The sequence below is a fragment of the Carica papaya genome, chromosome 3 (assembly GCF_054855325.1).
Source record: "Carica papaya isolate Zhongbai chromosome 3, ASM5485532v1, whole genome shotgun sequence".
Lineage (NCBI taxonomy): Eukaryota > Viridiplantae > Streptophyta > Magnoliopsida > Brassicales > Caricaceae > Carica > Carica papaya.
Window position 1 is genome coordinate 25,114,849 of NC_142311.1, and position 144,179 is coordinate 25,259,027.

At 36.7% G+C, this 144,179-nt stretch overlaps 5 protein-coding genes across 15 annotated transcripts; 3 read left to right on the forward strand and 2 right to left on the reverse strand.

Annotated features, from left to right (window-relative positions):
* The first annotated feature begins 7,130 nt into the window (after window positions 1–7,130).
* On the forward strand, window positions 7,131–25,656 carry LOC110807411 (Clathrin adaptor complexes medium subunit family protein). 2 transcript variants are annotated; one of them, XM_088216315.1, is made up of 13 exons: window positions 7,131–7,391; window positions 9,549–9,726; window positions 16,146–16,236; window positions 17,747–17,841; window positions 18,150–18,239; window positions 18,318–18,366; window positions 18,449–18,587; window positions 19,829–19,945; window positions 20,477–20,567; window positions 20,677–20,819; window positions 21,562–21,715; window positions 25,232–25,276; window positions 25,353–25,656. In XM_088216315.1, exons 1-13 carry the CDS (start codon window positions 7,309–7,311, stop codon window positions 25,431–25,433), a joined length of 1,356 nt encoding a protein of 451 aa, XP_088072441.1. In that variant the 5' UTR covers window positions 7,131–7,308; the 3' UTR covers window positions 25,434–25,656. The 2 variants fall into 2 exon arrangements, with proteins under 2 accessions (XP_088072441.1, XP_088072442.1); XM_088216316.1 differs by having other exon boundaries at window positions 21,601–21,715.
* A 21,861-nt stretch (window positions 25,657–47,517) lies between these two features.
* On the forward strand, window positions 47,518–107,538 carry LOC110807703 (Peptidase C13 family). 8 transcript variants are annotated; one of them, XM_088216319.1, is made up of 12 exons: window positions 47,527–48,077; window positions 55,024–55,128; window positions 57,254–57,390; window positions 65,507–65,548; window positions 65,658–65,802; window positions 77,363–77,592; window positions 83,646–83,703; window positions 103,176–103,253; window positions 103,410–103,498; window positions 106,396–106,477; window positions 106,757–106,942; window positions 107,031–107,538. In XM_088216319.1, exons 3-12 carry the CDS (start codon window positions 57,260–57,262, stop codon window positions 107,172–107,174), a joined length of 1,185 nt encoding a protein of 394 aa, XP_088072445.1. In that variant the 5' UTR covers window positions 47,527–48,077; window positions 55,024–55,128; window positions 57,254–57,259; the 3' UTR covers window positions 107,175–107,538. The 8 variants fall into 8 exon arrangements, with proteins under 8 accessions (XP_088072451.1, XP_088072449.1, XP_088072445.1 ...); XM_088216317.1 differs by having other exon boundaries at window positions 57,259–57,390; XM_088216325.1 differs by lacking the exon at window positions 107,031–107,538 and having other exon boundaries at window positions 47,518–48,077; window positions 57,259–57,390; window positions 106,661–106,770.
* Window positions 49,494–52,110, reverse strand: LOC148267367 (uncharacterized). Its single transcript, XM_088216086.1, has 6 exons — window positions 51,730–52,110; window positions 50,896–51,618; window positions 50,531–50,725; window positions 50,366–50,435; window positions 49,997–50,085; window positions 49,494–49,637 (listed from the first exon to the last, which is right to left on the reverse strand). The coding sequence occupies exons 1-6, from the start codon at window positions 52,108–52,110 to the stop codon at window positions 49,494–49,496; spliced, it is 1,602 nt and encodes a 533-aa protein (XP_088072212.1).
* LOC148267368 (uncharacterized) lies at window positions 83,710–103,169 on the forward strand. Its single transcript, XM_088214669.1, has 2 exons — window positions 83,710–87,278; window positions 87,463–103,169. The coding sequence occupies exons 1-2, from the start codon at window positions 86,924–86,926 to the stop codon at window positions 87,801–87,803; spliced, it is 696 nt and encodes a 231-aa protein (XP_088070795.1). The 5' UTR covers window positions 83,710–86,923; the 3' UTR covers window positions 87,804–103,169.
* A 15,520-nt stretch (window positions 107,539–123,058) lies between the features above and the next one.
* LOC148267369 (FAM50A-like protein) lies at window positions 123,059–133,229 on the reverse strand. Of its 3 annotated transcripts, none has more exons than XR_015817949.1 (3): window positions 133,073–133,229; window positions 123,419–124,080; window positions 123,059–123,338 (listed from the first exon to the last, which is right to left on the reverse strand). XR_015817949.1 is itself a non-coding variant. In XM_088216326.1 (2 exons), the coding sequence occupies exon 2, from the start codon at window positions 124,060–124,062 to the stop codon at window positions 123,550–123,552; it is 513 nt and encodes a 170-aa protein (XP_088072452.1). In that variant the 5' UTR covers window positions 124,063–124,080; window positions 133,065–133,225; the 3' UTR covers window positions 123,059–123,549. The 3 variants fall into 3 exon arrangements, 1 of the variants encoding a protein (XP_088072452.1); XR_015817948.1 differs by having other exon boundaries at window positions 133,065–133,225; XM_088216326.1 differs by having other exon boundaries at window positions 123,059–124,080; window positions 133,065–133,225.
* Window positions 133,230–144,179: the final 10,950 nt, after the last annotated feature.

Genomic DNA, 144,179 nt, shown 5'->3' on the forward strand with positions numbered 1-144,179 from the left:
AAATGTCAAATGCAAAAGTGTAATAAAATTTTGATTAACATCTCTTCCACAATAACCAAAACGTACTCAAAACATGAAAGAACAAACTAACTAAAAGAGATACTCGAGATAAGAACTATAAATATAACTATGGAGTCTTTAGGCGTCTCCTTCGCCATCTTCCTGTGGAACGGGCTCGGGAACAATGTCTTCCTGATCTGAAATGGTTAAATAAGGAATGAGCTACACCAGCCTAGTAAAGACATCACACTATCTCACCGCCACGGAAGTAAAGGTGGGTAGAAAACAAAAATGAGCAATGGAGCATAATTTATAACGAACTCGTTTATTAATGTAAAAATCTTTACTGTTCACTTACCTTGGTGAGATCCATGAAAACGACATATAAAAGCAATAACATTATCATCATCATGAAATCATATAAACTGTATAACATAACACTTACCACGTCTTTGCATTTCAATCATTAAACAACATATTTTCCTCTTTTACCAGCCTACTAGTATCCATGGGAATCCATAGGGGGTCCCCGTTGCCCATGAACCATTAACATTACAACCTGATTCCAGAGCCGTCCCCATACCCCGTCCGGTATGAGGGTGAAACGGGCCGTCCCCATACCCCGTCTGGTATGGGCGCCAAAACACATAAGGTCTTTATACCCCATCCGGTATGAGAGACCACGTTCCCAGTAGGGTTCCCTACGGACCCGGTCTGTCCACCATCTCCCAGGATATCTAGTCAGGCTGTCCACATTTTCTACTTATCAATTCACATAACTTTTTTACCATTTTTCTTGGTCTCACTCATCCAATCATACACAAACAGGTAAACCAGTAATTGACACCAAACAAGACAACACAGTATCGGGTTCACCATAATACCAACCATAATAAAAGAAACCATAATTCATGCATATGAGACCATAAAATGAATACATCAAACATCACACTGCATTTAACACTGAAAAATAGATCAAACGACAATAGACCAACACTGTATCAGACTCGGGCTGCATTGGCAACCTTAATCAATTATACATCTATAAAGCCATAAAGTACAATTTAATTATTTATTTAGCTTTAATACCATGATAGGAAACAGGGTGAGGGGTCCTTACCTGTTTTGGGGTCTGAATTCGACTTTACAGTGCGCCTACAGGCTGTCCCTAATTTCCCTGAATTTTTTTCCGAAAAACTGAAACACACTACAGGTACCTGCACGTGTCCCAAAAAATCCCAAATCAGACCTAGGGCCCTTTTCGGCAATATCAGAATTCCGACACGGCGGCTCCGCCGTGCTTCGGTGATAGATTAGCCTCGGGTTGGCCGTTTTCGGCCGAATTTGGCCACAGTTGCATCGGTCCCTGCGATAAAACAACCTTAGGGCCCTCAGTGGTCCAAAAAATCACAAAAAACCGAATACCGGCGGCGGTGCTCTCGGGTGTGGCGGCTCCTCCGGCGTGAGTCGCGTTTTGATGTTTGGCTCCGATCAACCTGTAAAGAAAAGAACGGTGATCACAGTGGTATAAAATTTACATCGAACGGAGGCCAGGAAGGGCCTCATCATAGGCAAAAATAGAGGGGGGTGCGGCGGAGCCGCTGGGCTTCGGCTGGGTTTTTCGGCCATTTGGCCGGTGGTTTGGCTCCGGTTTGACCATAGGCGGACTCAGCATCGAAAAACGAGCTAAGGAGAGAATTTAAACTTCCCCGGTGCGGCGGCAGGTGGCGGCAGCCGGCTCCTCCGGCGTCTGGTTCTTCTTCTCCAGCGAGGCACTTGCGGCTAGGATTTTGTGGTCAGGTGTTGGTGGGGTTATTTATACCCTTGGCCTTTTAATCTCAACCGTCCATCAAGATTAAATCTGGACCGTCCGATCGTAATTTAATTGGGATTAAATCTAGACTGTCCATCGTGATGCAATCTGGGCCGTCCGTGCTTGATTGAATTTGGGTCGTCCATACACGTGAATCTGGGCCGTCCGTGTGCGCGTTTGATCTGGGTCGTCCGTGCGCACGGGAACGGATCTGGGCCGTCCGATCGCGCGCACGCGGATTGCCCACGTGGCTCGTCCCCTGGTCAGCGTTTCCTTGCCACGCGGCGTGTCCTGGTTGGCCGGGGCTGCTGACCGGGCCGCTGACGTGGCTGCTGACGTGGGTGCTGATGTGGTACAACTTTTTTAAATTACGTTTTGACCCCCGATTTTCGATTTTCTTTTCAAAAATACCCCCAGAATCTAAATTTTCACCCCTTTTTCCCAAAATCAATTTCAATTAAATCCAAATAATATTTTTACCCAATTTTATCATTATTATTATTTTTATTTTCATTAAATTAAATTAAATTAAATCAAATTAAATTAATTAAAAATAAAAAAAATTCAAATAAATAAAAATAAAAATAATAAGATAAAAATGAAATTACTTGGGTGTTACAGTATTTCTTTCGATGTCTTAAGAAGTATTTTAAGATAAACTAATTTAATATGATTGTGATTTCACTTGTTTTGTATGCCTCTGTATTTAGATGAGTCAAATTGTTCTTATTTTCAAGCATATTATGTGAATTGCAAACCCTTGATGAATTGCATGTAATAAATATATTATGTAAATGGTAAAAATAAAAAGCATAAAAGAAAAAAAAAGAAAGGTGGAATGAAGCCTGTGTGGTCCGAAGTGTATTTGTATTGACATGCATATTGCATCAAGTATCTCGTTAGGTTTTTTATCTCTAAGGGGTATCTGTTCCCCTTGCCTTTCAGAGTATCTATTTTTTCTCCCATATCTAGTATGTAAAGACGTAAGAGAACCACTCCTAGTAAATGATGGCGTACTCTTTGATGAGAGTGGTATCACACTATCTATAGGGATCATTCGTAGCTAAGTAATGTCGTGATTGTAGATATTTATTAGGGCTACTATGTCTGGTACGGTCATGGTCATAGATCGTACCATGGTTTGGCCAGCCGAAAATGAATCTGAGTAAATTGTCATATTTGTATCTAATCTGCTCATTCAACTTGGGTAGTTGAAAATCTATATCTGCTCTCAAAGATGAAAGTTGTAACGACTTCACGAAGTATGATACGAAAATCTGAGTATTTCATGATTTATTTAATTTTTTCTATTATCTAATATGATGTATGTTTGGTTGTCTGTATTAACATACCGATTTCTTAACAAATAAATATTTTTTTTTATAATGTAAGACAGGTAAACGAGGAGGTTAAATGGTAAGCTTTTAAGTTAAAATAATTAACTTTTAAAATCTTATAATGTTAATTTAATACTGTTTTCCTTACTGAGCATATGAAACTCACTCTTTTCATGCCTCCTCCTCCCAAATGAGGAATAAAGTGAGGAATCGCAGGTTGATCTACCCTTAGAAGTCTATGAGGATCCTATGGATCCACAATCTAAGTGCATGACTGTTCCTGCACTCTAATAAGTCCAACAACATAGTAAAAGAAGTGGCCCTTATGTTTTGTTTTGTATTTTACAGCCACTTCTAGTCTCAGTATATGTATGTATTGGAACTCATATATATTTGTAAGGGATTTGTAATAATTTTATTCTGCTGCATAAATTTTATCATGTACTTGTTATTCTGTATCTATATCTGACATCCATTTATCTTAATTAGCACTTGGGATATTACATACTTGATGGAGTAAAAAAGAGCCTGATAAGAGAATAGAATGCAAGTTATAAAATATATATAGTGGAAAACATTAAATTCCTTACAATAAAATCAAGGGTTTAATTTTACACTTGAGGTTAAAGGTTGGCTACTGAAATATGAATTTAGAAAAGTGAGTCATTTTAATAATTACAAACATGTGTCATTAGAATGCAGACAAAATAAAGCACTCGTAATCATCTTAAGGATCCAAGAAGGGATCCAAACAAGCTTCAAAAGGCAACTCAACGAGCAAATCATCATTTCCATCATCTGAAAGGGGGCATCCATTAGGGTGAGTTCCATAAAGTCGGTAAAGAAAACAGTATTTAAACTACACAGTTAAGGTTTATAAAGGTGATTAACTTTTAAAATAAAATATCATTTCTCAATTAGATAACTTACCTTAGAAGTCTTCGCAGGATGAGCTTAATTCAAATATTTAGACAAGATTGCTATTTTCTTTAGAAAAATATGTAGACATCATCAACATTTCAAATAACAAATACAGAAAATATAGTCAATCATAAACAGACATTGCAATAGAAACTAGATAAATAAACTAAGAACACAAGAAAATTAGGATAAAGTAGAAGAACCATCATACAAATTTACCATAGAGTATCAACAACTATTCTAGTCATGTTTGTCTTTTATTTAAGTCTTTTACTGATCTCTGCATGAAACTATTCCAATATATATCCACTGAGGGTATAAAGGATCCCCAACTACCAATGTGAATGACCAATCAGTTCCATATCTATATTGGGCATAATATGTTACCATGGTCATACGTTGTCACTATGGCCCAACATATCATATTGTGTATTCACTCTCATCAGAGGGAACGTCGATCATTCATAGGGAATGATTCAACAACATTTTATATTCAGAGTAAGGAGAGACAAAAATCCCTCAAGAATAATAGTTAACCGGATTTTCATTCTTTTTCTCTTTCATGTTCGATATTTATTCATAACAGTCACATGTTTAGAATCCGACGGGGATCTAAATACATATCCAACCCAAGGCCCATTTTTACTTGGACTTGACCTTCTGGGTCAAAACCCGCTAGCATATTTCATATCCAATTAAACAATAGTTAATCGCTATAGAGATCAATGCATCAAAATATTTAACATTTTAATTTATCTTTTCTAGAAAAACTTACTTAGAAATGTAAGAAAAAATACCAAAGAATTCTTTACCGTAACCATAGTTTGATTTGTCTTTTATAAAAAATAGACTTTTAGAAACCCTTGACGTTTGGAACTCCCTCTTTCTTTTTCTTCTCCCTAACCTTCTTTCTCTTTGAACTCCTCTTTTCTCTCTCTAAATTTCTAGAAATGGAAGAATGGAAAATGGTTGAAAAAAGTAAAGGGGAGTGGTTTTTTAAATAGCCATAGGAAGAGCTTTAAATGTGCAGCACGTGGTGATCATCCAAAGAGGACACATGGCAGGAGTGGGTGGCTGATCGCACTCTAAACAAGGCGACGAGACACGAGGTAGGTGGCTGACGGTGAAGTGACCGCGCAGCAGGGGAGGCATGTCTGCGTAGTAGGAAGTGTGCCCGCACAGTAGGACGTGAGTTCGCGTGTTGTCAACACGCAAGGCTTGCATGTACTGCGTGCAAGACCTGCCTTGCAAGCATGTGCATGCGCACAGGGTGTAAACGTGTACGCGCAATGCCTTTGCACAAGCAGGAGTACAGGCACGCCTGTGTGCAAGCTGCTGACACGCAGGCTATGTGACGCGACCGCGCACAATGCCGCGGGTCTTTTCCCACAATTTTTTGGGGATTTTTCCCCTTTTTTATTTTTGTTTCCTTTTTTCCTATTTTTTTTCTTTTTTTTTGAATATATTTTTAAAACAACTTAAATTAATTTAGGAACAATTTAATTTAAATTAATAAAAATAACTATAAAGCAAAATATCAATAGAATTTAAATGACTATGAGACCCAAACTAATAGAGTTTAACATCACGTTTAAGCGTAAAAAGTTCTAAGTATTACACAAAAGATCAATTTATCCCTCAACCAAGAGATTTAAGGTTTTTCTCTAATCCTAATTTTTGTTTTCTCTCTTTCTTTTCACTCTAATTCTTTTCTTCACTCCCTTGGAATATTTTTAACATTTAAGGATTGAAAACCAATTTTGAAGTCCGAGATAAATTGTTTTCCTTTTGGGGGTAAAATCTCTTATCCGCAAGGTCTTTCTCCCTTAAACTAATTTCTTTTTTTTATTTTTGATTTCTACCCTTATGGTGCATTTCTATGTACGTATACATACTTAATACTTATGTCACATGTAAAATAGAGAAATCTAGAAAGTTAGGATATTATAATATATTAGTAAATTATGTTTTTGTAGTTAGGTTTTAGGATTTTTTTTCTTACACCTAAAGTTGTGTATATATATAAGACCAAACTATTCAATAATATGTCATATCATTTTATTCTCCCACAATATAAAATAATTACTTTATCTAAAATTATTTTTTCCTATGTTATTTATAGAATATAAATTTAAATAGATAATTGTTATGACAAATTATCAAATTAATTTTCGGAATTTAATATTTATTATAATTTAATTAATTATATATATTTTTTAAACTTAGTTATATATATTTGTATTTGTTTTAGACGCTAAATTTTCTTTTATTTTCTAATTAAAAAATTTAAATTGTTGCTTATATTTGGACGTTTAGAAAATAATTGAACAATGAATTTGATTAACTATTATTGACAACTTAATAAAAATATTAGATATATTTTTATTGTTATCGATTTATTAATTTAATTAACGAGTTAAAATTATTTTTTTAAATTGTCTTTTAAATATCCAAATATGAACTAAGTATTTTATTTTATTTTTTTAAATTGGATGTTTAAAATAAATGAAAAATATTATAACTAAATTATAAGGGAAAAACATTAAAAACTAAATTATAAGAAGTTTCAAATCTTAAAAATCAATTTGATAATTTTTCGTAACTATTATTAATATTTGTATTCAGCTAAAAATTAAATTTTATTTTATATTAATATTTTTATATTATTCTAACTAAACGTTTAAATTAGTGACTATTTATACATATTTGAAGTAAGTTAAAAATTAAGTTTCATTTTTATATCAAGTAGATTATAATTATTGTATATATTATCATTTTTAATTTTAGTTTATATTTAAAAATTCTAAATAAAAAATTGATAACTTAATTTTTATATATAATAAATGATATATTACAGAATGATAGTCTACAAAGAATTAGAAGAAAAAAAAAGTAGGATAGCAAATAGCTTAAAATAATAAAAGAGAGAAACAACACAAATATGGCAGTCTTACCATATGAAACTACGGCGGATTGCAAAATGTATGAGGGGATTCTTAGACTCGCTTTCGACCTTGAAAACCCGCACAATATTGGACTTCGACTGTAATCCGCTTTCATTTCCTTGTTATTCATATTCTTTCTTTTTTGTGGGTAGTTTGATCTTGTTTCCAATCGAATTGGAGAACTTTCCCCTGCAAATATCTCAGATCTGGGATCTCCACTTGCTTTTGGATCGCCCTTGATCGGTTCATCTCTCGTTTGATTCTTCTGGGTGTGACGCGATCCACTGGGAAAATGCCGGTGGCTGCTTCTGCTATCTACTTCTTGAATCTCCGTGGCGATGTTCTCATCAATCGTCTCTATCGTGATGATGTCGGGTACTCCACTCTCTCTCATATTTTAATACGGAAGGCTACTACATGTTTAATTTTGTCTAATCTATGGGGTTTCAAATGGGTTTGGTGACTGACTGAAAAAAATTCCGAGGATTATGACAGCTGTTTTTTGTGTGATTATAGCATGTCTTCAACTCAAAAAGAAATATCATTAAGAATGAATTTAGAACCATTGGTTCCCTTAATCTTGTTAGTGCACTTTAGGTCATAGTTTACGGGATTACGGGTTTTAGTCAGATCAAAAAATGAATTCTAAGCGACGGAGTTGTCTCCTATTTGTGCTCTGCCAGCTTTCTTCCTGTCCGTGACGCTGCTAGTTGAGTTCTTTGGTATGAAATGGTGATCCTGGGTTCTGTGGGATAGGTTTTGGCTTGGCAGGAGAGAAGCAGAAGGTCTACCTCATGGATCGTATGGAAGGAGAGGCACATATGGGCTTTTAACATGTTACATATGGTTTGATAAAGCTCTGAAATCCTTGGTTCCAAACCCTGGACATTTTATTCAGGGGCAGGCCTCTTGTTCTCTTACGAGAATTTAGGTTGCCTTACTGACATTTCAATCAACCTGTAAAGCTCTTCATTTAGGTCGACAGGCCACCCCCTTGGTGCATTGATATAATATTTGTCTTTTTATGAAATAAATTGAAATAGGAAGACACACATTTTTGGTGAAACCATCCTAGAAATTGCATTGTGCTTATTGGATTTATGTAGGGTGCAATGGAAAATTGCATTGTGCTTATTGGATTCTGATAGGTGACAACTAGGCGAATTGAGCTGAATAAATGGATACAACTATTTGAGTTTGGCTCTTTAGAATACTTGAGTGGACTTGATTTTGGGTTGGAACTCGACCCAAACAACTCTTGGTTACTGTTCACTTTATAATCCACTCAGATGTATGAAATTCTTGGTGCTCTTTTTCCTATGGATAAATTGAAACAATAATTAGGATAAATCCAAAAATAAAAGATTCTATAGAAATGGATACCCCTATATATCAAAAGTCATCGCCCATGGACAAAGAAAACTGTTTAAAAATCAAATATAGGAATTCCTTCATATATAGGGATAAGGAAAGTTTCTTTTTAGTGTACTTGTTTTGTTTTGGTTTACTTTTTGTGGAGTATGTCTTATTCTCCGCTCTTGTACCTTTTCTTGTTTCCTCTGTTCCTTAACAAAGCTTCTTTTTTAATAAAAAAATTATTAGAAAAAATTTATTTTTCTTAGACTTAATGCATATTATAACTCAAAATTAGTCTTGCCATCCAAATATGACACCTAATAACTAGCTAATCGAATTTCTAACAGGAATAGTGTACCAAGTAGCTAATTCCTTCAGCCTAAACTTAGCCTTTTCTATATTTTGTACCCATACTCCTCACGATCAGTACGTAGTCCTTTATTTACCAGTTTCTTTCCTTTTCTTTATTGATTTCTATTAAAACCAAAGTGCTTAGAGTTTGTAGCAAGAGATAAATTAATACTGCGTTTTTAGAGAACAAACTTGCAACATATTCACAGGTTCAAGTAAAAGGGAAAAAGAACAAAAACATTAGATTTTATGTGGTTTGGAGATGTGACATTCATGAAGCCATCTTTGATCTCATTAGAAAGAACTCAAAATAAACATAAGGTTTTTTTCCTTTTTACAGTGAACTAAGGATAAAAACCAAAATTACTAAAATACCCACTGAATAAAAATGTTCGAGGATAATTATATTTTTTACCATACGTTAGAACTTGTTGTGAACAGGATCCTTGCTGAGTAGGTGCCCCAAACTGAATGTGTTTTGTTTTTCATCTGGAATTGCTTTTCTAGAATTCATTAGGATTAATACAATTGATATAATGAACCATTTTGAAAAAATTAAAAAATAAAAGAGAAGGAAACGATATTTGGTTGCTGTTACAGTTGAGCTGGCTCTTCTTTAAGTGGTTGTTGCACAGTGTCAAATCCTGGCTGAGACAGATGTGTCATTCTTCAACTGATATCAGATTACTATGATCTCTGTTTTGCCATTATTTTGGTATTCCGTCCCTTACATTGGCCAAATTGATGCAGTGCATTTCATTTCTATCTCTGGATGATAAAATTTACAGTACACTGTTATATGCTTATTCTTGTATTTTAATCTAGGGGGAACATGGTGGATGCCTTCCGGATGCATATAATGCAGACGAAAGAACTTGGTACCTGTCCAGTGCGGCAGATTGGGGGATGCTCCTTCTTTTATATGAGAATCAGCAATGTCTATATTGTAATTGTTGTCAGCAGCAATGCGAATGTAGCTTGTGCATTCAAATTTGTGGTTGAGGTATTTTATATTTCTTGTTTTTCATAATTTTGAATCTTAAAAAGTAAATAATAAATGAAATAAACCTTTTTCATGAATTTGTATTGTCTAGTAGATGTAGAACTCAAGATTTTAGTTGTGAGCAATTCGGGGAATGTTTAAATTTTGTTGTAGAGAATCTTTACATGAATGATTTAGCCATTTATGATTGCATTTTTATTAGGAAAAATTATGATGTACGGAACTTTTCCATGGATGATGAATAATTTAGAACCTGCTGATAGTAATTTAGATTGAGAAAATATTTGTTTCTGCCTTTTGTTTAGTTATTGGAGCCATTTATGTACGATATAAATAGTGGTGTGGGGAATAGGAATAAGCCTTCCTGTTGGTTGCAAATGGATGGGTTTTGAGAGTTAGACGATGCCTTTGTGATTGAATAGTATCGTTTCTTGTCTTTCTAAGCGGGAGATGCAGTTGAGTTCTCTTTTTGGTCTCTTTTGCTTGTAAGATTACATATTTTACAAGTATCAAGCCAAAGTTTTCCTTTGTTTCTTATTTAATTTTTGGGGAAATTTTTTTCGATTTTTCAATTCAGATCAAGTCCTTTAGTGTCTTAGCTGAATAGAGCAGCAGTTTTTTTAGACTAGATGTTCTTGAATTCTATAGAGATTCATGATCTGTGTTGGGTAGAAATGCAATGGTTGTTCGGTAACATCAACAGTCCGGGTAATAATCTTATATAGTCCTTCCCCCAACTTATAGGAAGTCGAACAAGCACTATTTGTTTAACACTGAAAAGAATTACCGGGTTGGTTCCTAGCCTTATCAAAGTACGTCGTTGGAGGCAAAGTTATGGTACTATTGCCCTAGAGGTTGAAGTTGGAAAAGGTTTGAGCTTAGGTAAGGTAGTTGTGAGATGTCAACATTGGGTGAGTGACGTCGCCCAAACAGAAATGAATTCTTTAGGCGAGAAGAAGCCTACAAGCTCACTTTTATGGATGGCCATACAATTGCAGGTATCATGGCTAGAAACAATGGTTAGGTATAGAAGAGTTTGTTAGAAAAGGCAGTAGTGATTGATTTAAAAGTGTTAGAAACTCAAATTCTCTTAATGAAAAGTCTAAAAAGGCTAAAAATGTTCAATAGGTTAGAGTATCTATGTTTAATAAAGTTGGATCCTCTCTTCCAAAAATCTGATGGGGGACTCTTCATGAGAATTGAGATCGAGCCATGAAGAAGAAATGATTAACTCAAGCTACTGCGATGGGTCTAAAAGAAGAAAAAGCCATTTGAGTCGGCCTTGCTTACTGAAGGTAACAGGCTAGCAAACATAGGGCAGTGACTAGGTTGAGATCGATAAGGAAATGTTGATAACTGGTTCCAAGTTGTGGAATTCATTAGTCTTCAACATACAAAAGAAACATTTGTTAATAAGAGTAAGGAGGTGTCCTTCCCAAAGCGCATTATATTTCTTGCCTCCTTACAGGGCTAAGGCCCATAGGCAATTTACTAATATATATATCTCCTTTCTACATTATATAGAAACTTGGGGGTGGCGGTGATTATATAGAAAATGGAGGATTTAGTCCTCAACCTTCGAAAGAAACATTGGTTAGTGAGAGTAAGTAGGCATCCTTACCTAAGTGCGTCTCATTTCTTGACTCCTTATAGGCTAATGCTCTGATGTGAGTATGGATATGAACCATAAAGAGAAAACTCAATCGAAAGAAAAATGAGAGAATAGGCCAAAAAGGAGATCTTATGGTCGGCCCTAAATTTTTATGTCTCCCCATTAATTTGACCACAATTTTTTTTTAATGAAAGATTAAATTTATCTTAGTTAGAAAATTAGATTTTAATTTTAATTTATTTATATATGTCTCTCCTCTTAATTTAGTTACAATCTCTTTTAATTAAAAAAGAAGACTAAATCTATCTTATTTAGAAAATTAATCTTTAATTTTTTAATTTATTTCCTATATAATTGTAAATTAAATTAAGAGATTTTATCTTCTTTTTTATTTACTTGACTTATCCTATAAATAGATCACTAAGTCTTCATTGTAAGGCATTCAAAAATTATCTCAATAATATTAAGAGTATTTCTTTTCAAAAGAGATTTTTCTACTATCTTGTTGAGTAAAGAGTGGATCTACTTATCAAGATACGATCGTGTAGTGTTTTTCCATTCTATTTATTTCATTTCTAGTAACTTTAGTTCCTATTATTCTTGATAGCAAATTAAGTAGGAAGGATTTCTATAAAATCAATTCTTTTAATGCCTTTAAATGAAATTGTGTGTTTTTGATCACGTTGGTTGATTTTAGGTTCCGCATCACGCCCACTGGTAATTTATGATATATCTATCTCTTTGCTATATTATAAAGAAATTGGTGTGAGGGGGCAATTATACATTATGGGCAATTTTAACTACACTTAGGAGTTCTTCTCTTAGAAGGCTCTAGGAGGATATATTATGTAACGGCCCCGGAAATTTAAATAAAATATGTGTTAAAAATGTCAAATGCGGAAGCGTAATAAAAATTTTGATTAACATCTCTTACACTAAAATCAAAAACGTGCTCAAAGTATAAAAGAACAAACTAACTAAAAGAGAAATTCGAAAAGAAAAACTATAAATATAACTACGGAGTCTTTAGACGTCCCCTTCACCGTCTTCCTGCGGAACGGGTTCGGGAACAATGTCCTCCTGATCTGAAATGGTTAAATAAGAAATGAGCTACACCAGCCCAGTAAAGACATCACACTATCTCACCGTCACGGATGTAAAGGTGGGTAGAAAACACAAAAAGACCAATGGAGCATAATTTATAACAAATTCTTTTATCAATAATAAAATCTTTTACTGTCCACTTATCTCGGTGAAGTTCATAAAACAACATACGAAAGCAATAAGATTATCATCATCATGAAATCATATGAACTGTATAACATAATACTTACCACACCTTTGCATTTCAATCATTACACAACATATTTTTCCTTATTTACCAGCTTACTAGTATCCATGGGGATCCATAGGAGTTCCGCTACCCGTGAACCCTTAACATTTGTAATCAGATTCCAGGGCCGTCCCCATACCCCGTCCGGTATGGGCGCCAAAACCATAAACCTCAATACTCCGTCCGGTATGAGAGTGAAACGGGCCGTCCCCATACCCCGTCTGGTATGGGCACCAAAACACATAAGGTCTCCATACCCCGTCCGGTATGAGAGACCACAATCCCGGTAGGGTTCCCTACGGACCCGGTCCGTCCACCATCTCGCAGGATATCTAGTCAGGCTGACTACATTATCTAATTATCAATTTACGTAACATTTTATTCCTTTTTTTCTCAGTCAGCATCATCAAATCACACACAAACAGGCAAACCAGTAATTTATGCCAAACAAGACAATACACAACATCGGGTTCTCAGTCATTCAACCCATAATCAATAAAACAGTGAAATATGCACACGAAACTATGAAATGAAAACATCAGACCTCATACTGCATTTAAAACTGTAAAATAGGACAAACAACAGCTGACCGACAAACACACCAGACTCGGGCTCCATTAGCGACCTTAAACAATTTCACACATCTATTGATTCATGAAATACCGTTTTATCATTTATTGAACTTTAATACCGTGATAGGAAATAGAGTAAGGGGTCTTTACTTGTTTCGAGATCTGAATACGGCTCTACAGTGCGCCTACAGGCTGTCCCTAATTTTCCTTGAATTTTTCCCAGGGAACTGAAACGCACTACTGGTACCTGTACGTGTCCCAAAAAATTCCAAATTAGACCCAGGGCCCCTTTCGGCCAATATCGCAATTCCGGCATGGCGGCTCCGGCGTGCTCCGGCGACGGCGCCGCCGCTTGCTGCGGCGATTCGCCTCGAGTTGGCCGTTTTTGGCCGAATTCGGCCACGCTTGCATCGGTCCCTGCGATAGAACAACCCTAGGGCCCTCGGTGGGCCTAAAAACCGAAACTTACCGGCGGCGGTGCTCTCGGGTGCGGCGGCTCCTCCGGCGTGAGTCATGTTTTGATGTTTGGCTCCGATCAACCTATAGAGAAAAAAACGGTGATCACAGTGGTATAAAATTTGCATCAAACGGAGGCCGGGAAGGGCCTCATCGGAGGCAAAAAACGAGGGGCGCGGCGGCGCCGCTGGTTTTGGCTGAGTTTTCCGGCCGTTTGGCCGGTGGTTTGGCTCCGATTTGGCCATAGGCGGACTCAGCGTCGAAAAACGAGTAAGGGGGAGAAAAATTACCTCGATCGACGGTCGGAAACTTCCCCGGTGCGGCGGCGGGTGGCAGCGGCCGGCTCCTCCGGCGAGCACTGGCGGCTAGGGTTTCTTTGGTCAGGTGTGGGTGGAGGTATTTATACCCTTCGCCTTTTAATCTTGACCGTCTATCAAGATTGAATCTGTGTTGTTCGATTGCGATTTAATTGGGATTAAATCTGGACCGTCCGTGCGCGAGGGAACGGATCTGGGCCATCCGATCGCGCGCACGCGGATCGCCCCCATGGCCCATCCCCTGGCCAGCGTGTCCTTGCCACGCAGCGCGTCCTTGCCACGCAGCGCGTCCTGGTTGGCCAGGGCTGCTGACCGGGCCGCTGACGTGGCTGCTGACGTGGTGCTGACGTGGCACAACTTTTCTAAATTACGTTTTGACCCTCGATTTCCAATTTTTTTAAAAAAAATACCCCAAAATCCAAATTTTCACCCATTTTTCCCAAAATCAATTTCAATTAAATCCAAATAATATTTTTATCCAATTTTATCATTATTATTATTTTTATTTTTATTAAATTAAATTAAATAAATCAATTAAAATTTCAAAAATTACAAAATAAACTAAATAAAATAAATTAAAAATTAATAATAATAATAATAATAATAATAAAATTAATGGGTGTTACATATTATTCTTTGACATTGTACTTTATCTCCTCCTGTCTTATAATTTCAAAAAGTAAGAATGTATCATTTTTTTTCCTGCCCAGCATGCTCCTCACCCATGCTTTTTGTTGGACAATGTTCTTTTTGGAATCCATTAGGGCATAGGATCACTAAGCTTTTGATTGCTGGGACTCAGAATGGTGCTCTTAGTTCCTTGGTTGTTGGGGGTCACTCTTATTTAGACGTGTTTTCAAGTATTCCTCTTTTTTACCTCTGCCTCTTTAAGTTTCTAAAGATGTTGTTGAGAACATTGAAAGGATGATGAGGAATTACTTTGGTCTGGTTCGAGTGAGGTGTTGACAGAGCACTTGGTTAGATGGGAGGTGGTTTATCTCTGCTGTAATTATTTTCTTTTTCTTTTTTGGCTTTTTTGGAATAATGATTTAACTCAGCTCTTTCATATAATAGTTTTTTACAATTAAAAAATAGTTTTTTATAATTAAAAAAAATATTAGCAGATGGATAACATGTTTGGAACAAAATGTCTTGGCATTGTCAACAACCTCTTCATGCAGAATAGGAAGACACTAAGGTGGGCATATTACTGTTAGTTATATATTTATATAAATTGTAATGTTTATATATTATTAAATATTTTGGTAATTTAGGAATTAATATTTATACAAAATAACTTTATTATTTCCTATTTAGTATCTTATTTAGTTATTTTCTAATATATGTTGTTCTACTTAATTAACTTCTTTACCTATTTTATAGAATTCCTAGATAGAGTTAAGGATTTCTATCTTCATTTTAATTTGGTACCTATAAATCGAGTACTCTAGTTTGGTTATTAGGCAAACTATTTATGACTGTTATTAAATATTTGAAAAAAATATTATTATTATTCAAATATTGAGATATTGCTTTAATTATTGAGATCCAAGATATCCTAGTTTGTTTCTTGATAACATTTCTTTGAGTCTTATCTTTAAGTTTATCACCTTGTATCTAGCTCATGACTTGTATGTTCGAGAAAAAATTTCATATGAAAGCAGAGTTGTTGCCGAGTTACAGAGAAGAACTATTTACAGGATGAATGTATCACTAAGTAAAAGAGAATTGCCCTATCTACAAGGCTGACACCCTTAAGTCACAAATTAAGCATGTGAACCAATCTATCTTTGGTACCTCAGCAGAAGTTCATCATTTAACATGACACCAGTAGATTGATTCCCTTGGCCTGGTTGTCTTCTGCTTATTAAAAGAACATGAGATGATGGAATATTAGATCTTTCAGTCAATCTTGTTTTTTGCATTTGCCTAAGTAAGTGACTTAGTACCTTGTTTTGTACTCCTGATGCCTTGGTGAATGAAATTTTTTTTTTTATAAAACAAATTGCTATTGGATTTTGGTGATAATTGAACTCTCCATCTCAATCTTTCTGGTATTTTAATAATTTCTACAGTTACTTCCACTTAGTCTGTGTAGCTGATGCTTGTCGGTGTTATTCCATATGCAGGCTGTTGCATTGTTTAAATCATACTTTGGTGGAGCTTTTGATGAAGATGCCATTCGCAATAACTTTGTTCTTATCTACGAGTTGTTGGATGGTATGTAGAATCATTGGTTAGATTGCTCTAATTCATAAAGAAATTTCAAAGGGTTACTAATCAATTTAAAGCAACTTAAGTCATAAGTGACCCATATTCAGGTTTACTCAAATTTGACTTGAAAGATGATTTTATCTTCCCTTTCTAGGAATCTAAAATATCCCGAACTCAATTTATGTAAAATCTGAAATAAGTAATAACTAGGTTAGTGCTGATCTGAATGACTTGAACTGTAAAGGAACAAACTTAAAACGCTAACATATCCACATTGTGATCTCTAGATATCCAGGTTCCCAAGTTTCTCAATATCCGTAGAACATAAGTGGATCATTGAAACCCATCAAGCATGCAATATTGCAACCATAGTTTAAAAGATTGAGAACCTGTACTTTTAGGAGCTTGAAAACTAGGCTTCAGCAGAAGTTAATGACAAAAAAAAGGAGGCTATGTTTGACACTTGGTTTAGTAGGCTCACTAGTTGGGTAGTTTAGGATAAGGTACTCATTAGTAAAATTCTTAGATCCCAAATGTTTGGGATAATTGAGCAAGGAGATAAGTAAGATAACATAAAAAACTATATTACTACTTTTTCAAATTTATGTTGGTATGGTGGTTGCAATGGATGAAGAGGTGGTGGCAATGGTGGGTGATTGTGGTGCTGGCATTGGTGGCAATAAAAATGGCAGCAGCTATTTATTCACATTAGCATAAAGTGGATGGAAAACAATTGGAAACGACATATTTTAGACATTTTAAACTTTTTAGAATGAGGTTTTAGACTCATGCATCCAATTCTCGATAGTGATGATTAGGTTTCACGATATTTAGTAAGAGAGAGTAAGGGGCCTTATCTATTCTTTATCTGACCCTACCCACTATTACAAACATCACCTTATTGTATATGTAGGAGTTTTCAACCTGAATAGGGGTCTATGCAAACTATGCGCCATGGCAAGCTTAGATGGCAGTGATTAACAAAACTAGAAGAAAGAGGGAGAAATTGAAGGGCATTTTAGGATATTTGGTTTGATCTAACTGAATTAAGGAGTTTCAGTAACTAAAGAAAAGAGCTTCTGTATTTTTTTCAAGGCCGTCCTTGCCAGTGTGAGGATGTTGTATTTGTCTCTTAAACTGGGTAGCCCAGACTATTTTCCCACTTTCTAAAGTACAATACAAAGGTCATCTACTTTGCAAAAGGTCTATGGATCTCATGAGTTCAAATCATATGTTGCTAATTCTTTTTGTCCTTATGCTGAAACGAACAAGGACATTTAAGGAAGTATACTAGAGTTTGTTGTTGTAAAGTTTAAAAGAAATAAAATAATTACTCAGAGGGAATATTATAAAATCAAGCTTTTAGAGGATTGGTGACCTTAAATTGTGTAAAGTTATGCTAACCATGTCTTGATCCCCTAAGTTTGCATAATATGGAAGGCCCATTGAGCTTTTTATCTCAGTTTCAGTTTTCTATGAGGGAGAAAAGGACTGATATCTAAATCTAAAACTGCAGAAATCATGGACTTCGGTTACCCACAAAATCTTTCTCCTGAAATTCTGAAGCTTTATATTACTCAGGAGGGTGTGCGCTCACCATTCTCATCCAAGGTTGGTTATTTATTTGTCAAATAGTAAGGATATGGAATTTGGAAGAAAATAAAGCATGTGGCTAGTATTTTAAGACCTTTTCTTTATCAATAATGCCATTTTCCTCTATATCTGATATTCCTTGTTGAAGATTGTATTATTTTGTTCTTCCATCTGTTATTTCATAAATTCATTGATCTTTTTTTATCAATAATGCCGTTGTACTCTATATCTGATATCCCTTGTTGAAGATTGTATTATTTTGTTCTTCCATCTGTTATTTCATAAGTCCATTGATCTTTTATACAATTCACAAATTGGTTGAATAGCCTACAGATAAGCCTGTACCCAATGCAACATTACAAGTTACAGGTGCTGTTGGTTGGCGAAGGGAGGGCCTTGTTTACAAAAAGAATGAGGTAATTCAAGTTTGATGCACTGCCGTTCTTTATTTATAGGACCATTTTTCTTGTTTTCTAAACATTCATTTGGTGCAGGTGTTTCTGGATATTGTGGAGAGTGTTAATCTTCTCATGTCTTCAAAAGGTGTATAATTGTTTTTTTTTTCTTGAGATCTTTTATTGATTGATGCATGTTCAATTGCTTATGCATCTTGCTCCAATTATAGGCAGCGTTCTTCGATGCGATGTAACTGGGAAGATTCTTATGAAATGTTTCCTTTCTGGAATGCCTGATCTGAAGTTGGGTTTAAATGATAAAATTGGCCTTGAGAAGGAATCACAACTTAAATCCCGCCCTACAAAAAGGTAATGTTTGATGGAGTTTTCTCATCCCTCAACTAATTTTAGTAGTACACTTTTTTGGATTGTTAGATTATGTTTCGGTAGTGAAAATTTAGAGTGCGTTTGGTTCCAGAAAACAGCTTTTGTTTTCCTTTTCTCTCAATAAAGAGGCTAGAGAAAAACATATTTAATAGTTCCATTTTCACTTAGGGTACTACACCTCTAGTAATTGAACACAAGACGTATGAAGGGCTGGGTACACATGACCAAGGGCTACTGTCATTGGGTTGGAACATTCTGGTAGTTGAAAATAGTAAGTTTGAGTTCTGCACCAACTTTATAGAATAGAAATGTGAATACAATACAAAAAGGATAGAAATTTGAATAAAAATGACATTGTAATTCCAAGTCATTCGGTTTCCAGCTCAAGTTAGATGTTCTGGTGATTTTTTCTTTAATAGGTGGAAATATGAATTATTGAGGAAATGATTGAAGTATCTAATCAAATATATATGAATTATGAACGAGTTTTACATATAAAATAATGTGCACCTTGATGTGTGTTTATATCTCTCTCTCTCTTCCTCTGTCTCTCTCTCTATATATTCAAACACTTAATTGTGGTCATATTTTTTTTTTATATTTTCCTTCGCCTTAGTCATGTTTTTGGTAATTTAGCTAAATATGTAGATATATGTGGATAGGAAAGAAAAACTACTTGAAAATGTTTCTATGTTCCAAGACCTGCCCTAGTTTGTGCTGTTTAGTTGTTTAAATTGTAACCTGTCCTTCCTGCTTTATATATCTTTTGATAAAATTTTTTCATGTTTAGTTTTTATACTTAATTTCCTGTGATAATTGGGCAGAGCTACTAGACCCCAGTTTCAATGTTCAAGACTTTTCATAGGACACTTCCTTGTTTCTTCTCATTGTTGGCAAGAACAATCTATCTTTTCTCAATAACCTTTTTTCTTTGCTGAAATTAAATTCTTAATGTGCAAGTTTTCCTACCTGCACAAATGAAGACACTTGTTTTTAATCAACTCAATCTTTACTTTCTATCATTCTATTAAATTCTATTCTTATTGCAGTTATTTACTTGCGAAGTGTGGTTCTAAAAAATTTATTTAGTAGTTTAAGTTTAAAACTTTAGCTATTATTTGCACATGAAGATGTGTGTTTATTCAATAACTCAGACATTATCTGATGTTGGTCCCATTAGTTCCTTTTCTATTCACTCTCTTTGAAAATACTATATTTTGCAGTGGTAAAACTATTGAGCTCGACGATGTTACTTTTCATCAATGCGTAAATCTGACAAGATTCAACTCTGAAAAGACTGTTAGCTTTGTGCCACCAGATGGTGAATTTGAATTAATGAAGTAAGTTAAGCAATATTCTCTCTGGGTTTATCATGTTGCTAATGTTTTGATTGTAAGGAGGTAGGAACCCGGAACTTCAGGAAATTTTTTGTTACAATTTTATGTATTATATTGATTCGCTTGTTATGCGTACTCGTATGGAAGAGTAGTTGATTGGTTGGGTGTTTTTGTGATATATATTAGACAGAGGTTGCTTCAAATACCTTTTCTATAAACCATTATACATATAAGAATAGTTTCCCCCATTCTGGAAAATGTCTCTTAGAAATTCCATTCTGAACCCATAAGTTAATTTGTTTCCAAACTGCCCTAATCAATTCTTGATTGTTTTAATAATATCTATGCTTTACTTCCCCCTTTTTTCATTTGATTCCATATTCTTAGCAATGACTTTCTTGTAGGTGCTTCAGTGAGGTGAATCAGTACTGATGCTTTAGAAGTGTTCGGAGTTATTATTGTATCCCATATATTTTTATATTTACCACCAGTCATAACTTTATCCCTTTTTTTTTTACTTATTTAACACCTCAGGTATCGTATCACTGAAGGTGTTAATCTTCCATTCCGAGTCTTGCCATCAATTAAGGAGCTTGGCCGTACACGAATGGAAGTAAATGTTAAAGTATGTAATATGAAATTTTGCCATTTGACATATTTGAGTTTTTGACATCCTTCTATTAACTTATTAACGTTTTTTATTTAAAAAAAAAAACTATCAATGTTATTTTCAGGTGAAAAGCGTATTTGGTGCTAAAATGTTCGCACTTGGGGTTGTTATTAAAATTCCCGTGCCAAAACAAACAGCAAAAACAAGTTTCCAAGTGACATCAGGTCGAGCAAAGTATAATGCAGCTATTGATTGCTTGGTTTGGAAGTAAGTATTTTAATCTTCAACGTCTCGTGCGCTTCTATACAAAGTGTTAGTAGTGCTGTTACAAGATATCATTTTAATGTCAAATCAAGAAACTAATTGCCGTGCCTCTTTGCATTTAAGATAAGAATGTGAGAAAAGCTCAAGATCACTGTGAATCATAAAATTGGATTTAATTTTTTTGTTATTGCATTAGCTCTTTCTTTGAATCTCACATTCATTGTGGACAGGATATTGTCTGAAGCAACTTAACAATACCCCGAATTAACTCTTCTTTCATATTTTGTTTTCCAAATGGCATACATTACATAGGAAGATTACTTTAGGAAAATACTACAATTTCAACTGCAATTTCTAATGCTAATGCAAGCCTTTGCTGACAACACTTATTTTGACTTTTCCACTAGAAAGAAAAAGCTGAACTTTTAGACTCCAGCAATAAACTTTTGTTAATTATTTACTCTCAACGGTTTACTCTTAAAAGCAAGTCTTGTTTCTCGCATGTAGCTGAGATGGGGACGATTTGTTAATCAACTATAGTTTGCATTATGTGTGCCTGATATAATTGCTTCATACTGTCTGCCATCATACATTGTGCACCTGCCTGCACTCTTCTTGTCCAAAAGGAAGAACTATTTTACCTAAGTCTGGACTTCTTTGATGCATTCCTGTTTTTAGTATGGGCAATAACTTGACTTTATTTGTATTCTATTGCTTTTGATTTCTTGACCTGGAACTGATTCAGCAATTGTTGCTCAATTGAACGTTCTTGTGACTTTTTAAGAATAAGAAAGTTTCCTGGACAAACTGAGCCTACACTGAGTGCAGAAGTTGAGTTGATTTCGACAATGACTGAAAAGAAATCCTGGACAAGGCCACCAATTCAAATGGAGTTTCAGGTTATCAAATTACCTTTTGCTGATTTAAATATTAAAATTTTATATACTGAATTATTACATTAGTTCATACATCAAAAGCTTCAAAACTTGGCATGGATTATACGTCTTTGGTTTCAGCTAATTGTAGGTGTAAACTAATAGATGTTCTTTTGTTAAGAAGATCATGAACATATGCTCTTCTTGAAATTCCTTGTGTCTTCTATGTAAAATAGCTACTGGCTCGCCCTTTTGCTTCACTGTCTTCAAGCATTTGTTTTGCCTTAAAAAAAGGGTCTAAGTTGATCGAAGTTGCTTGACCATTTTATTGCTGCTAAACTAGTTAGGCACTAGTACCTCTTCTGTGGATGCTCATTCTTGAAGGCACCAAAGCAGATTGGGGTGGAGGATTTTTTATCAGTTGGTTCAATGGGACTTGAATTTAGAAGAGGGGAAACTGTAGCTGCTTGCTGATCCTTGTTGGCTGGACAAAAAGAGGCTGTGGCTCCACCGGTGAGGCAACCTAAGCCTTTGGATGGTCTCTCCTGTTCCTTGGACGGTTGGAGGGTATGACGGGTGAGTTGTGTGACCATGCTGCAACCATAGCTTAGTGGTCCATTTATTGGTGCAAGAAGAGAAGGACAGTGCTACCATTATGAGAAATCTTTTGCTTCTGTTGTGGCTTCATCAACAGTTGGATTGAAGAAAGTAGGAGGGTTTGAATTTCAAATGAAGAAGAGGAAGAAAGTAAATTTTTGGGATCAAGGTGAGTTTGTTTGGCCCAATCCACCCAGAGTCCAAGGCCTCCTTTGTTATCCAAGTGGCTTTTTTCAGTTTTTAAAACCTGCCATCATCCCAAGTGTGTTGGTTCCTTTGCATAAGGGATAACCCAGTAGTTGGCGATGGATGATTTCTCTCTTATATGTCATCTTCTGACGCAGACGACCTAGGGCCCATTTCTACTGTGCTAGTGTTGGAGAACTGAGTTGAGTGCACAATTTAGAGTTGAGGAGTTTGAAGGATTCAATTTAAGAGGGTATAGCAAATGAGTCTCTTGCTTTTTCTCAAACCTCCTCATTCTTTATGCATTGAGCATTGTGGCCATGAAAGGGCCAGTTAAAGAGACAATTCCTGAGGATGGGATGGGAAAGCTCATAGCAGGGTGTGAGGCAGTGTACCTGGGCCGGAGGGTTTGGTAGGCAGTATAGATGGTCTAGGTGACTCTTTATTTAAAATATATATATATATATATATGTTCTAGGTGACTATTCAAATTGGGTGAAACAGAATTGACTATTCACAAAGTAATCGGGGTTGATTTTGATTAGTTTGAAGATAAAGTCTAGCATTGTTTAGAACACTGTGATTGGGAAGAAGACGACAATCCCTGTTCGTTGCCCATTGGAGGATAAGATTAGTTGGGAGGGAGCTTAGAAGATAGTGTTCTCTCAACTATGACAAGGAAGCTAGGGAAGATCAGGTTGCATGTGGGGAAGTTCACCACTTTCTATTTCCCATTATTAGCTGCATCTTATTCTGGAAAATGCCGAAAATAATAAAGCAGTAACAAGTTCACCGAGGTTTCTTGGTCCTTGTTTAAGATATTACTTTTGTTTTCCAAAAAAAAAATGTTTCATGCCAGAAGGAACATTTAACTACTAATGGTAAATATTTTAACAGAAGTTCCGCAATTTCTTATCTTTCCCTTTTCAATATGAATAATAATCATCACTTACTCCATGGGAACAATTGATTTCAATTAGTTAATAATGTCATGGTGTGTCCAACATAGGCTTCCAAAATGTTAGTGTATCCAATCCCCAATTATCTTACAGTTCATACACAATGATGCATTCAATCACAATGTTATTAAGTAATGAGTTTTATGCACATCAGTTACCATGATGCTTCAATATAATATGAATGCATAGAGAGTCTATTATGTGAGCACGGATGCTTGAACTATTCAAGCAACCAACCAAGTCAAGAACGGAAGCGACCCCTAACGAAGTTAAAAGCCCATGGGAAATCTCGCCCCACTCATGAGAAACTTTTTCCCACTCAAGAGATATTTTTCTTTCAAGAAGGAAAGTTTCTTTTTCCTCTCCATATCTATCTATCTCAAATGGGAAAAAAGAAACCAAGGTCAGAATTTTGAAAATTCATCAAGAGAGAATCAAAATTATATCTTTCAAAGTTTTCAAACCAAGATCATATCTTCCTAAAAGAGATACATTCACATATGGAGAAAATCAAGAGAGATCGAGAAAGGATTTTAAACATTTATCACAAGATGTGAATAGATTTATTTTCTTAAGGAATCCAAAGATTTTCGTTAAATTAAGAGATCTTCAAGAAATCTTCATTAATTAAGAGATTTTCAAGAGATTTTTAAATTATAAGATTTTCATAGATCAATCAAGAGAAAACTAAATCTCCGACTTTTAGAAGAAGATATCTCCACAATTAGTTAAGATATTTTCCGTTTAAAAAAGTTTCTTTATAGGGAGATCATATTTATCCTATTTTAGAGAACAATCATTTTAATTGTTGCAAGTTTTCTATTCTATTTTATATTTATTTTTTTATATAATTTTGCGATTAATTTAGGAGATTATTTTCTTTATTATTCACATGACATACACTATAAATAAGTCATCAATTCATTATTGTATTAAAAATCAATTTGAGAATAATAAAATTATGAAGTTTTAGTTTTCAACTAGTTAAGTTTTCGTCAACCTTCTTGTTGAGTGAGAATTGATTTAACTTATCAAGATAAGTTCTTGTGGCATTTTATCAATTTTCTTTTGAATTGATTTCTAACTTATTAAGTTCATATTTCTAGTACTTTTAATCAATTCAAACTATTCTAATTATCGTAGTTCATAATTTCAGGTGAATTATTGGTTAAGTAAGAAGGATTTATTGAGAGTCTTATGATTCTGAATACTGATATTATATGCGGAGTTTTTTATCACGTTAATTGATCCTGAATTCCGCATCAATATATGTGAAGGTTTTGAATTGCATTGTTGATCCCGGGTTTCGCATCAGTCTGACTTCATCTGGCTTAATCCATCAAAAAATAGGGCAAGGGAAAGTCATGTTCCAGTTGTTTTCACTGATTGCTGTCAATGCAAATATTTGGTGCAGATACAAAATTTAAATGCACATGATAATATTAGTTTTTAACTCTTTTTTTTTTATAACATTTTTATATTCTTTTGCCTTATTTTTTATTTGTTAAGTCTCAGATTTTGATGCCTACATTTTGTAAAGGGCATGCATGTGCAGGTGTCATTTTAAGAAACTAATAATATGATGTAGAATGATTTACTGGTAGGCGAAGCTTAAACCATATCAACTATAATTATGGTCTGTCTACAGCAATATGTATCACTCTTCAGTGAACCTTGAATAATTTTGTCCTGATGTTGTCTCTTTTATGTCACATGATATTAGTTTTATTTTATTTTATATTTTACTTTTCTTTAAAGGAAGTGCAACAAAAGTTCACTCTGTTTTTTTTATGTCCAGGTTCCCATGTTTACAGCATCTGGTTTACGAGTCCGTTTCCTCAAGGTACGCTTTGGATCTTTTATGTTTTCTGAATTTGGTTGTGGCAATGCACATGGAGTTGACAGAGTGATCTATGCAGGTGTGGGAGAAGAGTGGTTACAACACAGTAGAGTGGGTTCGTTATATTACGAAAGCTGGTTCATACGAGATTAGGTGCTAGAAACATGGCGTCTTTTGTGGGAGTTTTTAAGTGGATTTTGCTTGGGGATGGAGTCATTGATCAGGTCTATAAGGTGAACAAGCCTCCAATACCCCTTAAACAACGCAGCAACTTATTTTGATGTCTCTGTGGTTACTAAAGAAAATTTTTATTCTTAATAGGGATTTGTCAATGTGATAATTTGAAATGAATATTGATTGTGGGCTTCTTCTTTTTTTCTTCATTCTTTTCCTTTTTGTAAAGTTTAGTTCCGAAAAACTTTACTTTCCATGATTGTTTCTTGCATATTTCTGTAGCTATATATATCGTGTTGTAACCTGAACATTTGTAGTGAAAATGAGTTATGAGTGTGTTGTGATAGGGATTTATGACAATAATTGAAGCATTGGAACTGGTGCACTTCTTTATGTCTTTTTTTTTATGAGTTATTTATATTTTTTTAATAATTTAATTATTGTGATTTAATTAAAGGAAAAAATAAAAATAAATAAATAAAACTAATAAATGCATTATTTAATAAGAAAATGAAAAGTATAAATTTTTTACAATAATTTAACTTTCATAAAAGGAAAATATATTTGGAAAAATAATGTTTATAAGAGGAACACTTTACAAGAGGATAATTATTTATATATTATTTTATTAAATTTAAAATTTTAAAATTTTAAAATATTTTATAATATAATATAAATATAATAAATTAACAATATAAATTTAAATACACACCATTTTTTCCATACATATTAATTGTATTATAATAAAAGTAAGTTCCTTTCCTTTATAACTTATTTTCTTCTAATCCTTTAGCATCTAAGTATCAATTTGACAGCTTCTTGAACCCAGAATTTGCAGCAATCTCCCTGAACCGAAGTTCTCTTGCTGTTGCACCTGCTATCAAGGCTGTGCAGGTAAAATTCCAGTTTTCTGTTTATTTCCTCACCTAAACGTTATGCTATCTGCAGTCTTCTCTAGTTAGTGATTAGGATAAGTTGTTAGGATGTTAGTAATTTGTTAGGAATCAATTAAATAAAGCTAAACGCTTTTAAAAACTAGATATTAATTTTAGTTTTTGTAACAGTGTCACCGTGTTGCATGATCTTTCCTTCAAGCCTTCAACCCACCATCTCCTAATGTTTTCCCAGCTCAAATATGTAACTTCTTTCCAAGTAAAATGGATAATAGTCTAGTATATGCAGATATGATTTTGAGATAATATTCATTCGGTAAAATCTCTTCAAAATCTAAAAGAAAGTAGTGTTTTAAAATGAAAAGGGTGAGTGAGTTATTATTGCATTCTTTAATGATTTTATATGCTATTTTTCGTTGATTTTAATAATGAATGTTCTATTTAATTTAAACAACGGAATGAATAATGCTGCAGGAAAAAAAATAGAAAAAAGGGGCTATGTCGAAGGCTCAATTGCTTCTGTCAAACATATCAGGCACCAAAGTGCCACTGTGTGGTACCACACGGTTTTGTCGTGCTGGTTCGCGGAGGAGGCGTTTTTCGGGCATCCACAATTTGCTTGGTACGTCTCTAGCATAATGCAGTCGTGCAGTTGCCGAGCCAGAGAGTGCAGAGAGAGTTATCGGGCATCTGCAGATGCCAAAGAAAATGGGACATACGCAGGTGTGCCACCGCACAACAGTCATTCTCCCTTGGGTCGGTTGCCTGTGCAACAGGCCGGCGGGCCGTGCTGGCCGGACAGGCATAAAAATATGTCAAGGGACCTTCGCAGAAGCCCACTGAGTGACGGGCCCAGCAAAAGGAATTTCTCTTGAGCTGGATGTATTAGATAGACGCGGGGGGGGGGGGGGGCCTCTTGGGAAAGAAACTAGAAAACTAATAAAATTTGGAACTTTGAAAGATATACATTGTTATGAAATTTGGAAAATAATAATGTGATTATAAAGATTATAAGTAAAGAAAATTAATCTAGAAAATATAAACTAAAAGACAATAAGAACAAAAGCAAAATGATTTAGAACACTAAAATTAACTGATAAGATAATAAACATAAAAAATAATAATAAAATATTAAAATTAACAATAATAAAATTTTAGTAAAATAAATAATATACTTGAAATTCTAAGGGAAATATTAATAAAAATACAAAGTTTAGTAATTAAATAAGGCAAATTAAAAATAAAATTTAAGAAAAAAATATTAAAAGAGTCTAAAATTTAAATAACAAAGTGTCTACTTAAACCCAATTTACTAATTTCCTTGGATGGATATTGAGGTAATAAGAGAGCAACTAGAGCTTAGTTGTAATGTTGGATTCTAATTTTGGGAGCTTGTTGAGTGGTCTGAGGACTCTGAATTAATTATTATTCATGGTCCTAAAACTCAAGAATATGAATGATGGTGACTAAAGTAAAAATTGGGATGGTAACCGAAGAATATTTATGTATTCTTTTATGATATTGTATTGTAATTTGTTGATTGCGCTTCCATCCTTAACTAGTTGGTGATTTGGTGCCCTCTTTGAAAATAACATAAGCAGTTACACATATAGGTTTGTAATCAATGAAATATAAATTATATTTAATAACTAATCATAAATTTATTGAATACAATATTAAGCATCACTGATAATTGAATGAGTTATGTAAACACATTGAATACGGTATTGGGCACTAAGTAACGGTTGCATTGTTATTGTAAAAATTGTATACTATGGAATTATGATTTTATTGATATATCATTGTTTTTATTTAAATTTTGCATTAAGGAAATATTTTCAAAATATATTTGTGTTACTTTTGTAATAAAATTTGATACAAATGTCATTTTATTGAATTCAACACATCTTAATAAAAAAAAAGTAACATAAAATTAAAACTACATATCATTAAAAGATGATGCAGTTATAACGTGATTGAGAGATCACTTGATAAAATATTTAATTCTTTAACTCACTTTTTCTTTGTATCTAACGTGATTGAGAGATCACTTAATAAAATTTTTAATTCTTTGAAAATTAAACCTACATACCATTAAAAGATGACACAATCATAACGTGATTGAGTGATCACTTGATAAAATCTTTAATTCTTTGACTCACTTTTTCTTTGTATCTAACTATTATGCACAAAAATTTTAAAATTTTAATTCATAGAGAACTCATATGAAATGAGAATTATGCTCATTTAATAGATGAGAGAAGAGGCCAAAACACATTCATGATAATTGAATATGTTGATAGTCGTTTCTATTATTATACTTTAATTCTTATAAAATATAATAGTTGTATAGTTTATTTTAAGATTATCCACTCTATCAAAGTATATTTTCCTTTATAATAATAATCTATTATTTTAAGTGTTCTTTCGATTAGTTCCAACCGTTATCAGTGGATGAGAAAAATAGAACATCAAATTAGTGGGTCATCCACTTAATTACTGGAATTAACATTCTTCTACTTGACCTACTATACCAATTATAAATACTATAATAATATATATTTTTATATTAAAAATATATTTATTGATAAATGAATTTGATACGTGATTCCGATAAAATCAGCCAATAAGCCCAAATTTATTATATGTTAATATTGAAATAACTTACATTATAAATGTGAATTATAGTGGTCACATGACTTCAACGTCACATTTCCTTATATACACCATACATCAATAACATTTATTAATTCAGTCCATAAAGCTAAAATAACTCCTATAATTTGTCCTGTCAAAATATTTCTGGTTGATTAAATACTAGATTGTGCATCCATGATTTAAAGATAGGAAAAAATACAAACAAATTTTAATATGCAAAAATATAAATTATTCAACAATTGAAATATCCATCATCATATTATGGATTACTCAAAAGACTCAACCTTACAACATATTCTACATATGTCTTTGGAGGTAGTCCTTTAGTCAATCGATCAACAATCATAAGTGTTGTATCGATATTTTTAATAGACACTTATTATTTCTAGACTTTTTATCTAACAACTAAATACTTTAAGTCTATGTATTTAGATCTACTAAAATAATTGTTATTCTTAGATAATAAAATAACTACGATATTATCATAAAATATTCTCAGTGGCTTCACAATAGAATCAACAACACCAAGCCCTGAGATAAAATTCCGCAACCACAAAGCATGACTTGAAGTTTCAAAACATGCTATAAATTCAACCTTCATTGTGGATGAGGTAGTAATAGACTACTTTATACTCTTTCACGAAATTACTCTATTTACTAGCATAAAAACAAAACTTGAAGTATACTTTAAGTTATCACGACAACCACCATAATTCAATTTCGAGTATTCAATCACCTCTAATTGTTTTAATATTTTATATGTGAGCACATAATTGTTTATTTCTTGGAGATACCTCATAACATTCTTTGAAGCTTTCTAATATTCAATTCCTAGATCACTTCGATATATTTTCAATATACCAACAACATCGTTGATATCTAGTCTAGTACAAGTTTGAACGTAAATTAAACTTCCCACAGCAGATGCATAAGGAATCTTCTTAATTCATTCCCTTTTTAAGTCATTCATTGGTCACTAGTTTTACTTAATTTGTCACCATTCAAAATGGGTGCAATATTAATTGAACATAACTACATATTAAATCTCACTAAAATTTGGTTAATATATCATTTTTGAGCCATACCTAATAATCATCGAGATTGATCTTTGAAGATTTTTATTCCAATATCAACCATTTGAAAGTTTTTTATAGAGATATTTCTTAGTTTTATATAACAAATCAAAATTATTACTAGTTAGCAAAATATCATTCATATAATATTATAAATATAAACTTACTCCCACTAATTTTCATATATATGCACTTATCAAAAGTATTTTTCTTCAATCCAAAAGATGTAATGGTATCATTAAACTTTATGTACTATTGTCCAGAAGTTTGTTTAAGACCATAAATGAGTACCTTTAATTTGCAAAGTAGGTTTTCTTTTCCTTTAGGTTGTTCCATATAGATATCTTCATCCGAATTCTCATTCAAGAAAGTAGTTTTTACGTCCATTTTATGCAATTCTAAATCAAAATATGCTACAAGTATCATAATGATTCTAAGAGAGTCCTTTTTAGAAATTGAAGAGAAGGTATCTCTATAACCTAGTCTAGCTTTAAATTGTTTGATACTACCTTTAACATCGTGTTTGGTCTTGAAGACCCATTTCGTAATGACCCAGGAAATCCAAAAGAAAATGCATATAAAAATATGAGTGCGGAAGCGAAATAAAAGATTTAGGTTAATATCCCTTACACACTAACTTAAAAGTACTAAACAATATTAAAGAATAAGTCTTCTAAAGGAAATACTAAAAATGAAAGAAGTATAAAGAAAACTATAAGACATCTAACGTCTACTCGCCGTCTTTTTGTGGATCGGGCTCGGAAACCAGGTCCTCCTGATCTAAAATAGTTAAATAAGGAATGAGTTACACTAGCCCGGTAAAGATATCACACTATTCACCGTCACAGAAGTAAAGGTTGGTAGAAAATTAAAATAACCAATGGAGTAGTAGATTTAAACAAATTCATTTATCAATAATCAAATCATTTACCGCCCACTTACCGCAGTGAGATCTATAAAAAAACAACCTATGGAAACAATAATGTTATAAATATAATGAATTCATATATAATCTGAAATATAGCACATGTCATACTTTTATATTCAAATTATCAAACAAAAATTGTTCCTTTTTATCAGCCTACTAGTATCCATGGGGATCCATAGGGGTCCCCGCTACACGTGAACCATTCCCTTTAAAAAACTTAATTCTAGGGTCGTTCCCATACCCCGTCCGGTATGAGTGCCAAAACAATAAACCTCAATACCCCGTCTGGTATGAGAGTGAAGCGGGCTGTCCCCATACCCCGTTCGGTATGGGTGCCAAATGACCAAGTCTCCATACCCCGTCCGGTATGAGACAACGTTCACGGTAGGGTTCCCTATGAACCTAGTCTGTCCACCATCTCCTAGGATATCTAGTAAGGTTGTCATCTTATCCATTTATCAAATCTCATCCCATTCCTATTTGTCCTTAGTCTCCGTTACCAACTCAAACATGAATGCATACACAAGTAACGTGCATCCAACAAAGCAAACATATCTTAGATTCCTAAAATCAAACAGTAGTGAAGTAAGCAGTGATACATGCATTCAAAATTATAGAATAAATAAACTAGATACCATAATGCATTTAAACTGTAAAATAAATCAAACAGGAATTAACAGATAAATATGTCCGGTTCGGGCTCCATTAACAACCATAATTAATTATGCATATCTATTTAATTTGTACAAAATACAGTATTATCATTTATTCAGACTTCAATTCTATGATAGGAAATAGGGTGAGGGGTCCTTACCAAATTTGACACCAAACCCTAGATTTTCACTACGCCTACGGGCGGTACCTAAGTTCCTTGAATTTTTTTTCGGAAACTGAAACGAGCTTACGGTACCTACACATGTCCTAAATAACCTAAAAATCATACCTAGGGCCTATTCGGCTAATTTTGGAATTCTGGCATGGCAACTCCGCCGTGCTCCGGTGCGGCGGTGATCTACCTCAGCTTGGCTGTTTTCGATCGTTTTTGACCAAATTCAGCCAAACTTACATCGGTTCCTGTGCGAAAACACCCTTAGGGCCCTCGGTGGGCCGAAAAAATATAAAAAATTGAAACTTACCGGCGGTGGGGCTCTCAGGTACGGCGGCTCCTCCGGCTCACGTCGCAGTTTAGTGTTTTGCTCCGGTCAACCTATAGAGGAGGAAACGGTAATCATAAAGGTGAAAAAATCACGTCGAACGACAATCGAAAAGGGCTCCATTGGGGGCAAAAATCGAGACACCCCGCGGCGGCGCCACTAGGCTTGGGCGGCGTTTTCTGGCCAATTGACCGGTGCTTTCGCTCCGATTTAACCATAGGTGGGTTTAAAATCGAATTCTGAGCAAATGGTAGAATTTTTACCTTGTTTGACGGTCGGAATTTGCTCCGGTGCGGCAGCGGTGGGTGGTGGTCGGCTCTCCGGCGGTTGGGCTGTCTTCTCTAGCGAGGGGCTCTGGCGGTTAGAGTTTGGATTTGGGTGCGAATGAGATTATTTATAACCGCTTTTGATCTGAGCCGTCCATCGCATTTAATCTGTACCGTCCGATCGAACTTAAATAGGAAATAAATCTGGACCGTTCATCACGATTCAATATGGGTCGACCGTGCGCGATTAAATCTGGGCTGTCCGTGCGCGATGCAATCTGGGCCATCTGTGCGCATTTTTTATCTGGGTCGTCCGTGCGCACGGGAATGGATCTCAGCCGTTCGATCGTCCGCACGCAGATCACCCATGTGGTTCCCTTCCGCGTGGCCTCCCGTGTCAGCGTCTCTGCCACGCGGCGCTTCCTGGTTCGCCGGGGCTAATGACCGGGCAGATGACGTGGCGCAATTTTTTTAAATTGTGTTTTGACCCTCTATTTTTAATTTTTCTTTCAAAAATACCTTCAGAATTCAAATTTTCACCCTTTTTTTCTAAAATTGTTTTCAATTAAATACCTAAATAATTTTTACTCCTTTTTATTATTATTATTATTATTTCTATTTGAATAAATTAAATTAAATTAATATAAAATAAAATAATAATGAAATTAAAAGAAAAAATTTTCTTAGGTGTTACACATTTACAATCGACACTTACAATTATCAGGCAATTCGATAAGAACCCAAACAACATTGTGGTCTATAAATTTTAACTCTTCTTTCATAACTTCTATCTATTTATTAGAATTATCACTTTTGATATATTGTGAAAACGTAATTGGATCTGTTCCTATCCCATTATCAAAATCAAATTCTTGTAGATATAGCACATAATTATTTGATTTAGCAGATTTTCTTTTCCTTTAAAATCTTTTTAAAGGCATTGACTGGGGTTGTTTTATAATATTTTCAATGATGACATCTTATTATGGTAATGAGCCATTTCTGTTATGTTGCTCACTTTCTGTAACTTACTGAGAAGGTTGAGCAACAATTATTTATTGAGGAAAAAAGGATGGTGGGATGTCCACCCTTATTTCCTCAAGGTATACTTTTCTTGATTCTTCACTCCCACCAATTTTGTCATTCTCTAAGAATCTAGCATTATCGGTTTCAATTATTCTCGTACCATGGTTATGATAGTAAAATTTATACATTTTGTACTTATCTAGATAATTAATAAAATATGCAGATATTGTCATTGAATCTAATTTTTTTCTCACGATGATTAAAGATTCTTGCCTCCAATGCACAACCCCATATATGTAAATATCTTAAACTTGGTTTTCTATCAGTCCACAACTCGAAATGAGCTATAGATAATCCTTACTAGGAATTTTGTTTAAGATATACATTATGGTCTTTAAGACTTCACTCCATAAAGAAATAGATACAGAAGAGTAACTCATCATACTCATAACCATTTCCATTAAAATATGATTATGCCTTTTAGCAACATAATTATGTTGTAGCGTACCTGACATTATATATTGAGTACGAATGCCATGTTTTTCTAAGAATTTGGCAAAGAGACCCGGATTTTGTCATGAATCATCATATATGCCATAATATTTACCATATCGATAAGATCTCACAATCTTAACATTTTTATCTAATTATCTGTCAACCTTTGTAATGTATACATCAAATATGTCAATGCCTTGAGACTTATCATGCGTTAGATATATATAACCATAATGAGATAGATCATCTTAAAGTTGATAAAATATATACCTCTAGTAAAACAAGCAATGGAGAGTGGTCCACAAATGCCCGTATGAATTATCTTAATAAGCTCATTACTTCTTGTGACACATTTTTTTATATGTTTAATTTGTTTTCTTTTTATGCAATCTACATATACTTGGAAATCGGTGAAGTCAAGATTTTGTAAAATTTCATCATTCGCTTATCTCTCAATTTTTTCACTAGAAATATGTCATAGCCTTTTATGCCACAAAAATGAAGAATTTTTATTAATTAAGTCATGTTTTAATATTTGAATGTAAGATAACTAAAGTTTTTGCAAATTCATTATTCAGATAAATTTTATATAAACTATCATATAAAATATCAGAACTAACTTTTATTGAATTAAACACTAAACTTACGTTTTCATAACCAAAATAAATTAAATATCCAATAATATCTAATTTGGATAGTGAATTAAATTTTTAGAAATCGAATGTACATAAAAAGTGTTTAAAAAATTCACCTAATGACAAGTTTCTAATAGCAAGTGATAGTACCTACAACTACCACTTCTATTTTAAGATGGTTTTTTATATAGATAAAATTTTCACTTTCTTTCGGTTTTCGAATTGTAAAAAACTCATGTATTGAATTAGTAATATGAGTTATGCCTCTAGAATCAATCCATCAAGTATTAGAAAAAATTTCAGCAAGATTTGATTCATAACATACAAAATAAAGTTTTATATATTTCTTTTCGAACTAAGTCTTACACTTACTACATTTATTTTTTACATGACCTTTCTTGTCACAAAGTAGCAACTTAGAATAATTTTTCCATCATGACATTGGTTATTCTTCCCAAGTCTACTTTGTTTCTTTCGTGGAATGTTTTTTAATTTTCTGGATTTGCCTTTATTCTTCATAGCTCCATGAGTAACTGCAATGACAAAATTATGTCCACCTTACTTTAATTTTATTTTCTCCTGAATACATTTGTTAGTAAGTTCATTCATGTTCTGCTACTCATTATTAGTGTTATAGTAAATTTTGAATAGAATAAACTGTCAAAAAAGTGAGTTGATGACAAATTGTACTAATAATGATTCATCCATGTTCATGCCTAATGCCTTTTCTAAAACCCAAATTTTATTGTTTTTATTTTTTTTAATTATTTTAATTTTTATTAGAATTTTAGTTTAATTTTTTAATATTTAATTTAATTTAATAAAAATAAAAATAATAATAATGATAAAATAGGGTAAAATTATTTTTGGGATTTAATTGAAATTGATTTTGAAAAAAATGGGTAAAAATTTGGATTGTAGGGGTGTTTTTGAAAGAAAAATAGGAAACCAGGAGTCAAAACGCAATTTAGAAAAGTTGTGTCACGTCAGCAGCCACGTCAGTAGCCCTGGCCAACCAGAATACTCCGCGTGGCAAGGAAGCTGACGCGGGAGGCCATGCAGGACGGAGCCACGTGAGCGATTTGCGTGCACGCGATCGAACGGTCCAGATCTCACGCGTGCAGACGGGCCAGATCTCACGCGCACGGACGGCCCAGAACTCACCCATGCGAACGGCCCAAATTGAATCACGCACGGACGGCCCAGATCGCATCGCGATGGACGGTCCAGATTTGTTCCCATTTTAATCGTGATCGGACGGTCCAGATTAAATCGTGATGGACGGTTGAGATTAAAAGGGAAAGGTTATAAATAACCTCACCCACACCCGAACCCAAACCCTAGCCGCCAGTACCCTCGCTGGAGAAGAAGAACCAGTCGCCGGAGGAGCCGGCCGTCGCCACCCGCCGCCGCAGTGGAGGGTTTTTCGACCGCCAAATGAGGTAAATTTTCTCCTCTTAGCTAGTTTTTCGATGTTGGATCCACCAATGGCCAAATCGGAGTCAAACCATCGGCCAATTGGTCGAAAAATACCGCCAAAGTCCAGCGGCGCAACCGCGGCTTCTCTCGATTTTTGCCTCCGATGAGGCCCTTTCCGGTTCCCGTTCGATGCAATTTTTACACCACTGTGATCATCGTCCTTTCTCTACAAGTTGACCGGAGCAAAACATCAAATCGCGACTCGCGCCGAAGAAGCCGCCGCACCCGAGAGCTCCGCCGCCGGTAAGTCTCGGTTTTTCGTAATTTTTTAGCCCACCGAGGGCCCTAAGGTTGTTTTATCGCAAGAACCAATGCAAGTTTTGCCGAATTCGGCCGAAAATGGCCAACTCGAGGCGGATTGCCGCCGTGGGCGGCGGTGCCGTCACCAGAGCACGGCGGAGCGGCCATGCCGGAATTATGATATTGGCCGAAAAGGGGTCCTGGGTCTGATTTGAAATTTTTAGGGACACGTGCAGGTACCGGTAGTGCGTTTCAGTTTCCTAGAGAAAATTCAGAGAATTTAAGGACAGCCCGTAGGCGCATTGTAGAGCCGATTTCAGACCCCGAAACAGGTAAGGATCTCTCACCCTATTTCCTATCATGGCATTAAAGCCTAATAAATGATAAAACGGTATTTTATGACTTAATAGATATGTATAATTGATTAAGATTGCCAATGGAGCCCGAATTTGATATATTATCAGTCAGTTGTTGTTTGATCTATTTTACAGTTTAGAATACAGCATGGTATCTGATGTATTTATTTTATGATTTCGTATGCATGAATCACGGTTTTGTTTACTATAGTTTGAATTATTGTGAACCCATTGTTGTCTTGTTTGGTGTTCATTACTGTTTTACGTGTTTATATTTGATTGGATAATTGAGACCAAGGAAAATGGGAAAAAGGTTATATGAATTGATAAATGGATAATGTGGACAGCCTGACTAGATATCCTAGGAGATGGTGGACGGACTGGATCTGTAGGAAACTCTACCGGAAACGTGGTCTCTCATATCGGACGGGGTATGGAGACCTTATGTGTTTGGCGCCCATACCGGACGGGGTATGGGGATGGCTCGTTTAACCCTCATACCAGACGGGGTATTGAGGTTCATGGTTTTAGCGCCCATACCTGACAGGGTATGGGGATGGCCCTGGAATCAGATTATTAATGTTAATGGTTCACGTGTAGCGGGGACCCCTATGGATCTCCATGGATACTAGTAGGCTGGTAAAAGAAGAAATTTATTGTCTGATTATTGAAGTGCAAAAGTATAATGTGTTATGTTACAAAATGTATATGATTTTATGATGGTTATAATGTTATTGTTTTCATATGTTATTTTCACGAGTCTCACCGAGGTAAGTGGACAGTAAAGGTTTTGATCATTAATAAATGAGTTTGTTATAAATTATGCTCCATTGGTCATTTTTATTTTCTACCAACCTTTATTTCTGTGGCTGTGAGATAGTGTGATGTCTTTACTGGGGTAGTGTAGCTCATTCCTTACTTAACCATTTCAGATCAGGAAAACGTGGTTCCCGAACCCGTTCCGTAAGAAGACGACGAGTTAGACGCCAAAAGATTTTATAGTTCTATTTATAGTTTTTATTTCGAGTATTTCTTTTGATTAGCTTATTCTTTCATACGTTGAATATGTTTTTGGTTATTGTGTAAGGGATGTTAATCAGAATTTTTATTTCACTTCCGCATTTAGAACTTTTAATACATACATCTTCACTTATATTTCCGGAGCTGTTACAGTTGGTATCAGAGCTGCGTTCCTTGGACTCATCCCTTACACAAAAATGCTTAGAGAAATATCCATCGATAAATCGTTACTCAACTCTTCCTTGTGAAATGTAGTTGCAAAGAAATGAGGAGAGGAAGACCCCCACTAAACCGAGCAGCCCGGAATGATTCGCTCCGGGAAGATGTGGACATAATATTTGAGATGCTGGAAAGGATCATGGCCGGCCCAGCAAGGTCGAGAGGAGAGAAGGGAGTTACCCAAACCTCCCCCACTACCACGAGTTGAGCCACCGCTACAGCAAGCGGATCCCAAGCCACCCCAGCACGAGCCTGCTCCACCATAATACCACCCGGCACCATCACCGCAGTATGAACCGGTGCCCCAGCCACCGTACTCCCCGGCACCGTCACAGTACAATCTGGTGCCCCCACCATTTCAGCAGGTGCCACCACAGAGCCCCCCAATCTATCCCCAGCCAGGCCCAGTCCCTTTTCCACGGGACCCAGCTCCTTCCTTGATCGACCCAGGCTACATAGAGAGGTACAAGAGACTGAACCATTCCACTTTTGCAGAGGGATCCTCTTTCGAAGATGCCTAATACTGGTTGGCGGAGACTGAGAGAGCTTTCAAGACCTTGGGAGTGGTTCCCGAGCAGAGAGTTGCCCTTGCTTCCTACATGCTGGTAGGGGAAGCAAGTCGTTGGTGAGAGCTCAAGCAGACCACCCTGGAGCAGTTCTTAGCGGCCTTCCATGCGGAGTATCTCCCTGAGCACATCCGACACCTGAAAGAGATGGAGTTTGTTCAGCTGGTCCAGGGAAACATAACAGTATCGGAATATGCTAGTAAGTTCCTAGAGCTGGGCCGATACTTCCCGGAGACATTGATGGATGAAGGCAGGAAGGTTAGGAGATTCTAGTGGGGCCTCCGCTAAGAAATCAAGCAACGTTTATTGGTACTGGAGCTCAAGACATACTCAGCTATTCTAGCAAAGGCACAGATTGTGGAGAGGAGTTTCAACACCCGTCCTCAGTCAGCAGGGAGTCACCGACCCTTAGCTCCACCCCGTAGACCAACACCTACTGCGCCGGTCCAACCAAATAAAATGCCCAGACCAGTGATCCAGGCCCCTCCTTAGGCTCCAGGGGCAGGACGTGGAAAGATCTACCAGTACTGTGGCAGGGATCACGGGGACCGACCATGCTACCGCCTCAACAACACCTATCGCATATGTGGTAGTGCCCAGTACTATGTGAGAGAGTGCCCGAGAAACCAGAACCAAGGAAGACCTCCTTTTTAGGACAGGGTTTACAACCTTACCCAGCAGGATGCCGACGCCGATCCGGACGTGGTATAGGGTATGTACACTATCTGTGACCATATTGCTCATGTTTTATTTGACACTGGTGCATCGCATTCATTTGTTTCACATGTTTTTGCTTCCAAACTTAATGTATCACTTGATAAACTTGTTTCATTGTTGTTTGTGGCTACTGTTGGGGGTGAAACACTATTAGGAGAAGTTATCTACAGGGCTTGTGCCGTGGAGATAGCAAATAGGAGAGTGAGTGTAGACCTGATAGGGTTAGACACGGGGGATTTTGATATAATCTTAGGAATGGATTGGTTAGCGGCGCATCACGCCCCATAGATTACTTTAACAAGAAGGTTGTATTTAATCCTCCCAATGAGGAGCCATTTACAAATTAATAAAATCATTTAGCACTTATTCCTTGGTGGTAAGTTTTCTTAATTTTTTTAGTACCTTAATCTTGTTATTTTCTCTAACTAGGCAAGCCCAAGAAGGAAATTTGTATCCAAGAGATTCCGGTAGTCCGATACTTTTCATATGTGTTTCCAGATGAACTACCCGAACTGCTAGTGGACAGGAAAGTCGAGTTCACTATAGACTTACAACCAGGCACCCATCCTATTTCGGTTGCTCCTTACCGCATGAGCCGCATTGAGATGGAAGAGCTGAGGAAACAGATCACTGAATTACAAAACAGTGGTTTTTTAGACACAGTGTGTCCCCTTGGGGTGCCGGAGTCACTTTTGCAAGGAATGAAGATGGAACGTTGAAACTGTGTATTGATTACAGAGGATTGAAAAAGGTTACGATCAAGAACAAATATCCCCTTCCCAGAATTGATGACCTCTTCGATCAGCTACAGGGTGCATAGGTCTTCTCTAAAATAGACCTGCGATCAGGTTACCATTAGGTGAAGATAAGAACAGAAGACATCCCCAAGACGACCTTTCAAACTAAGTACGGACACTATGAGTTCCTGGTCATGCCATTTGGGCTAACCAATGCCCCGACAATATTTATGGATCTGATGAACAGAGTCTTCAGAGAGTTCTTGGATCAATTTGTTATCATGTTCATCAATGACATCTTAGTCTACTCAAAAAGCAGAGAAGAAGATGCTCACCATCTTGCCCAAGGTTTGCAGGTCCTCAGAAACAAGAAGTTATATGCAAAGTTGAGTAAGTGTGGATTCTGGCTTGAGCAGACCGCCTTCCTAGGACACATCATATCAAAAGATGTAGTATCAGTGAATCCTAAAAAGGTTGAAGCAGTACTTGGTTGGGAGAAGTTGACATCAGTTAAGGAAATCCGAAGTTTCCTGGGGATGACAGGTTATTACCGCAAGTTTCTTGAAGGATTCTCCAGCCTGGCAGCTCCTCTAACCTGACTCACAAAGAAGAATGCCAAATTTGAGTGGAATGAGGACTGCGAAAGAAGTTTTTCAGAATTAAAGAAGCGGTTGACTACTGCACCCGTACTAGCTTTACCGAGGGATCGGGGGGATATACAGTTTATAGTGATGCCTCCTATCTAGGCCTGAGTTGTGTCCTGATGCAGCATGAAAAGATCATAGCATATGGGTCCAGGCAGTTAAAGAATCATGAGAAGAATTATCTCACCCATGACTTGGAGCTTGCCGCAATCATACACGCCTTGAAAACCTGGCGCCACTACTTATACGGAGAGACCTTTCAGATCTATACCGATCATAAGAGTTTGAAATACATATTCACTCAGAAGGATCTCAACATGCGTCAGAGAAGGTGGATGGAACTCCTTAAAGACTATGATTGTGATATCTTATACCATCCGGGTAAGGGCAACGTGGTAGCAGATGCTCTTAGCAGGAAAAGTACATGTATCTTAGCCCATTTGATGGTTTCAGAATGCAGGCAAATTAGGGCCACATAACAAGTTCGACTTCAGGACTTGAGGAGAGTCACATGTTTGGGCTGCCTGACAGTCCAGCCCGAGTTAATCCAGAGAATAAGGCTTCCCAGTCAGTCGACCCCACCCTGGTAGCCTGCAAGAAGGATGCAGAACAGGGAGTGAGCTCAGAATTCTGAATCTCTATCAATGGGTTACTCCGTTTCCAAGACAGGGTGTGTGTCCCAGACGACAGTGAGTTAAAGAGAGACATCATGACAGAGGCCCAAAGCTCGAAGTTTGCCATGCATCCCGGAAGCACCAAAATATACCAAGGCATGCGACCCCGGTTTTGGTGGAATGGGATAAAGAGAGATATAGCCGACTTTGTATCCAAATGCTTGGTATGTCAGCAGGTCAAGGTAGAGCATCAGCACCCGGGTGGGCTACTTCAGCTGTTACCGATTCCTAAGTGGAAGTGTGAACACATCACCATGGACTTCGTAACGGGATTACCCAAGGCACGTTCAAGACATGATGCCATATGGGTAATCGTTGACCGGCTTACCAAATCTTCCCACTTCTTGGCCATCAGAATGACCGACCCTTTAAACAAGTTGGCAAGAATGTATATCCGAGAAATAGTCAGATTGCATGGAGTTCCAGTAACAGTGGTATCCGACAGGGACCCTAGGTTCAATTCTCGATTTTGGAGTAGCTTTCAGCAAGCCATGGGAACAAAGCTGTCTCTCAGTATTGCCTTCCATCCTCAGACTGATGGACAATTCGTACACTTGAGGATATTCTTCGAGCATGTGTCCTTGACTCCGGGGGTCATTGGGACGACCATCTACCCCTGATAGAGTTCGCTTACAACAACAATTACCAAGTAAGCATCGGCATGGCTCCATATGAGGCGTTATATGGGCGCCTGTGCAGATCACCAATTTATTGGGAAGAAGTGGGCGATAGAAGATTGTTCGGCCCGGAGTTGGTAGAGGAGACCACGTCTAAAATAAAAATCAGAAAGAACATTCAAACGGCTCAGAGCAGGCAAAAGAGTTATGCGGACACCTGAATATGAGATCTACCATTTGAGAAAGGCGACCGGGTGTTCCTTAAAGTCACTTATTTCAAGGGAATTAGTAAGTTCGGCATGAGGAAAAAATTGAACCCCCGATTTATTGGACATTTTGAAATCTTAGACAGGATTGGTACTGCTGCCTACAGACTAGATCTGCCTCCAGAGCTCTCCAAGGTCCACAATGTGTTCCACGTATCCATGCTACGTAAGTACAACCCGAACTCCTCTCATGTCTTGGTTCATGAACCGCTTCCACTCCAAGAGGACTTATCTTATGAAGAAGTACCAGTTGGTATCACAGACCGAAAGAGCAGGATACTCCGCAACTAGAAAATATCATTTGTAAAGGTCGTGTGGCAGAACCACACGCCAAGGGAGGCTACTTGGGAGGTAGAATCAGATTTTAGAGCCCAGTATCCCCATTTGTTTGACCAAGAGTAAGAGACAAATTTGGAGGACCAAATTTCTTTGAGGGGAGAGAGTTGTAACACCCAAATTTTATTGTTTTTATTTTTTTTAATTTATTTTAATTTATATTAGAATTTTAGTTTAATTTTTCAATATTTAATTTATAAGGTTTCGATTTAATTTAATTTAATTTAATAAAAATAAAAATAATAATAATGATAAAATAGGGTAAAATTATTTTTGAAATTGATTTTGGAAAAAAGGGGTGAAAATTTGGATTCTAGGGATGTTTTTGAAAGAAAAATCAGAAACCAGGGGATCAAAACGTAATTTAAGAAAGTTGTGCCACGTCAGCAGCCACGTCAATAACCCAGTCAGCAGCCCTGGCCAAGCAGAACACGCCGCGTGGCAAGGAAGCTGACGCGAGAGGCCACGCGGGACAGAGCCACTTGTGCGATCCGCATGCACGCGATCGAATGGTCCAGATCTCACGCGTGCGGACGGCCCAGATCTCACGCGCACGAACGACCCAGATCGCATCGCGATGAACGGTCCAGATTTATTTCTATTTTAATTTCGATCGGACGGCCCAGATTAAATCGTGATGGATGGCTGAGATTAACAGCGGAATGTTATAAATAACCTCACCCACATCCGACCCCAAACCCTAGTCGCCAGTACTCTCGCTGGAGAAGAAGAACAAGTCACCGGAGGAGGCAGCTACCGCCACCCGCCACCGCATCGGAGGGTTTTTCGACCGTCAAACGAGGTAAATTTTCTCTCCTTAGCTCGTTTCTTTATGTTGAATCCGCCTATGGCTAAATCGGAGCCAAACCACCGGCCAATCGGCCAGAAAACACCGTCGAAGTCCAGCAGCACCGCCGCGGCCTCCCTCAATTTTTACCTCCGATGAGGCCCTTTTCGGAGTTCGATGCAATTTTTACACCACTGTGATCACCGTCCTTTTCTCAACAGGTTGACTAGAGCAAAACATCAAACCGTAACTCGCACCAGAGAAGCCGCCGCAACTGAGAGCTCCACCGCCGGTAAGTCTTGGTTTTTTGTATTTTTTGGCCCACCGAGGGCCCTAAGGTTGTTTTATCGCAATTTTGATATTGGCCGAAAAGGGGCCCTGGGTCTAATTTAGGATTTTTGGAGACACGTGCAGGTACGGGTAGTGCGTTTTAGTTTTCCGGGAAAAATTCAAGAAATTTAGGGACAGCCTGTAGGCGCTTTGTAGAGCCGATTTCAGACCCCGAAACAAATAAGGATCTCTCACCCTATTTTCTATCATGACATTAAAGCCTAATAAATGATAAAACAGTATTTTATGACTTAATAGATATGTATAATTGATTAAGGTTGCCAATGGAGCCCGAATTAGATATATTGTCGGTCAGTTGTTGTTTGATCTATTTTACAGTTTAGAATGCAGCATGGTATCTGATGTATTTATTTTATGGTTTCGTATGCATGAATCACAGTTTCGTTTACTATGGTTTGAATTATTGTGAATCCGTTATTGTCTTGTTTGGTGCTCATTACTGTTTTACGTGCTTATGTTTGATTGGAAAATTGAGACCAAGGAAAATGAAAAAAATGTTATGTGAATTGATAAATGGATAATGTGGACAGCCTGACTAGATATCTTGGGAGATGGTGGACGGACCGGATCCGTAGGGAACCCTACCGGGAACGTGGTCTCTCATATCGGATGGGGTATGGAGACTTTATGTGTTTTGGCGCCCATACCGGACGGGGTATGGGGACAGCTCATTTCACCCTAATACCGGACGGAGTATTGAGGTTTATGGTTTTGGTGCCGATACCGGACGGGGTATGGGGACGGCCCGTTTCACCCTCATACCGGACGGGGTATTGAGGTTCATGGTTTTGGTACCCATACCGGACAGAGTATGAGGACGGCCCTGGAATCAAATTATTAATATTAATGGTTCACGTGTAGCGGGAACCCCCTATAGATCCCCATGGATACTAGTAGGTTGGTAAAAGAGGAAATTTATTGTCTGATTATTGAAGTGCAAAAGTATAATATATGTTATGTTACAAAATGTATATGATTTTATGATGGTTATAATGTTATTATTTTCATATGTTATTTTCACGAGTCTCACCGAGGTAAGTGGACAGTAAAGGTTTTGATCATTAATAAATGAGTTTGTTATAAATTATGCTCCATTTGTCGTTTTTGTTTTCTACCAACCTTTACTTCTGTGGCAGTGAGATAGTGTGATGTCTTTACTGGGGTAGTGTAGCTCGTTCCTTACTTAATCATTTCAGATCAGGAATACGTGGTTCCCGAGCCCGTTCCGCAGGAAGACGGCGAGTTAGACGCCAAAAGATTTTATAGTTCTATTTATAGTTTTTATTTCGAGTATTTCTTTTAATTAGCTTATTCTTTCATACGTTGAATACGTTTTTGGTTATTGTGTAAGGGATGTTAATCAAAATTTTTATTTTGCTTCCGCTTTTAGAACTTTTAATACATACGTCTTCATTTAAATTTCTGGGGCTTTTACACCTTTAGTTTTGTAGCCTTTTCAGACATGTTCAAAATGTGTTGTTCAATTCCTTTCTCTGACCATCATATTTCATCGTGGTCAATTCAGCCATTAATGTGTTTGTAAGAGACTTATTGGTGCATTTGAAACGCTTCTCTATAGATTTCAAAATTTTTGAGGCTATCTTAATTTGAAGTAGGGAAGTTTTGATGTTAGTGACAATAGTCATTCTCATAAATATAAGATTGAGTTTGTTTGACCTTGTCCAGGCTTTCATTTATTCCATTTACTCCTGAGTACTATCATCGGTAGCTTCAAGAGGTTTTTCAATAATTAAAACCAAGTCAATGTCTGATAAATCTAGTGAGAATTCGACTCTTTCATACCACTTTACAAAATTCGACCCATCAAAAGTTGTCACTCTATATGCAAAAGAGTACAATAAAGTGGGAACTGTAAAAATAAAATAATGCTTATAATAAGCCCTCAAATATATTTATAATATATAATTAAAATTTATAAATAATGAACTATTGATATCACTATAGTTTTTTTTTGGGTAAAATATTAGCATATCTAGTGTTCTCTCAAATGGGCTTAAAATACTTAATATTTCACATCATTTACATGTTACCTTTAGTATCTATCTAAATAATATAAAATAAATTATCAGTTTATAATTAATAAAAAGTTACTCTCCTTTGGTTAGTCTCAATCTCATAATTATAAATATATATTATTTATTTATAAATATTATTTATTTATAAGTCTCCTTTAATTTTTTTATATAGTTTAACTAACTTAAGACTCATCAATTGAAGTTACCAAAGTAACTCGCCATGTTAATAAATCTTAAATAATAAAACTACGAAATTTTAATTTGTATAAAAAAAATATACACATGTATATATATATATTTACATTATTAAATTAACTATAATTTATATATACATATATGTAAACTATTAGTATAAAAATATATATATATAATCTGTTACTATAATAATATATATATATAAATTGTTAGTGTAATAATATATATAAACTGTTAGTGTATTAATATATATATATAAACTATTAGTATAATAATATATACATATATATAAATTGTTAGTGTAATAATATATATAAATTATTAGTGTAATTATATATATATAAACTATTAATGTAATAATATATAAATATATAAACTATTACTATAATAATATACATATATATAAACTATTGCTATAATAATATATATATATATATAAATTATTAGTGTAATAATATATATATATATATATATAAACTATTAGTGTAATAATCTATATATATAAAATATTAGTATAATAATATATATATATAAGCTGTTAATGTAATAATATATACATATGTATAAAAACTGTTAGTATAATGATATATGTATATATAAACTGGTAGTATAATAATATATATATATATATATAAACTATTAGTATAATAATATATATGTATATAAATTGTTAATATAATAATATATACATATATATAAATTATTAGTGTAAAAATTTTAAAATTTGATGCGAAAGTCATTTTTTTTATTAAAATCAACACTTTTTAAGAAAAGAAAAAGTGACAAAAAATTAAAACTGTATACTATTCGAAAATTATGTAGTCATAGTGTAATTGAAAGACTCATTGAAAAAGTAATAAAAAAATTTGTGATTTTTTTATAGATGAGAGAATAGGTCAATGTATATTCATGGTATTGAATATTTCGATAAATGTTTTATTATTATATTTTAATTTTCATAAATATATTATAATTTTATAATTTATTTTAAAATTACTCACTTTATCAAAATATTTTTTTTTTATAATAATTATTTATTATTTTAGATATCATTTCAGTTGACTTCAACCGTTATGAATGGATGATAAAAATAAAATATCATATTAGTGAGTCATTCATTTAATTACTGGAATTAATAATATTTATTTTATGTGTCTTTTCAGTTAGTTTCAATCATTATAAGTAGATATATGAGAAAAATAAAATATAAAGTTAGTGGGACATCAACTTAATTATAGTATTATTGATATATCATTGTTTTTATTTAAATTTTGTATTGAGAAAATATTTTCAAAACATATTTATGTAACTTGTATTTTGTATTTAGATTATCTCTTTATTTATATATATATGTATAAATAACCGAGTGCTCAATATATAATTTTTGTATTTTATATTACCATGTATAATTCTGCTGCTATGTATATAAATATATATTTTATATTATGTCTGCTCTATTGGAAACTTTCCAATGTTTTTTTTCCATTACAATATCACAATTTATTCTAATAATATTAGGACTATTGATAGTGAATCTTCTCCAATAAAAGCATACTCATGTAATTTCACTCAAAATAAACTTCTTACCTTCACCAAATTACACAAGAAAGGCAAAAATGTTTCTTTCCTTAATAGATTTTTACCACATTTTTGTTAATACAAGCTCGTTTTGTAAAAGAAAAACAAAACAATATTCACGAAAATGTAAATAAGGCTGCATTAAACAACTACAGTTCTAATATTTCCTCACCCAAAATCTTATTTGGATCTTCCCCTTCTCTGATCCATTCCAGTCCCCTTTCTCTTGGCTAACTCACTTCCCCTTATTGATTTATTTATATATTTTTTCCTATGCCCGTCTCCCAATCATTCTCTCACTCATCAAACTGCAGAATTGCTCCCTAAAAAGAACCCTGTTCTTCTCAGTTTCACTCTCAAAGTTCCTCTTTTTCACTCTTCTCCCTCCCTTCGTTTGTACTTTTCAAATCGCTTCTTCTCCCTCGGTTCACCCTCTCTCTCTCTCTCTCTCTCTCTCTCTCTCTCTCTTTTCTCTCACTTCACCTCCTTCGGTATCTCTCTCTCAAATCCGATTTCCTTCTCTCTCCCAAAAAAAATTCCTTTGCTGCCTTTTTTATGCTCTTGTTAATAGGCAGTGACCCGGCCCGACCCGGCCCAATCTCCCTCAGCCCGCGCCCTTCTAGAGGAAAGGACTGAGGTAGAAGGGAAAATTGCAGAAGAGGCAAACTGAGCGTTGAAGAAACGGTATACTTCAAATCTCCTCTTTAATTGTTCAATTTTTGTATATTATAATCGGGAATTGTGTTTAAAACTGTGGGTTGAAAGTTGAGTAATGTGATTGATATCTGTTGTTTGGAGAAATGGAGCATGTAAGCAGCTATAGGACAACCTGACTTTCGTTGATCATCGTTTCATAATTTTGGAATTAGTATCTTGTTACGGTCCCCAATTTGACATGCTTGCTTTATCGAATGTCATAAGTTGGATGGAGAAATTATGTTAGATGAAATATTTTGAAATGCACAATATACTCGGATAAAAACCAAGGTCTGGGTGTCATGCTGCCTTCCTTGTATAAACATGGATCAATCAGCAGTTTAGAAACATGTATCAACTTGATGTTTTGTAGGAATTAGGGATTGCAATTTATTTGGATTTTGAGTTGGTCTACATTTTGAAAATGCAAGTTGTCTCACTAACTTCAATCATTTTTTTTTTGAAATGAAAAAGAGATATCATTCCAAAGGTACCAAGGGAGTACCACCCATTATACAAAATTTATAACTCAATCAAATGATTTAAAACTATCCCCAAATCCTCCAGGTCGTGTATATCATGTCCCAAGAATAAGGAACCAAAAGAATGAAACCATCTATTCTTAATGCTGTTAAAGTTATTTTCTATCCCATAAAAAACTCTCGATTTTTTTTCTTTCCACACAACCCACTTTAGTGATAGTGGAATCAGTATTAAATTTTTTTTCTTCTTACACAATCTAGCCCATGGCCACATTCGTCCTTAACTGACCCGACTATAGCCCATTTGGTTCCCAACATTCCATAAATGGAAGTTCATAGATCATAAACCAGCGGACATCACAATAATAGGTGGTTGCAAGATTCAGCATTACATTTGCACATATAACATCTATTAACCATGCATCTCCCCCTCCTCATGAGCGTATCTATAGTCAAAGCACTTCATCTACAAGCTTCCTAAACAAAAAAGGCTATTCTTGGCGGTGCTTTATTCTTCTATATTTGCTTGAACAGAAAAACAGATTCAGCTTTCACCTTCCCTCGCCCAAGGGGACTATACAGGGATTTCACAGAAAATATCCCATTTTTTTCCAACATCCATTGTTTATATAATCCTCCTTGACGCCCATTTTTAATTCAGATAATAAAAAATATAGTTGCTGAAAATCGTCAATCTCCCAATCATTCAAATTTCTCTTCACCTGCACATCCCACTAGTTATGGTCCCCATTTTCCACAAATGCCTCCCTTACTATCATATTTCTGTTATGAGCAATCTAAAAAATTCTTGGAAATTTATCTTTGAGTCTAACATTTCCAGCCCATATATCATCCGAAAATCATATCTTTAGTCCATTAGCAACACACCATCTAGAACATTCCTCAAAGGCCTTCTTGCCCTTTAAAATGTTCTTCCATAAACTACAGCCATGGGATCTTCCTTCCACACTCCATTCAACTCCTTCTGTGCTCGCTCCCCATCTAGCCCCCACCACTTTGCACCATAATCTGTCACATTCCCTACAATTTCTCTATAACTATTTTCCTAACAAAGCGTTATTCATTTGAACAATAGATCTCAAACCCAAACCTCCACAAGCCATAGGTTTTTTTACCTCCTCCCATCTTACTAAATGATATTTTCTATTATCCACCTCATCACCTATAAAAATCTGCATTGTATTGTTTCCAGTTTTTTTGCAACCTTGGATGGACACCGAAGATAGTAGATCGATAAATTAGCTAAAGTACTTTTAATTAGCGTTAATCTTCCACCATTTGACAGAAAGTTCCTCTTCCAGCCCGCCAATCTCCTCTCAAACATCACCCGGATCCCAAGTTCTCGAATCTTTATATTTTGCCCCCCAAAGGAAGACGAAGGTATTTCAAAGGCAAATTACCCACTCTACAGCCCAACACTTCCGCCAACTGTCTCTCGTCTCTCCTATCCCCAATTTTTACCAATTCCAATTTTGTCATATTAATTTTTAATCCTGAAACCATTTGAAAACAAAGAAGTATACATCGAAAATGAAGCATGGTCTCAACACTTGGTTGACAAAAAATGAGAGTATCATCTGCAAAAAACAAATGCAATACATCAATCTTAGTGTTCCCTTTGCCAATTAATACTCCTTTTAACATATTAAGTTCCTTTTTCCTTTCTAACAATCTATTAAAAGCTTTCATAACGATAATAAACAACAATGGAGAGAGAGGGTCACCATGTCTTAACCCACGGGAAGCCATAAAAAAAGAAGCTCCCCCATTAACCATCACAACAAATGAAGTAGTTGAAATGCACGGTTTCATCCATTTCCTCCACTGGTTTCCAAATCCCAATCTGCCCAACATATAGTCCACAAAATTCCAATTTACATAATCGTAAGCCTTTTTCATATCTAGTTTGCATAAAATACCTTCTCTTTTGTTACTTACCAACTCATCTACCACTTCATTCACCACCAAAACAGCATTAAGAATCTGCCTACCTTCAACAAAAGCATTTTGACTCTCCCCAATCATCTTCCCAAGCATCTTTTCCAATCTAGCCAAAGCCTTCGAAATCAGTTTATACAAACAGCCCACAAGACTAATAGGACGAAATTCTTTTATACTCTCTGTCCCTTCAACCTTTGCAATTAAGGTAAAAAACGTAGAGTTTAAAGCTTTGACAAAGGACCCTGAATAAAAAAATTCTTTAAATACAGCAACAATGTCTCCTTTAATAACTTCCCAAAATTCCTGAAGAAACCTCATATTGAACCCATCTGGTCCCGGAGTCTTATCTCCATTACACAAACAGAGTGCCTCATGGATTTCCTCCAACGTGAACATTTGCCAACATACCTGCTGTGTTTCTCATCCAGAGTTCTGAATTGAAGGTTATCCAGCCTTGGTCTCCATCTTACATCTTCTTTATACAGCTGTTCGAATTGGTCTTTTGCATGCTCTCTCATCTCCAAATTCCCTTTTATAATTCTATCATTATACACAAATTCTTCAATGCAATTCCTCTTTCTTCTATAATTTGCTAATCCATGAAAATAACTTGTATTTTGGCCCCCTTCCTTTAACCATTTTTCTCTAGAATTTTGGCGGCATGAAATTGCCTCCAGATTCAGTTTGTGAACAACCTTCCTCCTCATTTCCTCTTTGTTAATTCTGTCCTCCTCCCCAACAGCACCACACCCCTCAATTTTATCAATTTCTGCAATGCCCTTTAAACATTTTTTGAACTCCATATCCAATCTCTCATCCTCTTCTCTGGCCTGTACCTTGATTGCATTTTTAACAGCCTTCAATTTCTCAGAAAATACAAAGTTAGCCTTTCTTTTCACCCCATTCTTTTCCCATAGGTCTTTTACCAATTTCCTGCACCCCTCAACTTTTAACCACTTGTTATCAAATCTAAATGGAACGGGACTCCATTTAATTCCATCAGAAGAAAGACAAATTGGAAAATGGTCCGAGATTGGTCTTTCCAGCATTGACAGTTTTGCCTCTGCAATCTTCAATAAAAAGTTCTGTGAAATGAAAAACCTGTCAATTCCTGAACATGTAGGATTGCTCCGCATATTAGACCACGTTCACTGCCCCCCACCAAAGGTTAATCTACCAAAATTAAGACCATCTACAGCCCCCAGAAACTCCTCAATTTCATTTACACAGTTGCCATTTCCTGATCTCTCTCCTTTCTTAAGAATCATGTTGAAGTCCCCCCAAACCACCCATTTTTCCCCCCATCTTCTGCTGCAACTTTTCAGCTCTTCCCATAGTCTTTTTTTCTCCTCACCCGAAGCCCTACAATAGACACCAGTGAAAGCCCACCAATCCAAACCTTCCTCACAGCATTCAAAGAAGCAAGTGATTGAAGTCTTCCCCACCACTACCTCCTTGCACTTATATTTCTCACCCCTCCACATAACAAGTATTCCTTCCGCCACCGGAAGAAAGTTCCAGCATATATTGCTCTCCCCCCCAACACTCCTTACCGCTTTCTCCTTAATTATCTCCATTTTTGTTTCTTGAATACAAGTCACATCCGGTTTCCACCTTTTAATACACCCTCTAATGACATTTTACTTATTTCTATCATTCATTCTCCTCACATTTCATGAAATTATTTTTCCAATCATGATTAATTAATTAATCCATTTCCTTCCCCTCTCTTCTCAATCTTTTTTCCTGCAATCATAATTAATAGTCGATTGCAGCTGCTTGATCTCCCTACTACAACTGTTCCCCTGTTTTCTCTTCCCCTTCACAGCAGGCGTCCCACTTTGACAGCCCGATCCATTCCTTGCCTCCATTTCTTCCATCAACTCCATCACTCTATCTTCAAACCCAAAAAGCGGCATTCCAAGTAGTCTATGATTTTTTGAAAATTCGATTTAACCCATGCTGAATGAATCTCGGAATCTTTTATCTTCTGAGGCTGAACCTCACAAACTTCAACCAGCATTCCATTCTTATTTTTCCCAGACTCAACCATTTCTTTACACCAATTTCTGTCAGCCCCTTCCGCATTGAACAGAACAATCTCCAAACCACTTCCATTTGATTCAAAGCCCACTTAAGATCCTGCATACCATCCCCCACATTCCCCTTCCTCATCAAAACCCAGCTTTCATCAGAATTGTCTCCCCCTTCTGTCTTATCTTGATTAGCTACGTTGCACACTCCAATCTGCTCTCCTTGACTCACCATCAATTTTCTGCTTTCTACATCCAAAGTCGCACCTTCTCTCAAAGCAGAACTGCCAAGAATTCCATTCTGGATGCCCGCCATCAATTTTGGGGACAAAATGATCACCTTGTATTGTTTTTTTGGTCTCCAAATCCCGATTGGGCCGATCTCTCCTGCCAGCCTTCTTACTAGTCTCGGGAAAGTCCACCCATTTAGCCTTTTTGGCCCACGAGTATTTATTTTTTCTGGCCTGTCCCTTTACCTTCTCTCTCTGATTCTTCAGCACCCTTCTCATTAAAGTTTTCCCTCCCATTTTCAATCATGTGACTCCCATTCTCCACAATTTGAATTTTGTTTCCTTCATTACCCAACTGGGTTTTGGGTTCTTCCAACCCTACCCGACTTTCTTTCCCAGCCTCGCCACCAACCACCTGAGCATAAGATTTGTTACATTCTACCTCCGCTGTGATTCTCAGAATGGTGCCATAGTGAGGACAAGGAATTCGTGTACTGGTTTCTTTCAGTTGCACTTTGCCACTCACCCCCATATTCTTGCCAGCCACATCTTTCTTTTTCTGCAAGTCTGGATTCGATAATGTGGTGCCGCTCAGCTCATAAATTGCTTTCATCATTCTCCACCAACACTAGCTTCAAAGCCCTCCGGAATGCAGATTTTTCTTCTGTTCTTTCCACTTTCCTCTGTCAACACTAGAAATCTTCCGCCTCTATTTCTTCTCAACACCATAGAAAGGTTGTGTCGAAGACCAGAAAATTGTTTTCCCCAAGTTTTACCATCCTTTCTCCAATAGAAATCTGCAAAAGCATCCACTATCCACTTGATGTCTTTGTTTTCCGAAGCAATCTCAGCTTGAAATCCCCTTCCATTCTCGCAAATACGAATTACCTCATTGTTCTTTCCACTACTGATCACGTCAAATGATTTAGATCAACCCAGAAAAGCTTTTTCCATGAAGCTCGATTCCCGACAACCATTGCTAGAAATAAAATCATCACTAACTTAAATCATTGTTTTAACAAATAAGAAAAGATATTCTTTTTCTTCTTGACTGATAGGATGAACGGAAAAAGGGGTGCGACTCAATTTCATTTTAAAATGCTTTATGGATTAATTTCGTTTTAAGGTTCAAAATTCCAAGAACTCTTGTTTGTTTTGACTTTTTTGAATGTGGATGGAACCATCTCTACCAAAGGATAATGACAAACTTGCATCTAAACTAAAGTAACTAATGATATTTGCCACTAGTTGGGGGGAATTTTGGATTAAAGGTCAAGTTAAGATGTACCTATTTTGAAGTGAACTTGCTTTCCTTTGTATTCTAAATTATCCCACAATGGGTTTGAATGATTGAAATTGGTTTGTTGTTGAATCTGATCTTGTCGATGCCTTCTTGAGGCAATTTTTAGTCATGCATAAAGGGGAGAAAAAATGAGTTTCTTGTGCCCATGGTAAGTTCACGATATTCTTTGGATTCCTGCATATTTTCTCTGCTTTGCCTCTTCAAACAATCACTAATAAAATGACAATATGTTAATAACTTTACATGTTCCATTTTACATGAGTAGTTGAGATAAGGGAAATATCACTATTTGGAGCTGTTTGGGGTAATATTTTTCTCATATAAAATCTAACTTTTAGACTAGATTGCATGAGTGTCATTTATGGGTTTTTATATGATTTGATGGCATACTTTGAAAACGTTGAAGCCTATAATTTTGAGTCGTTTTTTGGCTACTGTTTGGATAATTGGAACAAAGTTTGTTCCTTGTTTTCTGAGACACAAGAAAGAGTACTGCGACGTTTTGGAATCTCAAATAAAGAACTATGTGGTGTAATCAATTTGGAATTAAGACAAAGAAAACACACACACACACACACACTTAAACAAAAATTATTTTCTTTCAATCTTGCAATGCATGTTTTGAATCTTTTGTGTGATGTAGTTTATGATGATATGTCCCGTTATCCTTGATTTTTAGAGTTGTCAATCCTATATCGTTAGTTTTAGATTGAAAACCTGTTAGCCTAAATTAATTGGTCCACATTGTCGAGCGGGTGCATCACCTCTTCCAGATAGGTACCATTTCTGGACTTGGATTCTTGTGAATAAGACCAATGCCTCATCCATCCCGTTTTCTTCCCTGTAAAACGGCATCTTTTCTCTTGTTTTTTTCTGGTTCTGTGAACGATAAAAGAAAGTACCCTCTCTATTCAACGGATGCAGAAGAAGTGAGAAAGGCTATTTCTGGAGGGTGTTCAGAGTAGCATTGGATGACAGAGAAGTGACCGTTGGGTACATGATAAGGAGCTCTAGGTCGTGCAAAATCAGGTGCACATTTTTTGAATGTCCTATTTACTCTTGAATCCTGGTACTGCTAGCCTGATACAAATTAAATGTTGGATTTAAAAGTTACTTTTGCATCAAAGACATCATCATATTGCTCTGTTTTTGTTGCATGACTCAGAATTTCCAATTGACGTATTTTAAGGAACAAAAAGCTGGTTCAGATTGTTTTGCTGCTGTCATGAGTTTTTAATGGAAAGAAAAGCTGTTTAGATAACTATGGTTCAAGAAAAATGGTAAAGTATATGTGGTTTCACTTTTGGGTTTGTGGAGTCCAACAGTCTCTTTCTAGTTTAATGTTGCCTTGCATGAAAATCAACAAAGTTTGAATTTCATAAAGAGTAGCCTTTGTCGTTTTTTCTTGTTTTACGCACTTTTAACTGTTTAATTATCTTGTCTGGTTGGTTGGTGATGCTCAGTGAGATATGAAGAATAAGTGAATTGAGTTGCATTTTTCTGAGAGTTTCTCTCACTCCCTCTCACTTTTTCTCTCTTTCCTTCCCTTTCTCTCTCCCTCTCCCTCTATTTTTCTCTCCCTCCCTTTCTCTCTCTAACTCTCTCTCTTACCCTGTCTCATCCTCTCAATCTCTCTCTCTCTTTACCCTCTCTCTTGACCTTTTTCTCTCTCACTATCTCTTTCTCTCCCTCTCTCACTCTCTCAATCCCTCTCTCAGTTTCGCTCTCTCTCCCTCTCTCTCTCTCGCTCTCTCTCCCTCTCTCTCTCAAACCCTTTTATCTCTCTCCCTCTCCCTCCCTCTCTCCCTCACTCTCTCTCTCTCTTTTTTCTCTCCTTCCCTCTTTTTCTCTCTCCCTCTCTCCCTCCGTCTCTCCCTCTCTCCCTCTCTCTCCCTTGTTCTCTCCGACTCTCTCCCTCTCTATTTCTCTCTCCCCCTCCTTTTTGCTCCCTCTCTCTCTCTTCCCATTCTCTCGCTCTCACTCTCACTCACTCTTTCTCCTTATATCTCTCTCTCCGTCTCTCTCTCCCCTCCTCTCTCTCTCCCACTCCCTGTCTCTCTCTTTAACTCTCCCTTATACATGCATACATATATACATACATTCATCAATACATACATACATACATACATATATTCATACATACATACATACATACATACACAAAGAGAATGTAACCCCTATATATAGCTTTATGAATCCTCAAAAGGATTGAGAGGATGACTCTATAATAACCTAACTGTGGTGCTAGGCATCCTTGATCCTATCAAAAGAAAATTTTATGCCATTAAAAAGACATTCTATTTCTTTCCTTCCAAATTACTCATAAGGTTGTTAGAGTTATAAGGCCTAGATAACATTTATTCCCGTGAATTAAGTTGGATATTTTGTTTTTCTTTATATTTTGTTTGACTTGTTTTAGGTTATTTAAGGAACAAGATTACTTTCCACTATGAATAGTTGTGATTCCTCGTTACTACCTATAAGCTAGATGAGAGTAAATCATCATGCATGCTTTTGAATCTTTTAAGTCTTCGTTAGTTCTTTGGATTTAACAGTAAAAGGAAAATACTTAGCCATATTTAAAGTCTACATCACTGGGTAGGCGTGAAATCAGGATATTTTTCTAAACCAAATACTCTTCAAATAGATCAATCATAATTTAACACATGATTTTGCTTCCAATAGAACTAGTTACAATCTTCCTTTCAAAATTTGAAGGAATGTTATATTTTTGGGGAGCCTCTGCCATCACTTGGGTTGCCGCACTCTCTAATAGAGAAGTGGTGTACTTCAGTTCTTGGAGTTATTTTTTTAACTAAAATTTGCTTGAACTTACTATACATTTCCCAGAGGATAAGTAAAGAGTTGTGGCTTTTGGAGTTTATGATAGATGAATTGAAAGAGCTATTCATGGTAATACTAAAGCTGGAAATAAGTTGTTTTTATTTTCTGGAAGGAGAAAAGATCGACAAGGCAAGAATATAATATGTAATCCGAAATTTGACATTTTAAACTTTTTAAGAGTCAAAATGAGTGAAATTGAGATCTTTTTATCTATTTTCAAAAATACTGTATAATTTTATATATCAACCCAAATCTAGTCATATTTGTGTAGTTTACAAAAAGAAACTGATCTTGCTGCTGTGCAATCCAGAACAGTATGGCGTGTTTCAAAATGGTGGCAGTGGTATTTCTTTTGTTTCTATGCCCTTCGGTTGCATCTTCGTCCTCTGGGGAGACTACTATGCACACTAACAACTGGGCTGTCTTGGTTTGCACCTCTCGCTTCTGGTACATATCCAATTTCTTTTTCTTTTGTTCTATGACTTCTGTTCCTCTTTTATACATTTTTCTTCAGATTTGATGAATCCATACCCATGTTGAAATTTTGTTGATTGGGTTTCCTTTACTTGTTAAGTGGTGTGAAAAGCTACTTCTTGAAGAGTTTAAACCATATGTAAACAGGATTAGAATGATATCAGAATCTGAGTACTCGCCAATTTACATTCTTATTTTAGTTTGAATTCCATTGTCATTGTCTAGGGCTTGGGATTAGGTCAAGGGTCGGACACAGTGATTTCTTCAAGCAAGTGGCTGCATGCTTCCTAGATTTTCGGCCTTGGCGGCCTATATTGTGGCTTGTCGAAAAGAACATCTGGTCTTCAAGAGCAAGCTTTAAGTTTTCTTTGAAACAATTCTGATAATAAATTTATTGATAATAATAGGTTTACTTATAGGAAGCTAATCAAGTTAGATGCCTATTACAAGTACAGGATTCCTAGATCTATTTTGTTCCAATTCCTAATTTAGATTTAATTGAAATTCCTACTTCCAACTCATAATTCGGTTCTCAATGGAGCTTGAATTCCTAACTAACCGCTCAAATGAATCAAATGCTTTGGAGCAAGTGGATTTGGAGGTTTATGGAAGAAAGTGGAATTAGGTGGCGAGGGGTTATTGAGGGAAAATTTGAAATGATAGATTTTGACTGGTATTCCAGTGCGATGACAAGACCGCGTGGGATGGGGATGTGGAAAAAGATAGGTATAGTAAGGGATAGTTTTTAGAAATGTATGTGGTGGAGAGTTGGCGATGGGGAGAGAACAAGGTTTGAATTCATACTTGCCTTGAGAGGAAGTGCTCAAAGACAAGTTTTCACTGATCTTTGCGATTGCTCGATACACATTTTAGTCAAGGAGTCATATAGAGAATTTGGGGGAGGAAGGGAATGAAACGTGGAGGTAATGAGAAACCTTAATGATTGGAAAATAATTGGTTATGAATTTCTCTTGAGCTTACTATCTTCAGTATCTTTGAGAGAGAGAGGTGATCAACCGATTTGGTCCTCAACCTAATAGGGACATTTATGGTTGGTCTTTCTATAAATATTAGGTCAAGAATGACTTATTGGAAGACAAGTTCCCCTTTTCGAAAAATTTGGAAAGTGAATGCTCATCCTAGAATTGCTTTCTTTACTTGGAAAGTAGAGCATTGAAGTATTTTGCTTATTGACAAGTTGATGAGGAGGGGAAATATTTTGGTGAATGGCTACTTCATATCAAGAGAGCAGAAGAGACTTGCAACCATATTTTACTATGGTGTCCCTCAGTGTATAATTTATGAAATATGGTGTATGAGTTGTTGGGAATTAGTTGGATAATGGTGGGCAACATAAAGGGGGAAATATGGGCATGTAAGGGTGTTAGTGGTCAGAAAAAACATTTGGGTCTCATTCCCATCGCAATCTTTTGGGTGATGTAAAAAAATAGAAGAATTTTTGAAGGGGTCGAAGAGGATTTTGATAGAGTTAGATGGCGCAATAGCAATCAAAGACAAACCTAAACCGGTGGAAGGCAGAAAGAAGGCTAGAACTCACGACCTTCTGGGAAACGAAAGGAAGCAATTTCGGAACAAGGGTACTTGAGTTGATTCTATTCCCGATCAAGTATCAAATGATGAGGCAGAATCCACCAGACAGAAACCTCGGCCAAGAAAGACAAGACACCATAAGGTGCTAGAAACCCGAAGGATAACGGGCATCATTGCCAATGAACGACTCAACCCAAAAATCTCGAACCAAGAGAATGGTCAGATGTTATATGGGTATGGGTATCTTTGGGGTACACATGTGTCGCAATGCACGTACAGGATACTTAGCCACCATGTCTGCCGGTATTTTGAGAGCCCGTGATGTATAAATCGAAGTGACCATATACCTCGCAAGAAAATGAGAAACAGGAAGGTTCCTTGGCACGTGGGCGGGGTTTCTCACGCGCGAAGGAGACCACCCGCACTCCCCATGCGAGTGCAAGTGCATGCGAACCAGCACGGGCTGCGTGCTCATGCGAGTAGCAACACCCATGCACATGGCCTACAGGCCCCGCATGCGAAACTAGCCGCACATATGCATGCCCAATTAGCCAGACACACGCCCAGCACGCAATTGGGCTAGGTGCAGGTCAAGCAGGCTTGCGTCCAACGCGCTGGCCCAACCCATGGGCCTGCACCATGCGATTTACGTGTGGTTTTCTTGTCGACCCACGCTACGAGCAGCTAGAATTCTCGACTTCCTTCTCCCCGTGCCAATCCCCATCAAGAACAACGTGAGGCACTTCGAAGTGCCATTCACGCTTTGATTCTTGAGCAAGTTTGGGAACATTCTGAGAAGGAGAAAGGGTAACTATCCGTTCATGGTCGGTAGGATAAAGACCCTTTGAAGGTGGGTGGCCCGCCCCTCTTAGAACAGTTATGTTTTATTGGACTTACATACATTCACTCACTTATGTTGTACCCCTTTAGCTCACCCTAGCCCCAAGCGTTTTGCTCTTCTAACGTAAGCTCTAAGGCTTCACACCAAGTCTTCACTGACATAATACGCTTCCTCTGTTGTTGCCGGGGAGCTCTTGGCGAGGAGACCTTAGAATAAGTAGCTAAAACAAAGGGAAGGGGAGGATTGACCCGTTCAATATAATTTCGAATAAAGACTGTTTACAGCAGGTGGAGACATTTCTTTGGCCCCCTTCAAAATGAAATGGGGGCAGAGTTAAGCTCGCTCCACCCGACCCACAACCCGCGAACTGGTTGACCCTCCACTTCCTTAAGTTCTTTTGGACCCTACTTTCATTTTTCCACATGTTTTAATTAATTTCCCCATGTGTTTTACATGGAAAACACATGGGATAATCTCAACCTTATTTTAATATTTTTTTATGTTTATTTTAATGTAAATTCTATTTTTAGGTTTATTTAATTATTTAATTTGAATTCTACATTGGGATAAAATATTATTTTATTGTTTTCAAGTGTTTGTAACCATTTAGGATTATTTTGGAAAAATCCTATAAATAGATTTTTGCTCATAGGTTGTAAACACATAACAATTTGAGTTGAGAATATAAAGTGAAAGTTTAGGACTTTCTTCTTCAATTAGCATTTTACTAATTTAACTTCTCAATTTCTTCAAGAAATCGGAGTTTTCAGAAGTCTTGTTGAACAAAAGAGCGGGGATCAACTTATTGGTAAATCCGTTGCGTTTTTGCTTTCCTTTTCAATTTCCTAGTTCTTGTTTATGAATGCCTATTAGGTCTTGTAGATTCAAGCAAAGGGAGATGTTTTCTAGACAGTTAAGTTTCGATATTGCATACATTGTGTGGGTTATAGGAGTTGATTTGATCCTCTCCATACGTTCCTGCGTTTTCTGGTATCGAAGTTAAGATTTCTAAAACCCAAAACTATCTTTATTGTTCTTCCGCATTCTTATTCTTAAATTGACATGGAATAACTATGATTAGGACCCAAATAGATGAACAGTTGCAAGCCACCATGACTCGATTTTTAGAAGGCCTAAACAAGGAGATAGCCAACATCCTTGAACTTCAAAATTATATCGATTTGGAAGAGATGGTACACAAGGCTAACAAGATTGAAAGGCAATTAAAGAGAAGAGAACCAATTGGGGATATGTCAATAACCATCCCCAGGGTAATCAGAGATGGACTTGAAGGGATGAAGATAAAAAGGTCGACGACAATAAGGAAAAAGAACCCGCTGTCAACCTAACAGGTAATCCTAAGGCACCTGCTGCTCGTCAAAACACTGTTAAGTGTTTCAAGTGTTGAGGGGTTGGGCATATTACATCCCAATGTTCCAATCAACACATCATGATTATCAAAGATGATAGAGATATCGTCAGTGATCACGAAAATAGTAATGAATAGGAAGACCCGCCATCAGTGGAGGCATGTAGAGAAAGTATCGTTCAACCAGTACAGGGAGATGTGTTTGTGGCTCAGCGAGCACTTAACATACAAGTTAAGCTTGTGGGCAATGATCAAGGAGAAACCATTTTCTACTCTACATGTCTTGTCAATGGGAAGGTCTATAGTGCGATAATCGATGGAGGTAGTTGTAATAATGTTGCCAGTACCTTACTAATAGATCGGACAGTGTTAACTTACAAACAACATCCTAGCCCCTACAAGATACGCTGGTTGGATGACAGTAAAGAGATCAGTGTCACCAAACGGGTACATGTTACATTTTTTATCGGTAACTATACAGATTAGATACCATACGATGTGGTTCCCATGCAAGCAGGATACCTACTATAAGGAAGGCCATGGCAATATGATCGAAATGTTAGCCATGCTGGTGAAAAGAACCAGTACTTCATATGATTGGGAGGCCTCACCCATGTTTTGACACCATTGTCAAGAAGAGATGCCTACGAAGACCAATTTAAAATTAAGAAGTCATATGATGAGTTCACTAAAAGATAAGAAGAGAAAGGCAACAGTTCGGACCAGGCCAAAAGCTGTTTCTTCCTTCAAGAACAATCCGAGCATCCCACCAGCTATCTGGTAAACCTTTTGTCCTTTTTAACCCTAGATGAAAAATTTATAATCACTGCAGATTCGAGGACGAATTCCCTCGAAGATGGGGGTGGGGGGATGACGCAATAATAGCCAAAGACAAACTTAAATCGGTGGAAGGCAAAAATGGCTAATACTCATGACCTTCTGGCAAACGAAAGGAAACAATTTCGAAGTGAGGGTATTCGAGTTGACTCTATTCTCAATCAAGTATCAAATAGCGAGGCAGAATCCACCAGACATAAACCCCAACCTAGGAAGAGAAGACACCAGAAGGTGCCCGAAACTCGAAGGGTAACAGGACGCACTGCCAAAGAATGACTCAGTCCAAAAATCCCGAACTAAGATAATGACCTAGATGTTATACCCATAACATGTGTTGCAATGCACGTATAGGAAGCTTGGCCATCATGTCCACTGGTTGTTCGAGAGCCTGTGATGTATAAATCAAAACGACCATACACCCTACGAGAAAACAGGAGGCTGGAAGGTTCCCCGACACGTGGGCAAGATTTCTCACATGCGAAGGAGACCACTTGCATGCCTCATGCGAGTGCAAGTGCAAGTGCACGCGCTCTAGAATGGGCCGTGTGCCCATGCGTGCAGCAACGCCCACACATGAATCCCGCAAGCCCCGCATGCAGATTCAGACGCGTGTGCGCATGCCCACTCGACCAGACGCGCGCCCAACATGCAACCGGGTCAGGTGCGTGCTTGGCAGGCCCGCGCCCAATGCGCAAGCCCAACACACAAGCCCGCACCACACAACCCACGTGTGGCTTTCGGGTCGATCCATGCGCTCCACCCAACTCGCGACCCGCGAATCAGTTGGCTCTCCACTTCCTTAAGTCCTTTTGAAACCCACCTTCATTTTGTCACATGTTGTTTCTAATTTCCCCATGTGCATGGAAAACACATGGGATAATTTCAACCTTATTTTAATATTTTTAATATTTATTTCAACGTAAATTCTATCCTTATGTTTATTTAATTATTTAAGTTGAATTCTAAATTGAGATATAATTTTATTTTTTTGTTTTTTAAGTGTTTGTAACCATTTAGGATTATCCCAGAAAAAGCATATAAATAAACACATTACAATTTAAGTTGAAAATAAAAATAAAAGCTTAGGCTTTTCTTCTTCAATTAGCATTTTGCTAATTCAACTTCTCAAGTTCTTCAAGAAGTAGGAGTTTTTAGAAGTTTTATTGAGTGCAGGAACGGAGATCAACTTATCGGTAAATCCATGACGTTTTTTCTTTTATTGTTTATGTATACCTATTAAGTGTTGTATATTCAAGTAGAGAGAGATTTTCTAGGCGGTTAAGTTTCGATATTGCATACGTTGTGTGGCTTATAGGAGTTGATTCAATCCTTCTCATATCTTCCTGCATCATTAGAGTTAGATAATTTTAAACATTGGATTTTTTTAGTTACAGGTCACTCTTTGTACTCTATGAAGGATTTAGGAAACCTTATTGATATAATGATTGATATGTAAATATTTTTGTATGTGGGTTGCCAGCCCTTTGATGTTTGTAATTAATTACACATATTATATTTTTTATTTCAAGAAAAAAGTAAGTTTTTCCTAAACTAGGTTAGGAATAGCAAAACTAAGTTAAGAATTTTACTTCTCACATAAAAAATACCAATACTAAAAAAGTTAAGAATACTAATTCTGATATAAATAAGAAATATTAAAATAAATGAAAAATCTAAATATTAAAAAGAATAAAATTTTAAAGTTACCAAAACTATAATAATGAACTCTAGAGTACAGTAGTTTTCTATTTAAAAAAATTATAATTTCTGATATATTTTGGCATAACAATATTTTGCATCACCAATATATTTAAGAAATAGAAAAATTTAGGTGAGAAATGTAAGAATAAAGGTAGGCCGTTGTAAATTAGAGATCAAGGTGAAAAAAAATAAAAGGAGAAGTAGAATGAATGAGATAGGTTAGATAGAGTAATAGTGAAAAGAACATTCATAGAGAGAAATAACATGGGATAAAACCCTAATAAAATTCTTAATTTCTCATTGTCTATTCTCAATGTTGATAGCTACTAGTCTCCATATAGGTATTAGTTAAAACTAATTAGGAAAATTATTAAAGAGAAAATCTAAAAGATTTTAATTTTTTAATATGTAAATCTACTTAATAGGAAACTAAATTTTTATGATACTTAAATGGACCTAAATAACCTATATAACTTGAAAAATAGAAAATGATAATAATAATCAGAAAAAGGTTTCATTATTAGAAAATTTATTCCAAATGAAGGTTTTCTTGTTTTGCATTAAGTACTGTTTTTTCCTTAATTTTTTTAAAAAATGCTAAATAAGGATGTAGTAGAAATTAATGAAACACCTAGACCACATAATATTGTGAGTTTAAGAAGTTGAAGACTCGCATCTATTGTTAGAAGCAAAAGAATCCCTTAACTATAGTGAGAAGTGCTTAAAACAGACGGAAACAGGCTATGGACTGTGAATCAGCCAAAAAGGCCCTAAAAGCAGGAAGAATCCGTCAAAAAACCTTTGGGACTACCTAAGGAGCAGTCAAGAATTGATGTAAAACAGTTCATTAGCGTCTAAAGAAAATAGAAAATTAAAGAATATTAAAAATATATAAGGTCCACAGTTACAAGGATACATAACAACCGTAATCATAGGTCACAACCAGAAGTACAGGGTTCTTGGAACTCAATTCAAATAGAGAAATCAATAGCGTTATTCATAAACAGTCTGTTTAATAAAGATAAAACACCAATTTATTGGTTGGATGTCGAGATAGCTTAGTGTGACTTCTTAAGGAGGAAATAAGACAAAATAAGACTTACTAAAAATGAATAAAATAGTGAAACATAATGATCTTATATTGTCTTATTACTAGTGACACTATGAGAAGGCATTCTATGCTGCGGCGTACTTTTTCTCGAATGACTTAAATATTCCGATATTAATTTTGAACCGTACCTTTCTTGACCTGCTTCTAAAGACTGAGCCTTGTGATTAGTTATTGGTTCTCAACAAGCAACCATCTTAAGAAAAGAAAGTACTTAGAATAGATAATGTTCCACCATTGGCGACGTGTACAAGTAAGAAGCCCCCAAAGCCACTTGGTAAACAAGGCTTTGTCGAAGCATCTCATAGATTCAATGCCCAGCTTGCAGGGATAAAGGGGCTGCTTTTACATAATTCTGTGCAAGAAAATGCTATCTTCTTTGCCTCTCAAAATCACCCTACAAAATCTGCAATGGATTGCTTCCTAGTTAGATCTTCAGATTTTTCGTAGCTATGATCTATAGATTTACCATATCCTTCTTATAAAGAGGTCTAGTGCCTATTCATGTGCAACATCACACTCTTTCTCTGGCTATCTATAAGAAAAAGAAAAAGATTTGGTTTTCTAGCCAGTCATGTAGATGTGAATGTAATGACTTCAATTCTAGGATAAAATTATAAAGATCAAAGATATCTCATCTATTATTGTTCTTGAATTTAATTTTGTGATTTTTGGTGCTTAGGTTTAATTACCGGCACATGGCCAACACTTTGTCTTTATATAGGTAAGCATTCTACTTTAGCTTTTCTATCTTCTACTTTGACTAGTTAATCCCTTCAATTTGTCCTTTTTTTTGTTTTTATTGATTGATTTTCTTTTCTATGGTTTTCTAGGATTGTGAAACGGCTAGGAATACCTGATGAGAGGATAATACTTATGTTGGCAGATGACATGGCTTGCAATGCTAGAAACAAGTACCCTGCTCAAGTTTTCAACAATGAGAACCACAGACTTAACTTATATGGAGATAATGTGGAAGTGAGTTTGCCATTCTTGATAGTCTAAGGAACATTTTTAGATGTGTGATTGTTTATAAGGATTCCATATTAAATAAGATACTATGCTAAATAGAATATTTTATTATTTAGAGTTATAATAATAAAGTGATCTCATGTAATTAGAATCTTGTTAGAATAAGGATAATTCTTTCTATATATCTTAAGTGTAACAACACAAAGAATAAGAAATAAAAAAATAGAATATTTTTTCTTCAAAAGTCTTTATGGTATCAGATCCAAAAGAAGACTATTTTAGGGTTTTAATTTTAGGTTTTTTTTTTCAAATTCTAAAATAGCAAAATAAACTAAGTTAGTACTCAACTATCAAAAAACTAAACTCATAATCACCCCAGACGGAGTCGCCACTCACTATCGGCCAGGAGACTTGACCATTTTTCACACGCATGAGCCACATGCGCCGTTGGCAACATCCCATTTGCCCCGAAAATCTTTGGAACATAGTCAGAAATGCCCTATTGAGACAAATTTGGTTCTTTTCCGTATGAAATCAAGCTTCATTGAGTATTTTCGGCCTTTTTTTCACGCAGTTGCTCGCATTCAGCAGATCTGTCATTTTGCGCCCTCCATCGCTCCGTTTTGGTTGATCTGCGCCTGGAGACAACTCACTTGCTTCTCGCGCACGCCACACTGCTCCAGTCATGCACTAAATCGCACTGCATTGATCGGACAAGATCTCCTTCGCTCTGCCATTCTAGTTTTTTGTGCACAAGGACATCCAATCTAGCCATTCCATGCGCTGGACCACTCAGATCTGATCCGTCCGCGCCCAAGCCGAGCTAGCCACATTTGGGTCGCTATTGAGCCGAGCTGAGCCAAACATATATGATTCTAATTTTTTTATCATTTTTTGGTTCCTTTGATGCAAATAGGAGGTCTGTTTTTTATTATTGAGTTTTGTTCTTCTTGTCTCTAACACTATAAAATGACAGAAGTAAAAAAAATGAGTGTTACTAGTTTTGATAACCTTTTATTGCTTGGTCGAGATCTTGTTTATTGTTTATCAAATGTAGAGGATTGCAGGGTTAAATTATTAGTGAGGTGAACCGGATATTGGTAGTTTAGAATATAATAGATGAGAATCTGAGAGTTCCTCAGTAATGTCATGCCTCATTAATTCCATGCAATCCCACATTTGCAGAATATGTCTGATGTTTAATACTGCCAAAAAATATAAAATGTAGCATCTTTTACATACCCAAAAGTGGGTAATGACGCCTGAATTTATGAACTTCGAAATAAAATTCATGGCATAAAATAAGGAGAGAGGATTATTTCTCAATATTTTTTTAAATTGAGTGGATTATGACAGTAGTTAGATTATTATCAAGACTTTTAGACAGATTGTCCTGCAAATATAGTCAAATTTCAGAAATTGATAGAAAGAAAACGGATTTATGATTTCTTAACTGGTCTGAACGCCAAATTTGATCAAATATGGGTCCAGTTACATGGTAAGTGTCATTTTCTCTAATTAGAATGCTTACGTGCACTAAGAAAAAAGTAGCAGAAATAGCATGTTTCACATTGCTCTAGTTGAGAAGGCTGAATTAATTGCTCAGTCTGACCAATTTAGAGTTATACGGAAGTGTGACTATTGTAGTAAAATAAAACACACTAGAGAAACTTGCTGGAAGTTGTATGAAAAACCAACTAGAGGTTATGAGAGAAGGAGAGGTCAAACCATGAGAACTCAAGAAAATTTTGTTGAAATCAGAGAAATACCTGGCTCACTATCCGTTGGAGTTTTTTTCAATAGAACAGGTTCAAAACCTGAAACGTCTTCTGACTCAACTTAACTTTTCATCAACTGTTGGTACATCAAATATAATAAAATCAGATATTGCTAACAGATACATGATAAACTCTTTTAAAAAATTTCTAAGTTATTTTTTTTGTACTGAAGGGGAAAATGTTCGTATAATAGATGGGTCATACACTCCCGTGTCTTGAACAAATTCCATTACTTGTACCCCTGCTGTTACACTTTTTTTTTCAGTTTTACTTGTGTTTAGTTTTTTTTACAATTTTTTTTTCTATTAGTACTATCACTAGAGATTTCAATTGTAAAATTAAATTTTTTTTTGATTATTGCATCTTTTACGATTTTTAAATCGGGAAGAAGATTGATATTGATAGACTGCAAAATGACTTATATGTTTTGGATAGAAACTAGAACTTAATCGATAATCAAGCCACCATTGGTAATAAGCAAGTCAATATGAAAATACTATAATGATACTGATGATTGGGACATCTTTTATTTTTTGTTTTAGAAAAATTATATTCTACTTTATTTAAAAAAACTTACATAAATTTTTTATTTTGTGATGCATGCGAACTTGTTAAACATAAAAAAAACTCTTATCATTTAAGTAATAATAAAAGTACCAATCTTTTTATAACTATTCACTTTAATGTGTGGGTACTTATTCAGAATATTTTTCTATCTGGTCATAGATAGTTTGTTACTTTTATTGATTGTTGTACTATATTAACATAGATTTATCTATTAAAAGTAAAAGATAATATATTTTCTTGCTTTTAATCATTGTATAAAATTATATGTACACAGTTTAGTATTAAAGTTAAGATATTTAGAAGTGACAATGGTACAAAATATATGAATAGTGGGTTCTGTGCCTATTTGAAGTTAAATGGGATAATTTATTAGACAAGTTATGCATATAACAGTGAACAAAATGAGGTTGCTTAAACTAAAAACAGATACATACTGGAGGTATTGTTCACCATAAATCTACCGAAAAGTTACTACGGAGGTGTAGTTCTCTCAGCTGCTTATTTTATCAATAAAATATTTTTGCAAATCCTGGATTTTAAAAGTCCTATGAAGGTTTTATAAGGAAAAAATTTCTGCATTGTTCCCCCAAAAGTGTTTGGATGTGTTTACTTTGTTTATGTTAGAAATGTGGGTAAGATAGAACCTAGAGCTCTCAAGTATGTATTTGTTAGGTATTCTCCTACCCAAAAAGGTTACAAGTGTTATTATACACTATGTCGAAAATACTTTGTGATTATGGATGTTACCTTTAGATAAATCGAGTCTTATTTCCATTCAAATTAATACCTCTTCAGGGGAAAAGTGAGAAGGAAGAGGTGATACCCAATTAAGTAACACTTGACAGTTGTATTCAGGGGAAAGTTCATATTTAAGGGAGAGTTTTACTGTACAATGTCTTACTCAAGAAGAAAATGTTGGACGTCTGGATAAATCAGAACTTTTTTTTTAAAATTATTCAATGAGAGATAAATCAGGAAAAATTATCATGCATTCCATCCTAAGTCAAAAATCTTCTTTATTTCCAAAAGATACTGGTGAGTTATCTTTCCATTGTGATTTATTTGATAAATTTATTGCTCTTAAAAAAGGGAACAAGGGCTTGCACTAAGTGTCTTATATCTAATTTTGTTTTTTATGACTTTCTATCTCTCTCCTATAGAATTTTTGTTTTATCTGTTTTCTCTATTTCACAAGATTGGAGAAAAACTCTAGGAGATTCCAAATGGAAGGAATCCATGATTGAAGAAACAAAAACATTGACAAAAAGTAAAACATGAGAACTTATTTCATCTCTACATGGAAAGAAGATAGTTTTGGTTGCAAATGGTGTTTATTGTAAAACACAAAGCAGACGGATTGATTGGGTACAAAGTTAGATTAGTGGCTAAAGGGTTTTCTCAGACTATGCAATTGACTATCAGGAGATCTTTGCACCTGTTGTAAAGATGAACACAATTAGAATACTTATGTTTTGCGCAGTTAACTTTGATTGGGATGTATAACAGTTTAATGTAAAAAATGCATTCCTCCATATAGAATTAGAGGAAGAGGTATACATGAAAATTTCACATGAATTCGAAGATGAAAGGACGCGAGAAAAAGTTTACAAATTAAAAAAGGTCTTATACAGATTGAACAGTCTCCAAAAATAGGTTTAAAAGGTTTAGAAGAGATATGATCTCTTTTCGATATCAGTAAAGTAATGCTGATCATATCCTGTTTATCAAATATTATTAGAGTAAGGTCACTCTTCTCATTATTTATGTGTATGATATTGTGGTGAGTAGAGATGATACAGAGGAGATGTGATGCAAACAAGGGTAAAAACACTTAAGATACTCAAAGAGTATCAAAAGGTGACTTGGAGCAAATTTTAAATAACGTAAACACAAATAGAGTTCCAAACCCGAAAAATTTCAGCGGACTAGTAACAAAATCAAAGGCAGAAAAGTTTAAAGAGTTGCTCCAAGTTTTCACTCAAAAACATGGATGATGGGCTGGTCAATTGTGCAAAGTTCAAATATGAGCTTTTTGAACAATCCAAATTCGTAACTTTAATTGGGTTTAAATAATTTCAAATAATTTGGGCTTGTTTGAGTCTTATTGGTAATGAGTGAATAAGCTTTGTGTATGGGCTGTATTAGTTGAGTTGTTTTAAGTATTTTGGATTTTTTTATTTTAGTTTGAGTTAATTAACCTCTTATAGTCAAGTATAACTCATTTAAACTTAAGTCTTGTTTTAGTGTTATTACAAGAATGAGTCCATAACTATATGGTGCCACAAACAATTAGTGATGTTGGTTATAAGATGAGTTACAAGGAGTTACATAACAATTACGTGCCTATAATTAGCCTAGTTATTGTTGGAGTTACAATTGTAATTATTACATAATTAGCCTAGTTATTGTGGGAGTTACAATACAAATAGTTACAATTGTAGTTATTTGTATTGTAATTTATTATTGATTTCTTTGACTATAAATACCAAAGGAACTCTTATTTGTGGACATCAAGAGTGGTAATAAAATATTTCATAATTGAGTTAAGAGTATTTTTGCTCTCTTTTCACTTTATGCACAAGGTGTTGATTTGGAATACAATTGTTATCACTTGTATTCAATTTTGATTTCCTACTTCAATTATTCTTGGTGTTTGTTTGGCTTGGGTTCAAGAGATATCATTTATTTTTCTTGGGTTCTATTTAATTTCTACCATTTGGGTGATTGAACAAATTTTCTTCCTTTTTACTTGAGATCTAAATTCTGTTATAAACCGATTGAAGAGTTCTAAAGTTCAAGTAAGGGTCTTGGGGTTCCGCATCAAGATAACTCAACTGAAGGAACTTCTTACTCAAGAGTTTGAAATAAAGGATTTAGTAAAATTGCATACTTTTTGGGAATTGAATTTGTCATATCTAATAAAGGGATCTTTATTTCTCAACAAAAGTATATCATAAACTTACTAAAAGAGACTGGTATGATGCGTTGCAAACCGGCAGAATCATCCATTGAAAATAATCGCAAATTACAAGTAGGTAGTGGTACATCAGTCGACTTGATAAGATATCAGAGATTAGTTGGACGACTGATTTATCTCTCACATACCATACTTGATGTAACATATGCAGTTAGTCTGGCGAGTCAGTACATGTATGATACTCGCGAGACTTATTTACATGATGTCTTCTGCATATTCCGATACTTGAAATCTGTACAAGAAAAATGTATGCTCGTTTCTAAACATGATCGCCTTAAGATAGAAGCATTTACAAATGCTGATTAGGTTGGGTATCTATATGATAGAAGATCAATTACAGGTTACTGCACACCCTCGTAGGAGGCAACTTGGTTACATAGAAAAGTAAGAAGTAAAGTATGGTTGCTCGCTACAGTATTGAGGCAGAATATAGAGTAATGACCTTCATGGATCTTATGAATAAGGTGTTCGGACATGCACTGGATCAGTACGTCATCGTATTCATTGATGACATCGTAGTGTACTTTAAGAGTCTGGAAGAACATGTAGTCCATCTATCTCAGGTACTAAGGACACTTTGTTTGAATCACTATTTGCTAAGCTCAGCTGATGCTCATTTTGGTAGGATCGAATCTCCTTCATTGGCCATGTAATTTCGAGTGAAGGAGTTTCTGTAGATCCGATCAAGGTTGAAACAGTGATCAATTAGAACCCGCCCACCAACATAGCTGAAATATGTAGTTTCTTTGTTTTAGCAGGTTACTACCGATAATTTATCAATGAATTCTCTAAAGATTGCTACTCCATTGATTGGTTTTACTAGGAAGGGCGTACCTTTTGTTTGGGATTATAAATGTGGTGAAAGTTTTATAGAATTGAAGTATCGTCTTACCTCTGCTCCGGTGTTGTTCATCCCCGACAATATTGAAAAATTTCAAGTTTACTGCGATACATCTCACGTCGGTTTAGGATGCGTTTTGATGCAGTATTGTAGAGTGGTCGCTTATGGATCTAGACAGTTGAAGCCCTATGAGCGTATCTACCCTACTTACAATCTGGAATTGACAGCCATAATCTTTGCCTTGAATATTACCTATTTGGTCAGACATTTGAAATTTACACTGATAAAAAAATTTTAAAATATATTTTCTTGCAAAGGGAGTTGAACATGAGATAGAGACGTTGGATGAACCTGTTGAAAGACTATGACTACAAGATCATCTACCACCCAGTAGAGAAAATATAGTCGCAGATGCACTGAGCCATAAGAAGTCCGCTGGGTTGGCTCAAATCATGGCCTCCAGTTGGAAACTAGTTGATGTTATGCAGGCACTCCATCTCAACCACTATGACAATGGTGCCTATCTCGCTCAGATTCGAGTTTTGCTTGATCTTTTTATGAAGATTTGGCAAACTCAGTCCATGGACTAGAAAATCTCCAAAAATTTGAATAAGTTCACTTCTGACGAGTTCAGACTTACCGATGATGGGTTGTGCAGATTCCAGAACCGTATTTGGGTCTTTATCGCTGTCAGAACGGATGTTATTAAGGCTGCCCATGCTTCCAAACTGTCCATTTACCCCGGGAGTACCAAGATGTATTGTGATATGAAGCGTCAATATTGGTGGCCGGGAATGAAGAAGGACATTGTCGACTACATTTCCCGATGCCTCACTTGCAAATGAGTTAAGGCAAAACACCAGAGACTCGGCGATTTGTTACAGTGCCCCTCGATTCCTGAATGAAAGTAAGAGCATGTAACAATGGATTTTGTTACTGGTCAACCCAGGACCTTTTCTGGCCATAATGCTATTTTGGTCATCGTTGACAGACTAACCAAGACCATCCACTTCTTACCTATCAGAACCATTGAATCTGCCAGCAGATTAGCTCGCCTGTATGTCGATGAAATTGTTCGACTCCATGGCATTCCCTCATCTATTGTATCCGATCGAGATCCTCGATTCACCTCCCGCTTTTGGGATCCAAAAAGTGCTCGGGTCTGGATTGTACTTCAGTACTGTTTATCATCCTCAAACTGATAGTCAGCCTGAACGGACTATCTAGACGTTAGAAGACACGTTACGTGCTTGTATTCTTGACTTTGGTGATAGTTGGTATAAGTATCTTTTTCTGTGTGAATTTGCTTCTAATAATAGTTATATTCCAATATCGGCATGACTCCGCATGAAATCCTGTACGGTAGGCCTTGCCGTTCTCCCACTTGCTGCAGCGAAGTCGGAAACAAGCGTCGTTTAGGACCTGACTTCATCCAGGAGACTATCATGAAGATTGCTATCATCCGTAGGAATTTGGCCACCACTTAGAGTCCTCAAAAGAGTTACGCCAATAATCGTAGAAGATCCTTGGAATTCGTCATTAGTGACCAAGTCTTCCTCTAGATTTTTTCCTACAAGGAAAAAAAGTGGTTCAGGAAAAGAGAGAAGTTGAGCTCCCATTATATGAGACTTTTTCGGATTGGGAAGCGTGTTGGACTAGTGGCGTACCACCTTGCTCAGCTCCGAGCGTTTGCGGGTCTACATGATTTTTTCATATCTTCATGCTTAAAAGGTACCACCCTAATTCTTTTCATACCATTTCTCACCATGAGACGCAGGTGCAAGCTGATATGACGTACGGGGAACTCTCCGCGGAAATCCTTATTTGGACTGATAAGGTTTTACGCAACAAGATGATTTCGATGGTGAAAGTGCAGTGGCAGCCCCACTCTCCGAAAGAGGCGACGTGGGAGTTGGAGAGTGAGATGAGGGAGAAGTTTAAAAACGTATTTCATGACAAATTTGGGAGACCAAATTTTCTTAAGTAGGAGGAATGTAACACCCTAGAAACCTTCGCACTTAAATTCGTAATTGGGAAATCCCTATTTATTCGGATCCTAAGATCACTTGAACTCTTTAAATTATTTCATATTTTAAACTTTATTTTGAAAATTATATTTTTATTATTTTGTCAATATTATTTTATTCTATTTAAAAAAAAAAAAAATTTCAAGAGAAAAGATGGAAAAATGGGTGGAATCGCGTAGAAAAACGCTTGTGGAAAAAGACTCGCCCGCATAGGCATCGCACGCTGTGTGTGTGTGCATGCAGGTGCGCTGCCAGCACAGGATGTGTACATTGTGTGCACGTCTTGTCTGCGCGAGGCATAAGGTCGGTCTGCATGCGCGTCCCATTGCGCCCCGCAGTAGGCTTGTGTAGTAGGCCTGCTCGCAATGATGTGCGCACTGTAGGCCCTGTGTGCGGCCGACTGGGGAGGCGTGCTACTACCTCGGGTAGTGTGCCGTTCCCCCTTGCGCGCTGTAGCTACCTTGGGCAGGATGCGTTGTCAGTTGGGCGTTGTGCCATCACTGTCTTGGGTGGTGTGGCGTTGTTGTCTTGGGCGGTGTGCCACTGCCGCTCGGGTGGTGTGCTGCCGTCTCGGGTGGTGTGCTGCTGTCAGTTGGGAGATGTGCCTTTGTTTTTCACGCTGCCGTCACGTCGCGTCACATCATTCCCTTCCCATTCAACTTTCTTTCTCATCACCAGATTTCGCCACTTGACGTAAATCTAAAGGTCCCCATTTTCTTTAGCTAGGGACCCCTCCCTTCTCATTTACTCATCATTTCTATTTTATTCTTCCATCCTCCAATAGCTTAGAGAGAGAGGGAGTGATCTAGAGAAATAGTGGAAGTAGAAGAAAAAGAAAGGTGTAGGAAAACTTTAAGGTTTCGGTAATGAATTTACTATTTATTTTTAAACATCTTAAGAAATATTTTTAGAGTGAAAATTATGAAACTTGAAGTTATGATTTGCATGATTATATTTAGATATCTAAATAAAGTAAATTTTATTTGATAAAAACATATTATATGATGATAGATGCACTTGATGATTTGCATGTAATTTAAATGGTATAATTTGTGATGGTAGATGCACTTGATGATGGTGTACCCTCAGACGAGAGTGGTAACGCGAATTATTTGTTAGGGGTCACCTTTGGCTAAGTAACTGTCGTGACTATAAACTATTTGATAGTACTAGTGTGGTTGGCACGGTCGTGGTCATAGATCACGTCATGGTTTGGCAAGCCAAAAATTTGCCATTGGCAAATTGCCGTTATATATTTAATCTGGTCATTCTACATAGGTAGTCGGAAATCCGTATCTGTTCTTAGTAGATGGAAGTCAGAAAAACTTCGCGAAACATGACACGAAAATCTGAGCATAAATGATTTACTTGATTTTATCTATTATTAGCATGATTAATTTGATTGTTATTATTATGACATGATGGATCTGATGTTTTTATAAATAACTAATTTTTTTTTATAAATTAAAAAAGGACGTTGACGTGATACCTGATGGCAAATGTTGATAACATAATTATTCATTTTTAAAATTTTATGATGTTATTTAAATATTGTTTTCCTTACTGAGAATATGAAACTCATTTCTTTCCATGGCTCCCAGATAAAAAAGATAATGAGAAACCGATTGTTGATCTACCTTTTGAAGTGTATGAGGATCCCGTAGATTCACGAATCTAGAATGCATGACTTGTCTTGCACTTTGATGAGTACATTCACATAGTGAAAGAAGTGCCCCTTTTGGTATTTTAATATTTTGTATTTTGTTGTCACTTCTAGTCTCAGTTATATATGTATAATTGAAGCTCATATATTTTGATTAGATTTATAATAATTTGCTCCGCTGTAAAAAATTATCTATCATGCACTCATAATCTGTTTCTATATCTGATACTTTTATGACTTAATTAGCATTTGGGATATCACACGTGATATTTTTCCTTTCCTTGTTTTTGTTTTTCTAATTTTTGTTATTACTTTCTTAATTTTTAGGATTGTAATTTCAATTAGAGAGAAGGATTTTAATTAAGTTCTTTGAGTTTTGATATTACATGCGATTGGGTTGAGGTTTCAAGAGTTAAAATGATTCTTCCCATACCTTTCCACGTCAAGAGGTGGATGGGAGGAGTAGTTAGGATATTGATCTAGTTATAAATTTGAATGATTGGGAGGTTGATGAGTTCACAAGTCTATTACGAGTTCTCGCAGATGTGCATCTGCGAACCCACAGAGACAAGCCTACTTGGAAGTTCAAGAAAGACGATTCACTGTGAAATCCTCCTATGATTATTTGACTAATAAGGAAAATGTTAGTTCGAATTTTTTGATTTGTTAGATATGGAAACCGCAAGTACCACTGAGAATTGCTTTTTTTGCTTGGGACGTGGATTGGGAATGCATTCTTACTATTAACAAGCTTATGAGAAGGGGTCATACTATGGTCAATGGTTGCTACCTTTGCATGGAAGCTGTGTAAACTTGCAATCATCTTCTACTTTTCTCCTTGGTAACTTATAGTTTTTAGCGTATGGTGTACAACTTATTGGGTATAAACTGGGTGATTGAGGTCTTGGTCAAAAATGAACTTTGGGCTTGGGGTGGGATGGGGATTAGACCTAAAATTACTACTTTGATTCCTTTGAGTACTTTTTAGGTGGTGTGGAAAGAGAGCAATAATAAAGCGTTCAATGGGGATGTGAGGGATATTGGTAAAATTAGAGGTGGTTATATATTTTTGGGTCTCTAATTTTGTGGCATGATGTATATGAGTGGGGATGATTTTGGGAGAGTATTGAATGTACTAATGGGTTTGTAAATATTTTTGTATAGGGGCGGCACCTCCTTGGTACCTCATATGTAATGTATATGTTTTTTATTTCAAAAACTACCTTACCTTATCCTTCCTGTTTCTGTCTCTTATCTATTATCCAAGTGCCAAACCTTGCATTAATATATTGAAATCTCAAACATTCGCCTCTTTAATGTTATTGTAGAGAGGTAGGTCCAGATACATAACGGGGAAACCACTAACCTAATAGGAAAATATATTAATTCATTTATTTTATTTACAAGAATATGTTGGTTAAATTATTTTGTTTAGGACAATATTTTTATTCAATTATTTTACTTTGTATGCTAAACTCTCAGTAAAATTGATTATACTTTCTAGTTTTGGAAGTGGAATGTGGATTGTTTTCGTCCCCTATTTTTTTATTAGCTTATAAAATATTCATGTTATTGAACTATGAGCATGTATAAGTATTCCCTAGTAGGACCATTCATTCTCCGAATCAGTTACATTTTAAGTGGTTTATTAAATGTGGTTTCCGTTGCTACATAATATTTAAGTACCTCTGATTTTTTTGAACAATCACTCAGGTCGATTATCGAGGTTATGAAGTAACAGTAGAAAATCTTCTACGGGTGTTAACTGGGCGACATGAAACTGCTGTTCCAAGATCAAAGCGTCTAATGAGTGATGAAGGAAGCCACATCCTTTTATACATGACAGGACACGGTGGTGATGAATTTTTAAAATTTCAAGACTCAGAAGAGCTCCAGAGTCATGACTTAGCTGATGCTGTAAAACAAATGAAAGAAAAGCGTAGGTATATGAAGATTGTATGACTGTTTCTTTTATTTTTCAGAAGCTTTTATGCTTTATGATTGTTTCTTTACTTTTTAGAACTTTTATGCTCTTAAGATTCAACATTACAATACAGTACATACACATGTATTGGAAAAATCAGAGTGTTAAAATGCTGTTTTCAAAAGAAAAGCATTATGTAATAGACAGGTGTTGCCCAAGCATAAAGATAATTACGAAAGGGAGTTAGTCCAAATATCTGTAAGGTTTGGTTAATGTTCTCTCTCTCTCTCTCTCTCTGTATCTCTCTTTCTCTTTTTCTCTCTCTCCCTTAAGTGTTTGTTTTCTTTTTCCAGTCTAAGCTTCTCTAGTCTGTTCCCTGCAATCTTTGGTGAATGAACTTACTGTCTTTTACATTGCTATTGAGGTTTGAGCCGTTGACCTTGGGGAGTATTAGGAAATGATAGAGGCATTTGACCCTCTATTTCCATTGGTTATCTTAAGGGGTGGTGTGGCTTCCCAATGCTTTTCGTGGTTCCCACTGAGCATGTTGGGGAGACACGAAGAAGAAGTTTCATTCTTGATGGCACCGACACAGAAGGCTAGTAGAGATATCTGAAAGGTCTGGGTGAGATATCATCTAAAGTTGTCAAGAGTCCCTCACTTGCCTTGAGCTTGTAGGAATTTTCTTTTCAGTCTGCTTCTAATTACGAATCGTCCAGGGTCCTGTATTTGACCAAGTTTTATGTTGCGTTGGATCTCCATTTCTTTCCTGCAGATCATCTCTTCTCATTTCTATTAGAACTGTCGTCAATGGGAGGTAGACAAATCTACATTTTGCAAAAGTTGTGAGACTTGGGTTGGCAGGTTTTTCAGATCTTGGGACTCAAATCATCTCCTTTTAGAAGAAACCAATGCTGGACCGATTCTGGTTAAGCCTAAGTCTGGCGGCATTTTTCTGCTAAAAAGGGTTAGTGGGTTGAAGTAAAAAGGCCCAAGTAAAGATGAAAAAAGAGAAGAGGGCCTTGGACCTCTTGACTAGGTTAACAAGTGGCTTCATGATCAAAGACCGAGTTTATATTCGAAAAAAAAATATCAAAGACACTAATGCATGTTGTCGTTCATCACCCTTGGCTACCTTTTCTTTTATTCTATCCATTACTGGCAGCGTGGTTGCGAATTCTAAGCATGATGTGGGAAGCATAGCTGACAGCCTCCCTTTGGATATTTTTCTAGAGTTGGAGAAATTGTTCTCCTCTATAACTTGTGGCTTTGGTCTGCTTCTCATAGCAGACCCGCATAGAAGTGTTAAGGAAGAAAATGTTGTTTTGCATCTGGGAGTAGTTTGCTGCAAGAGCCTTCTTTTTCCTTGGGTGTAATGACAATATGAGAAGAAGAATTTAGTTATGTGAAAGGACTGAAAGGAAGGAAGAAAGAAATGCAGGTTTTCTGGTTCATTTGGAGGCTGTCCATGTTAATGTTTCTTATTGCAAGGTTTAATCGGCTATTGAGATCTAGTTTGCATTCATTTGGAGGCCAAGTTATTGGTTGGCAATTCAAGACAGAGAAAGAGAAGAGGGAATAAATTTCGGTGACATCAAAAGAAGATTTTCTAGCATTGTTCTCATTTCTAAATGGGGTTTTTTCTCTCAAGACTCAGCTCCATTTTCTTAGTTCTAGTTCCTAAAGTTGAAGGTGCCTCAAATATTAAGGATTTTATGCCTATTAGCTTGGTGGGATATACTTACAAACCCATTACTAAGGACTTGGCTAAAACATCATGTTCTGGGTAGTTTGGTGGCTGTGTTGCATTATGTTTTAGGTGCAGCTTTGATTGCCAATAAAGTGGTAGAATCGATGTAAAGAACGGTTATGAGGGCTAGTTTGCAAGCTGGATGTGCAGAAGGCCCACAATCATGTGCATGAGAATCTTACTTTATATGTTGTGGAGACTTGGTTTGGTGATAGATGGTGCTCTTAGATGGCGACTTGCATCTCTGCAACTTTTGCGGCTATAGTTAATAACTTTAAATTTCTTCTCGGTCTCTAAGGATTTAAGGCATCTGTTCTTTCCTCTCTTCTATTCATAATTTTTATGGTAGCCCTTGGTAGATTGATTGTTAGAGCCAAGCACTAGCTGTTGGTTAAGGACTGGTAGTGGGGGAGGGTACAGAGGAGTTTGAGATCACCTAATTGCCTTTTACTAATGATACTTTACAAAAATCTTGGTTTACAAAGTCGATAGAGATGCTCACCTTATTATTAGAAGCATTCCTGACGCAAGTCCAAGGATACAGAATACTCAAATAGATAAAGATGGCACACCGTCTCATGTAGGGAAGGATAATAGTATTCACGACGAGATAGGTTCTATAGGAAAACAATTACAATTGCCCTTAAGACCAATTACAGGAAGCCGGGTCGGGAAAAATTCAAAATAGTTTCAACCTTTTGGTGCAGAAATGGGTAAGTGACGAAATCACCAATGAAGCGCAAGAAAAGGCCCAAAAGACTTATTCCGACCCAAGGAGCTAGTGGATGTCATGTGCAGCACACATGACTTGCCTTCAGCATGTGTGCAAAGCACCCCACGTGCAGACGGGTTCACCCTCACATGGGGGCACACAGCCCGTGTGACACAGCACGCCGAGCGTGTGGACGGACAACTCCATATGCCCCACGCGCACGCAAGCATGTTTGCAGCATGTGCAAATGCGCAGCAGGCCAGGCGCCCAAGGCCCCATGCCCGCCCAAAGCGTCCAGCCCGAATGCATGCCCAGTGCCCAGCGCGCACACAGGCTCAACCCGTTGGCAGCCCAACAGCGCGCCCGGCAAGGCCTCACATGTGATCTGCGTGTGCACGAATAGGCCAACCCGCACAAGACCCGGGCGGTCCAAGAGGAGCAGCCCGTGCACGCGATCTGTGTGCCTCATCCGGAGCAATCCGCACTCCTGCTCCCTACGACCTGCGCACCTCTCACAGGCTTACCCGTGTGCCCACCTGTCTGCCACATGGCAGCCACGGGTAAAGAGTCCTTTTTGGACTCTTTTTTTTCAATTTTTCCAAGTATTTTCCATGGAAAGCACATGGGATAATTTCTACCTTCTTTTAACATTTTTTTTATAGTTATTTTAATATAAAATATATCCGCTAGAATTATTTAACTATTTATTTTAACTTTAGATTGAGATAAGTTAATATTTTATTAATTTCTTAAGTGTTTGTAATCATTTAGAATTATTCCCGGAAAAATCTATATAAATACCTTTCCCCATCAGTTGTAAACACGCATTGAGAAGAATAAAAATTTAAAAATTTTCTTTCTTCAAGAATTAGTGTTGCTAATTTTTTTAGCATATTTAAATTCTTTAGAAGGTGGGGAGCTTTCAGAAGTTTTGTTGAGCAAAAGAGTAAGAATCGACTTATCGGGTAAGCCCGTCGTGTCTTTCTTTTCCTTATTTTAATTCCTTAATTCTTGTTTTTGCACGTCTTCAGGTGTTATAAATTCAAATAAAGGGATAGGTAATTTAGGCGGTTAAGTTTCTATATTGCATGTGTTGGTGTAGGTTATAGGAGTTGATTCAATCCTCCCCCTACTCTTCTGCGTCAATTCATTTATGCTATCTAACTGTATCTAGCTTGAAAATCAATTGGGAAAAGTTAGAATTGTTTCCTATTGAGAAGGTGTTGAATGTGGATCCTCTTGCTGCCATCCTAGGGTATAAAATTTCTACTTTGTCTCTAAAAAAATTCAAGGGCTTCTGCTTGAGCCAAGTTCGAAGACACTACTATTTGGGAGCTTCTAGTGACCAAGTCTTTGGATGTTTGGATGAGTAGTAGAAAAGTTTCTTGCCGTAAGTTAAACCACTCTTACATATGGCCAGACCTGCAAATATCTCATATATCTTTTATCTCAATCTTGCTTGTGTGACAAAGAAGCTGTTGTCAATCCAATGCTTTTCTTGTGGGGTGATATTGGGGTTCAGAGGAGGTTCAACTTACTTGGTTGGAACACCATAGAGCTCCATTTTCACTTGTGGAGGCCTTAGCATTTGGTATATGTTTGTTTTACTAAGCTCTGCGCGGAAGAGAGTTTTGGAGATTCATGAATGCTGAAGTTAGCCTTTGGGGAAAGTTTTCATGAGAGAGGTTGCCCTTAGTGGCTTGAGACACCTAAAACTCCATTTTCACCTGAGAGGATTAGCATTAGATATATATATGTTTTACTGAAGCTGTGAAAGATAGCATTGAAGATTCATGCATATGAGGATAGCTGCTCAGGGAAGAGGATCAGGATCAAGTTTTGATGAGAGGGGTTGGAGACCCAAAGAAGTCTAAAGCTCTGCATGATTTGGGCCTCAAGGAGGAATTATGTCTGGCTGACAATAAGTTCTTTGATTGCAGTTGGAAGATTGGCTTGGGGCATAGGGTGAGTTTCCAGCATCATATTTGGTCTCATGATAATGCCTGTTTCACTGCTTTCTCATTTTGTTCTGAATGGCTGGAAGAAAAGCTACAACTATTAGCTAGTTTTTGTCATACTTTAGCCAAATGGTATGGGCTGGGTATCTACTGAGATACCTGAATGATTGGAAGGTTGGTAGGTATGTTAGCTTCCTTCAGCATCCAGTTGTGAAATATTTGCATGTTGCTCATTTTCACTTGCCTGACTGCAGCTTCTCTTGGAAGAGTAGAAGGCTGAATTGCCTTATGTGATTATTTTAATTTATTTTAATTTGTTTGTTTATCTTGGAAGTTGTGAGAGGAAAATTCCTCATAAATGACAATCTTCAAAAAGGAGAAAAATTATAAACAATGGATGCTTCCTGTGAAATAGGGCAGTTGAGACACCGGTCCAGCTTCTCTTGTTGGTGATCCATAGGGAAGTTGAGACACTGGTCCATCTCTTTTTGGTGACCCTTTTCCTATGCCGCTAGTGTGTTGCCCTCCAATTCCTTGGGTTGAATTTCGTGATGGCAGATTCGTGGCTGAAGAGGTATGGGCTAGGCACCAATTGTTTCATTGGAACTGATAGATACTCTTGGTTTCTTTGGTGCAAAGGCCCAGATTTTCTTCGGAGATTTTTCCTTGGATCTTCTGTAAAAGGACTGGGAAGCATTGTTGTTTTGAATTTTATGTACTTTTTATTGTTTCTAGGAGAATTTTTTACTCTTTATATTAGTACCTCTTCTCCTCTTTCTATTTATGATATTTTTATTTCTATATTAAAAAATGTAAATAGTGGGCTTGGCAAGTCATCTATGATGGTAAGCTAAGAAAAAAAAGGCTCCTCTCTCTCATCCCCTAACTACCATGTGGGCCATTTGGAATGAAGAAATAAAAGGGTTTTTAAGGGCTTAGGTTTTTCCATTTGGTAGAGTTAGGGATAAATGCTTTCACATCCTTGGTTGTTGGTTTAAGGACCTCCTTTTTTTAAAAAAAATGAGGACTTGGGACCTTATAGATATTTCAACTGATTTGTTAAGCTCATAAAGGTGGGGGCATCCTTGGTGCGTTGTTAATATACTTAGTGTCCTTCCATGTCTTATTAATATGTATGTTCCTTTACTCTTCTGAAAAGAAGAATTATATAAGTCTAATATGAGGGGAAAATAAACTTCTAAAAGAAATAGACAAGGTCTGGAACCAGTGATCTTTTAATCCTAGTAAAAGGAGTGTAAATGCCCTAGGATCGTTTGTCTTTCTTGTTCCAAATAACACGAAAGATGGATAAAGGGATAAGGAGCAATAATTTACCACAAAATTACCTGAAGATTACTGGTTGTAACATGTGCTTATCCTGTCTTACTTGGAATAGATGCTTCCTTGTAATTACAAAATTGATTGGTACAAAAATAAAATTAATTTATTATTCCTTGAAAGATCTAGTTCTGTTTCTCAAAGAGAAAGAAAACTTTCAAGAAAGATCAATTTTTGTTTTTCTAAGAAAAAGAAAGAAACGTTCAAGAAAGATCTAGTTGTGTAAAGTTTCTAGTCTGGTTATGTATTGGGTGTCATATATTTATAAGTTCTGATAACTGTTTTTGCATTTCGATTGGCTTATGTGGATTTAGATTCAAAGAATTGCTCATAATGGTGGATACATGCCAAGCAGCCACTCTCTTCTCCCAGGTTTGCCTTCTGTTTGAAATATGGCAACTATTACATTAAATTTTGTATTAATTATTGTTCATAACCTATACGTGAAACTTTTTCATACTTGATGAAGATATGGTGGCATTTTTAACATAATTAGTATTTGACTGGTCCAGGTTTCATATTGTCAGTGTTATTCACAAAGAGCCTTTTAATTTTCTTGCTCATTTTCATGACTAAAAAGAATTTACTCATGAAAGTACAGAGGGATACCTCTGATATAGAAAAGCTATACGAGATAGAAATTGTATAAGATCTATTAGTTTGTCTTCTTCTATATCACTATGATTTGTTAGCCCAAAATGGAGGAAAGTGTCAACTCAAAGGTCCCATTGATAAGTGCGGAATCCACCAAAGATAAAAATCTTATTTCCCAATAACACTAGATTGTAGCAGTGGTAAATAGGGTCAATTCCACAGAGAATTTAGGATTGTCTTCTCCCTTTGTGACCAGTTTGAACAAAACTAAACGGGAGATTTCTCTTTTGAATGGAAAAGATGGTAAAGATATCTAAGTTAAATAAGTTTGTATTTAAAGAAATAAAACCTTTGGAAGAAATTGTAAATTACTCAATTATGTAAGCATTCCTAGTTAATGAATTAGTTACACTCCAATCGTGTAATTGATCACTAATGCAAAAATCAATGTTATCAAAACGCAGCAAATCAGTTCTAATTATTGGAAATATTCTTTAAACCAGTCAAGAAACATTCACTAATTGATTCTTATCGATCAAACAACTCCAAGGAATGTTCTTGGTTTTTAGTTTATCAATCACTTTAGAAACTAGAAGGACTTGATTCAAATTGTCAGATTCATCTGTGTGAACTGGTCAACCAGATTGTTTATTCCTTTAGTCCTGGATTAATCGCTATTGATACCTCCTTAGCTCAAACAATTAAGGATTTGAGCTGCCTTGGATGGCTGTATATTGATATGTCACGCGTTCAACTGGCCCTGTTTTAATGATTAGTAACAACAAATATGTATATGCGCAGAGAAATAAACAAATACTTGTATTCAAACAAAATTAAAATTAATTCAATTTGATCTCATAATAACATTTGGAGTTTTACTAAATCGATTAACAGGGGAAAGAAAAAATGTCTAACCACTCCTGATGAATTACAGCTCAAGGTTTCTTTTGATTAAGTGGAATGAGGAAGAAGGAAAATGCAAAAAAGTTGTAGATGTTGCAGTGTGCAGCACGAAGGAGAAGATGATCTTTGTTTGATACCGGTCTCTTTCTTTTATAGCCAAAAGGATTAGTGTTTCCTTTTGAGATTCTTCCTAATGATTTTAGCACTTAGTCTGCTTTCCAAAATCATCGTCCCCTTGATTTTTGGTTGCCAATCCCGGTTGCGAGGGGATTCTCTCTTTTGAGTCTCAGGAGCGCGCCTTTTTCAAATCAGCAGTTGTATTCTAAGACTTGGCCAAGGCTTAGTCTAGTGTGAATCAGGCCTGCCACCTACTGCTTTGGTGTTAGCTGTGCCCAAGGGTAAGTTATGCTTCTTCCTTTTGTTTAGTCGTAAGCTTTGGTCGTGGCTTACTTGAGCGGGTCTACAAGTTGTAATTCTGTTGATGCTTTAGTCTTGCCCTAGGCACGAGCAAAAAGGAACTTGGGTCTGCTGCTTCTTGCTGGTCGTAAGCCTTGGGGAAGGCTTATTCTTGATCTGACAACTGCTCCACAAATTATGTTCCTCTTCATAATGCTTTCCTTGATTTTGCTCCCATTTTCTGTCTTGCATCAAAATGAATGGAATAACTTAAATAAGATAGCAATTATTTCAATTAAGCACCTAAAAATGGATAATGAAGATAATGTTTTTACGCACTATCAAACTCCACTACATTTATCTTGTATTTGTCCTAAAGCACTTCATAATGCAAACCATGAATTTCCTACCTTTCATTTCTAACCCTACCATTCCCATCAATTCTATCACAATTCAATCCATTCCATTTTAACTTTTCAAATTGGAAGAATAACCATCAACTAGGGATTCGTAGAATAGATTTTCATACAACCATACAAGTGAACAACCATTTAACCAATATCCAAACATAACATCAAAGTTTTACAAAATTTTCAATACTAAAGTTTTTCATTGAGAGAAACAGATAATACCCAGCAGAACAACTACCAAACTTATCCAGAAATAAGGACTTCATGCAATTGGTTCATGCTAAAAACAGTAAATTTGTTTGTCTAACTTTGAGCACTTTACTTGCTTGAATTGTCACTAATCTTTTGACATGAGGACAAATATTTATGATGAATTCACTTGGTTACTCAGCTTGTCACAGATTCAAATGGCTATTAGCGCTACTCATGATCATTCGAGTTGAATTGTTACTAACCTTTCGATGTGAGGGCAAACATTTGTGATGAATGCACCTGGTTACTTAGTTGTTCATAGATTCAAGTGAGTAGAGGAGTAGATTATTTATGCTTTCTTTTCTCTCTCTGATTTTTTTTTAAACATGAACCGTATGATTTTAGGCATACAGATCCAAACAGTTTGTAATGGGGTTCTTTCTAGGCACTGACATTCACTCAGAAGTAAGAGAAGATCAGATTTTTGTTGATGACAAGTCTTGTTTAGGATATATGATTAAAAATGGTTGTTCTTTGTGTGAAATGATTAAAAACTGGCTATAATTCTATGTAGATGGTTATAAATTGTAATTCGATTTTCGAAATATCATTTCTGAGTTGTTTTCAAAATAACGGAAACAGTTGTGAAGAAGGTTGGGGTAAGAATTAATGGAAGTACTCAAAATATGGCTATCATAAAATCTGAAGGTGCAGCATGTACCTAAACTCATACCTAAGCTTTCCCACACTTAAATGATACATTGTCCCTAGTATGATGCAATGCATGCTGTAAAAAATAAATAATTAGCAGAATAAATTAGCATTAAATACACTTATTTACAGCTGTTATTTTTGTTTATTAGCTGTACATTCTGTGTGAATGGAGGGTGTCACTAACAAATTTCCTCCTCAACCAGAATTTTGTTAGGATTTATCCAGAATTTGTTAGGTTGTTAGAAGCAGCAGATTTGTATATATATGTGTGAATCATTCATCAAGAAAATGAGAAGCATAATATTTTCCTATCAATTTTCTTCATGGTATCAGAGCATACCTGATCCAAGAAGAGATCAAAGCTTGTTGAGCCGTAATCAGAAATGGCCTCAGGTGAGCTTCCACCCTCTCCACCAGAAGTTTCCTCTGGTTCTTATCACCACACAGCAACAACCAGAGCTGTGAGTGAGCTACCATCATCCTGTATCACAGGACACAAACTCGACGACAGCAACTTCCTTCAATGGTCTTCGTCTGTCCGTCTCTTCATCCGCGGAAGAGGGCGTTATGGGCACCTCACTGGTGAGCTCGTGCCTCCTCCAGCGTCCGATGCAAATGCACAAACCTGGGAGATTGAAGATAGCATGGTAATGTCCTGCCTTATCACCTCAATGACCCCTGAAATTGGAGAGAATCTCCTTCTTTACGAAACTGCTCACGAAATCTGGAAGGCAGCATAGGAGCTCTACTGTAGCAAGCAAAATATTTCTGCAATATTTGAAATCGAGTCAACTCTCCATGACATTCGGCAAGAAGAACTCAGTGTCACCCAATATTACATTATCCTTAGTTGAAATTGGCAGCAGATGGACGCTTTTAAGGAGCGTCGTTGGAACTGTCCCGAGGACGCGAAAAACTTGAGTCTTTGTGGAAGAAAAGCGGGTTTTCAAATTCCTGTTACGGCTGAATAAAAATCTCGACGCAATTCGGGGATATGTTCTGAGCATCAAGCCTTTGCTGAGTCTTAGGGAAGCATTTTCTAAGGTTCGACGCGAGGAGAGTCGTCGGAAGATCATGATGGGAGAGATTGACCAACCTCACCCGACTGAAAATTCTTCAGCTCTCACAACTCGAGCGATTGACAGTCGAACGAAGAAGACAAGGCTCTGGTGCGATCACTGTTGGAAGCTAGGGCACACTCGGGATCGTTGTTGGAAGCTTCACGGCAAGCCAAGTGACTGGAAACCACCTCGGGGTGAGTAGAAAACGTCGAAAGCAGAGACCTCTAGCAAGCATCAAGGAAATCACGTGATGGCTGAGGAAGTAATTTCTGATGAGATGGGAAAAGACTCATTTATCCCTGAGCAGTTGGAAGCCCTCCAACGTATTTTGTCCAAGAAATCTCACCCAGTCAGTGCCTCTGTGGCACACAAAGGATTAATTCTTGGCTTATTTGCTTTTTCAGAAAAAGGACAGGTGTGGGTGGTAGACACTGGAGCATCTGATCATATGAGTGAAGATTTTTCAATATTCCAAAATTACAGAAGATGTGAAGAAAATTTTTCAATCATTATTGTAGATGGTTCTCTCTCAAAAGTGGCAGGAATAGGTCTTGTAAATTTGTCTCCAAATTTGACTCTTTGTTCAGTTCTTCATGTTTCAAATTTGGATTGTAACTTGTTGTCTGTCAGTAAGCTATGTGAATATTTGAAATGTGCAAAATAAACAGCAGCTCACCTGAACCCAGAACAATACATGAGGCTTTGAAAATTTCAGAATAGAAGTTAGCTGTCCTAGATAAGATCAAGGCATTTGAAAAGAATGAGACATGCGAACTAACTGATCTTCCTCTAGGAAAATGTCAAGTGGGATGCAAATGGATCTTTACAACCAAATATAATCCAGATGGGAGTGTGAATCGGCTTAAGATTCGCCTGGTAGCCAAAGGCTTACACAATCATATGGTATAGACTATTAGGAGACGTTTGCACCAATTGCCAAACACAATACTATTCGGGTATTCCTCTCACTTGTATCTAATTTTGACTGGTCACTGTGTCAATTAGATGTAAAGAATGGATTCCTTAATAGTGATTTGGAAGAGAAGTGTATATGAATATACCATCAAGATTCAAATTAACTGACAATCCTCACAAAGTGTATAAATTGAAGAAATCACTTTATGGTTTAAAACAATCTCCAAGGGTATGGTTTGACAGATTCACAAGAGCCGTAAAACATAAAGGATATGAATAATGTCAATCCGATCATACATTGTTTGTCAAACATTGCATCTCAGATAAGAAAGCTATTTTGATTGTATATGTTGATGATATAATTCTTACAGGAGATCACCTTGAGGAGATTTAGAAACTTAAAGAATTCCTGGCCAAAGAATTTGAAATAAAAGATTTTGGAGTACTGAAGTACTTCCTCGGTATGGAAATGGCTAGATCAAAAAAGAAAATTTCAGTTTCTCAACGAAAGTACATTCTGGATCTCCTAAAAGAGACTGGGATGCTAGAAAACAAGCCCGTTGACACCCCGATAGATTCAGTCATCAAACTTGGATCCAGAATCAGTGATAAAATAGTTGACAAAGGGAAATACCAAAGACTTGTTGGGAAACTTATTTACTTAACTCATACAAAACCAGACATCAGTTTTGCAGTAAGTACAGTAAGTACAATAAGTCAGTTCATGCATCAGCCAACTGAAGATCACATGAGAGCTGTGTATTGGATTATGAGGTATGTCAAGAAGACTCTAGAATAAGGTTTATTCTTTCAGAAGACAGACAGAAGAGATGTTGAAATCTACACGGATGCGGATTGGGCAGGCTCTGCAGATGACAGGAGATTTACATCAGGTTATTGTACCTATGTTTGGGGTAACCTGGTTACCTGGAGAAATAAGAAATAGTCAGTTGTGTCTCGTAGCAGTGCAGAATATGAATTTAGAGTGCTTGCTCATGGTATTTGTGAAGGTGTATGGTTAAAAAGAATACTTGAAGAATTAAAGATTCTCAACAATATGTCTATGAAAGTATGGTGCGACAACAAATCAGCAATCAGTATGGCCAAAAATCCAGTGCATCATGATAGAACCAAATATGTGGAGATCGATCGTCATTTCATTATAGAGAAATTGGAAGATGAGACTATAATTCTGATACACATTCCAATGAATCAACAGATTGTAAATATTTTAACGAAAGCTCTTCCCAAGAGAATCTTTGATGACATAATATCCAATTTAGGTTTACTCAACATATACGTAAACTAGATTGATGGGGAGTATAGAAAATAAATAATTAGAAGAATAAATTAGGATTAAATACATTTATTTACAGTTATTATTTTTGTTTATTAGCTGTACATTCTGTGTAAATGGAGGATGTCACCAACAAATTTCCTCCTCAACCAGAATTTTGTTAAGATATCTCTAGAATTTGTTATATTGTTAGAAGCAGTAGATTTGTATATATATGTGTGAATCATTCATCAAGAAAATGAGAAGCAGAATATTTTCCTCTCAATTTTCTTCACATGCGGTAAATAAATGAGAAAATCTAGTATAAAATAAGAGAAAAAGAAAAAAAAAACTAGGACAGAATACTCCCTTGGAGGTTCATTTGGTGCAGGGTGGTCTGCTTGGTTGGTTGCCTTATTTGGGTGAGTAGCTCAGTCAATGCATCAACTTTTGCAGTCAGTTCTCGGGTCAATTGCTAGAGAAGGGTCATACAGTCACCCAACTGACAGAATTGCAGGAGGGCGAAGTCCATAAATTCTTGCACTTCGGGTTGTGGAGGGGGGTTGACTCGACGATCTCATTGCTCGTTTTTGCTGGATATGCGCTGGTCCCTTGGGCAGATGGGCCTGGAGGTGTAAAGCAAGGGATGTCATCTTTAAGCAACAGCAAGGCCATCGCATCGAGAGAACCTAAGTCCAGGAATGCTTGTGGGCAGGCAATATGCAGGTCATTATCAGTGGTGTCAAAGCCAGTGAGGCTAATAGCAAGCTTGGTGATGACAGATCCTAGGATTAGTGGTCGTTGGAAGGTAATGACATTTGAGAACTGTGTGGCTATCCAGAAGGCTAAGTTCACTCGTATCTGGTGCACCATAAGAAATAGAACTCCGTTTTGGATAGGTCAGAAAGCGGTCGATGTACTTAATGCTTGGTAGAGGTCTTTGGATTTGCTGGGGTCGTAGGTGTTGAGTGTTATCACAAAGCTCCTCATAGACAGAGGTTGGGTTGAAATCCTCACCGAAATTGTTGCTCGAGGAAAGGGTCGGAGAATCTTAAGGTGTTTTGGAATTGAGTAAGCAAAAGTTGAAGCGCTGGCTCATTAACCAGAGGGAGACCACATTGGGTTTCTTAGGAGTGAAATTGGTCCTTTTCTAAAATTCGAAAGTGAAGTAAGATTCTCATACCAATTCCACATATGCCGATAGGGTGTTCTCAAAATAAGGAGGCTAGCCGATATTGCTAATAAGTTGCAAGACCTCCTCTTTTAATGTTGAGAGTTTCCAAGGTAGGGGTGTGATAGCATTTGCTCGGCACAATGGGAAGTTTAGAGACTTCCCCATACCTCTTTTTCTTCAATTCTTCTAAGAAGGCGAGGTAACTGCTTAGTTCGGACTTGTTGGGCAAAAGCACGTGCTTGCCCTTTTCTATTCTTTGGCAGTCTTGACATCTTCGGCGGTGGGTTCCTGCGAAAGGGATTGTTGCGATTCAGGCTGTTTGGTTTGATGGGCATCGGGCTCTCATGGTGTGGAATCAAGGATGTTGATGACAGGACTACTTTGTTGGTGGTCGCACGCTGTAGAGCTTCTTGTAGCGTGGAGTGGTTTTGGTTGTACAAGCTGACTTGGAAAATTCGGTGCACTCTGTGCATCTATTCGTGCGACTCATTCGGGATCCTTCTCGGCTTGCTGAGCGGTGAAGTAGGGTCGGGGGTCACAAGTTTTGCGAGCGAGTCTCTTTTGCCTCATGGTTCAGGTGACTGCGTTTGTTGGTGGTCTAGAATAAGGAGTTGGAGTTGAGGTCGGGGAAGATGCTGAGAGGCTAGGGCAAGATTTAGGGGTTTTTGAAATTTGAAAGGGGCACTAGGGGTCGAGTGCATAGGCCAAGTGTAAACGGAAGGGTTGGTGGTGGCTTGGGCAAGGCTTAAGCGATTGAGAACATGTGATAGGAGTGACTTACCCTAGGGTAAGGCTTGGATAAGACCCTCTTATGGAGAATAAGCCTTGGACAAGATTAATGCAAGTTGACTAGCTTTTATCCCCTCCCCACTAGCTCAAAACGTAAGTTTTGGGCAAGGCTTGTGCAGGGTTTTGACTGAAGGTGTGAATGTTCATTACACTAGGGCAAGGTTAACATGGTCCGCTTAGGTCAAACTGTCTGAGTGACCGGAATGCAACCCTTGGGCAAAGCTTAGTTGGTGACCGCTAAATTGCTGCTCAAGTATCACAGTGTTGATTAACCCTTGGGCAAGGGTTAATGTATTCGCATTAGCTTTGGACAAGGGTAATTCTCTTCCTCTCAATATCAGTTGGGGTTCACAAGATTCGTGTTCAAGAGTTTAGCAGCCTCGGGTATATCCTTGAATATCCTGCAACAAGGGAGAAAAATATAAGGTAAAGTGGCATTGACAGTAACGAAAAATGAACAAAAAAAAAAGTAAGAAGAAAGGAGATAGAAGGAGCGAAGAAACCAAATGGGTTGCTTCCTATTAAATGCTCTTGTTTATCGTCCTAGGTCGGACATAGTCTGCGAGTGGTCAATCATTATCTCTAGGATTCTCTAGGATTATTTCTTCAACTGATTATTCAGGAAATCCCTCATAAAAGGGTTTGAGTTGGTGTCCGTTTACCTTGAATATCTTATGTGTGTCTAGACTCTTGATTTCAACAGCTCCGTGGGGGTAGACAGTAGTGACAATAAAAGGTTCTAACCACTTGGAACACAGTTTGCCTGGAAATAGTTTCAGACAAGATTCATAAAACAGAACCTTCTGACCTACAGAGAATTACTTCATCGAAATCATCTGATCATGAAAGGTAAATGCCTTCTCTTTGTAGATGCGTGCATTCCCATAGGCTTCACTTCTTATCTCTTCTAGTTTTTGTAGTTGTAGCTTTCTCTATATTCTCCGGCTTCTTCCATCTTCATATTACAGCTCTTGGTTGCTCAATATGCTTTGTGTTCTAGTTCTACAGGAAGGTGGCAAGTCTTGCTGAAGGTCAGTTGATATGGAGACATTCCAATGGGAGTCTTGTATGCTGTTCTGTAAACCCATAGAGCGTCCTTTAGCTGTAAGCTCCAGTCCTTTCGGTTTGGATTGACTGTCTTCTCCAATATAGATTTCACCTCTCTGTTAGAAATTTCTGCTTGTCCACTAGTTCGCGGATGATAAGCAGTGGAAGTACGACGAGTGACGTGATATCTTTTGAGAAGTGTCGTAATAACTCTGTTACAACAATACGTGCCTCTATCACTGATCATTGCACGAGGTACCCCAAATTGTACAAAAATATGAGATTTGATGAATTTGACAACAGTTTTTGCATCATCTATTTAGGTTGTCTTAGCTTCCACCCACATCGAGACGTAGTCTACAGCCAATGAGATTTATGAGTTCCCAAAAGAAGAGGAAAAGGGCCGGCCCCATGAAGTTGATCTTCCATGCATCAAAAATTTCACAAACAAGAATGGGTCTCAAAGGCATTTGGTCCTTGTTGTTTATAGTCCCTGTCTTCTGGCAATTTTCACAAGGTTTATAGTAAAAGTATGCATTCCGAAATAAAGAAGACCAAAATAAACCGCATTCTAACACCTTTTGGGCTATGCACCTGGGGCCAAAGTGTCCTCCACTAACAAAAACTCAAGACAGAAGAGACTTCTACTTCCAGGACACATCGGCGGATTATCTGGTTCACACAGTGCTTCCACAAATACAGATCATCCCACACATGTTGCCTGATTTCTCTTCTGATTTTGTCTTTCTGCGACTTGGACAATTCGTCTGGAAGTGTACCTGGACCAAAAAAGTGGCAATGTCAGCATACCACGGTGTGATTTGTTGTGCTGAGAAGAGATGTTCATCTAGGAATTCGTTTTTCAATGGCAGAGGTTCTTCATCCAGAGGTACACGGTTGAGATGATCATCGACCAAGTTTTTCGTGCCTTTTTTGTCCCTTATTTCCAAGTCAAACTCTTGCAGCAACAGAATCCGCCGGATCAATCTTGGCTTGGCATCTTTCTTTTTCAGTAGGTATTCTAATGTCGCGTGATCAAAAAATACAATAATTTTTGTTCGTAATAAATAGAAACGAAAAATTTCCAATTCAAACGCAAAGGGTAGTAGCTCTTTTTTAGTAACAGAATAATTTACCTAAGTACTATCAAAAGTCCTGCAAGCATAATAGATGACATGTGGATCTTTTCCCAGCCGCTGAACAAGAACTGCACCTACAACCTTGTTACTAGCGTCACACATGATTTTCAAATATTAGGTTCCAATCCAGTGGTTGCATGATAGGTGCTGTGATCAACTTTTCCTTCAATGTGTCAAATGCGTTTCTGCAGGATTCATCAAACTCAAAATTGGCTTCCTTCTGCAGCAATCATCAAACTCAAAATTGGCTTCCTTCTGCAGCAATTTACATAGAGATTGGGTGATTATTGAGAAGTCCTTGATGAATCTCCTATAGAAACCAACATGCCCGAGGAAGGAACAAATTTCTTGCACTCTCTTAGGATAGGGTAGGGACTTAATCACATTGACCTTCACTTTATCCATCTCTATACCCTTCAAAGACACTATGTGACCCAAGATCAGTTCTTGATCAACCATGAAATGGCATTTCTCATAATTCAGGACAAGATTGGTTTCAAGGCACCATTTTAGCAATTTAGTGAGGTTGTTCAGGCATACATTGAATGAATCTTTGTATACTGTAAAATTGTTCATGAAGATCTTGATAATCTGCTTCACAAAATTAGAAAAAATATTTATCATGCACCTCTGGAAAGTGGCTGAGGCGTTGTAGAGTCCAAAAGGCATCCTTCTATAAGCAAAGGTGCCGAAGAAGCAGGTGAAGGTGGTCTTTTCTTGATCATTTGGAGCAACCGAAATCTGATAGACCCTGAATACCCATCTAGGCAGCAATAATGTGTTCTCCTAGCAAGTCTCTAGCATCTCATCGATGAACAGAAGGGGGAAGTGGTCTTTTTTGGTGAAAACATTCAGCTTACAGTAGTCAATATAGACTCTCCATCCGTTTTGTACCCTGGTTGACACTTTCTTATCATCCTAGTTTTCGATTACCGTTATTCCAATCTTCTATAGTACTAGTACTGTGCTCACCTATTTGCTATCTGAGATCAGGTAAATTACCCTCTAGCATCTAGCAACTTTAGGGTTTCCTTCTTCACCACATCCATTATAGGCGGGTTCAGGTGCCTCTGTGCTTCTTTGCTGGGTTTGCTGGCTTCCTCCAACAGTATCCTGTGCACACACGTTGAGGACAATATCCCTTTTATGTCAGCAATGGTCTATTCTACTGCTTCTTTATACTCGCAAAGTACTCTAATTAGTTTCTCTTCTTCTATCTTACTCAGCTTGTTGGAAGTTATGATGGGAAGTGTTTCCTCCTTTCTTAAGAAAACATACTTTAAGTACCCTAGCAGTGGCTTCAATTCTAACTTAGGAGACTGCAAAATAGAAGGCAAAATCTTGGTGTGAAAAATAGGAAAATCAAATTGTGGAGTGTTACCTTTAAGTCATTTTGATGAATCCAGTTCAAACACAGTTTCTTGCAACTTTCCATCAGCCATGTAGTCTTCTTCCAAATCCTCCAAATCGTTAGAGTGTAATGCTTTACTGAGCACTGTATGTATCTCATCTCTAAAACGTAAGTCGAAATACCTCTGCTGCAAAGAATCCAGGATGGCACACTGTATACACATGGCAGGTCGGTGGGATACTTCATGGTATCATAGATGTTGAACTTGACTAAGTCTCTGTCGAACTCCATGGTGAGAGTACTGTCCTGCACATCAATTTTTGTCTTGTTAATGTTGTGAAACAATCTTCCCAGCAAAAAGGTCAAATGAGTTTGGTGACTTGTCATCCTCCATGTTTGACACATAGAAATCGGTTGGAAATATTAGATTGTCTACTTGCACCAGTACATCTTTCAACACTCTCTCAGGGTAAACAATGGATTTGTTAGCTAATTGGATAATAACTCCTATTTCTTTCAATTGTCCAGTCTTCAGTTGGGAATAATGGACAATGACATCATGTTGATTGAAGCTCTAAGATCGCACATGGTCTTCTTTATGTCTAAAGAACCAATTTTACACGAAATAGAAAATATGTTCTAGTTCTTACATTTGGAGGCAATTTCCTTTGTATGATAGCCGACACATTCTCTCTCATACTGACTCTCTCACTACAGCTCAACTTCTTGTGTGTGGACAATTCCTTCAAGAATTTAGCATAACAAGATATTTGTTTGATTGCATCAAGAAGGGGGAGATTTACTTCTACTTTGCAAAAAATTTCTAGAATTTCTCGATCTTATTTTTTCTTCTTTGTCTTGGCAAACCTCTCTGGGAATGTGGTTTCACTGCGAATGTCTCAGGTTGCCTAGAATCTTGCACTGCTTCGTGGCTATCTTCTTTACAAGTTGAGCTGGAACCCTTGGCCAAATCTTCTGTTTCAGCGTCCCTTCATGAGCCTTGCCCAAGGGTTGGCCGATGAGGGATACTCTATAGCTCCTTGCCACTCCTCAACATGATTGCGCTCACGTTAGGCCTCAGATATACCTCAGTCTGGGAAGGCAATTTCCCTTGAGACTCCAGTCTGCTAATAGATGTTGCGAGTTGACTCATCTGGGTCTCCAAGTTTCCGATATTGGCCCTCGTTTCCTATTGGAATTATTGCGTGTTAGTTTCAAGTGATTTCACTATTTCTTCGAGAGACATACCTTGCTTAGGGGCAGCTGCCTCCCCCTATAGCTGAAATTCGGATGGTCTCTCCATCCAAGGTTGTATGTATTTGAGTAAGGGTCGTATCTCCTTTATTGCTGATTCTGGAATCTTCTCACGGCATTGACATACTATGTATCATTCCCTTGAAGTGTGGGACATATATTCATTGGATGTTCTGTATGTGCGTATATCCCACATATTCTCGCAAGTTATTCGTTTTCTACAACCATGTTCTGTATTAGATGCGTTAGCTCATAAATTTGAGATTCAAGGGAAGAAATATTTACCTCATGATTGATATTAATTCTCTCGCTTATTAGAGAGTCTTGTTCACTATCGTGCCTTCATTAGCACCATCAAGTAGCCTTCTTTCTGTAAGGATCAGTTCCTCATAGAAATAATGGATCAGTGATTGTTCGAATATGTTATTCTACGGGTGAACCTTTTTCACTAGTCGTGGAGGCTCTCGGTGTCCTTCTATTTGATGCTACAGATTTCTCTTCTTATCTCGGCTGCTTGGGAAGTAAGAAAGAATCTGTTTAGGAACAACATGACCATCTCTCACCAACTTGTAATGGAATCGGGAGTTAGGTAAAACAGCTAATCTTTGGTCGCGTAGTCCAACTAGAATGGGAATGCCCCTTAGCTTGATTTGCTCTTCAAAAACTCCCTATGGTTTAATACTGGAGCACACCACGTGGAATTCCTTAAGGTATTTGTGTGGATTCTCATTCTCCAGTTCCCTGAATTTAGGCAATAAATGGATCAGACTCGACTTCAACTCGAAGGGTACATCTAATTCAGGACATGTAATACAGAGGGGCTGTTGGTTCATAGGCGAAGTAGCCAACTCCCTCAGAGTGCATTCCTGCGCCATCGAGTCTGATTTTTTTCAGTTTTTGCAGTCTCACTGTCTTCTTCAGCTCTTCAATCCTATGGTTGCGACTGTTTTCTCTGATTAATCTAGTTTCTCGGGCTCTTGCCTGTCTTTTCTATCTCTAGATCATAGAGGAGATGTTTCTCACAATCAGATATGGTCATAAAAAAAAAAGAAAAACAATTAGTTACTTAGTTCCCCAATAACGGTGCTAAACTTTGATGGGTGCCGAATCCACTCAAGATAAAAATCCTATTTTTCAATAACATTAAATTGTAGCAGTGGCAAATAAGGTCGATTCCACAGAGGACCGAGGGTTGTCTTCCCTGTTTATGACCAGTTTAAACAAAATTAAATGAGGGATTTTTCTCTTTTGAATGGAAAATATGGTAAAAATATTTAAGATAAATGAGTTTGTATTTAAAGGAAAAAAAAACTATTTGAAGAAACTGTAGATTAATCAATTATGTAAGCATTCCCAGTTAATGAATTAGCTACACTCCAAATCATCTAATTGATTACTGATGCAAAAATCAATATTATCAAAATGCAACAAATCAGTTCTAATTGTCAGAAACATTCCGACAACCAATCCTTCCTTAAAGCAGTCAAAAAACATTTACTAACTGATTCTCATCGATCAAACAACCATGGGGAACGTCTTTGGAATTTAATTTGTCAATGGCTTTAGAAACTAGAAATACTTGATTTAGGTTGCCAGATTCATCTGCATGAACCAGTCAACCGGATTGTTTGTTCCCTTAGGTTAGGACTAATTGCCATTGGTACCTCCTTAGCTCAAACAATTATGGATTTGAGCTGTCTTGGATGGTTGTATGCTGCTATGTCATGCATTCAACCGGTCTATTTAAACAGTTAATAACAACAAATATGTATATGCGTAGAGAAATAAACAAATACTTGCATTCAAACACAATTAAAATTAACTCAATTCGATCTTACAATACACTTTGGAGTTTTACCAAATTAATTAACTGGGAAAAAAAAAAGTGCATACCCACTCATGATGAACTCTAGCCCAAGATTTCTTTTTGATTAAGTGGAATGAGGAAGAAGGAAAGTGCAGAAAAGTTGCAAACGTTGCAACGTGATGATCTCTGTTTGTTGCCGGCCGCTTTCTTTTATAGCTAAAAGAATTAGGGTTTCCTTTTAGGATTCTTCCCAATGATTTCGACACTTAACTTGCTTCCCAAAATAATTCTCCCCTTGATTTTTGGTTGCCTATTCTAGTTGCGGCGGGATTCTCTCTTTTGAATCTTAGGAGCACACCTTTTTCAAATTAGCAGTTGAATATGTTCTAAGCCTTGACCGAGGCTTTGTCGAGTGTGAATCGGGCCTGCCTCCTACTGCTTTGGTGTTAGCTGTGCCCAAGGGTAGGTTATGCTTCCTCCTTTTGTTAAGTCGTAAACCTTGGCCGAGGCTTACTTGAGCGGGTTTGCAAGTTGTAATTCCGCTGATGCCTTATTCTTGGCTGAGGCACGAGTGAAAGGGAACTCGGGTCTGCTGCTTCTTGATGGTCCTAAGCCTTGGGCAAGGCTTATTCTTGGTCTGACAGTTTCTCTATAAATTCAGTCCCTCTTCAAACTGCTTTCCTTGATTTTGCTCTCATCTTTTGTCCTACATCAAAATGAATAGAATAACTTAAATCAAATAGCAATTATTCCAATTAAGCACCTAAAAATGGACAATGAAGATGATGTTTTTACGCACTATCAAACTCCTCCATACTTATTTTGTGTTTGCCCACAAGCACTTCATAATGCAAACCATGAATTTCCTACCCTTCACTTCTAACCCAACCATTCTCATCAATTCTATCACAATTCGATCCGTTCCATTTCGACTTTTCAAATTGGAAGAACAACCATCAACTAGGGATTCATAGAATAGATTTTCATACAACCATACAAGTGAACAATCATTTAACCAATATCCAAACACAACATAAAAGTTTTACAAAATTTTTAGCACTAAAGTTTTTCATTGAGAAAAACAGCCAATACCCAATATAACAGCCACTAAACCTATCGAGAAATAAGGATTTCATGCAATTGGTTCATGCTAAAAACAGTAAATTTATTTGTCTAAATTTGATCACTTTGCTTGCTTAGATTATTACCAACCTTTTAACACGATGGCAAAAATTTGTGATGAATTCACCCGGTTACTCAGCTGGTGATAGATTCAAATGGCTACTAGTGTTACTCGTGGCATTCGGTTTGAATTATCACCAATCTTTTGACATGATGGAAAAGATTTGTGATAAATGTACTCAGTTACTCGGTCACAAATTCTGGTGACTAAAGAAGTAGATTATTTGTGCTCTCTTTTCTTTCTCTCTGATTTTATTTTTTAAACACGAACCGTATGATGCTAGACATACAAATCCAGACAGGTTGTAGTGGGAACTCGAGTCTGCTGCTTCTTGCTGGTCCTAAGTCTTGGGCAAGACTTATTCTTGGTCTGACAGCTTCTCCATGAATTCTGTCCCTCTTCATATTGCTTTCCCTTATTTTGCTCCCATCTTCTGTGTTGCATCAAAATGAATGGGATAACTTAAATCAGATAGCAATTATTCCAATTAAGCACCTAAAAATGAAGATGATATTTTTACGCACTATCAGCCATATGGAAAGAATAGTCCAAGCCTTTCAAATGCTTTCTTATTCCTTTTATACCACGTTATCCAAACAGATTGTTGGAGGCACTATAAATTGTAAATCCCATTGTCACAGCTCTGTGACTGAATCGAAAATAAAATCTCATAATTTTTTTGGATAGTAAAAATCAGGTGAAGCTTTTCGTAGTTTCTTTTTTGAGAGAAAAGATAAATAGAATGTATTGAAGGGGACAAAAGGGTGCAACCCATGTATAAAGATAGAGCCAAGCCCAAGGAAAGCAAAATTGCAAGGAAGACTCGTAGAAGACATCGGGAAGCAAAGTTGCAGAAAACTAGTAGAAGGCACTAATAAGATCATGAAGGTCTTTTCCAAAAGAAGGGGATGACCATTAAACCTAATGTTGGAACCATTTAGCACTAAGACCAAAAAAATTGGAAGAAGGCCCTTTAAGGACTCACAATTCTTCTCTTACCAAATAGTCTAAAGAATGGCATGAAGAATAAGTGCGACAAGTTTCTTAATCTGGTGGCTGCAAATACCATCCCAGGAAAACAACTCAATCTTTAATGGACCTGCTCATCACCAAATGACACCAAAAAAATTAATAGCCAAGTTCCGTGACCTTGTCCTGTCAGGACACATAAAAGGAGATTGTTAGGGGATTCATTGTCTCTTACGCACAACAGGCATTGATCAGAAATTATACAACCTCTATTTTCGAGATTGTCCATTGTGAGACAATGGCCAAGTAGGCTCCCCAGGCAAAATAAGCTGCATTGGGGGAAGCTTTGCATTTCCATATATACATCTAAAGGAAATTGCTTGCCGCTATTTCAAAAAATAAAAGTTGCTTGTGGCATGTTTCCTCTTCAAAAAAGAGTATAACATGACTTCACAGAGAAAAAATTTTAATTAAAAATTACAGCTTTTCTCACTACAATAATTCCTCCTTTCTCTTCTACATTTTCAAACTTTCCTCTCCCTAAATCTGCTCTCATCTTCTCCTAAAATCCTTTTTAATTTTACTGTAACTCTTCTTCTCCTTAATTTATTCACAAATCAGACCAGGTTCCTGACAAAATGGTATCAGAGCCGTTCGAACCTCGATGATTATGATTCCTTCTTCTGCATCTTCCTTCTCTTTACTCTTCTTTCCTCTCCAATTTCTCTTCCCTGTTTTTCTGTTTTAATATATTTCAATAAAAAATTAAAAGAAAAAATGAACATAAGAATAAACTTCCAAAATGATTGGTAGACAAAATTTCAATTAGAATGGGAAGAGTGCGAATGCCAGCAGGAGCACATAATCGAGGAAGAGGATGCTGCAACTAAGCTGCAGTTCTTTTCCTCCATCTACACCAGCTTCATTATTTGTGAATTTTAGATGCTGGTCAGAGCTTCAATTCGATCAGGAAGCGGCTCCAGAAAAGAGTGAACATATGCTGGCCCACAAGATCGAGGAGATGAAGATGAAGGCAGAACGAGTTCTTATTGTTTTCCTTCATTGGCATCAGTTTCTCCGGTCGTGAGTTCTTATCAGTGTGACAAAAACTGAATGAAGTGCGAGCAATATTGTCGGCAGCACTTCTTCTCCTACCACGTGGAAGAATTGTCCATCATCTTTAACTTTCCCACCCGAACTTCCCACTGAAATTGTCTTCTTTGTTGATGATGAGATAATAGTGAAGAATATAGAATCTATAATGGTTGAGAAGCTGGTCGAATTTGTAGAGAAGCCAAAGTATGTTAAAAATTTTGGAAATAAAGGTGGATTGATGGATGAGCATGAGGTGCTTGTTAAAATACTCAACCACATGAACTGTCGAGGAATGGAACATTCGATGAAATTAATTATCAGCATTAAACAGTCCAAAGCAGGGTGTCACCACAAGACCTCATGAGAAAAATTGAGTTCGAAGCTTCAATTAAAATCCAAACTGTAATTGTATATGGTGACTGTCCTTCTAAAATTCAGTTAGGGGTGAGCTTCAATAATAATAGAAGTTGGTTGAAGGATGTTTGAGTATATATCAAATATCACATTTGTAAATCAGTACTGTTCTAACTTGGTAACCAGGTCTAAAGAAAATGGGCATATTAGAATGTTGGTGAATCAGCTTCAGGTCACATGAATCCTTGAGGGCAAGGATTATTTACATGGAGGGAGTACTGTCAGAACCAGGTGAAATGTGTAGCTGAGGTGGACTAGGTGACATGTATGGCTGAGGTGTCATTGATGGATTAGTTGTCTCTTCTGTTCCTACCATTATAGCAGAAGGAAATAAATAGGCAGAGTGGGAAGTGGTTAGGCAGAGAAAAAATGTTAATTAAAGATTACAGCTTTTTTCTCTACAACAATTTCTCCTTTTTTTTCTGCATTTTCAGCCTTTCTTCTCGCAAAATTTCTCTCATCTTCTCCTAAAATCTTTTCTAGTTCTGCTGTAACTCTTCTTCCTCCTTAATTTCTTCACAAGTCAGAGTTCCTGGCAACTTGCTTTGGAATCTAATTTTGAGCTAGCATGATAACAATGTGATCATTAAACATACATGCAAAAACTGTTAGTACAAATCAAATGTAGCTGATGTAATTCAAATTACAACAGAGTTTCTGTGGTAGTAAACACTGTAATGTGACTGGACAAACTGCGAGGGAAGGCCGAGAGTCCTTGTTTTGTTAAATCTTGTTTGCAGCTGCAGGTAAAACAGAAGCAGAGGCGGAGTCCGAGCTGGGAAAGAGTACCACATACGAGGGGACTGGAACATAGCAGTTGGAAGTGGCGGGAGAGAGCAACTTCTTGTTTTAAATAGAACATGTGTCTTCACTTGATGAATAAAATTAACGTGTAGTAAAAATGTTATTTGGTTTATACATATCTCTAACAAGGGCATGCTATGATCAGGGCTTTTGTCACACTAAGTACCAACGATGATAATAAACCGGTCATGTATTGCCAAAAATCTTGGCATTGATATCTATGTTTTATATTATTTTACTGTTATTTTTCACGAGCAGGGAGAATTATTGAAGAAATCTCTCTGATTTATTTGTTCAGGTTTGCTTTGATTTTGATACTGAGTGGGAAGAAATTTCTTTTGCTTTTACAATTTTCAGCTTCATTCCTCTGGGGTTTTGGCTATTGGAAGTAGTATCAAAGGAGAGAATTCTTACTCACATCACTTGGACTCTGATGTAAGAGGGTATTTGGTATTATCTTATATTTCACATACTTGGCTGTTATGTGGAGGCAAAATAATCACTTTGTATCTAATAGAAGCCTTTAGAATGTGAGAATAGATAGATATTCTTTCTTGATTCTTATCTTGTTTAAATTCTTTACTTACTCAGGTTGGTGTCTCTGTCGTAGATCGTTTTACTTTTTACACCCTGGCATTCTTTGAGAGGCTAAATATGTATAACAATGATTCATTGAGCAGGTATGCTAAATAGGAAATTATTTCTTGCATAATTGTTAGTGAGAGCATGATTTGCATAAGTTGGATACTATTTTTGTGGCCTTCAATTTTTTTTCAAATTACATATTCCTTTTATTTTGCTTTATGGTCTTTACATTCCATCTAGGAATATATTGAAGGAATATAACATTTTATATATTCCTTTTATTGCTGTAATATTGTCTTTCAGCACTTCACTTTTTGTTATAGCTTTGCCTTTTCTAACTCAGATTTTAAAGGGAACAAGGTGATCTTTTATTGTCCCCTTCCTAGCAAGAAAGGAATGGAGAGATGCTTGATTATATGCTGGATCATGATTGCCATAGTAGATGTATATCTGCAAAGAAGTCTGCTAGCTGTTATTGGCAGGGAAATGGTATTCCCAGTGCTCTAAGTAGTTCAAAAAATGTTGTTGCCTGGTGCTTAATATACTCAACCATTGTAGTTTTTTTGAAAGGAAAATGAAGGTCTTCTTTTTTTACTGGAAAAGAAGTGGTATTATAAAGAGATAAGAGAATATAAGAGAAGAAGGATTTAATATCCTCCCAAAAGAAAAAGAAAAATAGAAGAAAAAGGAGAAAAGCAACTAATCTTGCTAAAGAATAGCTAGATAATCATTATAGTTGACAAACAACTTAGAAATATAAATCCTTTGAAGTGCCAGGGAAGCCGAGAAAGATATCCAAATAATAGAAAAAGCTGAAATGTGATCCTTAAAATTCTAGCATTTCTCTCCAAACGTAATGCCCATGGTCCAGCAAAAAAATCCTCATACCAGCTAGAGAACTTAGTTTTGCTACTTCTTCATATACATACCCAGCAGAACAGCAAAAAGAAAATCATGAATTCTGTCATGTGAAATCCAAGAGCCACCAAAGTATTGTAAATTTGGTGCGAACTTCCCCAATCCGTATCACAATTTTTGAAAAGATTTATGAGTCTCCGCGGCTCATCACATCACGCAAACTACTGGTTACAAAGCAAAATATAATCTCCAAGCTGGAAACAAATCATTCTTATTGAGCTTACTGAAAGTTGCAGTCCGAGCAACCTCTTACATTAGGAGCAAGATCCTTCCAGAAGTACCTATTGATACATCACTGCGAGATGTAGGATTACAGATCAAAATCGCAGGTATACTTGCACGAGTAGATATTTTATGATTCCCAAGGCCAGAATACGTGTTTAAGGTGGTTGGAGAATCCAACAGACAGAAGGGCTTGACTTATTGAAATCATGTCAACAACTTCCTGATAATTAAGATTTCTGGAAAAGGAACGGGAATCATTTGAAGGATTCAAAAGGATAAAGAGTGTGGTGAATGCAAAGGAACTGTAAAGTTGAGCGAATCGAGATGCTAAAAGGATATTGTTAATCTATGTGTCTACAAGAAAGGAAAATGAGAATCATAACCTACCTTCAAGTTGAGCAAGGTTAAAAAGAAGCATAGAGGAAATTCTAGGGGCTCTTGCCTGTACTGGGATTATTTGACTCTTTGGAGACCCATCCAATATGGTATGGACCAGAATTGCTCTTAACAATCCTGAGCAACAAAGAGCCAGGTGTTAAAAGAGACTTTCATAAGTATTTAACTAAAAGACAGATTCTTACAATAGAGTTCCCAATCTCCCAGCAGCTTGGAGCGAGCAACATCACTCCCTGCTAACTAAGTGATCTCTCATGGACTTGAACCCGACCAGAGGAAAGTCTTCAACCCCTTCTCAGTTCTCTCAACCACATCTCTAGGGCTTTTAAACAGAGACAAGCAATTAAGGAAAATAGAATGATATCCACAAGGCACCTTGGTGCCACTCAAGTACAAAAGTAGTTACCAACGAGAACCAAACAAAACATCTATAAGGTCTTCTAAGTTGTCCGAGTTGAAGAGAGGATGACCTTTTAAACAAAATATCAAAAGTCTGCTATTGTTGATATCGAGTATTAGCAAAAAGAGAGCAAAGTCCTTCAGAAGTTCTTTTGAGCATATTTGCTTCCTAATATTGAGCCTATATGTTGGAAAAAATTTTGCAGTCAAAATTGATTACCTTAATTGTTTCTGATATATACCCTTGTAATCAACCTTGTAATTGCAATCATGAGTACTGCCTCCAAACTATGAAATCAATTACATAACATCTCATTACATTAAATCTAACCAAACATGCTACTTCTTTCCAAATTATACTAAAAATGTAAGGGCATAAGGGGGATAATATTTTTCCTGGCTTTTCCCAATCTGGTACTGTCCCACAACTCATCCAGCTGTGGTTAAGCAAGTCTTAGCAGAATCCCAAAACCATCTAGCCTTGGTCAAAAACTTAACTTTATAGTTTAGTTACTTATCATTTTGCGGGCTTTTGTACATTTGGAGATAAAATAACTGGGTTAAATGAGACTGTTATCATAACAAGAGAAGGACTATTGAAACTTGTAGTGTGATTTGTCAGCCTTTTATATATTCATAAAAATTAAATTAAATATTTCATTACTGTATTCATTGGAGAGAGATGGAGATTTATGGAGTCTTTTTAGTTCGTGGAGATCTTTTTTCGAACTGAGGTGTGCAGCGTTAAACTACTTCTCTTTTTGAAATTGTGCGGTCTTTTTAGTTCCTATGATAAGAATAAGCTGATGTCAACTGCATATTACCGAACAAACCTTTACTGACGGGAAATACTATTGAAACTTGTAGTGTGATTTTTCAGCTTTTTATATATTCATAAAAATCAAATTTACTACTTCTTTTACTATGTTGTATGAATGATTATGGAGATATATGGGGTTCTATGGAGATTTATGGAGACTTTTTAGTTCATGGAGATCTTTTTTAAAACTGATATGTGCAGTTTTAAACTACTTTTATTTTTAAAATTGTGCAGCCTTTTTAATTCTTACGATAAGAATAAGCTGATGTCAACTGCATATTACCGAACAGACCTTTACCAGAGACTTTTGGAGCAGGTATGGAAGTTCTGGACTTAAAATAGTATATTGCATCATAAATGTCACATTGTAGCAGTCTACACTAAAATCCTCTTTAGGGTAATTGTCTGACCACCAAAGGTAACTGGTGTTATCTAAGTCACTAAGATAGTGTTTTAAGGAATTTCAGTTGATTTTTGAACTTCATTGAATGATTTCTAGGAAGAGTAGTTGAAAGAAATTTAATGGCTCCTTGTTAATGAAACTCAACTGAGATACCCTGTAAGCTGTCTCAACCAACTTGCTGCTCCACATTAGGTTCCAGTGACAAACTTCTTTGGCTCATTCATGGAAACGATACATACTGATTCAGCTTATGGAGCCTTGCTAAGAAAAAAGTCTGTCACAGTTAGAGTTGACATAATTCAGGATCAGCCTTCCCAGAATGGTGAGACCCAAATGTTGATCAATCCCAATGATGAGATCTGTGACTTGAACACCAAGGTGAAACTGCTGCATTCCCTTCTATGGTATATCATGAACCCTCTTTCGTGTAGTGTACATTGAAAAGGAAAGGAACACATGTTTGCAGGATCAAATATTTGCTTCTAGATATATCTGGGTTACTTTTGGTAACCAGTTGGAAAAAATTGAAGATGTTGATTCTTTGGTGAATTATGGCTTGGCAATGATGCTTCCGTTGTTGGTGATTTTCTCTTGGTTATATCACGATTGAAGATTCAAGTCTTCCAGTCAGCCTGATGTGTTTGCCAATATTTCTGCTTCGGTCCATAAAGAGCAATGTCCACCATTTTCTATGTACTTTTCTTCATTAAATTTCCTTGATTTATAAACTTGTGGTTTTGTACTGACGTAGTGAATGCTTTAGCTGTGGCCTTATCCGCTGAACAATGTAACTCTAAGGTGCCTTCAAGTCAATTTGCCTCTCCTAGTGAAATAGTGAAGATTAAAGAGAAACATAAATTGTTACTTTTAAGGGATGAGATCTCTGTTTAGCTAATCTAACAGTGATGAAATTCTTGAAGGTAAATTATTATTTCTTTTGGCTCAAAAGTTAATGATCATATTGTATTTTTCTATGATTAATGTTTTGCTTATTGGGTGTTATCTGCAATAGGTACTATAAGTTCTTAATACCTTAAAGCCTTGTTTTTATCAATTATTTTCTTAAATACTTGTGGTTTTACCTATGTAAAAGTATTTTCTAATTAATGTTTTCTATTTTTTAACATACGTCTGATTACAATAAGATTTTAGACTAATTATCATTTTATTCTCATAAACTATTCATTATGTTCTAATTAAGTTTTATGATATTTCATACACCAGGAAGTTCTAAAATGAAAAATATCAATTTTTTCTGTGTTGCCCATATTTTGTTTTTGACAGAGTTTGAAATTTACAATAATTAAAAAGTTATTGTAAAAATTTGAATATAGTAATTTAGTTCGGTTGGCTATCTGATTTGAATATACTATTTATTATGTTAAAAAAAAATTCTAATTTTATAAGTTTTTGTCTTCATGTTTTTGCTTAAAGTTGAGGTACCACTGGAGCACTTTTCTCGACTGCCCTAACATGATAGTACTGCCATTCTAGGAAGCCATGCATCCAAATTTTTCTCTTGGACTTTTTTCTTTTGAGTTGGCTAAGACACATGGTCATGATCGCAGTAATGTATTTTTCCTTTTTGTATTTTTTGTCTTTTTTTCTCATCAATTTTAAATAGAACCTTCATGTGATGTAGTGATGTAAAGCTACATTTTCCAAAGATTTTTCTCCAAGATTTTTTTCTTTTAAGTTTTTAAATCACACATGGTCATGATCATAATAATGTGTTTTTCCTTTTTTTCTCACCTTTTTTTCCTTATTAAGTTTTGAAGTAGAAACTTTATGTGATTTAGTGATGTAAAGCTACATTTTTCCTAAAGAAGAGATGATAGTGATAGTGTAACGGCCCCATAAATTAAAAGGAAATGTATATATTTATTCTAAGTGCGGAAGCGAAATAAAATAGATTATAATTAACATCCCTTACATAATAATCAATACGTATTAAAAATATGAAAAAATAAACTAATTAAAGGAAATATTATAAATGAATACTATAAGGAAAACTAATAAATCTTTAAGTTTCTACTCGCCGTCTTCCTGTGGAACATGCTCGGGAATTAAGTTCTCCTGATTTAAAATGGTTAAGTAAGGAATAAGTTACATTAACCCAGTAAAGATATCACACTATTTCACTGTTACAGAAGTAAAGATTGGTATAAAACAAAAACGACCAATGGAGTATAATTTATAATAAATTCATTTATCAATAATAAAATCCTTTACTGTCCACTTATCTCGGTGAGATTCATGAAAACAACTTATGAAAATAATAACATTATAAATATCATAAGATCACGCACACTCTGTAACATAACACATATCATACTTTTGTATTTCAATCATTAGGTAACAAATTTCATCTTTTATCAGCTTATTAGTATCAATGGGGATCTATAGGGGTCTCTGCTACACGTGAACCATTCACCTTAATTTTAGGGTCGTCCCCATACCCCGTCCGGTATGAGTGCCAAAATCATAAACCTCAATACCCCGTCCGGTATGAGGGTGAAGTGGGTCGTCCCCATACCCCGTCCGGTATGAGCGCTAAAATATTTAAAGTCTCCATACCCCGTCTGATATGAGAGATCACGTTCCCGGTAGGGTTCCCTGTGGACCCGGTCCGTCCACCATCTTCCAGAATATCTAATGAGTCTGTCGACTAATCTATTCATAAATTCACATACCTTTTTCATTTTTCTTATTCTCAATTACCCAATCAACATAAATACGTAAACCAGTAACGCACACCAAACAAGGCAACACAACATCGGGTTCACAATAATTCAAACCATAATAGATTAAACAGTGATTCATGCATACGAAACCATAGAATAAACAATCAAATACTATACTACATTTAGACTATAAAATACTTCAAACAGGAACAGACCGACAAATACATCAGGTTCGGGTCCCATTAGCAATCTTAATTAATTATACATATCTATTAATTCATAAAATATCGTTTTATAATTTATTAAGCTTTAATGTCGTGATAGGAAATAGGGTGAGAGATCCTTACTTGTTTCGAAGTCTGAAATCGGGTTCTCACTGCGCCTACGGGCAGTCCCTAAATTTCCTGAAATTTTTTTCGAAAACTAAAACACACTTCCGGTACCTGCACATATCCCCAAAAAATCTCAAATCAAACCCAGGGTCTATTCAGCCAATTTCAGAATTCTGGCACGGCTGCTCCGCTGTGCTCTGGCAACGGCGCCGCCACTTGCAGCGGCGATCCGCCTCGGATTGGTCCTTTTCGGCTGAATTCAGCCAAACTTGTATTGGTTCTTGTGATAAAACACACGTAAGGCTCTCGGTGGGCCGAAAAAACTCAAAAAATTGAGACTTACCGGCGGTGGAGCTTTCGGGTGCGGCGGCTCCTCCGGCGCGAGACGCGATTTGGTGTTCTGCTCCAGTTAACCTGTAGAGGAAAGGACAGTGGTCACAGTGGTATAAAAATTACATCGAACGGGAATCGGGAAGGGCCTCATCGGAGGCAAAAATCGAGAAAAGTCGCGGCGACGCTGCTGGGCTTCGATGGCATTTTTTGGCCAATTAGCCTTTGGTTTGGCTTCGATTTGGCCACAGGGGGGTTCAGCATCGAAATTCGAGCCAAAGAGAGAAATTTTACCTCGTTTGGCGGCCGAAAAGTGCCCCGGTACGGCGGCGGGTGGCGGCGGTCAGTTCCTCTGGTGGTTGGGCTCTCTTCTCTGGCGGATAGGGTTTGGGCTTGGGTGTGGATGAGATTATTTATAACCCTCTCTTTTTAATCTGAGCCGCTCATCACGATTTAATCTGGACCGTCCGATCGAGATTAAATTGGAAATGAATCTAGGCTGTCCATCGCGATGCGATCTGGGCCGTCCATGCGCGCAGGAACGAATCTCAGCCGTCCGATCGCGCGCACGCAGATCGCCCACGTGGCGTTCTCTGTGGCCTTCCCACGTCAGTGTCTCTGCCACGCGACGTGTCCTGGTTGACCGGAGCTGCTGACCGGGCTGTTGACGTGGCTGCTGACGTGGCACAATTTTTTTTAAATTGTGTTTTGACCCCCGATTTTTGATTTTCTTTTCAAAAACACCCCAAAATCCAAAATTTCACCCCTTTTTTCCAAAATCATTTTCAATTAAATTCAAAAAATAATTTTACCCATTTTTATCATTATTATTATTTTTATTTCTATTAAATTAAATTAAATTAAATTAAAACCATATAATTATTACCTAATAAATTAATTATTAAAATAAAATAAAATCGAAATAATTCCAATAATAATAAAAATAAAAATTTGGGTGTCACAACTCTCCCCCCTTAAAGAAATTTAGTCTCCCAAATTTGCCTCTTACTCTTTGTGGAACAAATAGAGATACTGGGCTCTAAAGTCTGATTCTAGCTCCTAGGTAGTCTCTCTTGGCGTGTCGTTCTACCATACTTCCTTTACAAATGATATTTCTCGGTTGGAGTATTCTGTTCTTTCGGTCCGTGATACCGACTGGTACTTCCTCATATGACAAGTCCTCTTGGAGTGGAAGCGGTTCATGAGCCAAGACATGAGAGGGGTCCGGGTTGTACTTGCGTAACATGGATACATGGAACACATTATGGACCTTAGAGAGCTCTGGAGGCAGTGCCAGTCTGTTGGCGGTAGCACCAATCCTATCTAAGATTTCAAATGGTCCAATAAGTCAAAGGTTCAGTTTTTCTCTCCTGCCGAACCTACTAATTCCTTTGAAATGAGTGACCTTAAGGAATACCCGGTCGCCTTTCTCAAATGCTAAATCTCTCCTCTGGGTATTCGCATAACTCTTCTGCCTGCTCTGAGCGTCTGAATGTTCTTTCTGATTTTAACTATTTTAGACGTGGTCTTTTCCACCAACTCCGGGCCGAACAATTTTTTGTCACCCACTTCTTACCAACAAATCAGCGATCTGCATGGGCGCCCATATAACGCCTCATACGGAGCCATGCCAATGCTCGGTTGGTAGCTGTTGTTGTAGGCAAATTCTATTAGGGGTAGATGGTCGTCCCAATGGCCCCCAGAGTCAAGGACACAAACTTGGAGCATATTTTCAAGTGTACGGATTGTCCTTTTTTACTGTCCATCAGTTTGGGGATGGAAAGCAGTACTGAGAGACAGCTTTGTTCCTATGGCCTGCTGAAAGCTACTCCAAAACCGAGAAGTGAACCTGGGGTCCCTGTCGGATACCACTGTCACTGGAACTCCATGCAATCTGACTATTTTCCGGATATACATTCTTGCCAACTTGTCCAAGGGATTGGTCATCCTGATGGTTAGGAAGTGGGAAGACTTGGTAAGTCGGTCAACAATTACCCAGATGGCGTCATGTCCTGAACGTGCTTTGGGTAATCCCGTTACGAAGTCCATGGTGATATGTTTCCACTTCCACTCCGGGATCGGTAAGGACTGAAGTAACTCGCTTGGGCATTGATGCTCTGTCTTGACCTACTGGCATACCAAGCATTTAGATACAAAGTCAACTATGTCCCTCTTTCAAACCATTCCACCAAAACCGGGGTCGCATGCTTTGGTACATTTTGGTGCTTCTAGGATGCATGACAAACTTCGAGCTATGGGACTCTGTCATGATGTCTCTTTTTATCTCATTGTCGTCTGGAACACACACCCTGTCATGGAACTGGAGTAACCCATCGGTAGAGATTCAGAATTCTGAACTTACTCCCTGTTCTGCATCATTCTTGCGGGCTACTAGGGCGGGGTCGACTGACTGGGCTTCCCTTATTCTCTGTATTAACTCGGGCTGGACGGTCAGACGGCCCAAACATGCGACTCTCTTTAGGTCCTGAAGCCGAACCTATTGTGTGGCCCTAATTTGCCTGCGTTCTGAAACCATCAAATGGGCTAAGATACCTGCACTTTTCCTGCTGGCGCATCTGCCACCACGTTGCCCTTACCCAAATGATACAAGATATCACAATCATAGTCTTTATAGAGTTCCATCCACCTTCTCTGACGCATGTTGAGATCCTTTTGAGTGAATATGTGTTTCAAACTCTTATGATCGGTATAGATCTGAAAGATCTCTCCGTATAAATAATAGTGCCAGGTTTTCAAGGTGTGTATGATTGCGACAAATTCCAAGTCATGGGTGGGGCTTCTCATGGTTCTTTAATTGTCTGGACCCATAGGCTATGACATTTTCATGCTGCATCAGGACACAACCTAGGCCTAAATAAGAGGCATTACTAGAAACTGTATATCCCCTCGATCCACTCGGTAAAGCCGGTACGGGTGCAATAGTTAGTCGCTCTTTTAATTCTGAAAAACTTCTCTCACAGTCTTCATTCCACTCAAACTTGACATTCTTCTTTGTGAGTCGGGTTAGGGGAGCTGCTAGACTAGAGAATCCTTCGACGAACTTGCAGTAATAACCTGCCATTTCCAAGAAGCTACGGATTTCTTTAACTGATGTCAACTTCTCCCAGTCAAGTACCACTTCAACCTTTTCGGGATTCACTGATACTCCTTCCTTTGATATGATGTGTCCTAGGAAGGCGGTTTGCTCAAGCCAGAATCCACACTTACTCAACTTTGCATATAGTTTTTTCTTTCTGAGGACCTGCAAAACTTGGGCTAGATGGTGAGCATGCTCTTCTCTGCTTTTTTAGTAGACCAAGATGTCATCGATGAACACAATAACAAATTGATCCAAGAATTCTCTGAAGACCCTGTTCATCAGATCCATAAAGATGGCTGAGATGTTGGTTAGCCCAAATGGCATGATTAGGAACTCATAGTGCCCGTACCTGGTTCGAAAAGCCGTTTTGGGGATGTCTTCTATTCTTATTTTTACCTGATGGTAACCTGATCGCAGGTCTATTTTGGAGAAGACCTGCGCACCCTGCAGCTGATCGAAGAGGTCATCAATTCTAGGAAGGGGATATTTGTTCTTGATTGTGATCTTGTTCAATCCTCTGTAATCAATACACAGTCTCAACGTTCCATCTTCCTTTATGGCAAAAGTGACTCCGACACCCCAAGGAGACACACTGTATCTAATAAAACCACTGTCTTGCAATTCAGTGATCTGTTTCCTCAGCTCTTCCATCTCAACGCGGCTTATGCGGTAAGGAGCAACCGAAATGGGATGGGTGCCTGGTTGTAGGTCTATAGTGAACTCAACTTCCCTGTCCACTAGCAGTCCAGGTAGTTCATCCGGAAATACATCTGGAAAGTCTCGGACTACCGAAATCTCTTGGATACAAATTTCCTTCTTGGGCTTGCCTAGTTAAAGAAAATAGCAAGGTTAAAGTACTTAAAAATTAAGGAAACTTGCCATCAAGGAATAAGTACCAAATGATTTTATTAATTTGTAAATGGCTCCTCATTAGGAAGATTAAATACAACCTTCTTGTTAAAACAATCTATGGTGGCGTGATATGCCGCTAGCCAATCCATCTCTAGAATTACATTAAAATCCCCCGTGTCTAACCCTATTAGGTCTACACTCAGTTTCTTATTTACTATCTCCACGACACAAGCCCTGTAGACCACTTTCTCTAATAGTGTTTCAGCCCCAACAGTAGAGACAAATAACATTGAATCAAGTTTATCAGGTGATACATTAAGTTTGGATACAAAAATATGTGAAACAAATGAATGCGATACACCAGTGTCAAATAAAACATGAGCAATATGGTTACAGATAGTGTACATACCCTGTACCACGTCCGGGTCGGCATCAGCATCCTGCTGTGTGAGGTTGTAAACCCTGCCCTGAAAAGGATGTCTTCCTTGGTTCTGGTTCATCGGGCACTCTCTCGCATAATGCTAGGCACTACCACATATGCGACAGGTATTGTTGAGGTGATAGCATGGTCGGTCCCCGTGATCCCTGCTGCAATGCTGACAGATCTTGCCACGTGCTGCCCCTGAAGCCTGAGGGGGAGCCTGGATCGCCGGTCTGAGCCTCTTATTTTATTAGACAGGCGCAGTAGGTGCTGGTCTGCGGGGTGGAGCTGAGGGTCTGTGACTCCCTGCTGACTGAGACAGGGTGATGAAACTCCTCTCCACGATCTGCACCTTTGCCACAATGGCAGAATATGTCTTAAGCTCTAGTACCAATAAGTGCTGCTTGATTTCTGGGCGGAGGCCCCACTGGAACCTCCTAGCCTTCCTGCCCTCATCTATCAATGTCTCAGGGGAGTATCGGCCCAGCTTTAGGAACTTACGAGCATATTCCGATACCGACATATTTTCCTGAACTAGCTGGACAAACTCCATCTCCTTTAGATGTCGGATGTGCTCGGGGAGGTACTCTGCATGAAAGGCTACTAAGAACTGCTCCCAAGTGACTGGTGTAGGCAGGGTGGTCTGCTTGAGCTCCCACCAACGACTTGCTTCCCCCACCAGCATGTAGAAAGCAAGGGTAACCCTCTGCTCGGGAACCACTCCTAATATCTTGAAAGCCTTCTCTTTCTCCTCCAACCAGTACTGGGCATCTTCGAAAGAGGACTCCCCTACAAAAGTGGAAGGGTTCAGTCTCCTGTACCTCTCTACGTAGCCCGGGTCAGTTAGGGAAGGAGCTGGGTCCCGTGGAAGAGGGACTGGGTCGGGTTGAGCATAGACTGGGGGGCCCTGTGGTGGCACCTGCTGATATAATGGGGGCACTAGATTGTACTGTAGCGGTGCCGGGCAGTACTGTTGTTGGGGCACTAGATTATACTGCGGCGGTGGTTCTGGGGGGTACTGTAGAGGAGCAAGCTCGTGCCAGGGTGGCTCGGGATCTGCTCGCTGTAGTGGTGGCTCAACCTGTTGTAGTGGAGGAAGGTCAGGTAACTCCCTTCTCTCCTCTCGGCCTTGCTGGGCAGCAATGATCCTTTCTAGCATCTCAAATATTCTGTCTACATCTTCCCGAAGTGAATCATCCCAGGCTGCTCGGTTTAGTGGGGGTCTTCCTCTCCTCATCTCTCTGCACCTGCATTTCACAAGGAAGGGTTGAGTAACGATTAATCGGTTGGTATTTCTCTAAATATTATTGTGTAAGGGACGAGTCCGAGGAACACGACTCTGATACCAACTGTAACGGCCCCGAAAATTAAAAGAAAATGTATATATTTATTCTAAGTGCGGAAGCGAAATAAAATAGATTATGATTAACATCCCTTACACAATAACCAAAAACGTATTCAATGTATGAAAGAATAAACTAATTAAGGTAAATACGAGTAATGAATGTTATAAATAAAACTATAAAATCCTTAGACGTCTACTCGCCGTCTTCTTGCGGGACGGGCTCGGGAACCAAGTCCTCCTGATCTGAAATAGTTAAGTAAGGAATGAGCTACACTAGCCCAGTAAAGATGTCACACTATCTCACTATCACAGAAGTAAAGGTTGGTAGAAAACAAAAACGACCAATGGAGCATAATTTATAACAAATTTATTTATTAATAGTAAAACCTTTTACTGTCCATTTACTTCGGTGAGATTCATGAAAACAACTTATGAAAACAATAACATTATAAATATCATAAGATCATGCACACTCTGTAACATAACACATATCATACTTTTGTATTTCAATCATTAGGCAACAAATTTCCTCTTTTATCAGCTTATTAGTATTCATGGGGATCTATAGGGGTCCCCGCTACACGTGAACCATTCACCTTAATTCCAAGGCCGTCCCCATACCCCGTCCGGTATGAGTGCCAAAACCATAAACCTCAATACCCCATCCAGTATGAGGGTGAAGCGGGTCGTCCCCATACCCCGTCCGGTATGAGCGCCAAAACATTTAAAGTCTCCATACCCCGTCCGATATGAGAGACCACATTCCCGGTAGGGTTCCCTGTGGACCCGGTCCGTCCACCATCTCCCAGGATATCTAATGAGACTGTCGACTTATCCATTCATAAATTCACATACCCTTTTTATTTTTCTTAGTCTCAATTACCCAATCAACATGAATACGTAAACTAGTAACACACACCAAACAAGGCAACACAACATCGGGTTCACAATAATTCAAACCATAATAGATTAAACAGTGATTCATGCATACGAAACCACAGAATAAACAATCAAATACTATACTGCATTTAAATTGTAAAATACATCAAACAGGAACAGACCGACAAATACATCAGGTACGGGCCCCATTAGCAATCTTAATTAATTATACATATCTATTAATTTATAAAATACCGTTATAGGACATAGGGTGAGAGATCCTTACTTGTTTCGGAATCTGAAATCGGGTTCTCACTATGCCTACGGGTAGTCCCTAGATTCCCTGAATTTTTTTTCGAAAACTGAAACACACTTCCGGTACCTGCACATGTCCCCAAAAAATTCTAAATTAAACCCAGGGTCTATTCAGCCAATTTCAGAATTCTGGGACGGCGGCTCCGCCGTGCTCCGGCGACGGCGGCAACGCAAGCGGCGACGATCCACCTCAGGTTGGCCATTTTCGGCCGTTTTCAGCCGAATTCGGCCAAACTTGTATTGGTTCTTATGATAAAACACACGTAAGGCCCTCGGTGGGCCGAAAAAGCTCAAAAAATCGAGACTTACCGACGACGGAGCTTTGGATCACAGCGGCTCCTCCGGCGCGAGTCACGATTTGGTGTTTCGCTCTGGTCAATCTGTAGAGGAAAGGACAGTGGTCACAGTGATATAAAAATTACATTGAACGGGAATCGGGAAGGGCTTCATCGGAAGCAAAAATTGAGAAAACCTGCAGCGGCGTTTTTAAGCCAATTGGCTGGTGGTTTGGCTCCGATTTGGCAACAGGGGTTCAGCATCGAAATCCGAGCCAAGGGGAAAAATTTTACCTCGTTTGGGGGCCGAAAAGTGCCCCGGTGCGGCGGCGGGTGGCGGCAGTCGATTCCTCTTATGGCTGGGCTGTCTTCTCCGGCGAGGGCTCTGGCGGCTAGGGTTTGGGGTTGGATGTGGATGAGATTATTTATAACCCTCCTCTTTTAATCTGAGCTGTCCATCACGATTTAATCTGGGCCGTCTGATCGCGATTAAATTAGAAATGAATCTGGACCGTCCATCGCGATGCGATCTGGGTCTTTCGTGCGTGATTCAATCTGGGTTGTCTGCACCGTGCAATCTGGGTCATCCGTGTGCGCATTTGATCTGGGCCGTCCGTGAGTGCTGGAACGGATTTCAGCTGTCCAATCGCGCGCACGCGGATCGCCCACGTGGCCTTCTCGCGTCAGCGTCTCTGCCACGCGGCGTGTCCTTGTTGACCGGAGCTGCTGACCGGGCTGCTGACGTGGCACAATTTTTTTAAATTATTTTTTGACCTCCGGTTTTTTATTTTCTTTTCAAAAACATCCCCATAATCTAAATTTTCACCATTTTTTTCAAAATCATTTTTAATTAAATCCAAAAAATAATTTTACCCCTTATTATCATTATTATTATTATTTTTATTTCTATTAAATTATATTAAATTATATTAAAATCATATAATTATTACCTATAAATTAATTATTAAAATAAAATAAAATCAAAATAATTTCAATAATAATAAAAATAAAAATTTGGGTGTTACAGATAGTGATGATAGTGGCAATGATGATGGTTACAAATAAAAACGAAATTAAGAAAAAAAGAGAAGAATAATAAAAAGTAATGAAGAAGAAGTTGAGGAAGAAGTAAAAGCAAAAGATGCAATTAACAAAACAAAGAGGGTGAAGAGACGACAAAGATATAAGTGAAGAAGAAAAAGAAGATGATAATGATTATGATGGTGACAATGATGACAATAACAATGAAAAAAAGAAAAGAAGTAAATGAAGGAGAAGAAGAGAAAAATTTAGAAGAAGATAAAGAAGTAATTGAAGATAAAGAAAGAGAAGAGGAAGAAGAAAAAGAAGAACAATAGCTAAATCGAGAACAATAAAAACACTAAGTAATTGAAGAAGAAGAAAAGAAGACGTAGACATCGATTAAAAAAAACTAACAAGAAGAACATAAAGAAGTAACTGAAGAGAAAAAATAGTAATAAGTAGAGAAGAAGCGAAAGCTAGTGAAGAAAGACTGAGAAGGTGGGAAGAACAATAAGAAGAAGAAGCAGATAATGATGAAGATGATGAATGATGATGACGATGATTGTGGAGAAGAAGATGGAGATGAAGATGAAGAAGAGGAATAAAAAGATGATTATGATGATGAGTGTGAAGAAGGAAAAAAAAAAGAGATGATGATGGTGGTGGCAATATGATACCTCAATCGTACATTGCAAAGATACATTATTATTTGAGTTTCTCATAAAAGCTCAAATCAATTTTCCTAATAACTTGAACTTGAGTTTTTGAGTTAGTGGTTTAAGTTCAAATTAGATTTCATTTAATGAATTTCTTATCTACTAAGATGCTCAATATTGATAAACATATAATAAAAACAATCTTTTTGATTGGTATCACAATGACCTTGTTGATGGGTATAAGATTAGCATTACCAAAAAAATATTTATCCTTGTAAGAGATCCTAAAGTGGTATTATTACGAAATCCCCAACCAAGCCTAGGCAGAGTAACAAAGCAAATATAAGTATTAGAAGAAAAAATTAAAATCAATCGATTTATTTCTAAAAAAAACTAAAAAAGATACAAAAGATGGAATATAAACCATAGGATTTATTTGAATCGATGACCTATTTTGGCCTTGTAACTTAGAACCAATGGAATGTCTAAACCTTAAGTAAACTGCTAGTGATAAGTTAGAGGAAAGTGAGGATCATGTCAAATCAACATGTCTCTTATGCCCTGAATGACATATGTGTTACAATGACCAGGATGAAATCCTCCTATTTGTGTCTCCATTTAGAAGACTAGAGCTTCTATGGGTGCTTCAAGTAAACTAAGTCAAGTAAGCCATCTTTGTCGATGAATCAATGATTCATATTAAAGATTGATTCAAAAATAACATATGGATATTTGATTGACTTTTAATTTGTTAAGATATTTTAATTTGTTAGTAGTAATAGCACTTTAATTTGGTGTCAGATTATTATCCTATTTTATTGCTTTCAGTTGCTTTATAAAGTCTATTTGAAGACATTTTCTGATTATTGTAAAATAAGTCACTATATGCAAAACTTTCAGCTACAATTCATGTCACTACATGTTTGATTAAAGTTCTCTCAAATTAATTCTTTATTTTTTTGCTGCTTTTACTTGTTGTTTACCATATTTTTTTCTTGTAGTACAACAACTTTACAAAATAGTGAGTTCATCTAAGGCTCATTCTCCAATAAAATTAGTATCAGAGCATATTCATTTATGATTGACATACAACTCATCGCAACCAATGGTAATGCAATGAGCATTACTCAACCATCAATCCCAAATTTCAAAAGTGAATGCTACGAATTTCAGAGTATTAAAATAAAAACCCTATTCAAGTCTCAAGATTTGTGGTACTTTGTTAAGAATGGGTACCTACCTCCGAATGAAGAGGGCAAGTTAAAAGAAAATTTTTAAAAAAAAAAGATTTTAAAGCACTTCGAACAAGCAGTGCATGAATCCTTTTTCTTTAAAATTACAGTGGCAAAGAAAGCTAAAGAAACATGGATGACCTCGCAGACAATGTACCAAGCTCCCAAAGGTGATCACGATGAAACTTCAATCTCTTCATCGTGATTCTGCAACTTTACAACCGAAAAGTGGAGAATCAGTGTAAGAACTTTTATTTAGAGTAACTATAGCACCCCGTACCTTTACACTTCATGTGGTATTAAAACTATTTTATTCGAGTATTTGGCTATTAAACTTCTATAGTGTAATATTATTTTATTTTATTTGTTTTGAATTTATATTATTTCTCTTTATTTTCAAATGTTATCAAAAATTTTATTACATTATTTTAATTTATTTTTTTTTAAAAGAGAGAGCAGGAATGTCGCAGGAAAGTCAGCACGCATGGGATGCCAGCATGCCCACACAGAACTGCCCGCACATCGTCTGCCCACGCACACGAGCTTCAAGGCAGCAAGATGTGCGCACAGGCACATGTTCCGTTGGCCAGGGCGCCCATGCAGCACACGCCCAACATGCGAATCTCGCGTATAGATATGACCGTCGGGCGTGCGGCTCAATGCACACCCAGCGCGCGAATATCGTGCGCGTATTCTGCACGTAAGGACTTCGCTTCACGCGTGCGGCTCCACATGCGCCTATGCGACGTGATAGTGCAAGATGGCCTGTGCGTGCGGGAACCCACCCTACGCATGCATTAGCATACTGTCCGAGTGCGCATAGTAATCTACGCATGCAGCAGACTTAGACAGCGTACGCGGTTCCTCGAGCCCCACACACTACCCTATTAGGAGTCGTGCCTCCTCCTTGGTCGACTAACTTAGATGATGATATAATGGCATCATCATTTTCTCTCTCCTTATGAATTTATGACACTTGTCGCAATTCTGACAGTCTTCTTTCTCTATAAATAAGGACCTTCTCCACCCTTCTTCCTCACCCATTTTCACCCTCAAGACCAAAATTCTAGAGAGAGAAAGAGTTAGAGAGAAAAATAAGAAAAAGAGAAAAAATTAGGGAGGAGGGGCTAACTTACGAAGAGTCATTGATAATCGGTAAAGAATTTAGTATTTTTTTTTGCACATTTTAAGAGACATTTCTATAAAATTATAAAAGTGAATATTGATTTTATTGCATGACTTGTGATATAATTTTGAAGGTGTAATGAGTTATTAATTATAACGATGTTTTAAATTCATACATTGTATAAAGGCTTACATTGTTATTTCATGAACAAAAATTGAAATGAAATTGAAACTTTTGGCAAAAACAAGACTCTTCAGTTGAATCGTGTAGACTTTTTTTTTATTGCTTCTATGAAAGGAACCTTAACATCCATCTACTAAATTTCACAACTATAGTAAAAAATAATAGCATGTCCAATATTAATGGATGTTTAGGACGACTAGGAAAAATGTCTCTTTAGAGTCGATTCCTTGCTTTTATTTATATCTTTTTGCCACAAGTATCACTTTTTAATTTCATCTTTTCATCAGATTTCTCATTTTTTTTATACACTATTTATTCCCATGTGACAAATCCCTTCATAGGGATTCATAAATAGAATATATGGCGTTGATTTCTTATTTCATGGTTGTCTATTGCTTCTCAAGTTTAATATTAGATATTACCTCCGATCCTTATTGTCCATGAGAAACTTAGTAAAAGATATAAGCCAAAACATATAACGAGCAAACCTCAAAACATGTGAGGATCAAACCTCCAACAAAATTTTATTTGTTCTCTCAGTTGTACTATTTAATTGAAATGCACTTAAAGGAATTCATTAAAAGAAAATTTCATTCTCATTCATGTATTTTAAGTTCTCCTCATCATAATTTGATCGTGGTGTCACAATAGTTACGTTTATGTTTCTATGTACTCAAACTTAAAGAAATCTTTTGCGAACGTAACGAAATAAAAATATTAACCTCTAATTATTTTAGTTTTGTAAATAGACATCCTTTAATGAATAGTACAAACCATTCTTTGCAAAATATAGAATTCATATTTTTTAAGAGAGGATTTGATTTACGAGTTCACACTAGGTCTTTTCCATCCCATTTATGCAAAATTCATTCTTATAATTCATCTCCATTTTAAAGAATCTGTGAATTAAAAGTAAAAAAGTAACGAAAAGACGTTAGATACTCAAAAATACTAAAAAAATATTGCTTCATCTGCTTATATTCTTTCGTAAACTTTGTGCAATACGATTATTTTTTCTTTATTTATTCTTAGTAGTATCCCTTGATTCTCATCTTCTTATTATCCAGTTCTCACTGATTCTGATTTTGTTGTCATTTGGCAACACTCTTTGATTCCCATTAGATTTTTATTTCCCAACATTATTAATTTCGTTCACTCTCTTGATCTTGATTATTTCATACATAGGCATGTCATAGTTGAAAACCTAATAGTATATTTTGATCGGTAAATTAGATCTACTTAACCTAGTTTTCTTATTCACTAGTTGGATTAAAGACACAAATTTGCAGATTATAAAACTACGAATCTCAGCATCAAAAAACTTAACGAGAGCGAGACAATTGACTTGTTTCTTATTTGGTACTTATTATGCTAAATTATTTTGTAAAGATGGAAAAATAGGCAACGGATTTCAATTCACATTCTTTTTCATGATAGGGAAGAATGCCAATATACGTTGAAGAAATTGATATTCCAATTTATGATAGTTAATTTTATAATCATAAGTACTAATTTTCCTAAAATATGAGTTCGCATACTGCAGAACAATCTTTGCACGTAAACTATAGCTATAATCCAACTCATACAATAACAAAAATTACTGCACTTGCAAGAAAATATGCATAAATCATAGTTATCACATTCACAGTGTTTATCTAAAAATTGTAGTCATGTTGTCAGCATATAAACTGGCTATAATCCAACTCGAATCACAACAAAAACTACTGCATTTACATGTACATACGCATAAATTAGATTTAACTTTATCACATATGCACAATGTTTATACACAATTATAGTTATATTGTCTGCATATAACTAGCTACAATCCAACTCGAACAACAATAAAAACTACTGCATTTGCATGTAAAAATGCATAAACTAGATTTAATTAACCCTGCTTGACATGCTAAAATCCCCTTTTATAACATCATTGAAGATGACTAGCCTGAATTTTCTAACCTGGAGTTCGGCTCTGCAGTGCAGCATTCTACTCGTACAATCTCAAGTTCTATTTTTATCTGAGGCAGAGAAGTAAGAAAAGGTTAGTAAAAGACAAACTTGGTGCTTGTTTATCAATAGCATTGCGAGCTTTACTTACCTCGCTATGGCTATTCTGGTCATCACATTTTCAGACTGCAGAATCTACCACAATTTTTGCAGTTAGGTTTATAAGAAAATTAGTTTACTACCTCAGTATCACACAATATGTTAGATGCTGATCCAAAGGTTCTAGTTTTTCTTATTTCTTGCACTGGCTTTCCAATCTCGGACACCAAACTTGTTATACATTTCATAACTAAGAGAATTGTCCAAATGTGATTCCCTTTCTGCTGGTACCTCACCATCACTCCTTGAAGGCAAGCAAGTAATCTGGTTTTCTGATATTTTGGTCACACTAGCCTTAACACAAGAATTAATCATGTCATCTTCAGCCTTGTGTATGTGAGCCTTTCTAGCCTCCTTTTTCCAATCTCGTTTACAAAGAATTCGTTTCTCCAAGTTGTTTTGGGACACATTAAATTCCATTTCAGCCTGTGGCATGCTTGATTGCTTGAGAATAAGTGACTTTTTGCTATCTGCTTCTAGTCGTTTTCTTGCCCTGTATCTACGTTGGCGTTCCCGGTTCTTTAGGCGACGAATCATTATGTCATTGAGGCTTGTAGAAACTTCTCTTTGTTCTAGAGTCTGCATCATCAAACTGTCTTGTCTTCCAGAAGAGCTCATCTTTTTCTCATCCTCCATTTATAGAATAGCTAGCATCTGCATGAGGAAAAGAAATTAAGGGAATCTAAAAAAGTGAACATAAATTTCACTTTGAAGGGAATCAAAGACTTTTTACTGCCGGTAAAAGCTTTTTGCACCATGCAATCTCAAGTTTTTCACACGATGTCTTAAGCTAACTGTGGAGTGCATGATGGACTCAAGACTGGGTCAAGGTCAGCACACCCACTGGGTTGAGGGGAGTAGATATTTGGGATAACCACTATGCTCAATTGTTTTTTTTTAATGAAAAAAAGCTTTATTAGAAAGAAACAAAAAATGCAATGGCAAAGAATAAGACGTGTTCCTCAACCTTTCAAAAGAGAGGACAATACCACTATGCCCAATTGTATTATCATGGAGATATAAATAAAGATAGATTTCAACATAAGAACAAAGGTCATATGAGACAGCAGTATGATAGAAACATTAGATATTCTTTTCACCTGTGGGCATTTGGATCATGATTAGAATCCAACAAATGAACTCTCTACTTAGGGCGAGAATAAAATACAAAACACCTGATCTTTAACTCTGTTCTGCCAGAGAAAGCTACTATGAAAATCAACTTTAAAATGTTGTACATGAGGAGGCGGACAAGAAAAAAGAAGCTTTCTGAAGAAAGACTAAAGACAGCACAAAATGTTTCATCATGTTCTTGGAGATACAAGAGGCTCAACATGGGATAGAGATCCTTCAGAATGGGGCAACAAAGACATGTTACTTTTCTTATATTGACCATAAAAAAGGACTGGGAAAAGATACATAAATATATTTTTAGTTTTTCTTGTGCAAGTGAGTGTGCCAGGAGGTTGTTTGAAATGGCCTTCTTGCATTTTTTACTTCAGTATATTCTTATGAAACATATTCCACAAAGAAAAACCCTTTCTTGAAGTATACCATTCTATCAGCACTAGTAAGCCTGTGAAAGTTTACTAGAGGCATACGGCTAGGCTGTGATGTCATTCTGTTCTATGCATATGTAGTTGTGTGCTAGCGAGAAATAAGGTAGGCCCAATGAGTAAGTCAGCAGCAGTGTCTATTTCTGAATGAGTAAGTCAGCAGCAGTGTCTATTTCTGTTATTCTGTTATAGTGGTTACAATCCCAACAGACTTCCAAATCAAGTATAGATAAGTTCATATTGGATTGCTGGGACTATCTTGTAACACTTAACTCATTACTTTAATCAGCAGTCAATCTTCGACTACTCTCTCTCTCTGTTCTCTCTCTTTCTCTCTCCCTAAGTTTTTCTGATTTCTACTTAAAAACCATCAGTGCTAATGAGCTCCTGACACATTTGCAAAAGAAATCGTTTATGAATTATCCGCCAGGATCAGATCTGCCTGTCAAATGCACCTTATCAGGGAATATGGTCACTAATAAAAATCCTCAACAGGCCCTTTTCTTATAGTAAAAAAATATTATTAATAGAAAGAGGAGAAAACAGTACCGAGACAGGATAAGAAAACCCTCCCAAAACAACAACAAACATTTACATAAAAATCACAAGCAATTATTGCCTCTCATCCCGTTTACAGAATATCCAAAAAGATACCCTAAAGGATCCTTGGGCTTTTACCCATAAAGAATAAAAGCAAACCAATCTACTATCCCCAAAGAGAAGACAGAGGATAGTAGCAACCCATGAAGAGTCTAGTGTCAGGCTCTAACTACAAAACCACCAACCAGCATAAACAGCTGCTCTCTAAAGCACCTAGTTTCCTTCTGAAGCCCACCTCCCTTAATGAATGTAGAAAAGAAACACTCAAGGGTAACACACAAAAAGGCAAAGCTAACAGAATCCTAGACCATAGTCACAAAGCCACAACACAAATGTAGACAGAGATGATAACGGGATTCAGCCTCCCTAAAACACATAACACAAGTAAACAAGCAGGGTTAGATCTATGAACTTGTAACGATTTATTAATGTTGAGCCTGTTTAGGACAGTAGTCCAAACAAAAACGTGAATCTTTACAGGAACTTTAGCATCCCAAAAAGCCCAAGGTAAAGCCTCATATTACAATTGGGACTATAGGTAATATGAGTACAGGAGACTTGGAAGCTATGTACTAGAGGAATCAAGAATCCAAATTCTGCTATCAAGGTGAGTGATGTGAGCATGGACATGAAGAGATGGACAGTGAAAGGAAGATATGTGGCGGCCAAGCACAAAACCAAGAAGAGATGATGGCCAAAGGAAGACAAGTTGCAGCCAAGAGAGCTCAACCCGCGACAAAGCCAAATCCAATGGAGATGATGGCGGCCAAGAGAGATTCAAGGGAGACTTGCGCACTTTGGATGCATTTGGGTCACTTGGAAAAAGTATTACAATACCAAGTGGGCCCATCACAAGAGGGAGAGCAACAAGATTACAAGTCTTTCAACTTTTCACTCAAGAATGGGTCAATAAAGAAGATGGCTTTGGATCAAGTAAAGAAGCCCAAAAGAAGAAAATAAGTACATTGACCCAAGGGCATAATGGTCCATAAATCTCAATCCAAGTGGAAGAGTGAAATAAGCAAGAAAAGGAAAAGGAATTTCCTCATAACAGAGAAATTCTCCAAGCCGTAAAAAGGAAAATTTTCCCACGGGATTTCCTTTCCTAATCCGGCAGAAATCTTTTCCCCTAAGAAGGAGAATCAGCCAAAGGGGTAAAATACTCCTAAACCGCAGGTAATCTTGAAGGAGAAGGCAAACTCCTTTAAAACACCAAATCCCATGGAAAAAGAAAGCTTTGGGCGGCCATCTTGCTTCTTTAATGGCTGGCCCTAAATTTCCACCATTTCTCCCCCCAATTCTTCTATAATTAATTAAGATCTTTCCCATTTAAAAGAGTTCCACAAGGGGAGATCCTATCTAGCTTATTTTAGTTGTAACCTCTTAATTTCAAGATTTAATTTTGTATGTAATTTTTATAATTAATTTATGAGATTTATTTTTTCGTAATACACATAACCTACACTATAAATAAATTTTCAATTTATAGTTGTACTCACTCAAGTTTAAAATAATAAAATTACAAAATTTATTTTCAACAAGTGAGGTGTTCTTCAACCTTCTTGTTAAGCAATGCATTAGCTCAACTTATCAAAGTATTTTTACGGCGTTTTTCTAATTCTTTTAATTTCTCAATTATCTTAATTCTTATCACTTAATTGATAGTAATTAAGTAAGGATTGCATAGCTAAGATTTAAGTTTTTAATGCTATTTGAGTATTGTGTGAGTTTTAGATTGCACTGTTGGTAATGGATTCTGCATCATTTAGTATCAGAACTTAGACTCGATATAACCTTACTATCTTTGCATTTGTTCTTTTCTTTATTGCACTGTTATTATCAGTCATATAAAAAAAATATATAGATCTAAGCAAGAAGCAACAACTTGAAGCTTTCTTTGTTTTTCACTTTTACTGTTGAGCATCATCATCATCATTATCATCTTATTTTGTCCACTTGAATTTTTTTCCATTTTTGTTCAAGTGATTAAATTTCCTATTTAGTAAAAAAAAAAGAGAGAAGAAAAAGAAAGAAAGGAAATAAAAGAATGAAACCCTGATCACCCAATATACTAATCGGAAAAAGTACTTACTTTTGTGTTCAACTATCCTTCTTTATCTCGATGCAAGACTGATCTCTTCAGCTCCATAAAGCAAACTTTTATTTTTGTTTTCCACCCAAAAATCAACATACATTCATACATACACATCTCATTAGCACTTAGCATACGTCGGGATTAAAAATTAACGACATCTTCAGTTTCCTCCTTAGGGATAAAACCAAATTCATCCATTATTTCCATATTTGTCTTTTCTAGATATCTAAGTTTCTTTTCTTCTTTAAGCCTTAGTTCTAAAATACAATTAAGTATCTAATTCTATCCTAATGCGTAACATAATATATATAAACACACTTTAATCCTCATTTGTATGTTAAACTCTTGCTTCTAAAATTTGCGCAACACTTTTTTTCATAGGGCACTTTGAAGTGTCTTAAAACACAATCCTGCTGGAAGTTTTGAAAAAAGATGGAGGAGATGGATTAGTGTGTTTATGTTCACTGTCTTATGCAATTACTATTAATGGTGAGCCAAAAGCTAGTTTTGTGGATAGGAAGAGTTACACAAGGGGATCCTCTTTTACCGTTCCTCTTCACATTTGTGATAGATGCTCTTAGTTGTATCTTAACACGTGGTCATGAGAGGGGCTTGGTTAAAGGTTTGTGTACTAGGAAGGAGATCAAGATTTCTAACTTCTAGTTTATCGATGAAAACTATGTCATTGCTTTTGGAGAGAGCGAATTCTTGACATGTTTTCCTTACTTTAAGTCCTTGAGATTCTAAGTGTGGGCACATGTACTAACATTAAGGTTAACATTATTTCTAGATTAGTTGACTTGACTCGGTGTGGTATCTTATCTCCCAACCTTAACGGAAACACTTTAGTGATAAAATTATACACACCAATCACTAGGCTACCGGGACCAAAATTCGAAACTACAGTCAACTTATCTTCTTGGGGACCAAAGTAAATGACAGTGGAGTTCCAGCGAGTACTTTTTCCATTAAGATATATTTCATCAAAAACTTTCATTAAATCACCACCAATGCAGTTCTAATATGTATTAAAGAAGCAATAAGAAAACTGTTAATGCTATGAGCCTTATCAACAAGCAAGGCCCAACGAATTTCTTCTCCTCTTCCTCCACAAAGGATGTCTCCACTTATTGAGCTCTTCCCATGGTAATAGGGCTCAGATCAATACCTTCAAAAAACAAGCCATCATCATCCTCTTCCCTATAGAACTCCTACAGAAGTCAAATTTCTTATGGCTGATAAACAAGGAGTCTCACAATAGTGCCATCAGCAAGCTTAAATTTCCAACATAACTTCTCTGTCTTTTCCCATTAGCACTTCCATGATGAAAAGAAAAAAAAAAGCCCATATTTGCATCACCTTTCTTAATGCACCTAACTCTAGACTTTTACCTCCAATTAATTTCCTCTTTAACAATTACATTATTGTAATTTCCACATTTGAGTTCTATTAGCAATTAATTTCCTCTTCAAAGAGGACATCTACACAATTAATCTTAAAATATAATATTATTGTAGGCCAACTTACTAAGAAAAGAGGTGTTTGTGAATCTTTGTTTTCTTGCCACCAATCTCCCTATAACCTCCTAATTCCACACATTGAATTCATCTCTCAGGTAATAGAGTGTTTTCATGAATTTAAAAAATCCTCACAACCATTCGCTACTTGCTCACTCTACCACTCAATTGCATTCTTCACAAAAACATGATTATGCAACCACTTATTCTCAAACCCATATAGGTGGGCTAGATATTTTCAAACCTAAATAGGGGGGTTCCATCTTGAATGATTGGACTTCGAGAGAATAAGGAAGTGGTTTGGGAGAAGACCAGGGAGAATCTCTTGCACAACGTTAAGGACACAATTTTCGTATCCGATAGTCACCAAAAACTTAATAAATATAAGAAGACATTTTTTTAAAATAATAAATATAAGAAGACATAATCCTATCCATATTCACTTACTACATAAATTGTGCATTAGGCGGTAGAAGATCTAGAAGCTAGGAATGATGATTACGAAACCCCTAATGGTGGATATGATCTTGCTTTCAACCAACTTTTCACAAGGGAATCTATATGAATTAAAGTTTGTGCCTACTTAAAAAAAGGGAGACATATGCTAAATGTAAGCAAACTCCTCCCATTAGAGATAGTGAAGACAAGGTCTAGTGGGCATGTAAAACCAATGAATTAGATAGCCCTAAAAATAATTTCTTTAATCATCTCCTTTTAATGGCATTGTGAAGCCTATTCAGATTCTTGTTAATAACCATCATGATAAAGATTTTCTTCCCCTTATCCGTATAGGACGACCATAAAATATAGAATGCACGATTCTTATAAGTTTTAGACTAGTTTTGTTTTCTCTCCCTAACATAAGCTTTAAGTGAGATAGACTTTCAAAACCTTATCCAAAGGTCACACTGACTAAATATCTAATTTATAAAGGCACCCAATGGGATATGCAATATCTTTTGCCATTATTACTGGCTATCAAGATGGAGCTTTGTCCTTAAAAACCTAGTTTATCCTAACACAACGATCTTCGAAAGAAATAGAGTCACCCTCTGCAACTAGCAATTCGACTAATGAATATTACAAAAGTTATTAGGGCTATATGTAGTAAAAGGATGATCAACTCCCATTATGCCTTAAGGCTCTAGTCCATACTTAAGTTTTACCTACCCTTAAATAGTTCATTTTCTTGCAAAATACTAGCAAAGTAGCAACCAATATCTCTATTTGATGGGAGACCATCTAGAATAGTTTTCTAAAATATTTGCTAGATTAATAATTGAATAAGGGAAGCAAAAGACTATTGCTTTAAGAGGGAACCATAATAAGCAACAACATGCTAGATGTGACCCCTACCATGTTGCTGCTTTAAGATAAGGATTTCCCCTTTAAGAGGGAACCATAACAACCAACCACATGCTAGATGTGTTAGGTACCCACTCTTAAAGCAAGCACTTTGGATTGCTCTAAGATTAGGATTTCCCCTTTAATCAAGCCTAATATCTAACCCAGTCCAGCATCACAATTTAAAATCTAACTAAAGAAGGAAGTAGTAGACTAGCCCAAGTGATAAAAAACATCTATGATGGCAGCCAAAAGAGGGAGGTGAGCAACCTAAAAACAGGAAATAAGGAGTTCACAAGCAGCAAACTCAACTACAAGGAAACAAGTTACAATATTTGGACGGATGATCAATAATTAGCCACTAATTTTCCTCGCGGTTACAACTTTTTATTATGCCACAATGCCCCTATTCATAATTTCCTCAAATTGTTCACCTGGACATACCCAATGGAATATGCATTTCTTTAGAAATCTAAATGATTGAGAGTCTATAGATACATTGTCCTTGCTTAATATAAATGAGTCCAACAACCTTTCTTCCCAAGTGGACAACAAAATTTGGTCCAAAACTCATCGGGTGTTTTATGCTTGTAAATCCTTTTTCAACGATTGGACTCATAATCTGAGCAGTTAGAATGAACTTATCACCAGTAATTTTTGAAAGGTAAAAATTTTCATCAGAGGTAAAGGTTTTTGCCTTCCCTAGATTGCTTGCTATACTTAAAAAACTTAACACTAATGATTTGTCTTGCAAGTCTGACCAAGCTCTTTTGTCATATGTATCCGTCATGTTCTTCAGAAGAAGCGTATCCCATGAAAACCTTATCCTCCATTTGGATGTATCTTGGAAGCTTTGAACAAATCCTTTTAATACATTTGGCATGATGTTGGTCCCCCCCCCCCCCCCCTCTAGAAAGTTTTATATCTTCCTCTATAAAGGGGGATGAGATGAAAAAGGAATCAAGGAGTCCTTAAAGAGGTGCCATTTTTCAAGCTTTGGATACTATAGCCAAAGTGAAACAACAGAATCTTCACCAACCGCTACTTTCTTCATTGATCTCTTTCAAATAGATCGACATTATTGGCTTCTTTATGAGTTAAGGCGCAAGGTTCTTTCAGATAAATTTCTTTATCTTTGTTACCAATGAATTGGGGCACCATTTTGTATTATTTTTTCTCTGACTTCTACCTTACTCTCTAATTTTGTAGTTTGTTTCTCTCTCATCTATTAATCATAATTCTTTTTATATTGAAAAAGGCCAAAGAGGATAAGAGAGGTAGTTTCCTTTATGAATTCACTACATTGATACCATTGAAAGCTGAAATTTCATCTCTCCTGCAGCCACCCATGACCACCATAGATTAAGCAGATAAAGATCAAACCCATGAGCCTTCTAGCCTCCACACAATGAAGAATAGAACAATCAAGGCATTCACACCCTTTAAGGAAAAGAAAATAGTCATTGACCAAAATTCATCCTCTTCTCATCATGTTATGTAAAGTCAAAATCCCCTCCCACACTATCACCCAAGCAAAAAAAGTGTATATGAAGGGCCACCTTCATCTTCCAAATTTGTTTACAAGAGAAACAATCTAGAATCCAGTCAGCATCAAGATGGTGATAAAAGGACAATACCAAGGATTTACTGTCCTTGGAATGCTTCCACAAAACCTCCCTAGAAGAAAAAACACATGAAGATTGTAAACTAGAGAAAAAATACCAATTGATCAATTTTCTAATCATTAAGATTCCTAAGGAGAGGGATGTTCCACTGGATTTCACCATTCTGCAGAACAAAACAGTCCTTGATCTTCGGCTTCCAGAATCTACCGATTGAACAAATACCAAAAAAGTTGTCATTTATCGTGGTGTAAATGGCAGGAGTTCTTTTATTTTCATCTTTGCAAGCAAAAAAAGCTATATGAGTTAACTTTATTCTTCCAAATTTGATCCCACAAAAATCTAATATTAGTTTCCCAAATCAAGCCAAGTTATTACTCGCATTATCAATCAATATTTCATGTTCAATAAATGCTCTAACTTCTTTTTTGGAAAGAACAAACGCTCTAATACGAAACTAATTTCCAACAATTAATCATAAAAAGGGCTCCTTCCTTATAGAGTTTCATCAGAGGCCCTGTGAAGGTTACCAATCTGACCCAACAAGATTAACTGTAATAGATCTAATGTGTAACACAAAAGTGGACCTTGCTAGGGTGACCAAGCAGCTTGATTTCAAGTTAAACATAATTGTTTAGACACTGACCAACAGTTTCAAATTTAAGCTAAGTACTCTATAAGTCGACCAAGCTGGCCCTTTACTACAATCATGTTGGTACTTTGCGTGTTTACAGTTTGATCATTGCAATGACTAGCAAAGGAAGACAATATACTACAAAAAAAAATATCAAGTCCAGCAAAATCGCAAATTTACTCAAAGAAGGCGAGTCAACTCGGGTAGGCTTGAGTGGATTGGCTTTTAAAAAAAATTAAGAGAGAGAGAGAGAGAGAGAGTAGAGAATACCCTTTAACCTTTCTCGAATTGCAGATACAGAGCAGGAGAGGAGGCGCTCTCGGTAGATTGCGCCAACTAAGTCGGCGGCGACCAGACTGGATATGAAGGAGAAAGAGTAATTTGTCTGCTCAAAATTAACCTGTTTCTTTTTTTCTTGGTAAAAAAGGTGTATTAAATAAGGGAGGATGTAATAATAATTTGGCTTTTATAGGTGGTCAAAAGGACTAGAATTCGTCCCATGAGTTGCTAAGGATCTCTTTAGTCTTGGTAAAATTTGTGTTACGAGCGGGTAAAAGAGTTTTAGAGATAATTTTTAATAATAAAAATATAAATATTATTTAGTAAAATTTATTTTAAGAAATATTTAAATATTTAATTTAATTAGTTATGTTATAAAATTAGTATAATAAAAATTTACATGAAAACTTAATTATTTTTATATTTTAAAATAATTATTTCAGTAACTAAATTTATTTTAAAATTTTTATTTTAATTCAATTCTTTTACATATTCTATTTCATATAAATATTAATTTCAAATTATTGTGTTTAATATTAAAATAAATATTACTTAAATAATTTATAATAAATGTAAACTATTTATAATTAATTAATATTTTATTTTGTTTTTAAAATATTAAATTGTGAATTAATAAAATATAAAATTAATAATACATTGAAAATATTATTTTATTTCCAAAAAAAAATTCTAAAATAATTATTTTTAGCTTCTAATACAATCTTTATCAAAAGTTAAAAAAAAAAATTATTACTTTAAAATACTTATATTTTTTAAGGTTTGATGGTACTTGTATTGTTTGACATAGAAGCAAAAAAAAAATATACAAGAGTATATAAACTAACTTGAACACGTATTTTTTAAGAAATTTAATTAAGCATCCAAGAGTCTGCAATTTGAAAACATGATTTAAATATCTTTAGGTGCAACAATATAGTTCATTGTGGTCAATATCTTGTATACCAATTTAGTTTTTCACTTATCTAATTTAATTATTTGTTATCTATGTTAATAATACCATACAATTAAATGATATCTCACATAAAAAATTTAATTAATAGGAACCATTCATAATCAGAACTACAAAATATGATCCTAAAAAAGAAGGATAATCATGGGTGGAAGACAATCACTAACCATATTAGAGAAGGAGAGAAGTTTCACTTTACTACTTATCTATGAAGGGCCAAATTTAATTTGTTATAGTAAAAAATAAATAAATAAATAAATGTTAAAAATTATAAACAAATGGAGAACTAAGTTTGATATAATTAAATTGAATTTGTAAGTAATTTATTTCTAATGGAATTGCTAAGTATATAACAAGCTTATGGATATAAATATTAGTTTCTCTCAGAATCCAAGTCCATTTAAATTAAAACCCAGTAGATAGTTCCCTTATTTCCTTGATAATTGGCACCATCCTTCAATTGGAAATTAGATCGAAGTTCTTTAAGGGGTTAATAGTGGAGCAAGGAATTAGTGCAAATTAGTGTCCTTGCCAACTCCAGATTTGCAGCAGTTTTAGTTACGATAAAGAGAGCGTTAGTTTCCACAAAAACCTTCTTCATCTAAGCATGATAAAGACAAACTTCCATTTATTCCCTTTTTCCTAAATCTCGCTGGACCATTCTTGCTTTGTAGCATGATGATGTTGTCAATGCTTCAAGAACTAACTTTGATTGTTGCAGTGCATATTGTTGGACTGACTTTATAACCATCATGGATAACTTTATTTCTCCAGTAATAAATCATATCAACTGTAATTATATTCGTTTTTCTTGGCACTTCTTAGAAAGCCTTGGATTTCTTTTTCTGTGACTGATTCTTTGACAACTCTTTTCTTTTTCAAAACCATCTTTTCTTTCTAGTAGTGACTATCTTCCATAAACATTTCATCGTGAACATGATAAACAGGTTACGATTTCTTTTGTTGATGATGAACTTTATGAGAATTATGTTTGCCAAGGTTTTTGGCATAAAACTTTTTGTTATTGATAAGATAAGCAGGTTTAAATTAGTGAGGAATCAAGAACATTAAGTTTTTGTTCATCCTTTCCTTATTTTTGATTAAAACGAAAAGAGATTATTGTGAGAAATATTGATGTTTGGTTGATTATTCATTCACTACTTATTTATCCAATTGATAGTTCATTCATGCTTTATTCATTGTTTTCTTTCTTCTATCTAGCATGTGTATTTCGAAGGTTATAGTTTTCCTTCATTTTAGCTAAAAGCAATAGAGTTCCTCAAATTTTAATTTTGTTTCTTAGTTTTTCCTTTTGACCTAATAAAATTTGTTTTCCTTTGTATCAGTTTTGTAACACTCGATCCAAAAATTGGTTCAGGATAATCTTTTTATTTATAAATATTATATAAATAATTAATTTAATTTTAGTAAATTTTTGAGAAAAAAATAGTTTATGAACGAAATTGAAAACAATTTTGGAGAGAGAGAGTGAAATTTTGAATACGAGGGTGTTTTGGAAAGAAACATTAAAAACATGGGTTAAATCGTAAAAAATAAATTTGGTCACGTGGGACAGCTCAATCAGCAACCCGATCAAACTAGAGCACGCCGCATGGTAGGCAGGTTGACATCGGCACCATACGGGAAGCCACTCGAGTGATCCGCATGCTTGACAATCCGACGGTTTAGACCTCATCTCGCACGCGTGAATGATCCAGATACATTCTCTCTTTAAACGCGATCGGACGGATGAAATGAATCGCGACGAACAATCCGGATTCGTCCACACCATCAGCCTAAATAGAAAATCATCAAAGGGTCTTCTTCGCTCCACGTCGACATAAACAGACAGCTTGGATCGAAGAGGAGAAGAGTATTTAAACTCCTATTTGTAGGAGAACCTAACCCTAGTCGTCTAGCCCTCGCCGGAGAAGAAGAACTAAACATCGGAGAAGGAGGCCGACTCCCGGCCGCTGCCGCACCAAAGCCACCACAAACCGCCAAAAAATGTAAAATTTTCCTTTCCCTGCTCGAAATTCAATTCTGAGTCTCCTTGTGGTCATATCAGAGCAAAAAAGATAGTGGGTGAGCCCGAAACTGCAGGCAAAGCCTGGTAGAGCCGCCGTGGTAAAAAACCTAAACCATCTCTGATGACCCCCTTTTTGTTTTTCGTTTCACACGATTCTTTGACTATCATGTTCACCGTCTTTTCTAGTGTAGGTTAGCAGAAGAAGAATCCCAGCTGCGAAGGAGAACATGCGGAGTCGCTGCACCCGAAGACTCCCCCACCAATAGGTTTCAATTTTTTTATTTTTTTGGCTAACTAAGACTTCATAACGTATTTTTTTGCAAGGATACGTGTAAAACCGACAAAAATCGGTCAGGTCGAGGCAAATCATTGTCGTGGGCGGTTGAGCCAGCACTGGAGCACGGTGGTGCCGCTGTGCTAGAACCCTAAAATTGGCCAAAAAAGTTTTCAACACTAATTTTGAATATTTGGGTACGTAACGAGTATTTTGATTTTCGCAACAAAATTAAGAAAATTCGGAGACCATTGGGAGGCGTAGCAGATAGTACGGTATTTTGAAATACTGATCCGGGTATGGATACCTCACCCTATTTCCTGTTACAGTAAATTGAGGCTTAAATAATAGAAAGTCTTGTGTTTTGTGAAAATTAAAAAAATCTTTAAAATAATTATAGATCACTAATGGAGCCGAAAACTGGTTAGTGTACGATTGCCCTAACTCATTTGTGTTGCCTATTTATTTTTTTATATTGCTTAAATTACTTATTGTTCTATCATATGATTTAAATTATTATTTTTAAATTATTTTCTCATTTATTGATTGCTTAAATAGATATTTTTATCTGATTAATGATTTGAAATAAAGGCCCTAATTAAGTTCTTAATTATTGATGTATGAAATTGTACTATTTACTTAAATGTCATTTGATTGATCTGTGAATATAAAATAAGATGTTGGTATGCGATTGTTGGTTGTTTTGTTGATTGGAATCTATATATGAAAGGCTTACTAGGTACCTTGGGAAATAGTGGACGAACTCAGTACATGGGAACCCTACTGTGGACATTCTCTCAGTCAGGCGAGGTTGAGAACTCCCATACTGGAAGGGTTTGGGGATATGGTTCATCCTTATGACATTCCAAGTGCCAGTTAAGGCAATTGAGTATCAAATACAGATTCAGAATAACGAGTGCATGATAATATTTATGCAGCAAAATCAAGACCTTAATAAATTCCTTACAAATACATATATATTGTTCTAAATACATACATCACTTATGCCAAAATGGGCTACAAAACACAAAACATAAAGGTCACTTCTTTCATTATGCTACTGTAATTCATCAGACTGCAGGAATAGACATGCACTCAGACTTGTGGGTCCACGAGATCCTCATAAACTTACAATGGTAGGTCTGCATGTGATTCCTTATTTTCTTCCTCATCTGGGGGGAGGGGGGAGGGGAGAATGGAAAGAGTGAATTCCATATGCTCAATAAGAAAAACAGTATTAAATTAACATTATAAGATTTCAAAAGTATTATTTTATCTTATCAATTAGCTTCCTCGTTTACCTAACTCATTAATAGGAAAAGAATTTATTTGAATATCAAAATAGTTTGTTAGCACAGAAAATCAAATATACATTCAAATATATATATATCATGCCGAATAATGGAGAAAATCAAATAAATCATTAAATGCTCAGAGATTTCGTGTCATGCTTCACGAAGTCATTACAAACTTCCGTCTCTAAGGGCAGATACAAATACAGATTTCTAACTACCCAAGTGGAATGACCAGATCAGATACAGATACGACAATTTGCTCATACCCACTTCCTGCTAGCCAAACCATGGTACAATCCATGACTACGGTTGTACCAACTATAGTGGTTCTAGCATATAATCTATAGTCACGACATTACTTAGCTACGGGTAACCCCTGCAGATAGTGCGATACCACTCTTGTTAGAGGGCACGCCATCATCAACTGGGAGCGGTCCTCTTACATCTTTCCAGACCAGGTAGGGGAGAGGGAAACAGATACCCCAAAATGTAAGGAGAACAGATACCCCTCAGAGATAAAAAGTCTAACAAGACACTTGATGCAATATACATATCAATACAGATACATTTTAAACCATACAGGCTTCATTACACTTTTTTTTCTTTTTATTTTATTTTACTTTTATCATCATGAACTACATATTAAATTTATTACATATAAATTCATCAAGTTCTAGTAAATCACACAGCATGCTTGAAAATTAGAACAATTTGACTTATTCGAATACAAAGGCACAAAAAACAGAAAATAACTATTATATTAAATTTGTTTATCTAAAAATACTCCTTAGAACGTCGAAAGTAATACTAGATTTTTTACCGAAACCTCGATATTTTCTCCTTCACTATTTTCCTTTCTTCTTTTTCTTCTCTCGTTATTTTACTATATATCTCTCTCTCTATAAATTTTTAAAAATAAAAGAAATGGAAGTGTGGAGAGGAAGGGAAGGGTAATGACAATTTATAGAATTTCAGAACCGTTGGATTTGGGCCAAGTGGCAAAATCTAGTGAAGAGAGATGAGGAAAAGATTCTTGGAATGAAAAACGAATGAGAAAAGTTTCCTCCAGTGTCAGCGGTGGTGCACCGCCCAAGGTAGCGGTGGAGCTCTGCATGAGTTGGCAGAGCCCAGCCGGCGCGCTGCAGGCTAACCTGCAGGCGCACATGCCTACTACCGTGCACGAAGGGGACGTGCGTGCAGAAGGGACGTGTGTGCTTTGCGCACACCTCGCGGTCACTGTGCGCTTATGCTTGCGTGCACAGTGCCCAGCACCTGCGCAAACAAACCTGTTTTCCTGTGGGTTTTCCCTGCGAGCTGGTTTTCTCTCGTTTTGCCGTTTTTCGAATTTTTTTTCTAATTTTTCCTTTTGACAAAAAAATAAGATAATGTAAAACAAATTAAAATAAAAATAATAGTAAAATTAATAAAATAGATAATAATAAAAATAAAAATAGATTAAAATCACGGATCTCGAGAATGACATAAATTAATTTAAATTTAGGACAACCAAAGACCCAAATAAATAGAGTTTTCAAATCATTTTAGCACAGTGATGTGGGGGGTGTTACAACTCTCATCCCGAACGAGGTATTGAGGTGATAGTGTATTTAGCATCCATTACCGAATAAGATATAAGGACGACTGAGTTAATTGACAAATTTATATATTGGATTCACAAGTAGGGGAATATCCCTATGGATCCCAAGAGATACCGGTAAGCAGGAAATGAGGTGAGTTTACTGTTATTATTCATATAAATATGTCATAAGAATGATATTTAAATTGATTGTCTTTATAGATCATTTTGGAAAACCAGTAATGGTAAGTATGGAATAAACGATTTTCTTTATACTAAATGAATTTACTCAAATTAAGGGTTCTATTAGCTGTTTTATGATATTTACCAACCTTCGATTTCTCATATTAGTGATTAGCATTATATTCTTACTTGGCTAGTGTAGTTCACCATTCTATTAACCTTTTTAGATTAAGAAGACCAAGATCTAAATCCTTATCAGCAGGAGGGTCGTGAGTATATTACCTTCCAGACCCCATCAAGTGCTAGTAAAGATTACCTTAGGATATTTATTTACTTTTTTGAATCATTTTATTCATTTTTTTTACAAACCGTTGTAGAAGGGACCTTCTCGTAACCCTATTAGGCATCTAATTTATTATGTAAGAAATATAAATCCTAACATTATTATTTGCTTCCGCATTTTAAAATATAAATTCATGTCCTTTTAAATTCTAGGCTTTTACACTTGGTATTAGAGCCATGTTTCTCGAAACCATTCCTTACACAGAGATTTAAAAATACTAAAATACAACTTGACACTCAATCTTCTCTTGTGAAATGCAGGTACCAGGATATAAGGAGGGGAGGACCCCTACTAAACTGAGCATCCCGAGATAGGTCATTTCAAAAGGATGTCGATCGACTCTTTGAGATGCTGGAGAGACTTATCTCTGTCCAACAGGCCTAATAAGAAATGAGGGAGCTGTTTGACCCTCCACCACTGCCGCAATATAAGCCACCCCTACAATGAGAAGATCTAGTGCCACCACGATACAATTCTACTCCGTCAGTCGGCCCCTCCCCAATATAATCTAGTTCATCTTCCACGAGACTCAGTTCCACCCATGATGGACCTCAGCTACATTGAGAGGTACAAGAGACTAAACCCATCTACCTTTGCAGGGGATCTTCTTTCGAAGAGGCCGAGTATTGGTTAGTAGAGACAGAGAAGATTTTCGTAACTCTTGGGGTGATCCTTGAATAGAAGGTTGTATTTGCCACCTATATGCTCGTGGGTGAGACAAGTAATTGGTGGCAGCTGAAGCAGGCCACCTTGCCCATTCTAGTCACTTGGGAACAGTTCTTAGTAGCCTTCAATGCAGAGTACCTCACAGAGCATCTTCGGCATTTGAAGAAAAGAAGTTTGCACACCTGGTCCAAGATGATATGACAGTGTCAAAGTATGCCCAAAGGTTCCTAGAGTTGGGTCGGTATTCTCTTAAGAGTATGATGGATGAAGGTAGAAAGGTAAGGAAGTTTGAGTGGAGTCTTCATCCTGAGATCAGACAATAGTTGTATGTGTTCAAAGTCAGTATCTACTCAGCAATTTTGGCTAAGGCACAACTAGTAGAGAGGAACTTTAGTATATTTCCTTCAGCAGTAGGCAATTTCAGACCCCCGGTTCCACATTGTAGACCAGCACCTACTACACCAGTTTAATAGAACAAGAGACCTAGGCCTATGACTCAAGCCCCTTCTCAAGCCCTAGCAACAGGACGTAGTAAAACTTACCAACACTGTGGTAAGGATCATGGAGACCGACCATGTTATCGCATCAACAATACCTACTGCATATCTAGGAGTGCCCAACACTACGCGAGAGAGTGCCCGCAAAATTAAAATCAGGTCAGACCTCCTATCCAGGGCAGAACTTACAATCTCATCTAGTAGGATGCTGAAGCTAACCCGGATGTGATACAGAGTACGTACACTATCTGTAATCACCTTGCAGATATTTTGATTAATACTAGTGCTTCACATTCATTTGTCTCACATACTTTTACAAAAAACTTGAATGTATTACCTGAAAAATTTAATTCTATGTTGTTTGTGTCTACTCCTAGAAGTAGGACACTGCTATGAGAAGTTATATACAAGGCTTGTATCGTAGACATAGCAAATAAAAAATTGAGTGTAGACCTGATAGAGATAGACATGGGGGACTTTGATATAATTCTGGGAATGAACTAGTTCGTGATGTATCACACCACCGTAGATTATTTTCATAAGAAATTAATATTCAACTTTCTTAATGAAGAGTCATTTACAAGTTAATAAAAGTTTTAAATATTATTCTCTCATGAAAATTTCCTTATTATATAGTGCTTTAACTCGATTATCTTCTCTACATTAGGCAAACCTTATAAAGAAGTTTGTATTCAAGAGATTCTTGTAGTCTGAGAATTTCTAAATGTGTTCCCAGATGAACTATCTAGATTGCTAGTGGATAGAGAAGTTGAGTTGACCATATATCTTCAATCTAACACCTAGCCTATCTCGGTGGCCCTTTACCGTATGAGTCGCGTTGAGATGGAAGAGATGAGAAAATAGATTAATGAATTTCAAGATAGTGGATTCAATCGACATAGTGTATTATTTAGGGGTGCTGGGACTATGTTTGTAAGAAAAAAGGATGGGACGTTGAGATTATGTATTAACTATAGGGGATTGAACAGAGTCACAATAAAAAACAAGTACCCCTTCTCCAGAATTGATGACCTTTTTGACCAGTTACTGGGTGCCCAAGTTAAAATAGACTTACATTTAGGTTATTATCAGGTAAAGATCAAGGCAGAGAACATTCCCAAGACAACCTTCAGAACTAGGTACGGACACTATGAGTTCCTGGTCATGGCATTTGAGCTAACCAATGCGCCACTCATTTTTATGGACTTGATGAATAGAACTTTTAGACAATTTTTGGATCAGTTCATCATCGTATTCATTGTTGATATCCTAATCTATTCAAAGAGCAGAGAGGAACATGCTCATCACCTGACTCAGGTTTTATAAGTTCTCAAGAAAAAGAAGTTGTATGCAAAATTAAGCAAGTGTGGGTTCTGTCTTGAGTAGACTACCTTTATGAGGCATATAATATCAAAGGATGAGGTGCAGTGAATCTTGAGAAGGTTGAGGTAGTACTCGGTTGAAAAAAATTGACTTTGGTTAAGGAGATCTGTAACTTCCTAAGAATGGCAGGATATTATCGTAGATTAGTAGAAGGATTTTCTAGTCTAGACGCCCCATTGACCCGACTTATAAAGAAAAATGTCAAGTTTGAGTGGAATGAGGATTTCAAAAGAAGCTTTACAAAACTCAAGAAGCAGTTGACTACTGCATCCATGTTGTCTCTACCGAGTGGGACAGGTGGATACACAGTATATAGTGATGCCTCCTACCTAGGGTTAGGTTGTATTCTAATGTAACATGGGAATGTCATAGTCTATGGGTCCAGGCAGTTAAAGAGTCATAAAAAGAATTAACTCACCCACGACTTAGAACTTGCCGCCATTATCCACACCTTGAAGACCTAGCGCCACTACTTCTATAAGGAGACTTTTGAGAATTATACAGACCATAAGAGCTTGAAGCATATATTCACTCATAAGGATCTCAATATGCCTCAGAGACATTGGATAGAACTCATCAAAGACTACGATTGCAAGATTTTATATTACCCGAGCAAGGGCAATGTGGTAGCCGATGCGCTGAACAGAAAAACTGCATGTATGTTGCCTCACCTAATGATTTCTGAATGCAAGGTAATAGGAGCTGCACAACAGATATGGCTTCAAGACTTGAAGGGGGTTACATGTTTGACCCACCTAACTATCCAACCCAAATTGATCTAGAGAATAAAGAAAGCTCAAATAACCGATTTCACCTTAGCGGCTCTCAAGAAAGATGCAAAACAAGGAGTAAATCCAAAATTCTGAGTCTCTACTAGTGGGTTGCTCAAATTTTAGAGCAGGGTGTGTGTTCTAGATGATAGTGAACTGAAAAAGAATATAATGACAGAGGCTTATAGCTCAAAGTTTGACATACATTTCAGAAGTAATAAGATGTATCAAAGTATGAGATCTCAAATTTGGTGGAGCGGGATAAAAAAAGAGATAACCGACTTTGTCTCCAAGTGTTTAGTATATCAACAGGTTAAGGCAGAGTATCAACACTCAGACGGTCTACTTCAGCAATTACTGATCCCGGAGTGAAAATGAAAAAATATCACAATAGACTTCATGACAAGGTTTCCTGAGGCATGCTCAGGACATGATACTATTTGGATAATTGTCGACTGGCTCACTAAGTCATCTCACTTCTTGGCTATCAAGATAACTGATCTCTTGGACAAGCTAACGATAATCTATATCTAGGAGATAGTCAGGCTACATGGTGTCCCGGTGATAGTGGTATCCAACGGAGACCCAAGTTCACTTCTTGGTTTTGGTAGAGCTTTCAGTAAGCCATGGGAACGAAACTGTCCTTTAGCACTGCATTCCACCCTCAAACTAATGGACAGTCAGAGAGAACGATTCGCACATTGGAGGATATACTCCAAGTTTATGTTCTTCACTTCAGGGGCCATTGGGATGATCACGTACCTTTGATAGAGTTCACCTACAATAACATCTATCAAGCAAGTATCAGCATGGCTCTGTATGAGGTATTATATGGTCGACCCTGTAAGTTGTCGATCTGTTGGAAAGAGGTGGGTGATAGAAAATTGTTTGGCCTGAATTTTATGGAGGAGACTACAACTAAGATAGTTAAGATCACGAAGAACATTTAGACAGCTAAGATTAGACATAAAAGTTATGCGAACATCCGAATGAGGGATTTGGAATTTGAGAAAGACAATCGAGTATTTCTTAAACCTTTGGTTCATTAAACCGTTTGAAATTTTGAACAGGATTGGTACGTTTGCCAACAGACTAGCACTACCTCCAGAGCTATCTAGAG

Coding starts and splice junctions, on each gene's coding strand:
- LOC110807411 (XM_088216315.1), top strand. CDS start 7,309: ATGCCGGTGGCTGCTTCTGCTATCTACTTCTTGAATCTCCGTGGCGAT. Junction 7,392..9,548: donor CTCTATCGTGATGATGTCGG/GTACTCCACTCT, acceptor ATTTTAATCTAG/GGGGAACATGGTGGATGCCT. Junction 9,727..16,145: donor CATTCAAATTTGTGGTTGAG/GTATTTTATATT, acceptor TTCCATATGCAG/GCTGTTGCATTGTTTAAATC.
- LOC148267369 (XM_088216326.1), bottom strand. CDS start 124,062: ATGGAGGATGAGAAAAAGATGAGCTCTTCTGGAAGACAAGACAGTTTG.
- LOC148267367 (XM_088216086.1), bottom strand. CDS start 52,110: ATGGAGATAATTAAGGAGAAAGCGGTAAGGAGTGTTGGGGGGGAGAGC. Junction 50,086..50,365: donor CTACTTCATTTGTTGTGATG/GTTAATGGGGGA, acceptor AAATGGTTTCAG/GATTAAAAATTAATATGACA. Junction 49,638..49,996: donor CGGAAGTGTTGGGCTGTAGA/GTGGGTAATTTG, acceptor ACGCTTTGTTAG/GAAAATAGTTATAGAGAAAT.
- LOC110807703 (XM_088216317.1), top strand. CDS start 55,097: ATGATAAGGAGCTCTAGGTCGTGCAAAATCAG. Junction 55,129..57,258: donor TCTAGGTCGTGCAAAATCAG/GTGCACATTTTT, acceptor AATCCAGAACAG/TATGGCGTGTTTCAAAATGG. Junction 106,478..106,756: donor ACCAGAGACTTTTGGAGCAG/GTATGGAAGTTC, acceptor GCTCCACATTAG/GTTCCAGTGACAAACTTCTT.
- LOC148267368 (XM_088214669.1), top strand. CDS start 86,924: ATGGCCTCAGGTGAGCTTCCACCCTCTCCACCAGAAGTTTCCTCTGGT. Junction 87,279..87,462: donor CGAAATCTGGAAGGCAGCAT/AGGAGCTCTACT, acceptor GAAAAACTTGAG/TCTTTGTGGAAGAAAAGCGG.